Genomic DNA, 125293 nt, shown 5'->3' on the forward strand with positions numbered 1-125293 from the left:
TACATGGGTCAAGAGGAGTTAAATGCAATCTAATAAGAGCATTAAGGTAAAAAAAAAGAAGGGGGGAGGGAGGGGAATAAAAACAAAATAGAAAGGCCAAGAATCATAGAATCATAGAAACATTTAGGTTGGAAAAGGCCTTCAAGACCATCAGGTCCAACCGTTAACCTAGCACCATCAAGTCCACCAGACTTGACTTGAAGAATCCTCACTTCAGGGCATTGCTGCTCATTGAACATAAGAATAGCCAAACTGGTGAGAGTCAGGACAACAGGAGACAGTGTATGAGGCTGCAGCTGCCATAAAGGGGTAAAGTAGGGAGGACAAAGCAAAAGGCCAGAATAGATTATACTCCTCCCTGATACTTTTCTACCCATCGCTATTTTCAGCTCAGGGACTTCCTGAGTTAGGTCTAGCTTCTCTGTGCTTGGTATTGCTCAATTCATTTTTCTTCCATTAACCTGTCCAGTCTCTCCCTGGTCCTTCCTAAACCTTTAGTATTCACTGCACCTTTGGCAGACAGTATCACTGACACATTGCCTACTTGCATGAAGAATAACCCACTTCTGTTTGTTTTGAAGTTTGTTCTTTCTTTCTTTGATGATCCCTAGTACTTAGAGTGGAAGAGACAGTGAACCATCAGCCCCCATCCATCCTCTCCACTTCACTCCTGATTTTATAGCACTCTAGCATGTCCCCTGTGATTTTTCTCTTTTCCAGAAAGAAGAATCTGAGCTTGTTTAGTTATTCCCTGCACAGCACACGTCCCATATATTGATAGCCCTTGATAATCAAGGACAATTGAACCTTTTCCCAGTTCTACTACATTCTTTCTGAGATGAAAAGAACAGGATGGTACAAAGACACAGACGCGCCCTGCATTTATATAAAGGCATAATGATGAACTCTGCTTTGTTCTCTATTGCTTTACCAATAGTTCCTAACGTTTGCAATTTTGTTGTTGTTGTTGTTCAGTGTTGAGCTCTGGGCTGTCATTTTCATGGAATTATCGATTGCATCCCCAAAGTCTCTCTCCAAACTGGGAAAGGTTAGGTCAGAACCCCTCATTTTACAAATTAAATTAGGGTGATGTTTTTCCTACATGCATCACTTGATTTTGACATGCATTTAATTTCACCATCTATCCAGGTTGTGCAAAGCCCCATTTCCATCCAGATCTGTCTTTTCAGTTATGTTCTGTTTTTAGCAATGTTTCCATGGAAGCTAGGAGCACAAAACATCAAAGCCTGAAGCACAGAAGCTGGCATGTCCATTGCTCCGTTCAGCAGGACACCTCCCAGTTGAGGTGTCCTACAGAAATATTGGTGTGAGCAAAGTTGAGACATGGAGTCCCAGGACAAAAATCTGTACAGAGAGATACAGGAATGAAGCTGAAAGAGCTTTCTGTCAGCCAATAATAACACACCACTTTTGGGGAGTCTAAGCTATAACTTTTCCCATCATTTTATAAAGGAGAAGGTGAAACTCAACATCTGTGTGTGCACATGGAAGTTTCATCTAAGCTCTGGAAATAAAAAAAGAGGAAAAACAACATTTAAAGGCTTAGGGTCTTTACAATGAACTTTCCTCTAGGCATATCTGGCCTGTGCCACTGCTTTCCTTGTAAAACCTGATAATGCTTTTTATTGAGATTAGAGGAAGTGTTTATTACACCATTAAATTGGATTTATTTTTTTTGCAGCCATGATAAACAAAGACCAAATGATTGGTAGGGAAACTACTTGTAAGACAAAGACCAAAGTTCTTGAACTTGTTTATTCTGAGCTTAGTGAAGAGTCAGTATCATACGCAGTTGTATCAATTAATGTGAACTCATGGCACTTTGCTGATCATGGTAATGTAGACTTAACATCCAAATTTGGTTTGAAAGCATGATCTGGTTTCTAGTCCTAATTTTAGGAGTTGTCTGCAAGAATATTACCACATATCTTTATGCTTTTCTTTTTCCTTATTTTGTTTCCTCATATCCATTAAATGTCTCACCCCAAAAGACCTGGGAAAGGTATGTTGGAGGTTTATTTTTACATTGCTGTGTATATAGTTCTTTTCCCTGCATTTTGGCTCCAGATAAAGTACTTCCACTATAAAAATCTGCCAGACAGCTTTGTGACAGAGTTTAAAAGTTGACAGCTCATGCAAAGAGAATTACATTGCAACAACTGTTACAAAACAATTAATTTTACCCAGTATAGCTCTTAGCCAAATCCCACTGGGCTTTTCTATACACCTTCCTCCCTCTGTCCTCTTCTCCACATGCTTCATAGGGTCACTTAACATTTCATTTGCCCTGAGTTACTGTAGTGCCACAGAGCGCTGTTACAATTATTACATTTCATCCTTCTCTGCAGCTTTGCTGAACTCTTTTATGCTAACACAAGTAGTTAACGTTTGCAAAGTGCTTAGGGATCCATTTGCTTAGCACAGTCCATGTGTGGGATCATTACCACCACTAATAGTTAATAAACTTCAGCACCCTCCCAGTAATACTTGCATTCATTTTGTCTGGGGCCTGTCTTGACGAAATAAGATGGCACAATTCATCATGGTCCAAGCGTGCAATTGTGGTCTTAGGTCAGACAAAAAAAAGTGAAGTGATGCAATCTGGGAGGTCAGCCCAAGAGCTTCTTGAATACAAATGGTATCTAAGGGCTCTATGGGGTGGCAGTTGGAGCCCATCCCATCATCTCAGCACAGATGAGGGCAGCTGGGATGCAGCTGAGGGCACCCCCATCCCAAAGCACCAGGTACCTCTCTGGACATGGGATTGAGGCCAGGCTGGGATGTCAGCCCGCAAGTGGCAATCAGCTGGGCCAAAATGGGGTCCTGTGCCACAGGCAGGGTTGAGAACACCCCAGGAGAGTCTATCAGGGACAGTTCATCCCATTAGTGCCCTCAGGCTATGCCAGTATGCCCTTGGATAAACGCCAAATTTATCCTTTGCTCTCTCCATCCTCTATGCCCCCATCTCTTTTAAAACTCTTGGAAGCTAGTCCAAACAGGTCATAGCATATTAATACACATCCTGGGGTGGTGGTAGGCCAAGCTTTAAGTGGTGCATGACTGAGTATTTCAGTCCTGGCTGCATGTTCTGATATTAAGTGTGTTTGCCATGCTACGTAAGGGACATGATCAGCAGCTGCCCTCAGGCAAAGAGAAAGTAATCAGTCTTTTGGAGAACTTTTCCAGTGGCTGCCAAGAATTTTCTGCATGAGGAAGCCTATTAGCAAGCATCATGTGAGAGAGTGTTTACAGAAAGTCAGAAAATGCTGACCCAGGATAAGGAAAATGTCCCCTCCATGTAGTTTCACAGCTGAATAACTCTCTGATATTTCATTGAAGGGATTTATAGATAAGATTTACAAAATAACCATACAAAAATGCTTTCAAAACATGTTTACACCAGTAACAGTCTGGTCCCATGCGGTAATTTTGGAGCAGAGATTACATTGCAAGGGACAAAAAAAACGGCCCTGGTGTAATATCTGTGCAAAGAAAGGTCTCAAAGGTCAGATGGAGCATCTGACCCCAGGAGCTCCTTACTTGCTGCCTCACCTTGTTGACTGAGTCAGCATAATGATAGGCTTGGGAAAGCCTTGTGCACAACTTAACTTGATGTGCTGCTAAAGGAAACTCAATAAAACCTTCCAGTTGTGTAATGAAAATAAACTACACAATTACCAATGGCAGATATTCTATTACTTATAACCCACAAGGAAAAGGGCATTTTAGGATTCCTTGCCAGGAGCTTTACCAAGGGAGTGAATATTCACTTAAACAATGGCTTTTAATTCTGTTATAACTTTGATTTTTTTTTTAGGCTAGAAAATTATGTTCGAAACATAAAATGTAAGTGTTTAGGCTGACAAAGTCACTTTCCTCACAAAAAATACATGCTATAGTTAATTTTCTCAGACCAAATATTCACTAATCATATCATTTCAACTGTTTACTCATGGTTGCCTCTAAGGTTTCAAATGACTGAAGCACAGCGAGTTTTCAGGTGCTTGCAAGTTACCTGCTCCAAGCCTGTCACCAGAGATTTACAAACCCCTTGGTGGAGCAGTGTTGATGATCTGTTGTATCATGCTGATGCAATTCTGTCAGTGAACTAGAACTGGGTAGGTTCAGATTGGATGTTAGGAAGAAGTTCTTCACCATGAGGGTGGTGAGACACTGGAACAGGGTGCCCAGGGAGGTGGTAGAAGCCCCATCCCTGGAAGTTTTTAAGGCTGGGCTGGATGTGGCTCTGAGCAACCTGATGTAGTGTGAGGAGTCCCTGCCCATACCAGGGAGGTTGGAACTAGATGATCCTTGAGGTTCCTTCCAACCCTGACAATTCTATGATTCTAACTAGATTGGAGGGGGGGACACCAAGCATCCTGCCCCTTTTGCTGCTACTTGTGCACAACTGCTGAGGTTTCTTTGATTAGCCTCATTTAAACCCAAAGTCAAAATAACTTTTCTAAAAATTTAAAAAAAAAAAAAAAAAAAGAAAAGAGGAACCAAACCAGTCCAACTTGTTGCCACATGACATGCCTGAAGTTAATAGTCAGCATTTCTGCTCTGAAATTGTGACATTTCCCTGGAAAAAAAGAAAGCTGGTAATCGAATCACCCTGCACGAAAGTGTCTGGCTCTGTAACTGAGATTCTATCTACAATGGCATTTAACTTAAACTGTAAACACAGAAAATGAATTTTCCTTTTATGTATTGCCTTGTGCCTCTCTGTAGATAAATTTCAAAAGGTTGTGTGTTTTATCTCTCTTTCAAACTTCTGCACCTCGTGCCTGCCTGTGCCTCTGGAGACTGACGCACGGATCCTTATGTGCATGCTCGACGTGCGCAGGCAGTGGTGATAATGTAAACAGAGTTCCAGAGCAGTGTAATATACATCCTGTAGCACTACTGGTGAGCTCTGCCAACTGGTTTTTACAGTATCACAGTATCACCGAGGTTGGAAGAGACCTCAAGGATCATCGAGTCCAACCTGTCACCACAGACCTCATGACTAGACCATGGCACCAAGTGCCACATCCAATCCCCTCTTGAACACCTCCAGGGATGGTGACTCCACCACCTCCCTGGGCAGCACATTCCAATGATGAATGACTCTCTCAGTGAAGAACTTTCTCCTCACCTCGAGCCTAAACTTCCCTTGGCACAGCTTGAGACTGTGTCCCCTTGTTCTGGTGCTGGTTGCCTGGGGGAAGAGACCAACCCCTTCCTGGCTACAACCACCTTTCAGGTAGTTGTAGAGAGCAATGAGGTCACCCCTGAGCCTCCTCTTCTCCAGGCTAAACAACCCCAGCTCCCTCAGCCTCTCCTCATAGGGCTTGTGTTCAAGGCCTCTCACCAGCCTTGTTGCCCTTCTCTGGACATGTTCAAGTGTTTCGATGTCCTTAAACTGAGGGGCCCAGAACTGGACACTACTCAAGGTGTGGCCTAACCAATGCAGAGTACAGGGGCACAATGACTTCCCTGCTTCTGCTAGCCACACTATTCCTAATGCAGGCCAGGATGCCGTTGGCCTTCTTGGCCACCTGGGCACACTGCGGATCTCCTAAGGTACCCAGTTTTCAGCAACAGTCAGAAATACAATTAAAAAAATGCCTGTTTCTTGCTTTTCTCAAAAATATCAAATCTGAGATTTTCTCCACATTTATACTGGAGTGAATTTTGAGGACTCTTCTTTGGTTTTTTCCCTTCTTTGATTAAGGTTAAAAAAAAATACCAAAATCAGTGGTTTATGGTGAGGGAAATAAAGTAAATAATAAAACTGCACAGAATGATGTTTTCAGAACCTTTCTTATGCATCTACTGATGGAAAACAGTATAAATTGCCTATAACCCATTCTGACCAAGCAGACACTAAGGAGGCTCCCAGTAGGTAAGCAGCTACAGGCTGCTCCTCCCAGGCCTGTGAGCACAGAGATGACAGCCAATGACTCATGGGAATATGTCCACAGTGGATGATGCATCCTCTACCACCTCTTGAAGATGGCTTTGCTGAGGGCAGCACACACCAGGTGTGTCCCACTTTGAGAATTCGAGGCAAAGCTGAGCTCAGAGTTAGTGTTGGTCATGGAATGAGTGGTTGAACATTGAATGACAAAACTAAGCACACCCTGTGCAGTGACACCTAAAAATATTGATTTGAAAGACGCCACTCTGTGTCTTCTCTTGGTATTGCTTTATCTCTTTCTTGCTGCAGTGATGGCAAATAAGGACAGGGACAATGGTCACCATATTTGAAAAATCTCCAGGATCTTGGTGCCAAAACAGTTAAATGAGCAATGCCAAGATGCACACCCAGCACAAACAGAGGTGGTATTTAAGGACAGCAGCTATGAGAGTGGTAGAAATTTGCAGGCTTCAAAGCTGAAGGCAGTAGGTGTTTTCTCTGCTTTGGAGCAACAGCTTAGCACTGTAAGAAGAGAGGCTTCCCACAACTATTTGTCACAGGCTTGGCAAAATACAACTGAAGGAGATGCACAAGAATCTGACTGACCTTTTGCAACCAAGACCACACAAGTGCATGCACTGCAATTACCTTGTATTATTGTGATGAGAGAAAAATTCATTTCAGCTCTGGACTCAGATGACAAGTGTTCCAATACTTTGTTTTGTTTTGTTTTTTCCCCCAGTAATGATGTCTGAAGGAGATTCTGAGTCATCCAGAGAGGAAAGAGGTGAATAATATCCACCTTGAACTCTAGATATAGATGGGAGCTTTCCAACCTGATGTTGGAAAGAAAAAGTGTGTTTGCTTCCTATAAAAGGAGGGTGGTATTTTGCAAGGAAAAGTGCAACAGGGAGAGATAAAAGCCATCCCCAGCCTATATAACTTCTCAGTTATTGCACACTTATATCTTCCAGCATCTTCCAGAGCAACTGGTTTCAGTCAATGTCAGAATATTGGACTAGTAAATCCCCAGTTTGATTCAGTGTAGCAACTCTCTTGCATTAGAGACATACTGCAGGGCAGGGCAGGCAGATTCATATGAATGTTTTGCTCTGGATGTACTCTGCCACAGAGGCTTGAAAGAGAGCCACAGAGCAGAACACTGTCTGACTTGTTTGCAGATAGGGGAGCAATTCTGCAGGCAGCTTTGCTGTATACCCTCTTCTGCAGATAAAGAGCACTGCTATCAGGCACACAGTATGCAGCATGTGTGGGTTGTGCATAGGTCTATTTGTTATTTAGCTTCCTTCTCATTCTTAGGAGCAAGAAAAATCTCCTCAGAAAAGGTGGCCTGAAACTGTCCCTGCGGTTCCTCCCCATCAGCAGTCCAAACCCTACCAAGGTATGATCTCTTTCATTTGGGTAGCTTAGTGGCTACCCTTTGGTCACATCATGTGTTCCTCCAAAACACACTGCAATTCCAAGCTTTACTTGAGGTATTGAGGGGTGACTGCACTCCTTATATGCCACACTGATTATATGAAAGCATCAGTCTACCCTGTATGGTCTCGAGGTTGAACTGATCCAATCCAAATTACGTTTAAACAGATTCAAATGCAGAGTTTTTGGCTCCAGTACAAATGAATAAAATTGAAATAATGCCTAGCATAAAGGGAACTGCTCCTGCCAGATTCTTTAACAAGGCCCTGGTTGATGCTGATTTCATCCAAATGTCAAACCAAGATGCATCTGTAGGGAATTTAATGGGAAAAAACCACTCTGAACTTCAAATGGATTTAGGTACAGGAGATTTACACCAGCAGATTCCAGGAACCAGCTATGGCCTGAAGAATTTGTAGACTTGGTTAAGTCAGTAAGATGGGCAGTTAGAAATGCCACCTAGAGGCCTTCATGACAAGGTCTGCTGCAAGCTGGAGAAGGACCATGAGATTATGTCAGTGCTAGAGCAAAGAAAAAATGACAACCCCATTTTGTCCCAACTATTCCTGCATGGTAGAGAGCAAGTCAGGATATTTGCCATGCTAATAGTTATAACTTTGCCTATGGACAGACAAACCAACCCAGTTAAAAGCTGATGGTAAGTCTGTTTTGTCTCTGTCTTTGTGAAACCCTTTATCATTTTTCTTACTCTGAAAGACAATTAGGTAGTATTCACCCCTCTGTCAGGCACGGAGCAAAGTTGTTTCCAAATCATAAGGATGGTTGCAGAAATGTTCTTCAGGCTTTGAAGAGTGAAGGTAGAATACCAAGAGTCTGCAAGAGGTTTACACACTGGTGAACACAGGGCAGAATTAAAGTGAATGAAGAAAATTCCTGGAACAATCAGTGCACTCTCCCTGAACCATAGGATATTTTGGTTCACTTAACTGTGTGTTTATGTTAGTGTTATTTCCTAAGTTCACCTTGGTAAAAACTAACAGATTCTGTCTGGATACAGTGAGAAACAATTGAGCAGGATAAAGTGAAAAAGAATGAGCAAATGACCTTTCCCTCTGCTGAGCCCATTGCTGGGAGAGGCAGGGAGAGATCTATCTGGTAATGTTTATCTGACTAAGGCAATTTACTGGATGATAGCTTTCCCCAGAAGATCTAAGGACAAAAATGGCATAATATCAACTCACAAGGGACCCACTAATATGAGCCCTAAAATGAAGCCCTCAGTGCTGAACCAACTGTATATTTCACGTGTAAGCCATGCCATCGAGGTGTTTAATGCTCCTCTGGAGAGCAATAGACCAGTGACAAGAAAAATAAACAAGAGCTAAAGATGAAGATGTCCTTGAATTGAAAGTGCTTCACTTTAGGAAACCCAATAAAGTGAGTGAGAAACTGTGAAGCATGATTGCATTAAAATAGGCAATATATTTTGTGTCTTCAGTGGGAAGTCTTCGGTGTCTTATACCGTAGGTCTCTATGCAATTATAAGAACAGTGGTTTCAGCTCACTGGGTACTACTGAAAGGTAGAACTCCACCTCCTGATGGCAAAAATTCATTTCAGTGGGAACAGAGGCTTAACCTGTGGCCTTCTGTATCTGCCCCTTTATCCTCACTATTGGGCTGCAGTGCCCGTCTCTCCTTTCCTCTTCATCCGTGTGTTCCCTGACATTTCAGCATGTCAGTAAAAGTCTTGCTGAATCTGACTTTTTTTTTCCCCTTAGAACATTTGATTTTTAACAATTGCTTTGTCAGAAAAATCCCCATGAGCACCACATGAAGTGTACTAACAATCAGGTTAATCTAATAAATACCTTTATTCTGATGCAGTTCATGCCCACAATATCCCAAGCTAAACAACCCCAAAGTACACCCAGAGGTTGGTTGACCTTGTTTTCAAATCCCTGCCTAAATGCATCAAGCCACTAGATCTGGAGTAAATATAATTAAGTGAGCAGAGGTGCAAGGGTATGACTGGCTTTAGAAGGTATGTGCACAAATAAACACATATAATGGCAAATAACCTTTTACTAGGGTGAAGCAGGAAGCACAGAATGTCTGGAGGCATAAAATGATACAGTTTATGTAATACCAAGATTTTATGTGCAGCTGGTTCCTGCGAGGTTGCTTGTAGAGGGGAAAAGGCAGGTTTTAAAAACAAAAACATTGGCTGGGAATTTTTTTTTCCCCCCTCTAAAATTTCAATTTTCTGTTAGGTATTGCAGCATTTCTGATCCTGAATTTTCAGAGGTTCCCACTCCGGGAGGTGAAATATTTTGTCGTCTCTACTTAAAAGTTAAACAGAAGTCAAAAGTGTCAAGAGCAGCTTTGAGTGGTACAAAATTCACTACTTTTTCTTCTTTTTTTTTTTTCCCCTGTTCTATTTTAAACTTGGAGCTCGTGGCCATTCTTAAAATTAAGGTATTGATCATTATTTCCAATCAGTCATGCTATAGTCCTTATTTTCATGCCAAGGTCTTTTTTTAAGCGTGTCGAAAAGCAATCTGCACTATTACTTTCAATTACAGTTTAATAATTTATGAAATTACTTAGTATCATACCTGCAATATGTCAGTCAGGCTTCATTACATTGCAATGAGGTTGGATTTAACACAGTCATTATTGCTGCTGTGTAGGGTTTGTCAGGGCGAGATTCCTGCAACTCTATTAATTTTAGCCATTTTGGACTAAAATAAGCAGCTGCAGATAAATGGCAGTATGCAGTGGGGTACTTAAGCATACCTATGATATCTCCTAATTGCAAATACTTGCCTCTTGGAATAACTCCATGTTTTGCACTCAGTTAGGGAAACAGTCTCCTCATTTCTTACAGCAAATCGTTTTACAAGCAAGGATGAACTACAAAAACTCATGAGGAAGGCACAGACTTGCATCGTTCTCTGGCAGCTGGTGTGCACGCAGCTCAACTGGCACAAAGACTTCTTGGAACTGTTGCTAAGAACAAAGAACACTCAGGTCTATCCTTGGCTGCCCCCCTCCCCCTCATGTTGTGGTTACACTGACAATGGGTTTGAGTTCATACCCCCAATGTATGCACTGTTGGTGGTACAAGGTGGTACAGTGTGCCAAACAATAAGGAAAAACTTACTCAAAAAGGAAGAAACTTATTCAAAGAAGCTTTGAATAAGACAGCATGTGAAAAGGGAGCACATGAGGCTTTTTCCTTGGCATTAGTTCTCAAATTTACCTTTAGATTCACAGGATCACAGGATGTCAGGGGTTGGAAGAGACCTAAAGAGATCATCGAGTCCAAACCCCCTGCCAGAGCAGGACCATACAATCTAGCTCAGGTCACAGAGGAACACATCCAGATGGCTCTTGAAAGTCTCCAGAGAAGGAGACTCCACAACCTCTCTGGGCAGCCTGTTCCAGTGCTCTGTGACCCTTACAGTAAAGAAGTTCCCCCTTGTGTTGACGTGGAACCTCCTGTACTGCAGCTTACATCCATTGCTCCTTATCCTATCACAGGAAGCAAGTGCCAGAACTAAGAGTCTGACAACTTGGAGATCAGGAGTTATTCCAAACTTTGAAATTAACTCAATGAAGCACACATATCTGAGTTGCTGGGGACATGTCCTGTGTTCTATTGAGGCACAATATCCTGAGCAGCATGTAATGTTTAGAAAGTGGTGCTGATTTTTCACTGCCCATGGCAGGGAGGTTGGAACTAGATGATCCTTGTGGTCCCTTTCAACCCTGAATAATACTATGATAATATGAAAAAGCTACTTTCTGAAGGTCTCAGTCACTCCACAAAAGAAATCTAATTGGTCATTTGTATAATGCCAGGCCAGGGCAAGGAACACTTTCTTGTTTGCTTGTATCCTAAGCAGAAGTAAAGGAAACAAAGCAAAACAAAAATGCTCTTCATTTACCTCAGATTTCAGTGGGGACAGAATTAAACCAAAATTTAACCCTTCCAAACAATTGAAAACAGCCTTTAGCCCAAGGTTAATACTCTGGCTGCAAGCCTCCAAGACAATGTTGTCTTCAGTTTGTATTTGATACTGCTCCAAGCACAGTACCTTGAAGAAATAATCAGCATAATCCTTTTCTGTTGCTTTCAGCTCATTAGAAGTTTATTTGGGTTTTTTTCTGGCTTGAGCACCAGTGGCTGACAATCATTTGAGGCATCAGTTGGGGAGGACACTCAGGTGTTGTGCTGTTCAAAAGCCACAACAGCCTTGGTGAGATGGGGAAGGTTAACGGAGGCTCCTGCTGGGGTGGGAGGCAGCAGACTTGCTGTGTAGAATTAGAGTAGGAGCAAATATAAGGGGGGAAAATGAATCACTGTATTGATGTCTGGAAAGAACAATATTATGACTATATGGATTTAATGACTGCTGATATCTAGCTCAGTGACAGGTAGTCACATCCACAGGGACAAAAGTACACAATGTGCTTCGAGGAGACCTGGAGGCAATCCTTCAACTCAAATCCCATGATAGGATAATATGCTATGGCTCCTTTTATGCTGGAGGTGGCATCCTTTCTAGATCCCTTCTGAGTATGTCAGTTGATGATAACAGCATAATTTGCCTTAGAAATTTTAATTCCCCTCACACCCCCTTTTCCTTACAAAGAAGAAAAGCGTGAACATTTCCTTTGAGTTGTCCTGAATAAATACTTTAAGAATATTAAAAAATTAGAAGTGGATTAAAGCTTTCTGAGTGAATTCCAAAGCATGTAGGGCGCTTTGTTAATTTTAAAAGGAGGGATGTTCTAACCTTCAGTGCTCACACTGTGTGACAGAAAGGGGTTGTCTGTGTTCAAAGGAGGCAGAGTCTATTTGTGGCTACAGCCAGATGTATAATCTCTGATGGAACAACATCTGTCTGTCTTTCCCCTTTCATGGAGGAAATTTAGTGAGGAGCAGGTAAAGCAGAGCTGTGACATCACAGTTGTTCTACAGGAACTCCTGGATGTCATTAGCTGTTGCACTTTGTTTCCCTGCATTTTATATTCAGCATGCATTAGCAGTTGCTTGTTTTGAAGTTCTCCAGGGTATTCTACCACGAAGTTGCCTGGTAGCAGAACAATCTGTGTTCCTCAGATATGCAAGTGACTAATTTTCCATCAATCAGAGATGAGACTTAAATAAATAAAGGTACTTCATGGGGCTGCTGTGCCTAATGATAAGCAATTATATAAAGTCAAATTAAGGCAGTTCTTTGTGAAGGTCCTGTGAAATTGGTTAAGCAAAAAGAATAACTGCACCATTTCAGTGATTCATCCTATTGCTCATTTCAGTGGGAGCATTATCTCAGTTAACTGATGCAATTAATATGAAAATGAGGAAATCATTGTTTAAGGAGATGAGGAGAGAGAGGGGGTCTTAATGCGGCAGTGGTGAAGAGAAAGAGTCACAGAGATGGAAATTTGCATAGGTCAATGGTAATGTAATGCATTTAGCACATATTCAAAGCTTAACTTGCATAGTAATACAGATCCATTAAATTCTCATTATGATGACCTGTGTCCAACACAATTCAATTTTTCTGAATCTTAATGATAAAAAGTTAATTACAGTAAGGTGAAAACCTTTTGTACTTGGTCTTAAAATAAAGCATTGAAAGGGCATTGAGACTATCTTTTAGATATGGCAGGTAGTTTCACTTCTGCTTAATTCAATATTTTATTAAGCATGACAAGATCTGAAGTTTGGCTTCTGTGTGCACTGCAGATTTTTAATGTAGTCAGTGGCAATAAATAAGCCTTTGTCTGTACAACCACAATTTAGTGCTAGTCATTTTCCACTTACAGGCTTCAGTTACAGATCACATTCCCGGTGTGCCCTGGTTTTCTTATTTTTAGTAACCAGAAAGCCTGCCCAAATTTGGGAAAGAGAAGGAAAAAGACACTTTTGCCCTTTTAGCACTGTGTACGTATTCTAGCTTTTGTTCACCAGACATGTCTTTGAGGCAGTGACTCTTAACATGCTACAGGGCAAGGTCTCCAGCAGCTGTTTCTTGTCGTTACCTGATTTTGCTTCTCACCACAGCTACAGGTGGAAGGTAAGTGTCTGAGTGCAGCTCAGGCTCACACCATTTCCTTCCACTTATCCCACATTCACAGATAATGGTCATTCTTCCGTTTACTCATCTGAGACAGAGAGCAACTATGCCAGTGCTCTGAGTCATGGGCTGGATTAAGAAGAAGGTGCAGAGATATGCTCTAATCAGGTTCAACAAGGCAGGCAGCCATGGGAAACAGGTTGTTGTTCTTAAAAGACAAGCATGCCAAAGTGACACCTTCCTTACTCCTTTACATTAAAGGCACCATACATCACCCAGGCCATGGCAGGGTGTTTTAAACTGTGATTAATTTGCATTTAATAGATTTGTAAGGCACCTTTATTAACATCTGTGTAATGTAAGTCAGATTTAGTGAAACGAAAGCCAAGTCCTGCACATATTATTCTCCTTGTCAGGTTCTTTTATCTTGAAATCTGCATTACACTCACTACAGTGCATGACTGGTGTTTGTGGAGGTGATCCAAGTGATGACTTTAGCCACCTAGCACAGAGCCAGACCTTGGGATTCGTCTGACAAAATGCAGACATCTGCAGAGCAGATGCCTGTACCTGAGCTAGTCACGCAGGGTTTTCCGTGCAGGCACTGAAGACATCGAGACTCAACACATCACAGAGCAGAGGACCACATGTGGTCCTGGGCAACAGCCCAGCCCCAAAGATTCAAGGCTACATGTTAAAGAATGTTACAGTAATTGTCTAAACCCAAGTTTGAGAGCAAATCCTGGCCTCACTTTTAAGTCTGCAATTCATAGTTGTTTGCATTGCTATGATCCCCTAAATGCTCTGAGATTCTACTTTTTACCTTCTCTACTGCTTGTCTGAGTCCCTGAGAAGCTGTTTGACCTCTCAGGGAGCCAGTTCATCTTTCAGCCAGTGTAAAATTAATCCTGCCCCTACCCATATGTACAAAAGGGGATTTTTTTTTCCCTTGCAGAGTGGGTATTGATCAGAGGAGCACCAGTGCTGGTGCAAGGCAGGATACAAGCTCATCTCTCCCAAGCACTGCCCTATGCTCCTCATTCAATCTCTTATCTCCCATGAGTCAGTCTCTTAGCACCATACAGAGACTGCACTTTTGAAACTATTTCAATGCTTTTAAATGCAGATAAGCCTCAACATCTAAAAGCAAGTGTTAGGTAGCTAAAGATTTTGTTGGGCCAGAATCATATCAGAAAATAATTGATCTCACTAGAAATTAAATGTCCATTGAGGCCCAGTCTTAGGCATCCAATTACCTTTACAGATTTGACTGTAAAGACCCTAAAAGGTCTGTATCTTTACAGACATTTTTCAAACCACAGTTTTATGCTTTAGAAAAGGTAGAAGATACTGCCATGTAATCTGCAAGGTCATTCTTTTGGCTGCTCTGGTGGTTTTCATCAGCTTCCTTCCTGGCAACTTGCTGGCAGGTGCCTGCTGACCTCCACGAGATGTGGTTCCCTGTGTGGCTGGTCAGTGAGCAAAATCTAGTTGATAAGTAACTTGGACAAAAAGGTCACTCATTAACACTTTGCTTTTAATCTTTCCTGCTTTGTCATTTCACAACAGGAGAAGAGTAAGAAGCACTCCATGACACCATGTCTTGGAGTAGGTGGAGGGTTGTAAGAAATGGTTATATAAAATGCATTGTGATTAAACCTGGCAGGAGAAATAGCTTGTAGATCACACTAATCTTGCTTAAGGGCAGCATATTCACAAATACCACCCTAATTAATAAGCTTCTGTTAAAGAAGAAAAATCAATAAATGCTGCTATTCATAGAAAATGGAAATTATGTGAGGAGGAAGATTGGATTTTAAAATTGGTTGGTTTCCCTCGAGCACAAATTAAGATTCTTTCAAGGGAAAAGCAAAGCACCAGGTAATGACAAATAGAGGAATAATCCAATTAAAGTTTCACTGGTTTCATTGTTTATGAAGATCTGACAAAAGCATTTATCTTAAGCATTGACATTTACCAAAAGGGGAATTTTGTTTCTAAAAATAGAGAAAATTCACCTTTCAACACAAACACCAGTGCAACAAGTGAAGACAATGCTAGGAAACCCTGATGACTACAAATAGATATCGAGACATTCAGAGGGCAAGCCATGCTATATAAATTCTTTGAGGTCAGATTGATTTCCTTTCCTGTCACTACCCAACACTACAAGTCCAAGATATCCCAGAATGAGAACAGACTATGACCGAGATCAGTGGGGTTTATTTTCTTTTAAAGGTACAGGTGCTGTGCAACACACAGCAATAATTTGTCAACACAAGAAGAGATCTGAACTATCTGCTGTGATTTCCCACAGTTTCTGCAAGAAGTTGTCCAAAGATCATGTTTTATAAGCCATCAAATTACTCTGATTTGTATCATTCTTTTATGAGCTGCTGCTGTTGTGTGAGTGTGTCATGAACGCATTGCTGTCCACTTTCACTTCCAATCTCTTTTGGGGAGTGAGGCTTCAAAGCCAAAACTTTTGCTAGTATAGATAATCTACTGGGGCCTAAGAAGCTACAGTAAGGACATGAGAAGTGTCATACCTGACAAGTGAGAGCCCAGCTGCTTCCTCTTCTTCATAACCACACTCTGTGGCCAAGGTAGAATGTAGGAGAGAAGAAATGTTTGGAGTGAACATTTCCCCTTCATGGCTTCTATGTTTCAGAGCCTTCCTGAGTTGGACAGTGGAATTCTAGTACAATTAGTTCTGTACAAGAGTTGCCTGAGTCTTCATGAATTGGTCTAATCTCTTTGTGAGACACTTTGAGCCCTTTTCGACACCTGGTAGCAAGGAATTCCCCAGAACCTGTATTTCAGGCTCTGTGAAGATGTCTCTCTTTCTACCTCTGTTTTGGAGTTCTTTCCACTTTCTTTTGCATCGAAAGGTTTCCCAGGTATCATTTTTGTAATCACCACTATGGTCAGTTAAGGAAAATAAGCTACCACAGCACACCGAGGCATTCTGAAAGCTTTCCACAAAGTGCCCACAGCATACTGGTTCTTCAGTGCCCACCAGCTTCCACTGTAATCTGCAGATGTTCTTACACAGATCGACAACCAGGTCCATCTGTATTTTATACACCTGTTAAATACCCTTGATCATCAGTGGCCCTGAATGGATGTGTCTCCCCTAACTTCAGAGGTCTGAAATTAAGCCTTTTGCCTCCACTCCTTGTCTATGCTCTGTCATTTCTCAGACCCCTTTAGGGGGGTATTCAGATCACTTACCTCAGGCCCCTGTTTTAGAGTTAGCTTAATTTCTGCCCATGAATGTTTTTCCCTCATCATTGATGAGGTGACTGGCTTGGACTAGATACACAGGTTTTTGACAGCTAAACTTAGTAGAGATGACTCTCATGTTGGGTGCCTGCCAAAAGTCAACAAACACAAACAAACCAACCAAAACAAAACCAAAACTCTCCCCTGCTTTTGCACCTTGTTACAAGTATTGGTAGATGATGTAAAATGTTGTCATGGACCCACATTTACATAGCTGCTTAGCTCCTGATTCTCCAGTACTGAAATCAGTACAGGCTCCATGCAGGATTTCCTAATGCAAAAGATGCAATATCATTATTTATATTTCAGGACTAATAGGACACACAGACCCTAAGTATCTAAGCAGACTCTCTGCCAATCCCTTTGGTATCTGCTCTTCAACCTTAACCTCAGAGAGCATGACCTGACTGTAGACACAAAAAGCTCTGTTCAGGCACTAGAACCACATTCAGATTTCAAGCCTCCTCAGAGCTGAGAGGTCACAGCTTAGGTGAGACTCACTTCTGTTTCTAGTGCCACGAGCGAAATAGAGCTGAAAGATGCTGTCTCCCACTGCACTTCTAAGCCAGGCAGCTACCCTTGTGCAGTTCTGTAACCCCTCCATCCTGCTGTAGGAGAAGGGCTGTTTTGGGATAGCTTTGGAAAGTTATGTTTAGTCTTTGACTCAAAAAAGAATGTAAACATCTTGTGACTGAGGAGAGAAATTGGGCAGAATTTGGTTGGATGTGCTAAAATATTGTTTTGTTGTTTCAGCCTATTGTATGCTTTAATTGCATGCATGCCAGTAGAGAATAGCCAAGATGTGACACATGTGCTTTCTGATAGACTTTATAACTTTGCTGTATAACATAATAAACATGTTCACCTGCTTACATCTTGTCCTGGAAGCTATGCTCAGGGTGGTCGGACACCTATACAACAACAAATGCTGATCCACGACAACAACCCTATATTACAACATCCTGCTACCTGTCAACATCTACCCTGGGAAATAAGAGCCCTTGGAATCAGCATTTCTCTGGGAAGTGTCATAAATAGGATGTCTGAGGTTTAAAAAAGAAACTTGTCTCACTACTGAAGTCCTAGAAAATCAAGGAAGACAAAAAGTGGCAACTTGCCAGGCTGTCAGTTCCCTTTTCTGTTCATTCCCAAGCTTTTGCTTTTGGCAAGAACACATCCCTCTGCTGCAGTCATCCCTGCATAAAATGTCTGTAATCACCCTGATAGTTTGCTAGACTGAATTCTGCTGGATATGCATACAAGAATGTGAAAAGCTATTTTTGTGTGACAAACCTTGCTCCTTTCTAACTCAACAAACGAGAGGAGGGTAGAGCAATGGGGGGAAAGTTACTGCCGTGGGAGAGGCAAGAGGTCTGATTATTTCACTTACGCCGGTATAATGCGGCTGCCTCCTTTGATAGCTTTAATGCTGCTCCTTCTAATTTACATTGGTGTAAGTGGAATCAAATAAAACCCATTATGTCCCTGAACCCCAGTAGGCGATCAATGTAATGCAGACTTTTACAACCCCAATTTCTTTCTGTAATAGCAAAGGAACAATATGGGTTTACAGAAGGGCCAGGCTAAAGATAAACCTCCCCTCCCTCCTCTTTCTCAGGCTGCAATCAGAAGAATCTAAATGGCCATTTGAGTGTGAAGACTAAGGTCAAGAAGGACAACAAAAGATCAAATGAGAGCCTGGGAGCTGAACCTGGAGATAATCTTGAGACTGAAAAACGCTCAGTGCACAGAAGATCATCGACCAATTATACAAAGATACAGAAAAAAATCAGAACATTAGTTAAGATTGGTTTATTATTAATGAAATTGAATTGAGTTATAATGACTTGGAATGTGAAGATTATTTCTTTGTATTGTTAAATGTCCTTGTTTCAATTTTACTGCTTCAGAATTGCAGTAGAAAATGTATTTCAAAAGGAATAAAATAAATTTGTATTAATTATAGAATAGGGCCACACTCAAAGCTCTTCTAAAATAATTTACTACCCAGACTTGTTTCAACATCTCTTCTCTCTGCCTATTTTTCTCTCTTTCTCCTTCCTTAGCGCTGTCATCTTCACTGTGAGTAGGCAGGATCCCCATCATCTCCGGTGCCAAAACTTCCTCTGCAGCTCTGCGAGTTAAAACTGTCTGTAACTCCTTCTTTCAGCACTTTTCTGATCTCTACTTGGCTAGAGAATCTGCAACAGGACTCAGGACACCTCCATGAGCTTCAGTGCAGCTGTCAGTTTATCCCAGATGAAAACTGACATTCTCCATTCTCTTGTCCTCCTCACTCCTACCACTTTAGTCATTTTTGCCTATGCTGCTCTATTCAATGCAAGAAGTGTTGTAGGGGCACTGTTTGTATGAAATACATGATGTGAAGCAAATTACATGCTAAACAGTCAAGAGAGTGGCAGTGCCCTTCCTTCCACAGATACTCCTGAGTCAGTGAAAGTCTGCTATCCTACAGAATGCTCAGAAGTCAGCTCCCTAATGCAATCACAGTTCATTTGTGTTGACACCCAGAGATCCAGCTTCCAAGCTGGGAGTGACTTGTCTTTCATGGTACATCAAAATGAGATGAAGGTATCATAAAAGTGATGACTTTCACAGACAGCTAGGAGTGTCCTTTTTGACAATGTGGTGGAGGAGCATCCTAGATGAAGCTCTCCACCTCAGCACAACAGTGAGGGAAGGAAGTACCTCAGATGAGGAAAGGGTGGTAGCGTTGCACATGGTCCCCTCAGACCACAATTTGCCCTGCATGAATGAAGAGAGAGAAAAACCCATCTCCCCAACGAGACCCAAGCATTCTGAGGGAAGAGATTTCCTCATTCCCAGTCTTGAATTTCTTCAGAAATTAAATTCTGCCTGCTCTGCCAGCTTCCTGCTTCAGCCTTTGCTTTTCATTGCAGATATTGAAATCCCCATTCTGTTTTGATGCTCAGAAAATGGTCTAATCAATATCACTGGAAATGTCATTTAACTTTTCACTTGGACGAAAGGTGATGCTGACATTCTACTTTTCCTGAGCTTCCCAGGAGAACATTTAATCTCTCTGACCTTGCAGATATTTAAGGAACCATTCATAAGATAACATTGCACTGTGACAGACAGCAGAGACTTTCTCACAGACAGTGTTTTGCCTACAGGGACCACAGAAAACATCTGGATTCAGACAGAAAGTAATTTTTTTTAAAGAACATATTAATGTTGTTCATCAGCATCACTTAGTGATCTATTATTGTTTCTACCCATTGGAAACAACGCTGTTGTGTTTTTAAAGCAAAATAAATGTAACCTATGGATCTGACAATGAGAAACGGTGGTGGTAAAAGCATATCAATTAGATTCACGTGGTGCTGAGTGCAGCCCAACCCCTACCATCAGTACTAGGTTCCTCTTCAGCTTTCTTGCCCTTCTGAAGGTGATGTGCTATCAGATTCAGGGGTCAGCAGGGATGGCAGTCACTGGCAGCTATACCTAAAGAGCTGTGGCACAAGCCTCAGAGGAAAGCTGTTTGCTTTGCAAAGCAATAGGAAGAGATACAGGGGTTAAATAGTAGAGATCAGTGGGACCCTTGTGAGGCTGCTTTGGTCGGTCAGGTGTGGGCACAGCAGAAGGCAAAATAAATTAAACTCCTCCAGCTGGAAAATAAATATGAAACAGCAAGTGAATTTGTGCACTTCATGACTGAGTGAGCAAAGCTTAATTCTCTAATTATTACCTCTATTCTACCCACTGAGATAAAGAGCAAGTTAGGAGAGATAATCAGGTTCTAAAATACTGTGCCCTCTTGAATTCAGCCCAAATGTAACAGTCAGCAATCATTCCAAAACTGATGTAGTCTCTTGAAAGGATCTATAATAATACAATGTTTGCTGTTTTGCAATTTTATGTGTCAGTAGCAATTGGGGGTGGAGTGGGGGGGAAACCTTCATTGTTCTTTATTTTTTTAACCTACTTTTCTTTGGTTACCCAAATGGCCAAATCTCAGAATTGTGCATGCGGTGCACAAAACTCTAGTTAAGTATTCTGCATCATGTTATTCTAAATATTCATATTGCTGTAATTTAATATAAATTCTGCTAATACCACCCAGATGTCATCTTGCATTCACAGTCTTTACTTACATCAATGGCATATCATGTTAGGATTGATCATAAAATTGCCTGTTTCACAGAGGCACTCTGTGCATGTAGCTACTCTACAGCAACAAAAAGGAAAAGAAGCAGGAGGAAGGTTCTTTTTAGCTTTTGCAATATGAAAAGGATAAAAGCTATCAATAGAATAATTCAAAATGCTACTTGCAGTCAGATTATGTGTTAATTATCCCATGACCCTTTACAGTGCCTGATAGCTAAATAACACTCTAATCATTTGTTTCAGCACTTCAAGATGGAATATATTCATTCAATACCTGCACTAGATAAAAGGAAAAAAATGGAAGAGATTTCATTTGGGTCCATACAATTAAGAAGGGTATCAAGGAAGCTGATCACTTCCTCCTTATCATGTCTCTTTCTTCATGAAAAAGAAATAAGGTTTGGCTGAGTAGCATATAAACTTAGCACAACGAGGAAGATGGGCAAGTTCACGCAGGTGGCAGTCAGACAGAAGAGTCAAGTACTGCAAGCATGTCAGTTGGTGGAGCTCAGTTTTGAAGAGGTGGCACAATTCTGAGCACAAACAAACTTGTTTACCACAGTAGACTCCTTTCCAAAAATGGTTGTTACTGTGTGTAGGGAAAAGGAACAAGGGAATGAAATGTGCAGTCTTAAGAGCCATAGGTGACTGAAAGAATTATTGCCACCAGTGGCCATATAAAGGGGACAGTGTCCCCAGCTTCCTCATCAAAGCCATGTCAATAATGGAGCTCAGAGCACAAGCAGCTTCGTAATGAGCTGGCTGTAGGAAGAGTGAACTATGAAATGGCTCTATGGGCACAAGAGAAGTGGATCTGCAGAGCAAATTACTCAGTGCTGCACAATCCACAGCTTGGTGTTTGACTTCAACAGGCTCTAGGCTGACCCTGTAGGCTTGGCTCTGTCATGAAAGTGGGTAAGGCATGCCTCTGGAGAGCACCTTTCAGTCACATTTAATTTCAAAGGAACTTACTTTTATGCCTTGAAGTTGTGATAACTAATCAAAGGGTATGAAGTAGGAACAACTGGGAAATGCAAGGTGAAAGGATGAATAGGTTCCAGGATAGGCATCTTTTAAACTGTTTTAACTATTAGTTAATCAAAATAGTCAAACAGAAGCTCATGAGTTACTTGTTTTGGTGTTCAGTAGGAGATAGCTCCCGTGGGTTCTCCTCAGCACAAGAAAGCTTTTTTAAATTTCACCTTCTTGTTGATTCACACTGCTTTCCAGTCTCCAGAAAGTCTGAAATCTCTACTTGTTCTTTGCTAAGTGCTTACCTTGTCAAATGTCTCCAGATTTTCCTGAACAAAGAATGAAGCAGGGTTCACCCAGCTTTCTCTATTTCCTGCATGACACACTGCCCAGGAGCCTGCGGCCCTGGGCTATGGGCAGTGGGCTGTGCAGATACAGGCATTTTCAGAGCAATCTACCAAACAGGCAATCAGAAATAAAAGAAGAAAACAGCACAATACAGACTATCAGCTCACCCAGTTAGTGAAAGGAAAACGAAGGGAGGTTCCACCTCACAGGATCTGATAATCCAATTAGGGCATCCCTGCAATGTCAAAGAGCCAGGTTCAAACCACTCTTCTGGATGATTTGATTTTTTGCCTTTTCTGTGCTGGGGATCCCTCCTGTGGGAGCTATTCATTGTGCACACAGCATTAAACATTTAGCTGGGACTGAGACCTCAGCTTCCTAGATCTCAGCAGAGTGCACTTACCAGAGGGCTACAGACTCAATCAGACCAATTAGTATTTAACTTAGAATTGACCTGAATCAAAGCTAGCTGAACAGCTCCAACAGGAGGAATACCCATGGAGAATGGCTCATAGTCATTATTCTGACATGTATGGAACCAAAAACCTGCTTCAAAAATAGACAATTGAGACAGGACTTCCTCTTTCTCAGAAAGCAACTAGGTCATTTTGGGAGCCAAGCACTGTAACCCATAAATTACAGGTGATCTTTGCATTCCTAATACCTTAGGTCATGTTGTTAGAAAGTATATGGCAATGGCTCTCCTGAGCCATCAACTCTGGTTCTGCATGGGCAGGGGATGGGCTCCAAGTGTTGCAGTGGAGTATCAGCACCCAAGTGCACTCTCCTCTTCCACATTTTGGGTGAATTGAGCCCTGCTTCACAGTCCATTTGCTCAACAAATTAAAGAAGCAAAGAAATTGGACAAAAATTGAATTCTTCCCTCAGTAATGATACAATTCCCCAAGGTTTTTGATGCTGTCAGTCATTTCCAGGTTACAGGTTTGCAGGACAAAGCAGGTGGAGAAATATGCTGTCAGTGTAAAAATATCAGTGTCTGCTGTCCATGATGTGGTTGCAGTGGCAGATGTGCACATCTGCCATGAGAAGAGGGAGGGAGGCAGACAGGTCATGCTGACAGGACACAACATATATTCTGTGGGAGAAGCTAATAGTACCAAACCAAAAATGGTCCTGCTATGTCTTTAAATTTGAGTGATTACACAGATAATCTCGTGTCTCTTTGAATCACAGTTTACTGGTCCTCATTGAATCATTTAATCCCAGCAGGCACTGTGTTGTACTAGCACCCTGATGGGCATCTTCTCCCTGGCATATGTTGAAATTCAAATTCAGTCCCTGCCCTGTGCCATAAAAGCAAACAAACAAAAGACACACTAAAAACCCCAACCTAGATTATGAACTGGGGCAGTTGATTTGTCAGTATCAGCTGACTTTGAAGCATGTTAAGAATTCTCATCATACAGAGTATAACCAATGCACTCCACACACTCACATGATGTCAGCTCTGCAGTGGAGACAAAATTGTCCTGAAAAACTGCAACTTCTCCACAGATTTGCCCTAAAAACATAAGCTTCCCGTTACATTTACATTCCCCTTTTGTTATTTTAACATTTTTATGATTTTCCATTTCTCTTCTGACTCAGGAGGGAGGAGAGAAAAGGATGAAATCACCAAAGACGGCTGCTCCAGAAATCAGGAAATCTCAGCAGCTTAAAGCCAGAGCTCTGCTGGGTGGCATATTCAGCTTCACTTTCAGACTGAGAAGTCTGAAACAGCGTGGGACTTCTTTGGACTTCTGAGTGCTGCTCATTAAAACTTAGCATAAACTTTGTCCCACTTTGAGATTCTCCTCTATTAGTGCTGACTGAGGTATTAAGCAGCTGTAAAATCTGCCATATAATAGAAAGTACTAAGTATAAAACCCTGCATTAATGTAACATTCAAGTTACAAACAATAATGCTTAAAAAAAAAACCCAACACACAACAGGAAATAGCAAATTTATGGCAAAGTCAGCTATTAATTCTCTTCCATTTGCTCCATTATATGAATTACAACATAGGAGTTTTCTGCCTGTTATTCTATTTCATCTTTATTCCCATTGATTGCTGTAAAGTAAGAGCATTACAGCAAATTATCTGTAATCATAAGGCTACCTATTTTTTTTTTCCCCTCAAATGAAGTAGCATAATCCCATAAATACAGCTGGGCATGCACCAGATTTCTCTTGGACAGAAAAATCTTTAATTAAAAAAAAATCCTAATCCATGACAGGATGAAAACCAAAATGATAAGAGAAATTAAATTCTGAAAGAAAATCAAATGGCATGGGTCTTTTAGCATCAAAATTAAACCATTTTGTCTGGAGCCTGACTTGCTGCAGCATGTTGCTATGAGTTCACATGAGTTCAAGATGCCTTTCAATACAAGGAGAGAGAAAATCTATTCAACACAGAGATCCCTGCCCTGCCCCACAAAGTTTCTGATCAGAAAGTGGCTACAGCCTGCTGAAATGTTCCGTGAAAGTATACCAAAGCATTGCCTGGAAGTGGAGCAGTTAATTTTTTCCCCCTAGATATCTGATATCACTACTGTCTGTCAGAGACAAGAGACAAAGCTCTAGCATCCCTAGGTGGGATTGGTGTGCTGGTCCCTTGGAAGCAGCGATGGTGGTCTACCATAACTTTTTTACTTGGCACTTCATTAAATTAAAACCAGTAGGCAGAAAAAGTAATGAAAGCATAGAAGTGAATTGCCCTGTGCTGAAAAGACCAGAACACTCCCTTCTCAATTAGCTTTCCAGAGCAGAATGACCAAGCACTTTCCAAAGTGAAAGAGTTACATCAGGAAACATCTTACATCCAATGTTCTCTGTCAATCAGCTTTAATTCACAAGCCTAGCAATTAGCAATACAGAAACTCTCAGAGTGAAACAGAAATTAACAACACTTTTCTCTTTGTGAGGGACTGGATTTCATTTGATCAAGGTTTGGAAATGGCTGGAAATGACACAGCAAAGAGAGCAAACCCTAAAGCTTCACAAACAGATTTTACATGCTGGGACCAAATTTAAAACTAATCACAGGCCTTTCAAGAAAAGAATGCCCAGATTTAAGATTCTGCTTTAATAGTCTCCCAAAGGCATGGCCTAGTTTTGCTGAGGTCCTGTAGCTACTCTCCATCTGCACAGCCATTCTGCAAGATGAAACTAGAGGCCATGGAGAGAAGTCCATTTGCACAAAGATGCAGATTTTTCAGCATCTCTTTCAATTACAGCTACTGTCTGTTGTGGAGAAGCAAAGGGCTTCATACATAATAAAACCAAATTTTAAGTAGAAAAAAACATGGGAGCATTTGTCTGAAAGGTCCTAGAGGATCAAAACTGGGATGCATTGAGCATCCTAAATCGGGAAAGAGTTTGGAAAGTTTTTGTATCATTCGTATTACTTTCAGTCTGGTAGGGCTCTGTGGAAGAAGTCTGTGCTTAGGGGTCTCTAGCATGATGTTTTAGTCATTACTGATGAGTGTTTACAGTTCTCCAGGTGGGAATAAAACGCTAGACAACAGCCAGCACCATTGTCACATCACTGGATAAGATATTTTCCAGCCCCAGAATTCAAAAGCACTACAAAGGGATGAAAGCCCAGCTTCCCACAGGCAGGAATTCAAGAACTTGCAAAACATGCCAGGTTTTCTCATTGAAGGATGACACCATTACAGCTGATGAAGAAGCAGATGATTTGTTAGAGCTATTGGGGAAATTATATCAGCTGCTTATATGTTGCAGGAAAAGAACAGGAACTAATGACTGTGCAACTGTAGTGCTATTGGCAAATGCCATCTTCAAGAAAGAAATTCACACTCGGTTGCCCAGCTGTTTTCCTCCAGCAGATGATGACGAAAAGAAAACAAATGAATCAAACTGCAATGAAATCGTTGCTCAGATGCTCACCTTAACGAGTTCCTGTTGCAAAATAAAAGAACAAAGCGAAATAAAGTGGTTTTCCATTTCAGCTCTGGCTGCCAGACTGATCCAGGGCTTGATCATCAGGCTGTTTCAGACAAGATGGGATTTTTAAAGGTCTTTGAAAGGAGAACAGGGATGCAGGATTCCTTTCCCTTATGTGAGTACCTCTGACCATGCTGGTGCAGCTCTCCTATTTCTGACTTAATCAATATTTAATTAATGTATGTAGCTTCAAAGATAAGGGTGGAGAAAGATTTCTTTATCTTCAACATGGAGGTGCCCTCTTCTCACCCCTCTCCAATCCTAAAGAGGTTTGGTCTCTCTACCTTGGCACAGGAGACAGGGCACTGGTTCTCCTCATCAGGAGCTTGCTGGTTGCTGAGTGCTAAGCTCGCACTTGGGGAACTGCAATGAAATAAATGTGTCATCTTTAGAGAAACACCATGCCATGACCAAGAGCAATAAGAGAGGAGGTGGTGTGCGAGTCTCCATTCACAGGAGACAGGTAAGTTGGAAGATGCATTCAGATACCAGGATGATCACAAGATTTTGGGATCTAAAGGCAATTGACAAGTGTGGGTCTTCAAAACATGGTGTGTGATGCTTTATAGAGTAGGTAGCTGAGAAGAAAACAGTTTTTCAGGCTTAAAAATAAAATGATACTCTAAAGAGGGGAAAAGAATGGTTTATTTATGCAGCCAAGCCTGACACATCAAGAAGAAAATAAATTAGCAGTTGACATTTTACACTTCTGTTGGTGAATCCCCATGTATGAATCACCCACAAATAAAAGCTTCATATCCATTTTTTTGCTGCATTTTTTTAGGTGCTGAAACTTACTGAAGCAAAAATAAAGCAATGTACTAAACTAGAAGGAAGCAGACTGAAGTTGTTAACAGGCTAACAGCATGGCCACTGCCTAAGGCCAGAAATAGCTGATGGATGATACAACAACAGTCAACAGACAAATCCTCATTACAATTTTAAATTTTCTGTCCTAAACAATTTATTCTCTTCACTCTCATCCCTACACTCACTTTTTGCAGCAGCTGCACTGCCACCTTTCAGTGCTGGCATAGTTAGCTCATTCTGCATCCCTGGCGCAGACCGTAAGCTCTGAGATTGCCACTGTCAAAGTTAAATGATTGTTCTGGAGGAGAATCGTGGCAGAAGGACCTGAAGTAATGTCCAGGTGTGTCCTGTGTGTCCTGGCCAGCCCACAGCATGCTGACCAGGAAGGATGCCCAGTCAGGGATTTTCTGGGGAAAATAAATAGGGAAACGAGCAGCTGTCCAAGAGCAGATGCAGCACACAGTCTGTATCACATGGCAGAGAGATGTGTGGCCACAGTGTGTGTGACCACAGAGTGTGTGACTGAACTGGACTCTCTGAACCAGACTCTAATGTCCTCAGTTCAGAGGAGAAAGTCCTCACAAAATAGGGGAGGGACTGTTTACAAAGGCTTGGAGTGATAGGATGAGGGGCAATGGTTTGCAATTAGAGAAGAGGAGATTTACCTTGGATGTTCGGGAAAAGTTCTTTACAGTGATGGTGGTTGAGCAGTTTGCTCAGGGAGGTAATTGAGGCCCCATCCCAAGAGATATTCAAGGTGAGGTTCCACAGGGCTGTGGGCAACCTGATCTAGTTGAGGATGCCCCTGCTGACTGCAGGGAGAGTGGACTAGATGACCTTCAGAGGTCTCTTCCAACCTGGGTGATTCTATGATTCTGTGATTTAAGCAGAGGAGATATGGAAAAAGCAGGCACTTAGAAAAAGGCCACAATTCAGTTTGACCCAAAAATCATCCTCTTGCCTTTTGATGCATATAAATATGTGGTCTTCTCCACCCAGCACTTTTTTACATGTAGTCACACAATTATAGACTGTATCATAGATCACACATCAAGGGACAGAAAGAAAGGTAAGATTGCCTGGGCAATCTTGATTCCCCATTCCCTGAGCATCTGGTGGTTTCATTTGCCAACTACAGAACTTTTCTTATATGTAGGATTGTTGTTCCTCACATCACAAATAGGTGAAACAGAATATAACATGCAAGGCTAACTTCCAGTCTGCTGTAAACTCTCTGGAGTCACTAGACTAACACAAGTTGCAAACATGGTCTGAATAAAAACAAAGCATGGGGTTTTTTTCCTCAACTCATGTATATTCTGGTTGGGCACTGGGGCAGACCAGCTCTACAGGAGAAACTTAACTAACCTTCCTTTAAAAGGAAAGGGGTGAGGGTAACTACCTAGCTGCTTGATTAATGAAAATAGTCTTCAGTGTGAAGCCTATGACTAACATGTTCAATAGGTCTCTCATTATTGATAAATTACCATATATCTCCAAGCATGATATAATAGGGCAGGGCTGTAAATCTAATTCAGTTTCTATTGATGTACCTCAGCTCTGTATCCCATCCTGTGAGACCCCTAGAAAACCAAAGAGTTGATTTTGTACCTTTGTGTTTTCAGAGAACTACATCCACTGCACTCACAGAAATCTTCCAGCTACAAGCTCTTGCTGAGTGTGTTAAATGAGGAGCTCATTATGCTTTCACCATTTTTTGTTACTTCTTCACCTCTTTCTGTTTGTTCTTGCCTTCTAAGCTCACATGAAACAGAGGCAAAAATGAGAAGATACTTTCTCATTGCTTAGATGTTGCTGCTTGAGCTTCTGTTTCCCACTTTATTTGAACTTGGATTCAGCTCACCGATAAATTCATTGATATGTTGAATCTGCCTGAAACACAGAGAAATACCTGGGAAGGAATGGGCCTCAGCTTACTCAGATCCTAAACAAAAAGGTGTCAACCTCCCCTGAGTCTCTTGTTTTGTTCTGTTTTGAGTTATTAGCCCTTGGTTTGTAAGAAGTGCTACAGTTTTCTCATGTGCTCAGCAAAGGAACCTGAAAAGCATTGAAATTCATCACTGGGATCTAATTATCTCATCCTGCATGTTATTTTGCACAGTTCAGGAGGAGGAAAATAAATAAATAAATAAATAAAGATTATCACAGTTTGCACACTGGAATAGAAAAGTCACTGATCCAGATACCCCTCAATTTATTTTATGTGGAGGAAGTAATGACCTGAATCATTTTAAAGGTGAAATTCAACGATGAATCACAGAACCACAGAATGCCAGGTTGGAGGAGCCCCAAGGCTCATCTGGTCTAACCTCTCTAGGTGATAGTGCAGTTTAAATGAGATGGCCCAGCACCCTCTCAAGCTGAGTCATAAACTGTCCAATGTAGGGGAATCCACTGCTTCCCTTGGGAAATGATTGCAATGTCTAGGTTGCCCAGGGAGGTGGTTGAGTCATCAACCCTGGAGGCGTTCAAGGGGAGATTGGACGTGGCACTTGGTGCCATGGTCTAGTCATGGGGTCTGTGCTGATAGGTTGGACTCGATGATCCTCGAGGTCCTTTCCAACCTAAGTTATACTGTGATACTGTGATACTGTCTAACTTCTCATGGTGAAAAATGTTCTTCTGGAGTTCAATAGGAATCTCCCCAGCAGTAACTTGTCCCCATCACCCCTTGTCTTTTCCATGTGACTCCCTGTAGAAAGCCTCTATCTTTTTGGTAGCCACAATTTATGTACTAATACATGGTAATAAAGTCTCCCCTAAGCCTTCTCTTCCCAAGGCTGAACAAATCCAGCTCTCTCAGCTTTCTCCATATAGCAGGTTTTCCAGTCCTCTGATCATTCTCATGGCCCTTCTCTGGACACTTTCCAGCCTGTCTGCATGAAGAAAACTTTTCACTAATCCTACTTTTACATACTGCCTCAACCCATGAACCCAAGTGTGCTTGTCATTCAGGTTCCCCTCCCAGCTGGCAGAGTTTCAAAAAACATTTCTTTTGTTACCCTCCAAGGTTCTTTTGCCTTTTTTCTGTGCTTGCCTCTCTCCACAGCCTAATCACCTCCGCAGGCTGCTCTGTGGCTAATTAGGGTCAGACACTTAGGTAATTTAAAGCAATTTATTCTGTGAACTTGGAAGAAGCCAAGACAATTCCACACACCTACCAGCTGAGATCCTGGGCACTCTGTACATCTGTTTTTCTCAAGCGTTGGGCTCCTGTAGCACACCAGGATTCTTGGGTAATAAATTCCAAGGAAAACATCAAAAAAGTTGGTTTGATTGAATTACCTTCTCAGATGTTCCAATGTGTTGCTGCTTCCTCACAAAGGCAGATGCCAAAATTTAATTTCTGGATGTCTAAGTTTGCTGCAAGAATTGGATGGAAATATTTTTCATCTCTTCTATGAGTACAGAGAGTTGATTTTAGCAAAGTTTATAACATCAAACGTTTAGCTGTTCCCTCATGTGACAGTGAGCAAGCTAAAGACTCCTCAATAAAACTGTGGATTTCTTTAACAATCATTTCAAATATTGATTTCTTTCTTTTTCTGAGTTTTCTCTTGTCTTTCCATTATGTCCTGCCTATTACTTTCGGGGAGTCATGCATATATTTCCCCCCCACACACTGTTTGGTGAAGTTTAAGGGCTGATGTACAAATAAGTCAGACTCTGCAAAAGCTGTTGCTGTTGGGCATTGAAGAAACTGGCCAGTGGAATGAGCTGCCCAGGGAGGTGCTGGAGTTGCCATCCCTAGAGGTGTTATAAAATGGATTGAATGTGGCACTTGGAGCCATGGTTTCGTTATCATGAGGTGTTAGGTATTAGGTGATAGGTTGGACTTGATCTCTGAGGTCTTTTCCAACCTGGTTGATTCTGTGATTCTCTGAGCCACTAAAACTGTGTTCCCTTCTATTGCTGTGTCTCACTACTTGTGCACAGAAATATATGCTCCTGAAATATATGGTCCTGATGTTATGAGATGTTGGAAGGCATCAAAGAAAAGGATTATAGGTATTAACAAGAAACCACTGGCAAGATGGCCGTTGGCAGAAAAAAGAATCACCCTTTCATATAAGACACAGGAAGCTGGGATTTTACTTGCTGGGTAGAAAGACATATTATAGATAGGAAATAATTTTTATTTGCCATTTTATGATCTGGGTTCTATTATTTCAAGACTTGTAAACTGATAAGCAATCACAGTAAGCGAGGACTGGGCATTTGGAATACTCCTGCAGGGCTTACATTACCACTTTCGTCGTTTGCAGGAATGTGTGTTGCACTTTCAGCACCGGGAAAATTTCAGCCTTTGCCTAATTTATGGAAAGATAAAAACATCATTGCTTAAAACCAGTAAGCTTTTCCAGAGAAGAACACTGTAAATCCACAGAACTCCATGCTTTTCAATGGACAATATTAGATCATTTAAGGGGGGGGGGGGGGGGCAGAAATGGCTTTTTCCATCTGGTCAGCATCTGTTAAGCTCCACGTCACTACAGAACTTGTAAGATTTCTTTCCTCTAGCATTTGCTAAATTGGACCAAATTTTGTTCCAAAAATCAAGCAGATAGACATCTTGGAGGTGGGGGGGAGAGACAGAAAGAGAATCTTCTTCATACTTGCCCTTAGAGATACCTGTGCTGATCATCTCTTGTAGTAAATAAAGATGAATTACTTGGTTCCCTGTACTTGCTGATCCCAGCTCTCTTTATTTCAGTTCTTGGGGATGTTGTACCTTAATGAGAGCCACTATGGAATAGAAGGTATTTTATATTCTTTATTTATTATTAGCCAATAGCTGTGCAAAATACATAACAATTCCTTTGGTCTTCCCAGAGCCTTCTCCAGGTTGAACTCCAACTCTATTGTCCTGTCCTCACATGAGAAGTGCTCCAGCATGTGGCCTTTCTCTGGACCCGCCAAGCAGGTCTATGTCTTTCTTATGCTGGGGGCACCAGGGCTGGACACAGTACTGCAGGTGAGGTCTCACCAGAGCAGAGTGGCAGAATCACCTTTCTCAACCTACTGCCCACGCTACTTTTGGTGCAGCCCAGGATACCGTTTGCCTTCTGGGAAGCAAGTACACACTGCTGGCTCGTATTCTATTCTTTGTTCACCAGTACACCCAAGAGTCCCTCCACAGGACTGCTCTGAATCCTCTCACTGCCCAGCCTGTGTTTGTGATAGGGGTTTCCCTGGCCCAGGTGTAGCATCTTGCACTTGACCCATCTGAACTTCATGAGGTTTGCACTTCCCAAGCCTGTCCAAGTCCCTCTGGATACCATCCCTTCTTTTCAGTACATCAACAGCACCACACAGCTTAGGGTTGTCAGTAAACCTGCTGAGGATACACTTGATCCCACTGTCCATGCCTCCAGCAAAGATGATAAACAACCACAAGGCCTTTTTTTTTCATTAGTTTACTTGAGTCTCTTCACATGAAAGCTAATCACAGCAGTTCACTATGGCAGTTTTACCAATTAACATCATCTGATTTTCATACTACTTAAAACATCCAGCTTGATCTTTTGTCACTGCAAGTATTGTAGAATTTCCAATTTGATACAATGCAGGTGACAGGACTACATGTGGAATGTCTGCTGGATGAGCAGACAAGATATTTTTTGGCATCAGTGGGTTCTCAGCATGACTGTAAATCCTTTGTTCGTCTGAAATGTATTTTCATCCAAAATGCCTTATTGTTCTGTTTAGTGGGTTGCCTTCACTTATATTATACCATTGTTATTCCACTTTTCCCAGGGAATCACTACTGATTTGAACCAATATTAGATAAAGCCAAGGCCATATCATACCTCAGAATGACTTTGAGTTTCCTTCATTCTGTGAAAGGTTGATTTAACATTAGATCAAACATCTCTCGAGATCTTTTCATAAAATTGAAGTTCCACTGAAATATCATGTTGTGAGATAATCACATGCCTTAGAAGTCATGGATTATGTGTATCATGTAAGATATTAAACCTGTCAAGATGTTGTTTTTAATATGTCTTTTAGTTAAGACCATATCTTGACATGAATTATTCCTAGCATAGTTTCTCACACACTGGTTCAGCAAGCAATCATCTACTACATCCATCATCTCTGTTGCTGTCTCACCATATGTCTCAGAGGGGGTGGAGGGGGGAAGTTTCCAGTTAATCATTTTTTTTGCATTTGGTATGCAAATCAGTTAACTTTGAATGATGTGGCAATTTCCAACAGCATTGTTCTAAGAAAGACTGAAGTTTTAGTACTGAGTTAAATCTGATAGGTTTACTGGGTGGGGATTTTTTTTTCCACTTGCATCTTAACAAAATTTTATGGCTAGGAAAAAATTCTCATTATAATCTCCAGCCTATTTCCTCCTCAGAGATATGTTTGCAAAAATTGGTTTTATATTATCTTAGCAAGAGGCTTTTGCTTGTAATATTTCAAACCTTCATCTGCCCTTGGCTGCCATGACATTCAACCAGCTGACAAAATGGAGACTGAAAAAAAAAGATGCCATCCAGCAAGCGAATGTTCCTTTAAGTCAATTTGTTAGCCAGGCTGCAAGGGGACTGTGCTCACATTGGCAGCCACATCCTTAAAGATCTTGTGACTCCTACAGGCAATGGGTATCACAGGGCAGCAAGATTCATGACAGGACAGTCGAACAGTAGAGCTTTTGCTTTTAAGGACAATCTCTTTTCATCAGCCGTGAATTAATCCACAGAGCAGTGGCACTGCGTAGGTTGCTCTTAGCTCTCTGAAGATGCATATAATGAGACAAACAATGCTGTTTTTAAGTTGCAGATCCATTTTCTAACCTCATGTAAAGCTCTGCGTAGTGCTTCTCAGGGCTGGGAGTTGTCCAGCCGTACATGCACACCAGTAAAGCACAGGCGTCTGAAATGTAGGAAACGGAGCAGAGCCTGAATAAAATCTGTGCACAAAGCCAGTGAGGCACTGGGACCTGGATTTCTCAGCTGTATGAGGCAGGATGTTTGTGCAGTCTGGCCTCAGCTGGACACAGAACAAGACAAAGACAGGGAGAAGGGACATGATGAATTTTTATCCTTCTAAGCTTTTTTCTGAGAGATCTGTGTTGTGCAGACACACACATAGGTAGTCTCCCAGGCTGCCTGCACTTTCTTCTCTACAGAGAGTAGCAGGGATCCCTGGAAGCTATCACCACCAACAACTGGTATTAGTCTCATCAAGATACATTTTATAAGCAGCTCTTTGTTTTGCAGGATCATCAAGACAGCTTAGAGCCTAACTCATGAGACAGATACAGCAGCTTACTGAGCATGTTTTCATCTTTCCTTTCAGCAAGAAAACCTTCATACTCTGATGAGTGTTACTCCTACACAGAGCACTTGCACACAGTCCAATTAAACAAGAAATGGCAACAGAGAACACAAGGTCAGATTTTGGGGTTTGTGTTAGGCAGTGGGGTTTTTTTTTTCCATATAAAAACATCCAAATATCAGTAGGAGCTGTGATGGCATGCAGATTTCTTTCTGCCAGGTGACTGCCAACTTCTAGATGATATTATCATAGTTCCTCTTTGTCCCTCTTGGATCTATCTTGTATCTGGTTAGGCCACACCTCGAGTACTGTGTCCAGTTCTGGGCCCATCAGTTTAGGAAGGAGGTTGACTTGCTGGAACGAGTCCAGAGAAGAGCAACAAAGTTGGTGAGGGGTTTGGAACACAAGCCCTGTGAGGAGAGGCTGAGGGAACTGGGGTTGCTCAGCCTGGAGAAGAGGAGACTCAGGGGTGACCTTATCACTCTCTACAACTACCTGAAGGGAGGTTGTAGACAGGTGGATGATGGTCTCTTCTCCCAGGCACCCAGTACCAGAACAAGAGGACACAGTCTCAGGCTGCACCAGGGGAGGTTCAGGTTGGATATTAGGAAGAAGTTCTATACAGAAAGAGTGATTGCCCATTGGAATGGGCTGCCCAGGGAGGTGGTGGAGTCGCCGTCATTGAAGGTGTTCAGGAGGAGACTTGATGGGGTGCTTGGTGCCATGGGTTAGCTGTTTGGGTGGGTTGGATTGGTTGATGGGTTGGACGCGGTGATCTTGAAGGTCTCTTCCAACCTGGTTTGGTTTATTCTAAATAAAGGTTTATTCTATTCAATTTTGAAGATTTTTCTGCACAGTGGAGCAGCTTTGGTCAGAAAGAGCACAGATACCCTCTGACCCCTCACACTCCACTCCACGTCTTGTACCAGCATTGTAGTCATTGGGCCTCTCATATATGGAAAAGGTGACAGATATTGGTTTGACCCACCTCCAGCAGGGCAGAAAGCTGAAATGGAGTCCCTAAAATGCTTCACAAGTGATCCAGCTTTCACTGTTAAATTAAAAAAAAAAACCCAGATGTATGTCAGGCAGATGTGGAGTTTAGCTTCCTCCATATGTGAGAGCTAAGAAAAAGACTTCCAACATTCCAGTTTTCAGTATATACACTTCAGTTTTGCCTATTTTAGGCACCTACATCATTTTTGCAGGAGATCCTTGTATTGTGTGCTGGCAAGCAGTCCCATTAATTCCTGACCAGAACAGCTACAAGTGCTACATTCCCTACTGCTGACAGAGAAGGGGCAGTTTCTCAAGCTACCTGGATATTACTGGTGACCAAATTTCTCATCTGAGAGTACTTCTGTTCTTCAGAAACAGGAGTTGTTGTGGTTTAGTGCCTGTGAAGGTAATTTCATCCAGCATAAACTACTTTGGTGCTAAGATGTGCCACTGTGTCCAGTAATCAGTAAGGTATTTCCTTGCACATCAGTACTTTGAAGTTGGGCTTGAATGCTTCTGAGTCACAACCTTGAGCTCCAAACCTCTGAATCCTCATAAAAATATTAGCTTCTTTTTCACACAAAGACTATTTGACTGTTGAATGGACAGTGGATGCCCTCCACAGGTATCTGTCTGGGTCCTCCCACCAGTGGTAGCTGAGCCATTAACAGTCTGGTGGCTCAAAAAATACCAACCAAGACCTCTGCAGGTCATGCTGGTCTTTAGGTCTCAAAGGATTTGCCTTTCAGATTTAGAGTAGGTAGGTGCTGAGCAACCTGAAGCAGGATTTTTTCCCCCACAGCATTCCCATGCTATATGCAGGAGGAGGATGAACCATCTTTTGTCCAAGATCAGTTGGAAAATTACTCTCTTGCTTCCCTAAAAAATATGGCTCTTTTTTATTTACTGTTAGAGTAGGCCCTGAGGATGTGACTTGAAGCTTGATTCATCTTGTACAAAAGGAACAATAACCAGATGTGAAAGGAAAAGTTGGAATAGTCTTTGGCCAGAAACCTCAGCTGAGAAAGGGCTCCATTTCCCATGGCTCCTGAGGGGAAAGGACACTTCTCCTTTAGCTTAAAAAAAAAATAAGAATGAAAATAAAAACCATGGCCATCCTTTGAAAACCAGCTGTTTTATTTTCCCTGGGTAGCTCACAGACTTTTTACAAAGGCAATAAAGTGTTAATTTAAAGCACCAATGATGCAATCTTTCAAAAGGTAATGCTTAGTTTAGTCTCTGGCAGCTCTTTGGTCCAAATCTCTTGGTCTTCAGTTTTCACGGGCCATTAATGAAGAGATGAACTGCAGGAGCGAAACTTGATCCATTAAATCCATGCCATTGCTTCACTTGTCCTCCATATCAATCATATCTAAGTAGTGACTGGAATTTTCTGTAAACACCTATTGCTTGTTCCATTTCTCTTTCCTCTTTGGGAGCTTGTTGCTTTAAGTCCAAGCATGACTTCTGCCTGCAAGATCTCTTGCACAGAGAGGAAGCCTGCTATGAATACTGATACTCATTGACTTATTTTATTTCTCCAAAAAAAAAAAGTGCTCTGACTTTGAATAACTCTTGATCTGTAATGCATTGTTTTGTTGCCTAAAGAAACATTAATCATAAATTCAAGAGAGACAGGAGAACAAAAATAACAAAGATGAAACTGGAACAAGCAATGCATAAAACATTGGGAATATGTAAATAAATTCACCAAACATGCCTGTTAAACTCTGAGGATGTCTATGACTTTTAGAAATAATTGCTTACATGCTAAAGCAAAATGCTTCTGATCATGACTGTTGTATTGTTTTGATAGCCCAAGATATTTCCATGTCTGAAGCATCTGAAGCATCGAAGCAATTTTTCCTTTCAAAGTAAAAAGAAATATCAAATACATAAATAGACCTAAGAATAAAAGCTTCCCTTTTTTTTCCTATCAAAAAAAAAACCCACCCCAGTTAGAATAATTTTGATTAACTTGTAAAGAAAGATAATGAAACAAGATTTTCCTTTATTCTGAAACAAAACAAAAAAATGCTATGAACATTTCTAGCACAAATAGATATTCATTTATAAATATCTTTATTTGATGAGCCATTTTCTTTGAAATAGGAACCCAGAAAAATTTCCAACCATTTCAGCATCTGGGATCCTGAAAGGCAGCGAGTTTTTGCTCGCTGGCTATTTCTCTGTGATAGCCTCTTTGCTGTGTGTAACACTCTCTTGAGTTTCTTAAGCTTGTTTATCATCACCTTAGGATTTGGAAGTTATTTAGCAATATCAAAGGAAGATAAAAATTGTCTTCCCAATAAAACAGGGCACTGTTGGGGGTGCTGGGTTTGAATTCTTCCAAGCTATGCACAGAAAAGGCAGAGGACCTGAAAATAATGGACCTGTGTTAATGATTTTATCAAGGACGTTCTGAGGTGCAAACTGCAGAAACATACATGAAGCCACTTGGTGCAGTACCGTTCCCCATCCAAGGCTATCTTCTTCCCATCACAGTGTGGTGGGAGAATCAATGAAAACTGGCATTCCTCCTTCTTCACCATCTTTATGGAGGCTAATTTACCCATAGCAATAGCAACCGCTGTTATAGGAGACTGGTCAAAATGTCCTGGGTCTTGCAATAACGTGGAGGTATAGATTTGTGTTGAAATATCACTCAAGGGTTGTAACCAGGGACATAGCCCTTCTGGTGATGGTCCCCTTCTATTCCTCTGGGGCAGGAGGTCCTAGACATAGGGCAGAACAAAGCAGATTGCAGACTTGTGGTGTCTGATCACACCAGCATCCAGCTATGTGGCCAGAGCCAGTAGGGATGTGTGTAAGGCCAGGAAGGTAGAGCAGTTGCTCTTCTGGTGCCTCTTCTGAATTTACACAGGAATTTCAACACAACTCTTTAAGTCCATCAAGTCTGTCACTTAAATCTAGGGAGTTTAGCACTGTGACCCACCAAGGAGGAGTTCACAAAAAGTACACCACAGAAAATATGTTTCCAATGTAAAAAAAAAATAGAAATAAAAGGAAAGAAAGAAACAGAAAAGGATGACAAGAGCAGTGAGAATGCTACACAAAGGATTTACTTATTCCCTAAACAATCTTCCTTGTGGAGGATTTGGGTAGATTTTAGCTACCCAGAGTCATCTATCCTGCCTGTGTACACAGTCAGGACTGCACAAACAGGCAGTCTGCATTCAGACAACAGTGAAAGGAGAGAAACACTAAACAAATATCTATTTATTTTGCTTGTCTCTCAGAATACACACACAGAGGGAATACACACACAGAGGGAATACACACACACAGAGAACACACACACACACAGAGAACACACACACACACAGGGAATACACACACACAGAGAACACACACAGGGAATACACACACAGAGGGAATACACACACACACAGAACACACACACACAGAGGGAATACACACACACAGAACACACACACAGAGAGGGAATACACACACAGAGGGAATACACACACACAGTGAACACACACACACAGAGGGAATACACACACAGAGGGAATACACACACAGAGAACACACACACAGAACACACACACAGAGGGAATACACATACAGAGGGAATACACACACACAGAGAACACACACACAAAGAGGGAATACACACACAGAGGGAACACACACACAGAGAACACACACAGAGAACACACACACAGAGGGAATACACACACACAGAGAACACACACACACACAGAACACACACACACAGAGGGAATACACACACACAGAGAACACACACACAGGGAATACACACACACAGAGAACACACACACACAGAGAACACACACACAAAGAGGGAATACACACACAGAGGGAACACACACACAGAGAACACACACACACAGAGGGAATACACACACACAGAGAACACACACACACACAGAACACACACACACAGAGGGAATACACACACACAGAGAACACACACACACAGGGAATACACACACAGAGGGAATACACACACACACAGAACACACACACAGGGAATACACACACAGAGGGAATACACACACACAGAGAACACACACACACAGGGAATACACACACAGAGGGAATACACACACACAGAGAACACACACACACACAGAGAACACACACACACAGAGGGAATACACACACACAGAGAACACACACACACAGGGAATACACACACAGAGGGAATACACACACACACAGAACACACACACAGGGAATACACACACAGAGGGAATACACACACACAGAGAACACACACACACAGGGAATACACACACAGAGGGAATACACACACACACAGAACACACACACAGGGAACACACACACAGAGGGAATACACACACAGAGGGAATACACACACACACAGAGAACACAGACAGAGAGAACACACACACACACACACCATTTTCAAGGCTGGTTTACTAAAACAGATCTTCACCACCACCCCCCAGCAACAAACAGCCAGTTATTTATTAGGAAGAATCCAGGTGGATATCACAGAGCCTGGCTACTCGTGCTTTTGAGATGTAAATATCAAAATTGCTCTTGGAAAAAAAAGAAAAGTAAAAAGTAAAAGCAGTTAAAGTTCAGGAGTCCACCTTTCCCTCTTCTTTTGATAAATGCATTTGCATTTGAACTTTCAGTGGTTTCAATTTTCATCAGTGCAAGGCCGGATTTCCTTTTTTGAAAAGCACAATAATGAAATGCTCTCCAGTCCATAATTTTCTTGTAATTCACAGAAATTATCTGAGGGCATGTAGCTGGTGACAATATATATTACAGTGTGCAGGGCTGCAATTTCAGACATATGTATATTAATGAACCGGCTCTGGCGCTGCATTAGAAATTCCTACAGAGGTTTTTTTTTGCTGACACAGAGTCATCGCTGCTGTGATCTTAAAAATCTGCAAAGATTGTCAGCACTGTGCGTGCTATTTCATTTATTCAATCAATATGAGTGTCAATGCCAATTACTCTGCAGAAATCCATAGAATAGTCCTTGATTTTTTTTTTCCTTCCCAAGCCCATATGGCACCACGGATTATGAAAGGATCAGAACAATGCAACATGCCACGGCTGACGTAATCTGGCAAAGCAGGTTGGCTTTATTTATCAGAAGAACGTACTGTTAAGTCCTTTTCTGCTTTTATTGCAATCAGCTCCCTTCCTGCACCGAAAATGATACAGCAGATTTTGATAATGTTAAAAAAAACACAACCCACAAGCAAGCAACAGAGAAAAAGAAACAAAACTACCTGAAGGGAGGTTGTAGACAAGCAGGGACTGGTCTCTTCTCCCAGGCAACCAGCACCAGAACAAGAGGACACAGTCTCAAGCTGCACCAGGGGAGGTTTAGGCTGGATGTTAGGAAGAAATTCTTCATAGAGAGAGTGATTGGCCACTGGAATATGCTGCCCAGGGAAGTGGTGGAGTCACCATCATTGGATGATGGAAGAGGCTGGATGGGGTGCTTGGTTGCATGGTTTGGTTGATTGGGTGGTGTTGGGTGATAGGTTGGACACGATGATCTTGAAGGTCTCTTCCAACCTGGTCTGGTCTATTCTATTCTATTCTATTCTATTCTATTCTATTCTATTCTATTCTATTCTATTCTATCCTATCCTATCCTATCCTATCCTATCCTATCCTATCCTATCCTATCCTATGCCATGCTATCCTATCCTATCCTATCCTATCCTATCCTATCCTATCCTACCCTACCCTACCCTACCCTATCCTATCCTATCCTATCCTATCCTATCCTATCCTACCCTACCCTACCCTACCCTACCCTACCCTATCCTATCCTATCCTATCCTATCCTATCCTATCCTATCCTATCCTATCCTATCCTATCCTATTCTATAACAAACAAAACAAACACCAAGAAAGCAAACAAACAAAACCACACAAAAAAAAAAAAAAAAAACCACAAACAAAAACCTCTGGTCTTTATCCACAGCATGAGATCGATTTTAGCTACACATCTTAATCACTCTAGCTACTAGAATCATAGAATTGTTAGGGTTGGAAGGGACCTCAAGGATCAGCTAGTTCCAACCCCCCCTGCCATGGCCAGGGACCCCTCACACTACTTCAGGTTGCTCAGAGCCACATCCAGCCCGGTCTTAAAAACCTCCAGGGATGAGGCTTCCACCTCCTCCATGGGCAAGCTGTTCCAGTGTCTTACCACCCTCATGGTGAAGGGAAACTTATTGTAACTTGCTGAACAGACAACAGCATCTACAGTCAACAATTGTTCAACACAGTACCTATTATAAAATGTAAGATTGGTGTGCAGAGCTATAAAAACCACACAGACTCTATTCTCAAAGAAAAAAAAAAAAAGTAATCAATAAATAACATAACTTGAGAAACCAAAGGATAAGGCAAAATACATCAGAGGTCAACAAATGTCTGCTTGATAAAGCTCAGAAGCGAGGCTGAAAACCAGCACAGAATGGAGAATGCATTCAGCACGCTGCTGAAGAATAGGGACAGGCTGCAAGTAATAACTCACTTCCCTGGGGGAGCTGCCATTTCATCTCAGCACAGGGAGCTCGCTGCCATAGGGAAGTGTCCCTCTGCCCATCCTAAGGAAGCCCAGGGAGTCATTTGCAGGCTTGCCCTTTGGGGAGACTGCATTCTTCTGTATTGCAGATGCTGCAGCAGGGCAGGTTCTGCTTGCTGCAGACATCTTCCCCTGCTCATCTTCATTTCTTTCTCCCTCTCTAAAGCTTTATTTCTCTCCAACTATGTTTGCAGAAGCTCCCACCAAGACTCCTTGCACTTGGCTTATTTAAGTCTTCTGATAAAGTTTCATTTTTCAGGTTTGGTCAGCATTCTCTATTCCACTTGGCTGTCAGGTTTATTAGCCTCTTTCAGTGCAGAGTTGGGACTAAGATGGACCTGTAGCCCTCTCTCCCTCAGCTCTGCTGTTACTGAAGGCACCTCTCATAGATATCCTCCTCCACCTCCACACCATCCCATCTGGGGAGAAGAGAGTCTCTTTTAAAGGTGAAAAGATCTGGCCTTAGCAAGCCTGTGAGTAAGAGCTGGCTGCTTTCTGGAAACACAGCTAAGAATAAGCATCAGGAAGATGTTTTTAAGCTCAAAGTTAGAACTGGCACTAACATCATGGTTGTAAAGGAGGCATGAAGAGTATTTTTAAAATAGGAATGAAGCATATTCACTTCTACAATAATGATTTCTCCTTATATTTACACATGGAGATTATTCTAGGCATGCTACCTGTGTAACTACTGACATAGTGATCCTGTCAGTTTATTTTCCCTGAGAAAGCATCTACTGAATCAATGCTGAAATCTGAATATTTCAGTGGCATTGAATACATTGCACTTGTTCACTCACGAGATCATGTCCTTCACATTTTGGAAACTTAGTCAAGATTGTTGTGTTCACTCATCCTAAATTTATCTGACCTTAATCCATGGTTGATGTTGCACTGAGAAAGCCAAAAGGGACACAGTGACATAATAAGAGATGTGCCTCACGGCAGGGAACAGTTTATTCTAATGACTCCTTATAAACCCTTTCAGTTCCCTGAGATGTGCTTTAGCAGTTGATTATAGGGGTTTTGTTCAGCATTATAGAAGCAGCTCCTAATAATGTGGCAGATTTTCCTAGCTACTAGAATTAAGTTTCTGTTTAGTTTTGTATCAGTTGTGACACTAAGAGGAGAGACATATCTCTAGTCACAGCCTGTATAGCCAAAGAAAGGGAACTTCACTGCAGAACACCCACCCCTAGTTCAAGCAGGCAGTCAGGAGGCTCTCAAAGATAAAACTCCCTTTGATTTTTCCAGATGCTTTTTTTTTCCCCCAAGTTAAGGCTGCAGGACTTGGCTGTGAGTTTGTTAAGTGCCAAGTAGCTGAACTGAGTTTTACTACTCCATTACTCATGTGTCTCTATTTTTCCCCAAACTCTTTATATAGCTGCCACAGTTCCTCTGCACCTTGCAAGAGATGGATGAGCCAAGAAACACCTCTTTAGCAATACCTGTAGCACTTGCCAAGTGCCAAGTCATCTATTTTCTGTAGGACATAAGCAGTAGCTCTTGAGTGCTAGACTGCAGGCCAACTGTCCTGTAAATAAATCCTGGTCTTTCCAAGCTGACCCTCTGCACACATTTAAACACTTCATCTTGCAGGACTTGGGGCTGCACTGTAATGCACAGTGGCTGCAAGGAGGAGTTTGCAGTAAAGCACTTGGGACAAGAGCAGAAATGGCTCCCCAGAAAAGTTAATTACCAGAGTTACAATTAGAATTCAACCAGTTCTGCCTCCATCCAGGAGGTCACTGCTCACTCCTCATGCCCAGGTTTGACTCTGGGATTACAGGAGCTAAGGTGTCCCTCACTGTCCTTCTTAGCAGCTAGCCACAATGGACAGAAAGTCCACAGTGGGGTAAAAAAGGACAGGCAAAATAAATAGCAGGATAAGCTAAGGCTTGCTGTTACCTGTAGATTGTATTCTCCACTATGAATGTTTGGCAGAGATGTTTGTTTCTTAGGAACGACTGAAGCTATCTGCACACTGCTTGCACTGCAAAAGGACTGATTGTTCCTATTCATAGGGAGAGCTAATTTGCCTTTCTGCCAAAGCAATTTTCGTGGAAAACAAATTTTTAGACAACAACTGCAAAAAAATACCTTCTTTAGAGAAAGACACAAGCAACAAGCAGTAACCTGCATGACCTCATCCAAGGAGTCTGAAAAACATCTATAATGGGTGAGGAGAGGGAAATCACTGCATCCTTTCAGGATTGCTTTTTGCTCTTCCAACACCTACTTCTCTGAGGAGCTAGATCCTGCAGGATGAGAGCAATTTCTGTAGTTGCATGCTGCAGTGTCACCACTGGCCCAACAAGGTGAGATAAACTACAGGTCCCATATGAGTGCTGTGGCCATTACATGCACAAAGACACTGAGTGTTTAACTTGCAAAATCCTGGGGGATTTTATGGCATTGTTTCATTAGTGTCTGTGCAGTGTCTTTCTTCCAAGATCAGCTTCTCCCACTTGGGCAAAGCTATGCCACAGCAAGCTGAAGGAATAGGCTTTTAACATGGAAACAGCTACCATGATCCAAGTACAGTCCTGCTCTCTCTGCAGCTGACTGCAAAACTACTTGACTTGAGCAGGATGGGCACTGTACTAAGCCCACTCTGTCTTCTGCAGCACTGTCACTTCTCCTGTACCTTCCCCTTCCCGTTTAAGTGCAGGCACAGAATATTCTTTCTCAGCTAAGCACGATCTCCTCAACCTACAGCCTGTTCAAAACATCTCAGCACATCCGAGCTGTGAACGTCTGCCCTCCCTGTGACCTTCTGCAGCCCACAGCACCATGCCCTGGCTTATCCCAGGAACAAAGTGAAGGAAAAACTACTTAGAGTGGTCTTTGGTTTTCTTAGTCTGTAGCTCCTGGATTTGGTGGGCTTTTTTGCTGGCAGCTGAGCTGACTTTCACAGCAAATAGCATAGATTAAGTTCTGTGCTCTGAGCAGGGATTTCTCATTTCATACATCATTTATAACTTTCTGCAGCGACTCCACAAAGTCAGTATCTCTCCATAACACAAAGATGAGAAGGATGGAAAATATAGCTGAAAAAGTGACAAACCTGCAAATTGCATTTATGTAGAGTTCTGGTGCCACAAAGCTTCTACAGCAATTTTATGGGAACCTAGCAAATTCAGTATAAATAAATGTACATTTTAGGAAAGTTATGCATTTATGGATTTTGGCACAGTGCCATATTACAGCTTAGAGATGCTAAATATCTCTCACACAAAATGGAAATTAAATCTGCTGTTCTATTCTGTCAGATCAGGTCTTTCCCTATGGTACACTGGGCATAGATTTCACTACTTTTCCCTCACAGAAGTTGCAGGAGCAGTAAAAAAATCACACGAACAAAAGCCACTTTTGCAAAGGTTACAAACACTGAGTACATCAGATGCTCTGTAACTGGCAAGTGATGTCATGTCTCATTTTCTGCTTCCCTAGGATATTCCATCCATCACTCATTACCAGAAAGTGAACAAAAGCTACTGCAGAAGAACCTTGGTACACTTTGGTGGCATCCTGATTCCAGTGAAGAGGTTTTGTTAGAGCTACAAACTGCTCCTCTGTACTGAGTGTTTGGGTTTAAAGTCAGAGCCAGTACCCAAATTGTCAGTCCTGAACCTGCTTTCATAGCTGCATAATCAGAATTTACTATGACCTTAGTGAAGTCAGAATGGTGTAAATGAGAGGGGAACTGGGGCCATCTGGCGTGAATTTCCAGACACCAAAAATAAGCCAAAGAAGTGAGAGGTTTCCTTCAATTCCTAACAGGCAAAGATGCACAAAGAAAGTCCAGTTGTGCCTGTTACCTGCATTTAACTGTATAGGAAATAATGCCAGTAGTGTACACAGACTCACAAACACACAAATGAAAACCCAAAATTGGATTCAGGCTGAAATGCTTTTCTTTTCAGTACAGCATATTGCCATCAGATAAAGAAAATATATATATTATTGTCTGTCTAGCCTCTTCCAAAGGAAATAATACCAAAGGTTTAAGAACATGCATTGGCTTCCTTCCTGATAGGATTTAAAATGTTCTTTTCCAATATAAGTGCAAAACTCAAGGTTGAAAACTTACAGTTGAAAATCAAGCACACAAGTCACGCACATTCAAAACTGATGTGAAAAACCTGGACCTGTTGAAGTCGGTGGCACAACTCCCACTGACTTCCACGGGGCCAAAATTCCAGCCAGTGTTCCTAAGAGAACATTAAATTGGCCTCATTATGTATCTCAATTAATGGGCTACGGTAAGAGGCATGATTTATTAAGTCCTACATTCAACAATGAAATCAACTAAATTGTGGAAAGCATTTAACGAATCTGTAACAACAGGACCTCTAAATTAAGGCAGCATCCAAAAATCTTAATTTTGGTACTGCCTGACTTCTTGCTTTCCAAAGAAGTACTGCAGTAAGGAAATTGTGAACTTGATTTCCCTCTTTTCCTACAGTAGAACATCAAAGGTATCACTGAAAGAGAGAGAGAAAGAGAGAGAGAAAGAGAGAGAAAGAGAAAGAGAAAGAAAGAGAAAGAGAAAGAGAGAGAGAAGGAGAGAAAGAGAAAAAGAGAGAGAGAAAGAGAGAGAGAAAGAGAGAGAGAAAGAGAGAGAGAAAGAGAGAAAGAAAGAGAGAAAGAAAGAGAGAAAGAAAGAGAGAAAGAAAGAGAGAAAGAAAGAGAGAAAGAAAGAGAGAAAGAAAGAGAGAGAAAGAAAGAGGAGAAAGAAAGAAAGAAAGAAAGAAAGAAAGAAAGAAAGAAAGAAAGAAAGAAAGAAAGAAAGAAAGAAAGAAAGAAAGAAAGAAAAGAAAGAAAGAAAGAAAGAAAGAAAGAAAGAAAGAAAGAAAGAAAGAAAGAAAGAAAGAAAGAAAGAAAGAAAGAAGGAAGGAAGGAAGGAAGGAAGGAAGGAAGGAAGGAAGGAAGGAAGGAAGGAAGGAAGGAAGGAAGGAAGGAAGGAAGGAAGGAAGGAAGGAAGGAAGGAAGGAAGGAAGGAAGGAAGGAAGGAAGGAAGGAAGGAAGGAAGGAAGGAAGGAAGGAAGGAAGGAAGGAAGGAAGGAAGGAAGGAAGGAAGGAAGGAAGGAAGGAAGGAAGGAAGGGAGGGAGAGAAAGAAAGAAGGAAAGAAAGAGAAAGAAAGATTTTCAAATCAGAAGATATTCTAGCAGAAAATGTACAGATGTGAGTAAATTATTTTGTTCTTCTTTTTCTCTAACCAATTCCATGGGTTTTTTTTAACCCAATTACAAGCCCACTGGCTGCAAGTAAAATTTGGATCCAAATTTTTTCTCCTAACCAAGTGAAACTGTGGGGATAGCAAAGTCAAAAATTGTAATATCTTAATCAGGTTGCTTTCTGATCTTTTTAGTAATTGGGTACATCAGAACTGCAATTCTTTAAAGTCCAAGGCAAACACCATAATAAAATACCCATTTTTTTTAGGATTTCATTGAAATTACTTCAAAAACCTATAGCAGTTAACAGATGGATCTACTTGCTATAAGTTTTGCTGCATCTTAGGTAGGTTCATAGGAGGATTGGAATTACATATTCTGTTATGCAGCCACTACACCTCTTAAAAGGTTATGAATTTCTTGTCACTTCACAGTGGCCAGAACAGACCAATACATCATTTAATTTGCTTTCCTATATTGAAAAGCTGGAACATTTTATTCATTTTGCTTTGTTCAGTACCATCATTTAGTCTCAGGCATCTCAGCAAGAGAGATACTAAGCTGTCATGCCCCACCAGTTACCCAAGGCTGGTCACATTCTCCTGCAACCCTGCAAGAGTCGTGCATTGACAGGCAAGGTGTGGGCAGGCAATACCAGCACACTTGGTGCTGCAAACCGTGGGAGGAAAAGCTGAGCCAGAGCACAAACTCAGCAGATTCCCAGTGGGGACAGCCATGGGTACCATGCCATGCTGCAGGCCAGGATGCTTCTGAGCGTCAGCAGGGGTTCAGGCAAGAGCAGATTAGCCCCAAGTGCTGATACACAGCATGGGACATGGGCACCCAGGTGAGATGAGAGCACCTTCCTCACCTCAAAAGTGACCATCAGGCAGACCTTGGATGTGTGGAAAGCCTGCACAAACCAACCACTAAGAATGGTTTTAACTTACAAGAGAAAAAAAGACACCACTCTTGCCCAGCCCCAAATGAAATATTTCCAAGTAAATCTGCAGGCAACTGTCAGAAACTTCACATAATGAGACTGGGTTATAGGCATTTCTTAATGCAGAACAGCAGCAGCAATGAATATGCTAGGACAATGCAGGGGTTTTTATTCTCTTTCTGTGGAAGAAAATAAATGGAGAACTTCATACATTCACTGGTTCCAAAGCCAAGAAAAAATAATCATAACCAGCCAGCATAACCCATTGCACAGGCAAGTTGTATAACTTCCTCTGAGTGCTTGATTAAATACTCTCCTCAAAGATGTGCTTTCCTTTTGCCATAAACACATCAAGAGATGCTGAATTTACCACATTCCTTGATAAATTATTCCTTTTCTCCCTGCTAAGAGACCACATCTTCTTTCAGGATTCATTTTATCTAACTTCAATTTGTAGCCATCTTGTTGTGCTTTTCTCAGCAAGACTGAAAAATCCTCAGCAAGAGCCTTGCTGCAGTTTTGCTATGCATTAAGCATCCTTCCTTCAAGCCATCTCTCAGCTTTCCCTTTGATAAGGAGTTCAATCTGTTTGCAGCTTCTCACATCATGACACTTGACGTTCAGCCACTGGATCTCGTTTGCAGCCCCTCTGCTTCATAGCCCTTGCAGTCCTGCCCTTGAAATAATATTCCTGCCTTGTCTTGCATATGCTCTTGCCTTTGGGCTGCAAATCTCACAAACCAGGGGCATATTTCATCCAGCAAAGCTCTCACAGAAACTCAGCTGTTAACCACTGAAACATGACCTTCTGCTGTGTCTCCCCTGCCCTCTGAAGTGGCAACAAGAAACTTTTGCAGCAATTTCAGTATTAAGACCTATTTTAAACAGCATCACCTTGTTTTAAACCTCATCCTCATGAACAGAGTGTGCCTTGAATCTCTCCTTGAAGTATCATGGGAGATGCAGATCATCACCATCTGGATTCCCTTCTTTCTTTTCTGCTACTTTTCCCAGTCATGACAGCTTCCCACCAGCATGATGCATGGGGAGGTTTGCTGATGAGGCTGGACAGGTACTGCCCTCCCTCACCCACCTCTTCCCACTCCTCACAGATTCACCTGGCCACGAATATTTAATAACTCACACTGTCACTTTTCATAGACTCATAGAGAGTGGCTCAAGTCAAAAGGGACCATAAAGATTATCTAGTTCCAATGCCCCTGGCATGGGCAGGGACACCTCCCACTAGATCATGTTGCTCAAAGCCCCATCCATCCTGGTCTTAAACACTTCCAAGGATAAGGCATTCACAGCTTCTGTGGGCAGCCTGTTCCAGTGTCTCACCACCTTTATAGTAAAGAACTTCTTCTTAATGTCCAATCTAAATCTACTCTGCCCTAGTTTAAAATCATTGCCCTTTTCTTACCACCACATGCCCTCATAGACAGCCTCTCTCCAGCTTGCCTATAGGCCACTTTCAGGTACTGGAAGGAATCTTATAAGGCCTTTTTTTATTCATCTGTGATTTGTTTTTCCACAGTGAAAAGAGAATACAGTTTATTGGTGGCATCCTGTGGGGGTTTCTCAATATTACTAAAAAAAGCCAATATTTTCCCAACTAAAGGAAATTTGTAAACAGCCAATTTCTAAATGAAACAGATGGCTTATTAAAACTGAGCAGTCACTTCTTTGGCATACAAACCCAGTTTTAACTCTTTTTGTATTATAATATTACTGGCTTTGTGTATGTTACAAAGCAGGAGACTGACAGTTATCATAGGCTCAGCAAAAAATAAGTCACTTAGGTGTTTTTGATATAAATGGCAAAGATCTAATTACCTTCACTGATATGAATGTAACAGAACTAAGTACTGGATTCATGTATTATCACGTATTTCATACATGACACATTTTCATGTATTATCAAACATGGGAAAAATTGATCCAAACCTGCTGGACAGAACAGTGTCCATAATGGACTTCTGAAGTGACTGCTGACACCCTCCTGCCCCTTCTTCAGCTAACTTGGGGTTAGATTATTCAGCCAGGATGTGAGTGATCTAAGGTAGCCAAAGACACAGACTTGTGTTCTTGGAAAGTGAGTAAAACCTCTTAGCACGTGAACAGAAACCACAGTAAGTCAGACAGTCCAAACATGAAACCTTAACAGGCAATCATATATGAGACAGTCCTAACTTCATAACTGCAAAAAATAGTGAAGATGCACTTTCCTGCAGCATTGGACAAAAATCTGGAGGACTTTCACTTTTCATCACAACTCTCCATGAAAAAAAGCTTTGCATAAACTTCCTCCATGTACATAGAATGTATGTGTACTAGAAAGCTGTAGATGTGACATTAGAACGGAATGGGATGGGATGGGATGGGATGGGATGGGATGGGATGGGATGGGATGGGATGGGATGGGATGGGATGGGATGGGATGGGATGGAAAGGAATGGAATGGAATGGAATGGAATGGAATGGAATGGAATGGAATGGAATGGAATAGAATAGAATAGAATAGAATAGAATAGAATAGAATAGAATAGAATAGAATAGAATAGAATAGAATAGAATAGAATAGAATAGAATAGAATAGAATAGAATAGAAAAGAAAAGAAAATAGAATAGACCAGACCAGGTTGGAAGAGACCTTCGAGATCATCATGTCCAACCCATCATCTAACACCATCTAATCAACTGAACCATGGCACCAAGCACCCCATCAAGCCTCCTCCTAAACACAGCTTTCATTTCTAAGTCAAGGGATTTGGTTTCTCTCCATTTATTACACATCAGAAGGCTGGAAAGAGAACACTGGTCTGAGTCAAAACCTCACAGGCCAAATATTTCTTAAGAGATAAAGATATATTAAAAGAAGGCAAGCCTGCCTATTCCTCATCTAAATGTTGTGGCTGTTCCTCTGAACCAAACTCCTGAGCTGTAGCATGAAACTTGTGAGATTTCCTTAAAAAAAAATAATAAATAAGGCAGTTTTGAATAAATTTCTTTGAAACTGAAGAATATTACTGCCTGAGAATATTAATAAACTTAGAGAAAAATTCATACTTCTGTATCTCGGTGAAAGGGATGACAATTCACCAGGTGAAATCACTGTTTGGGTTTTCTCTGCAGATACAGAGCAAGCAAGTATTGACCTCTAAAACACTGTCAGCAGAAAAAGGAGGTCATTGCAAAAGCTACAAAAGTGCCAGCAAGCTCTCCGTTTTTATGGCCAAGAATTTGCATTTTTGTTGATCTGGAGGCATGTGCAGCTTCCAGAAACTTTAATCAAGAACTAATCGTGGCAGGGGGAAAACTTACCACCTTAGTCACTGCTACATTTCCATCGTGGAGAGCTTCCCCAAGCTTCCCGAGTTAGCTCATAATGTGCTTTTCTGGAGTGATGTTGCTGACACTATCGTCAGACATTAGTGCATTTAAAGTAAATCTGAAGATGTCAAAAGACTTTCAAAGGAACCTCATGACTTTCTACATCTGTGTCTCTGTCTTGATGTTATGAATAATGAATTTGCAGTAATTTCATTTAGAGAGAAGCGGAGAAAAAGGTCACTTCAAAGATGGGGAATTAGGCAATGTGATTCTATCAGAAATCATGTTGAAAGGCCTCATTTCTTTTAGAAAAATATTATAAAACAGCAGCTAAAAAATATTAATCTTGTTCCATAGATCTTTGATAGAACAGAACACATGAAAGGAGCCCCCAGCCTGTAAAAGATGCACTGCCACGTCCAGTCTATCATTCAATTAGACACAAAAAAACCATCTCTGTAGGCTGCAGTTTTCTTCAGTTGTTGCCTCCCTTCCATAGGACATAATGGTTTGGAAAAGCTGCAGCTGCTCAATGCCACACCAAAGGAAACAGTCGGGGCTCCCACTGCTGCAGGATTTGGTCCAGAATAGCTGAGGACACTGTGTCTTTATCTTGACACCTTTTCAAGCATTAGCAGAATAGTAGGGGGAAGCAGAGTACCAGAAGTCCTGACACATCACATGTATGGTGATAGGATTTTTTAAATGCCTTTAGCCAGCAGGACTGCAACTGAGGGCATTTCTAATGTGCTTTATCAGATCATCCCCTTTAAACAGTAGCAGTTTTAGATGCTGATGTGTTTCTTCAGATCCCTCAGCAACTGGCCTCTCCTGTGATAAAACATGGTATTTTCTGCCTTGTAGCTGCTCTCCACCATAAAAGGTTTTTGTATTGGCCATGATGAATAACATTTGTCCAGAGAAACAAGGATTGATATTTAAAAGTCTTAAGATACTAGCAACATGGCAAGCATCTAATTGCTGTATTTGGTCTAAAACCAGGAAGAATATCCAGTCTGAGCTGAATTAAAAGCCAGACAATGACAAAACCAAAAGGATATGTGTGTGTGACAGTGCACTTGATTTATTGCCTCAGATTGCAAGCAGTAAAAGGTAGTGTCAGTACTCATTTTCAGGTGACAAAAGACATAAAGAGGTTATTATAAGGCCTCCAACAGGTTTCTACAGGTCTGATCTGGGAGAAGATAGTAATGTTAGGTGTTACACAGGGATGGAACAGAAACACAAGAAACTAACTGGCCATGGAGGAACTTCCCAGAAAGCATCTGAGGTCTTCAACCCCTGAGAGCTGTTACACTCAAAACACAGATTTGTTTTTCAAAGCCTTTGTCTAGTTCTGAGGCATTTCAGTTGCTAACAAATAGTAAAGGTCCCAAGGTATGTAATATTTTGCTTCTAGGGAGAAAAGCTATGCTCAGAAATTAAGAGCTCAGCACTGAGCTCATGTCTTATGTCCAGCAGGACTGGCACAGTAAGGTCCCTTGTCTCCACTCCTGGTTCAGCCCCACAAGGTCACACATCCTGGCAATCTGTACGCCAAGCAGAGCAGACAGTGTACCCTTCAGGAGAGCTGTCAAGGGAAGCACACTCAAATCTCTGACACTGGCACAAGTCATTTCTCCAAGCAGGACCCCAGCATGCCACTCCAGAATACTCAGTGCTGAGGCACTGGCGATAAAAATCAATGGCAAAATCTCAGCAGTCACATATTTTACACTTGTCTCTTTAATGCTTTCAGTGGGCCCCTGAAAAACACAGTTAGTCAGTTAGGGTGGGTTTCACCTTATCTAATGTCGATTGTCTGAGAGTTAATCACCTGTTCAAGGTGCTTAAGTGCAGTGTTACTGTCTTCAACACAGCAGCAGATGTAAAACCTCTCTTACTGCAATAATCATTGTGTGCATGCTACATGGCACATACACACATAGCCTTACCCATGAGAAAAAGAGAAATCCAGCTTCTGTGGAGCTGAGATCCTTAGGAAATACTGACTATGAAACAACCAAGTAGGAAGGGAACTGATTCTAGGGCTTAAGGAAAGAAGCATATACTTTTTAGGGTGTCAGGTAATGATGGGACTAGGGGGAATGGGGAAAAAAGTAGAAATGGGTAGGTTCAGATTGGATGTTAGGAAGAAGTTCTTCACCATGAGGGTGATGAGGCACTGACACAGCTTGCCCAGGAAGGTGGTAGAAGCCTCATCCCTGGAGGTTTTTAAGACCGGGCTGGATGTGGCTCTGAGCAACCTGATGTAGTGTGAGGGGTCCCTGCCCATGGCAAGGGGGTTGGAACTAGACGATCCTTGAGGTCCCTTCCAACCCTAACAATTCTATGATTCTATAGGTGCATGTGCTGCCACTGCAGCTTTAAGAGAACATTTTCTCCTCTGGGGATGCAAACAGGACAGAGCCCTGCAGCCTGCAGCTGGACTGGCCCCACTATCAGTTCATCTCTTTGCAACTTTGTCTGTCGGATGTTGTGTGAAAAAAAACAGGTTTGTACCATCTCCCTAGAGCGTGTTCTAGGTTCACTAGAGCAGTTCTGATTTACTGTGTCTGGTCAGTGAACGGTGCACTCAGCCGGGCAAGTCTTTGCAGCCAGGCAAGAAGCAGGACAGACAGGAACCTGGTGAGGCAGATCATTCTCAACAATAGTCTCTAATGCAGAATGAAGTGGCAGAAACAGTACATTATGGATATTATGGTCATTATCTCTTGCTACCTCTAATAGGTTTTTATATCATTTTGCTCATTTTTATAGCTTGCTGGCTCAGAACTGACATTCTTTGTAATTCAGTGGAAGAAATGCTTGATTTCACCTCCCCTTGTCCTAACCATCCACAGAATGGATGGAATAAGGATGTGACCACTGGGGTAGAACAACCCTTTCTTGCATGATTCAGACTAAGACATTTCTAAAGAATGGCATTTTTTTTAACACACAAAGGGATAAAGGAAGCTTCCTTTTACATCTCTTTGGGGCTTTTTAAAGGTTTTTTTGTCATTTCTTTCTGCTGATGAAAAAAAATACAGAAAGTGGGCAAAGTATGATCCTCCTAAAGCTGCAAGGAGGGGCTCAGCAGTGAAAAAAAAAACAGTGCAGAAGACTACACCAAGTAGCTTCAGAACCCCCTGAACCAGTGTGTAGGGTTTTCCCAGAAGCTACTGTCCTAGCTGCCTCAGGAGGTGGAACAGAATGATACTGCATTATGGAAATATAAATTATTCCAGCACCTTTTTGTCATGTGGAAAAGAAACCCCTTGTGTGAGAAAGCTAACAACAGGTTAGCAATCTGTGTTATGATGGGAACATAAATCCAAAATGATTTCAAATCACCACTGTCCTGCAGGATGTGCCAAGAGCTCGCATCGGGGCACTCTGGGGAGCACGTGTGCTACATCCTACCTCTTCCTTCAGCAGTTTATTGTTCTTCTCATCTATTTGCTGATGTAAACAATGCCCTGAGCTTCTGTGTGCTCTGTAGGGACACAAACCCCGAGGAGGGGGCACAAGGAAAGCAGGGAAGTTCCAATTTGGGGACGTGAAGGGAAAAAGGGCCAAGGAGCTATTGTAGAGCATGGGGAGGGGAAAGCAGAAGCCCTGGGGCTGCAGAGTGGGAGCTGGATTGGGAGGAACATGAGAGCAGAGAGGACATGAGTGTGGAGTGTCCTGGGGGAGGAAAGTCAATCCTGGAAACATAGTGCAAACACAGGAGTTCAGTGGGAAAATGGGAATGTGCATTAAGTGCCTGAGGGGAATGAGGTCTGAGAACAGAGAGTGTTTGCCACGGATACAGGAGAAAGCTGGGATACAGCCACCAGCAACACACTGCAGTGCTAATGGACAGACAACTGCAGCCTGGGGATTAGCTGCTTGAAAAATTTTTACAAAATTTAGCTACCAAGTGTCATTACTGAAAGAGGCAGTTTCAGGTGTCACATCCACTGCTGTTTCACACTGCTAAGCCTTCATTAGCCTGCCCACACATGTGCCTTGTATACCCCACTCATGCTGTTATTCCTGAGTTTCTGCTGGCCCTGCACTTATTACATTCAATCAGTATTTTTCAAAATGGTGAGTGTTTGGTCTGCTGTGGGAAAGGAACCAAGAACTCACCAGGGAGTGCAGGCACTGTATTCTTTTCCAGACCCCTTAATATCCCTTCTTATTTTTTCTTAAGGTAAGCACACTCAATTCCTTACAGTCTCACTTCTTTAGAGATTTCTCTTATGCTGTTTATTACTGACAATGTTCTTTGCTAACTGCCTCTAGCCCTACTTCCAGCTGGGCTGGGCCAGTGTTGCTTCAGATGTTCTAGATGAGGTCCAACCAGAAGCATCCAGGGTGACGTGACATGACAGATGGCAGTCACACATGCCCTGACTGTACACACATACTGTGCACACGTCCATGTATATGTGTTCAGTGTCCAGTTTTGGCAGGAGTTTATGTATCATCTCTAAATGTTATTATGTCACTTGCACAAGCACAAAGACTTGCACTCAAGGAGGAAGAAAGTAGGTTTGGGATTATCCTTGTTTCTTGTGGGTGTTTGGTCTAATCTTAGACAGGCTGTCAAGAAACCTCTGTTCCTAACACAGCCAAATGTAACCTTTATCTGTAGAAGTCCTGTTGTGTCAGAGACATAGAAACCTTGAGCACAGTCTTTATCACAAAGCTTTAGCTAAGACTATATGTAAACTGAACCCCAGTCATTGGAGGTCTGAAGCATGAGGTTCATAGCCTTGAATTTCCTTTGGGGCTCCACAGGTTGGTTTAGGGGAGAGAAAAGATATAGGTTGTGTGGGCTCAAGTTGTTTTCTGCAGCTTGCTGGGATGGCCAGAATGACAAGCCTTTCCATGCAGGTTTAGGGGACTGCCACTGCCTGGAGGCAGATAGAGTCACAGAGAATGGGGTGATGTTTGTGAGATGGAGCAAGAGTCCCCAGGATAGCTGGAAACAGTAGAAAGCTCCCTACTTGTACACTGATATGCAAGAGCTTGTTTGAAATCTATATATATGGCTGGCACTTCAGTGCCTATTGTCTAACTTCTTGTTAAATAATTTAAATGAGGCAGAGGGGGACAAATATATATATATATATTTAAATCTCTAGAATACCTATGAAGATACTGATGAATCCTGTTAGTAAATCAGCCAGCTATCATTTTGAGCCTCAACAGTGGTACAGCATGACAGAGACAATATGTTGCCCGTCCAGTTTCTCGATCACAGTCGACTGTCTTGGAGAAGGCTGTAAGAAAACAAAGCATTCCTGTCTCACAATAAATGCCATGGTACTTTAATGCCAGTGAAGACTGTTGCTGAGAATCCTCCTTCTGAAACCGACTTCATACAGCTCCATCCTAGGATCCGTTTTTCAAGTTATAATTATCTAATCACGCATTCATTCAACTTGAACTTTGTCTTCACATAAGAAGATACAATATTGCACGGTTTAGAATAAAACGTGGAACTGTAACCATGTATTTTAGTTGTGCTCCCAATGCTAGAATACACACAGTCAGGCTAGCTTTGGAGAGGAAGCACAGATTAAAAAAGCACGTTATGAAATGCATTTCATGTGAATAATTGTCAAAGTGGCACGGTTTCACCTCTTGACTAAGCTAAAGAATTAATTGAATACATTAAAGTGAAGCTATGTAGATTACAGTGAGGAAAACATTAGCAGAGTATCAAATTCAGATTATTATTGCCTGCCAGCCTACAGAGACTGTCTGAAAATGAAGGCTTCCTTTTTCTTGTTTTTCTACTTCAACCCACCCGCCATCCTGCTCACTTGTAGAAATCATATAGCTTGAGAAAGCTCTACTGGGTGGCAGATAGAGCCTGCACTTGCCTATGGGTGAGCTAGTAATGCAGAGTTGTTAAATCAAGAGAGCAGATCTTAGGAGCTACACTGCGCATTACAACCTCTGCATCACACAGCCCAGCGCCGTGACTGCAGGGATACTGCAGGGTGAGAGAACACCAGAGGTACAGCCCTGTTCACAAGCCCTTCACAGTACTTCACTAATAAAAATTATGGTTAGATAGGGAAAAAAAAAATATATATATATATTACCCTGTGCCATGTTAACAAAATTTCCTACAGCAGGGATAAGCAGGATCTAAAATCTGCTGTGCTTTTTAAAGACAAGGAGAAAGAGCTAAGGCATCTGCACACATACAGCAAGTAACTAATTTGGGAGTCTTTTCCCTGTCTGCATCTGGGAAAGACAAAAGTGTCCACAACAGTAGCCCCATTTTGGAGGCTTCTATCAGCAGCAAGATGTCCCAACACTATCTCATGGGCACTAAAGGCACATATGTGAAGAAGCTAGATAAAATAGTTTGATTAATAGGAGAGCAGACCGAGTTTAGACATTCCCTTCATGATCCTGAATCCCATTCAATCCATTAGGCAAGGGCACAAATAGATAAATAATAGCACTTACTTAAGCCTCAGGTGCTCAGTTTGCTCAAGGGTGATACAGAAGAAACTATCTAGCCAACAGCCAATTTATGCCTTCCTCCTGATCTACATACTGAAATGCATTTCCCACTGATATAGGCAGTTAGGAATGATTTTCTGTGCACCTGCTTTGGGGATTTGCACAGCTCTGTAACCAGTTCATCCAGACAAGGGAAAGGCTATATGGAACTTGGGTTTCATTGTTTTTAAAGCATTCACTAAGGCTAGGTGAGATCAGATCTCATCTTAAGAGGGAATAAGACCAAAGAATCATCACTAAAAGATACGAGTATTTTGGGGGGGAGAAGAGGCTTCTTATAAAGAGCAAACAACAGAGACAGAAATTGCTTTCTGTTGGGGGGAGGGAATGTACCACATATGCAAAACTGGAAGATGCCTAGGGGAAAAGACAAAGTTGGTATCAGTGTGAGTGGCATCTTGGGGAAAACCCCAGCTGACAGAAGGAGGTTGCATAGAGGGAAGAGTGCTGGGAACTACTAGACGACTGACTGGCACATATGTGGTTTCTGGTGATTAAAATAAGCCATTTAAAAACAGACCTGCTTGAAAAGCAAAAAAACTAAATGACATTATACTGGATGGAACAGCTACCAGATGGTCCAGTTACCAGCAGCTACTAGATTTTGGGTTTGTTTTTTTAAATCCACACATGCACTTGCACGAGCAAACGCTCATGGGCCAAACTGGACTGTAAAAGCCATCTGGCACTGTCTGTGTAAGTTTACTACACTGCAAAACCTCATTCTGCCTGACATTATTTGTAGTTAGAGGACTAATTCCAGTTTCAGCCAGGCAACTAGGCTGCAATCTGGAGCACGAGAATCAGAAGGCACAGGAACAAAGCAGAGAGCCATAGGGTGGATTCTCAGCTGTGAAGAGACAACTTCCAAAAGGAAAATGTGCTCCACTTTTTCTGTTCTTGAGTAATGAGATGGTAAAAGGAAAATTCCCCTCATTCTTTGCTCTAAATCAAGACCTGTAAAAGCCTCCCCTCACCCTTTACACACAGCAGAGCTCCAATAAGGATTTATATTTTAACAGTCATCCTCTGCTTTCTTCTGTCTTCTCCAACTCCTATCCATTATTAGAGCATTACGGTATGTGATGACTTCCTATTCTCCGTTCACTCATCTACTCCCAGTTCAGTTCCACTTCCCTGCTCCGGCACATTAAGGTGGTTGTGCCCAGGCAGGTGGTTGAGGCCCCTTTCCTGGAGATATCCAGGTGCCACCATGCAGAAATGATGTTTGATGTCATCAGAAAGCATTTCTAAAATATGCTTAAAGAGCTCATCATATTAATATCTCCTGTACAGCTTTGTCTTAAATGTAAGGAGGATGTGTTTTCCCAAAGGATCTCATTCTGGTAGTATCTGGGCATTATTTTAATGAAATAATCAAAGCATTTAAAAAATAAAATAAAAGTTGAATACCTACCTATCATTGTACTACAATATAGGAAGTTTCATCTAAACATGAGGAGGAACTTCTTTACATTGAGGGTGGTAGAGCACTGGAACAGACTGCCCAGAGAAGCAGTGGAGTTTCCATCTCTGGGGTCATTCAGAACCCTCCTGATTGCCATCCTGTGCAACCTGCTCTGGGATAGCATGCTCTGGGAGGGGGATTGGACTCGATGATCTCCAAGGGATCTCCAGAGGTCCCTTCCAACCCCTATTCATTCTGTGATTCCGTGATTCTGTGATAGGTGAGGCTCTTCCTAAGGAGGACATAATCAGATGTGCCTCAGCACTGCAGGCTCTGTTCCTGTGCTCCTAGGACCCCGGCTTACTTGATATGTCACCTCCTACGCAAAACTAAGTGCTTCCACTAAAACAAAATACATTCATGGTGACACCGCCACACCCCACCCCCCCTGCCATTCTGCAGGCATCTGCCTTGCCTTTTCTGCTTGCAGTAGCAGGGCATTTTCTGGAGGGAGAAAAAAGGGTTAAAAGCAAAACAGTCTAATCTCCACTCACACATTTGTCACCTTCCCCAAAATAGCTACAGAATTTGAGCCATTTTCCTCATTGACAGGTTAATCCCTTTATTATTCATCCATTTAATGAAAATACTGTGTCTCCATGCTAAGAACAAAACCAAACCTCCCCTTTAAATCATTTTCACAATATTGCACAATTTCATTTGTCTTTGAACCCAGCTTTATTTTTAACCATGAGTTGGAAGCAGGAAACCTATTTCTTCAGATTTCACTTTGTTGCCTCTAGCCACATTTATGGAATGCTTTCTGGGTTTTGCAAAATTATCAGCATTTCATTACTGGCTCCTGCAACAGCCATGTACCTACTGTGAAAAGGTCACTCAGAAGTTAATGAACCTCATGCTTAGCCAAACTGCTCTTCTCCTGTGGGACAGAAATTTTCATGAAACTCTGCAAGGCTCATCTTGCAAACTTTCCTGAATGTACTCCAAAAAAAGAATAGTTAGTAAGTCATGGAGCAAATATGTCCCCTTTTCACTGGCTCTCTTAACCTTTCTGCAAAAACATGGGGCTTGACTTCTCAATGGCATGTTTTCTAAAGGAAAACCACAGCAGTGTTTTGAACCAGTCACAGAAGTTACTACATCCATGTAGCTCTACAGAACAATCATATTCCCTTCCAGGCTTTAATTCTTCTAGAAGATTCCATATATCCACTGGCAGCACCTCTTTTGATGCACCACATATAGGTTTTTTCACAGATTCATCACATTAGAAGACTGGATTTGTGATCCATTCAAGTGCTATGCCTAGATCTTTCTCCTCAGGCATTTCCTCAGGGTAACTATCTTGAATACAGAAGAATCATATAATGTTGCATTTTGAACTGCTGAATTTCAAACCACTCCTCTTACTCCAGTCATCATTTCCATCTTATATTCCAGCCTTTTTCCCTATGAACAGTACCTCCCAACTCCTGCCAGCATGCTCCCCTGAGTTTCAAAGATGGTATTAATCACAGAATGTTAGGGGTTGGAAGGGACCTTGAGAGATCATGTAGTCCAACCCCACTGCCAGAGCAGGATGATACAGAGTAGGTCACACAAGAATGTATGGAAAAGGAAAAGGACTGTGAACAATATGTGTCTGTTTCTTCCTTGCACAGCACTGAAAACAGTTGTCATGTTCTCTGCCTTCCAGCTCCCTTATGTAGCCTTTACTCCAGCAGCTTCCACACTCTGGGACCATACCAAATATTTGCTTCTCTCAAGACGTGACATCACAATAGTCCAGCAGAATGTTTTCTTCTCAGCCTGTTCTATTAGACCCCAGTTCACCTTTCTTAGTTTCAGGTATCAGAGAAGAATCTGTGGCCATTCAGTGCACTTTTAGCTGGAGGTCACAACATTCTTGAAACAGCTTTGTGGAACCTGATGCTGTCTTGAAACACCATTTAGATTTTTAATCTGATCTACTGCTCAAACAGAGTAACTTCATGAACAAATTGCTGGGAAAAGATGAGTAGATGATTGTATTTATTTACTTTTTGAGGGAATGCTCTTGCACCAAGGAGTACATTCAAAATGAAAACATAGTTTTTAAAAAAGACAAAAAAAAAGACAAGGGCATTTGGTTTGGGGTTGTTCTGCTCTGCATTACAGGCAAATCACTCCAACAAGAGAAAAGATGCATCGCCTTTTACTCTTAAATGAAATTATTGCAGTATTAAATGCCTATAGGTGAACTAGAAACAGAGCAAAACCTGTGTGTCACTGGAAAAGAAATTGGGGTGGAAAACAGTTCCATCTCCAGCTGCATTACCAAATCCTGATCTCTCTCCTTGTGCAGACCTCCCTGGGGTTTCATCTAGGGTCATGCTCGTCATGGTTTACACAATGCTAACATGAGATAACAGCTCACAGAACTACTGAAGGTTAACTGTTGTCTGCAGCACACCTTGGAAATGAATAGGAATCGCAGAGGTGCAACTCTTAGGGCCACAATTTGTAGAAGCACAATGGGGCTTGACCATGTTCAAGCCTTGAGGCACTGCAGCAGTTCGTGTGCATGACCACAACCACTCAAGATGAGAATGACCTCCAGAGAACTCTGGTCCAACATTCATATCAAAGCTGGGTCACTTGTGAGATCACACCAGGTTGCTCAGGGCTTTATCTAGTTGAGTCATGAAAACCTCTGAGGATGGAGACTGCAGAACCTATCTAGCCAAAACATCTATTTTAAAACATCTGTTGTTCAAGTGCTGCCTCAGAACAGCAGTTTCTCCAGGCCTGAATATCCCACTGGTTTTAAGTCAGCAACGGTTCCTACTTATCTGTCTTGACAGAAGTCGTCACCATGGTATCCAAGCACCTGGAACGATCACCTAAGGGACAATATGGAAATTGCAAAGCAGCTCCCAGCACAGCTAAAAGGACTCAAGGGCAACACAATACCCAGTGCATCTGCAGGCTGCCAGAGGCTAACAGCGTGCTCTTGTTTCACCTAAACCTGGTGACGCTGCTCCAGCTTCAGCTGCCCGCCTGTGGTGAAAGCATCAGGTGCTTCCCAGGCAGCCAGTGGACGCTCAGGTGTCATCACAAGCACCACACAGAGACACCCAGGCGTAGGCAGAGAGAGACAAAGCAGGTCATAAATGAAGTAGATGAGGTTCTTAAAAATAGCAACTCTCTTTAAGAGGTTAGACTTGAAAATGTAATGACCTGCACTTTTTTTCTTTATCTATTACTTGAACTACACAAACTCCAGAAAACCATCACTGTGCTTCTTTAACTGAACAGAAATAAAGTTTCATACTCTGCTTTCAACCAGCAGACATCAGGAATCTGTGGAGGTTCATTTGTCCTGGTGGACTGCATGCCCTCAGCATAATTGTTTAACTTAGCTGTAACTTCACTTAGTTTCCTAATAAGCCTCATCAAATTTCCTCAAGCTGTCAGAATACAGACTATACTTAAATAGCAGATTCTAGGTACTAACAGTCCAGGGTAAATAGCAATTAGGCAATTAAAAACTATTATTTCTATTTTTTCTTGCTAATGCAAATAGACAAGCAACCAGCAAGGCATTTTAGCTGGCTTGTGTCTCTCATAACAGCAAGGGTTAAATCAAAATACCTGCTGTGGAAAGACCTTCATATGTCTGTCAGTTTCACAGAGAAATCCAAATTACCCAAAAAGGTTAGGAAAAGGAAAAAAAAATAATATTCACTCATTTTCATATGAAACTATGCACTGCTGCACATTTTGGTATGCAAAAGAGGTCTCAGAATGGGGCAGGGAGAGGGGGATGCCAAGGCTGAAAGAGCCTTAGAGCTGCTGTGCAAGACCTGGCATTTGCACAGCAGAGAGCTCAATGACTTGCTGACCTTGGGTGTGCTACTGGACAATTGTTCCACAAGGAAAGGACATTAGATCGTTTGGACCTAATAAGCAAAGCAAACACTTAGCAACAGGCATGGAAATACCTGCATTTTGTATCTCGTTCCATCATCTGCTCACAAGAGTCATTTGAAATATTAGTAAGTGACATTAAGTCCGGATGCTAAAAGATGCAAGTTTACGAGGTCTAAGAACTGGCACGGTGATTAATGCCTGTGGTGATCAGTCAAAGACTCGATACACACGACTCAGTTTCTGCAGATCCTTTTGGAGTTGTGGGAGTTCCTGTCTGCAACTGAGAGCCAGAGATGGGAACAACTCTGACTTGTAAAGCAATAGGATTTCCAAGCTCTGCTTTTAAAAATACTTTGATGACTAAGTAAGCGTTTAAATGTTAAGAGAGATTTGGAAGGAGATCTCGCCCAGCTCCGAGGCAGAACACTAGATGAAAGCAGAAACAGCTAGTTGAACAGGGAATGTGTTGTGCACACACAACTTCCCCCAAGTTCAGACGAAAAGTAGAGATTGCCACCTGCTGCCCAAACGAAGAGTAGCGACCGGGACGACAGGAAACCCAAGCTCTGCCAAAATTAACGGGGGTTTCACCATCGACTTCAGCACAGCCTGGATCCCACCCTTGCTCTTAACATGCCTCGCCAGCCACACCAAGACGTGTGCTCATAACACCTCAAAGCTGTCTACTTTATCTGCAAAAGACAACAGCTGACAGAACACGACACATACTCAGTTTCCTGGTTCTGTCATATTCAGCTGATGAGCTCATTTTTTCAGTCACAGAATCTTGTAGTGGTTTGGGTCAGAAGGGATCTTAAAGCTCACCTAGTCCCAACCCCTATACTGTAGACAGGGACATCTTTCATTAGACCAGGTTAGCCCCATCCCACCAAACTTTGAACACTTCCAGGAAGAGAGCATCCACAGCTTCTCTGGACAACCTGCTCCAGTGCCTCACCACCCTCATCATAAAGGAAGTCTTCCTTAAATCCAATCTAAACCTACCCTATTGCAGTTTAAAATCGTTGGCTCTTGTTCTGTCATTACAGGCCTTTGTGTCTGCTTGCTTGCTCCTTCCTTCCTTCCTTCCTTCCTTCCTTCCTTCCTTCCTTCCTTCCTTCCTTCCTTCCTTCCCTTCCTTCCTTCCTTCCTTCCTTCCTTCCTTCCTTCCTTCCTTCCTTCCTTCCTTCCTTCCTTCCTTCCTTCCTTCCTTCCTTCCTTCCTTTCCTTCCTTCCTTCCTTCCTTCCTTCCTTCCTTCCTTTCCTTCCTTCCTTCCTTCCTTCCTTCCTTCCTTCCTTCCTTCCTTCCTTCCTTCCTTCCTTCCTTCCTTCCTTCCTTCCTTCCTTCCTTCTTTCCTTCCTTCCTTCCTTCCTTCCTTCCTTCCTTCCTTCCTTCCTTCCTTCCTTCCTTCCTTCCTTCCTTCCTTCCTTCCTTCCTTCCTTCCTTCCTTTCCTCCTTCCCTCCCTCCCTCCCTCCTTCCAAATTCCTTCCTTTCTCCCTCCCTCCCTCCCTTTCTCCTTCCTTCTTTTGCATTAGCACAGGAGCAAGCCAGGGAAATGTAAACAGTGCACTAAATGAACAGGGATTTTGGATAAATGAAAAATATTAATTTTATGCTATTTTGGATCCCTTTGCTCATGGGCAGACAAAGGAAATTTACATTATGGCTACTAAAATTATTCCATATACCCATGTAGGCTTATTCTTCCATTCTTCAAACCCGCTCCCCACAGACACATTTATATAAACAGAAGCAAGCTAATTAAAATTGCCAGGGAGACAGCATCTATTTAAAGTCTCCAAGCACAATTTTACTTCTAGACTTCATATTGTGATAGTGCAAAAGAGCAAAGTTTCTCTTCAAGGTTTAAATATAATGAAGTCTAAATTTTTGTTAAGTATGTGCTGTTTGGCTGCATGCTGCTCTTATCTCCCCTAACATGCACCTGATTTCCTTTTCTATCTTGCCTTTGTTCGTTGTTAAATCTCCAGCGGTCTTTCATGGCTTTTAAAGGACTGCAAAACTCATTAAAACTGTGCAATTGTTTATTCCCTTCTGCTTTCTCATTTAACCCTCCTTTCACAGTTCCCTGGGTGTGACATGAAGTTACAAACTTTAAACAGTTTAGCTATGCCACTGTCTATGCTGACAGTATTTACAGGTCTATTTCTTGCTATTTTACTTCTTCTGCCAACAGATATGTATGCATTTAGTCATTCTTTTTTTCAGTCTAATATCTTAACTTTCCACACAAGGACCAGATAATTCCACATATTCTGGTCTGTAATAGTGGTCAGCACTTTCCCCCCCCCCCCCCCCCCCCCAGGATGACAGTTCCACTACAGTTTTTCTTCTTATGTCTTCTCCAAGATGCTGTGTCTAAGTCCCACTTTGGGGACATTTGTGTAAATCAGTAACTAAGAATATTTGAACCTAATTTCTTGGGTCATCAGAGGAAGAAGCTTAGCCATGCCAGGTGTGTTTGCAGCCCTCTTTCTGGTGCAGCCTCCACACTTGTCGGAGACAAAGCAGCAACATGCCTCTGACTGTGATCCAGTGCTGTCTCTCTCCACCAGCCCCCTGGTATGAGGCTCTCATGGCAATATGGGATCCCAGTAATCAGATGTTTTCCCTCAATCAGTTGGTAGGTTAAAATTTGAGCAGAAGCCATCAAGAAGCACTTGTGGCCCAAAAAGCCAACCATACCTGGAGCTTCATGAGAAGAAGCATGGCCAGCAGGTCAAGGGAATTTGGTTTTCCTCTCTACTTCACTCTCATGAAACCCCACCTGGAGGACTGCATCCAGCTCTAGGGTCCCCAGTAAAAGAAAGGCATGGACCTGTTAGAAAAGTCCAGAGGACAGCCATGACAATGGTCAGAGAGCTGGAACGCCTCTTCTACAAAGAAAGGCTGACAGAGATGAAGGGGAAGGGGAAGGGGAAGGGGAAGGGGAAGGGGAAGGGGAAGGGGAAGGGGAAGGGGAAGGGGAAGGGGAAGGGGAAGGGGAAGGGGAAGGGGAAGGGGAAGGGGAAGGGGAAGGGGAAGGGGAAGGGGAGGGGGAAAGGGAGGAGAAAGGGAGGGGGAGGGAAGAATATCCTTAGTCAGAAGATTCTCTTTTTGGTATTTTGATCAAAAGAGTCTGAGAAGATTTTGAGAATATGTAGAGAATTTGAGAAGAGAGGAAAAAGGTGTGGGAGCCTACCCTTCCCATTTAGTATCAGACCAGCAGTCTACAATAGACTAGAAATAGATCTAGAAATACTTTCACCTGCCCCAGAGATTTGAATTACTTATCTAATAAATTATTTTAATCCATTCCTCAGGCAAAGTGAGAAATTTGGCATATGGCAACTTTGCCCTTCCCTCCTCTGTGCTATATAAGGTAAGATCCCACTGCAATTCACACGCGATATTCTGCCACTACAATCAATGGAACTGCAGCAGGAAAAGTCAAGGCATAATCTAGTGCTATAGATGGTTTTCAGGAAGGGTAGATTTCATAAACTTCCACCATTACTTGCCTTTATTGAGTTCTGAAAGTTCGTGTACCTCTCTCCTGACTCTCTTCCTCTCTTGAGATATTTTATTGCAGGCTTGTAAAGAAAGTTCTGTTATTCTGTAGAGGATTTTTGTTTACGGGGATTGGGTGCACATCATATTTGCGATAACCTTGTCTCTTCAGACTCTTTTCAAAAAGCAGTAACTCACAAACTTGGCTGAAACAAGCAAGTACAGAAGGATATTTGAAGTGAAAACTTTAAAATCCCCCCGAACTTGCCAGGGAGACCTTTGGTTTGCTTTTCAAATAGGGCTGATTGTAACAATCACTTAGTAGTCAAAGCTGAAGAAAATAACTCCAACCTCATGCCAGGAGAGAGACATAGACCAGGATACAGAGAGTTCCTCTGCTTGTATGGATAGACAGACAGTGGGACAATCTGACAGACTGGTTTGGAAGCAGAACTTTGTAGCACCACACCTGAGAAGCTTCTTTCCCCTTTAAAATTCCAACAGCTACACAGCTTCATGGATTCCCTCCTTGTTACTTCAGAAAGCAAGAAAAAAGAGACTAAAGTATCTCTGTCCAGTGTGGGCAATTATTCATTCTGTCTTAACAGAAGGAGAGTTGGAAGCTGATGCTTTTCTCATTAATGGACAGAAGTAGATGCAATCAAAACTCTGGAAAATCTCAGGCTCTGTTTTCTCACAAGAGAAATCAAACAGTCCTGGGAAAGGACTTCAGACTTATGGAGAGCTAAAGAAAGAAATTCCCATCCATGCTCAACAGTCAGACTGAGAAAACTGTAACCACTCTAGATCATTTCCTTCGATGTCAGCAGCTTTGGCAGGACTGGAATACTTTGCTATCAGTGACAAACACTGCACGTGTCACTTGAGGGCAGCAGTCTGAGGGCCAAGGAGAGTTTTCATTGTTTCTCAAGCTAGGTGCCCCAGCTGCCAGCCTCTGAACCTGACTCATATGTTTTCAGCGTGACAAAAAACATCTTGCCACTTGCCACATGCAGAAGCACTTCCCTCTACATAAACATCAAGTGGACTAGCTGGAAACATAGATGTTACTGTAATGGTGACAGAGAGATGGTGAGTGGGATCTTGCTCAGAAGTCCTTAGAACAGAGCAAGTAGAACTTAGGCTGTGGAGGAGAGCAGAAGGTAATTGGCATGTAGTTTGTATTTTAGTTCTCTAAGCCTTTCATTGTTTTTCTAAGCCTGCTTTCTTGAAGTCTGAACTGCTAAGACATTTTGGAGAACCTGAGCAAGCAAGTACTTTAGATAATCCGGTTTCCTTTGGTTGATCCACCATCACACAACAGCATACAGGAGACAGGGGCATTGCCCAAAATTTTCCCAGCACTTCACTGATAAAAGTGAGGAATATGGCTTTTAAGTCAGTGCATAAGGAGAAAGAAAGTAGCCCTGCCTTTATGTAAAGTGAATCATACAGCTGGTTAAGACAGCCAGCAGCAAACAGAGAGAACTTTTAAGATGTTTCTAACCACAAAAATAAATCCCACTGAAGTGGGATGCTGCTTTCTTAAGAATTGGTTTTGCATTAAGAAAGCCAGTCAGGGGATGAGCATTAACACACAGCAACCAAGACCATGAGGCAGGTTTGTGATACCTGAGGCAAAGTCTACAGAAGAGGCAGCAGGCAAAGCAGTTCTGCCCTCTGTGCTTTGAAGGCACTGCAGACAAGCTGGCTGGATCCAGCAGCTTTTTGACAGTGGTGCTGTGCATCAGCTGTCTGACCTCCTTCCAGCCAGCATACTCTTAAAACAGGACAAAAAGTCTCTTGCAAAGTTGGTTTGTTGATGGGGTTTTTGTTTGCTTTTTTTTTTTTTTTTTGTCTCTAGCTCTGTTTTTTTCTGAGCATAAGAAAATGTTCAGTATTTTCTTACTAATCCCATTGCTGGAGCAAACATCATACTTGTCCATTTCAGGAAGGTTTCAAACCTTGCTAGGAGCAAATAACAGCTACAAGACCCAGCAGATTCAGGTTTCTTACTCTCATATGCATTCATGAGAATTAATTTTTAAAATGCTCTCTTCCTGCTGTAAGATCAAACTCAGGATGCTCCAATGTTCAGCTTGAGCATTGGTAATACTGTTCACACTTTTCCCTGGCTTCCCATTTTCTCCTGGTTAAAGAAATGAAATAGAAAACCTTGCATTTCTCACACTCATCTGGGATTGTTTCCCCTTGTCTGACTCCTACATCAGTTCCTATTCAGAAGGCAGCTGGTCTCTGAATATATTCAGAGCTGGTTATCTCCATATACAATATATCCTAGCAGAACTAGGCTTCTACTCTTTTTTCCTGCTTTTTTTTTTTCCCCAGGAAACAATTATTTTGCTATTTGTCAGACTTTCTTCAACCCCTGTCCCATAACTTTTGAAATGGTTGGCCAATTTTAATGAAATCTGGCAGAAAAGCAAGGCTCTTAAAGACATTAAATTTCTATCATCTTTGTGCAAATCAATAGGTGAGGAGGAAAGATTTGGAGCTAGCATTAGTATTTCTGCTGTTTCACTGAAGATTTTTTTTTTTTCCCCTCTCATGTTCTATCTTCTTTAAAATGAGTCTCAAGGGATGCCCTTGGCCTTGAAGTGCAATAGTCTGGGGTCTTCCCCTGGGTAGATAGGAAATCTCCAGGGTCCAGTTCAGGCATACCACCTGAATTTACAGTGGGAGCAGCCTCAGGTAGGCAACAGTCTCCTCCTCTCTCCCCACTCAATGGACAGCCAGGAGAAGATGCCAGGCGTGCTGCTGGAGTATCCAATGGGATCTGCTGCAGGCTAGGAATGGGGGAACATCCTTGACTGCACCCAAACCACAGCCTTGGTTCGAAGCCAGACCCAGCATGTGGTGTGTTTCACCTGTGCCTCCTTCACACCAGCCCTTGCTCTGCACGCTCCTGCCTTACCAATGACTTCAGAAAGAGGTCTCTTAATTGCCCTCTGTACAGAGAACCAAGCTTGGAAAGTAGGTCAACAGCAACAAAATGACCCACCTCAGTCCCACCCTCCACCCCACCTCTCCCAAAAGAATGCTGTTGAAAGGTGACTCATCATTCCATCTCCTCCGAAGGTGTGGCACTCCCAACACAAAAGAACAAGTCAAAAGCTCAAACAATTTCTTCTCTTTTTTTATTATTTTCCTAAACATTTTCAAAATTTCCCCCAGAAAATACTATATATATTTTATTTTTTTTTGCTAGATAAAATAACTCTGATTTTTACTTGAGGATTACAACCAGGGTTGCAAAAATGACAGCATGAGCAATTTTGAGCACCCTCTTATTTAGTGGCAAAGTCCTGCTTTGATCCATCTCCCTGCTGACTTCAATGGAGCTACACAAGGTATAAATTAAAGCAGAATTCAGTCCATCAGCTCTACTTTAGGCTTCCTGCGTCCCACTTAAGCAATGCCTCCACCTTGATTTCACCTTGCTGCACTCAGCAAAGAATGCTGATATAAAAGGTGTCGTGCTCTTGTGTATCCACTCGTTCTGCTTTCATGTTTAAGCTGTACCATTTTACCTTACCATTAAAATCACATTTAGGCAAATGTGAGAGAGGGTAGGAAGTGTATAGTCTCCTGTGCTCTCTCCAGAGAACAAGCCTCCATTAAGTTTTTCTCTGTCTCCCTGTACGCGAATAGCAAAAACATGCATTTTCCAGTCAAAAACAAACATCAAAGTAAAAAGTCTATTAAAGAGAGCACAGTCACTCACTCTAGCATTTTTCAACTGAATGGAGAAATAAAATGGTATTCCTCCAGCAGACAGGAACCTACCTTTCAAAAAAACCCAACAAAAGTTATGGTGAGATCATCAATCACGTTAGCAGAAATTAGATGTCCAATCCCTCAGATGCCAATAACAATCTCAGCCATATTGCATCAATTAGCCATTGATTGCTTGTGATGAGGTAAAAAAGCTTTTGTGCTTCTCTCCCTTCTTTCATTAGCATGGAAGAGTGCAGCACCAAGTACTGTACCGGCACTTGTGCAGTCATAGCCACATGGGTGGCCTTTCTTCTCACTGGCATGTCAAGGCTCCATCAGCCATTGAAGATTTCCTCCTGGTTACAGAAAAAGAAACTAAAATATAAGTAAGTCAGTGGATTAAAGCTATTTGTGGTCATAATCTTTGTCGTTGGTGTTCTCAAATGTCATCCTCTAAGCAGGCTCTACTCATCTTCTTGCAAAACTCGAGGGTCCAGGAACTTATTCCTTGGCCTTCAGAGACATAAAATGAGGAAAAGGGAAAAGAGGTGTAGCTATGCCTTCAAAATAATGTATTTTAAAAGCATCATGTGTAAACTGGAAAAAGTAACCTTTCAGCTAAAGGTACAGTCAGAAGCATAACTTTACATCCATTTTACATGTTAAAGCTAGGAACATAAAGATGGGTTCATTTCCCTGCACATCAATGAAAAAGCACTTAGAAGATTTTACAAGGTTATTTTTCAGTCCTTAACCAATCTTCCCAGCAAACACAACCAGTAGGACTAGCTGCTGAACATGAAAACCTCAGTATTTTCAAACAGCACCCCAGTCTATTTGATTAGACACTTTGAGCAGCCACCACATGCTATCTCCATTGAAGACAAGTGTCAGAGACAATAATCACCCTGCTCAGATCCAGTGGGAGAACCATAATCTTACACTCACTTTCTTTTTGCTCAAGGAATCTCTTAAGAAGTGACCAAAAAGTTCTAGAGGTGTCAGCACAAGGTCTTGACTGGCCAGTTTAAATAAAAGCTTTCCTTGCCCATGGAAAACACTCAGGACAGGCAGCCTCCTACTGAAAGGGAACATATTTGCAATCCCACTGGATAATACCCTTAAGCCATCAAGCATCACCTTTTACACAGGGCCTATTTGCCACTCCTAGATAAAAAACCTGTGTGCTTCAACAAATACAAATACTACTAACAACTGGGATAAAAAACATGGTTATAAAGACAGAGAGAGCACTTCATGCAGGCTTCATTAAACAGCAAATAGTTTATTCACCAAAGGGAAAAAGAAATGACAAAATCATATCCTTCAGTCTTGGAGATCCAAGAGCTTTTCACCCACCATGGCCATTACCATGTAAGGATACAGACATCACTCTGATCACATCACAGCTGAAAGTATATTCTGTGCCTTGGCTACATTTTAGCCTTGCAACTAGAGCATTTCATGCCACAGCTCAGCCGAAGCCACATCTGTTGTTATCGACAAAGCATAAAACCTCAGCAATGTTGGCACCATTTCTCTGCTGTTTCAAAACAGCGTGGACTAGATTGTGATCACTGATGATGCTCCCAGGAATAATAATTTTGCCTTTTTTGGAAAACTCATATCAGAAAGCATCAGAAAATCTGATAATTTCTTTAACTAGAGACAATCATAAAGTATACTGTTCGTGCACATGGGGAAGCAAATGTGAAGCATGCACCAGGAAGCGCACACTTATACAACAGATCATCCCATCAATAATGGTTCTGAGTTTTATTGTGCAACAATAAACAACACATAAGCTGCACACCAAAAGAAAATAAGCCTCAGAGAATGCAGCAACAGTGGTAACAGATGGTGCACGGCACAGACGTGTTACCACATATGCAGAGGAAGAAGTGAGCAATGCACCCAGGACAGATCTCTAGCTGGTGCTGGGCAGCTTCAGAGGTTTTACTATCCATGAATCTGCTCAGGCATTTCATTGAAACCACAGAATCATAAAGATTGGAAAAGACCTCTAAGATCATCAGGTCCAACCATCAACCCACCACTACCATGACCACTAAACCATTTCCTGAAGTGTCACATCTACATGCTTTCTGAACACCTCCAGCATTGGTGCTTCGTTTCAGTCATCCCTGGTGAAAAGCCATTCTTTTTCCTAGACAACTTGAATTGCTTCTGAACAATTTTCTATGTACTTTTTATGAACTTTTCTATGTACTCTCATTAGAAAAGGTCCACAGAGATTTTATAGGAACATTATCCTAGTGAGCTATTCAGCCCTCTAACTCAACACTGACAGCAACATTTTATCTTTAGAGACCACAGAACTCCAGAAGAGTGATGCATGTGCAAATTCAAGCAATAACAGAACTACAGGTTAGGAAAATTAACTGGGACTATGAAAGTAAACAAAACTCACCACAGAACAACAAAATACTGGGGGGAAAATTAAAGTATTTTGTATTCACTCCAAATTGCTTCTGTTAATTACCATTTTTTTCCCAAACACATCTCACAAATAAAACCATTTTACTGGCACAGGATATCAGGCATTACTGAGTGACTACATCAAATGACAGTAATAACTACAGTAAACTACAAAGGTAAATACTGAGTACACAGTAAACAAGGACTGAATAGTCCTGGAACAACTGAAATGATTGCACTTAAATATGTACACTCATTTGTGAACTCACTGCAAACAGCAAGGTGGCTAAACATTGAGTTGCACATTCATGATTCTTTGCATGGCTGTAGTATAGTGCAACCAACAAACCATGTGTCCTCTCACTGGCGTACAAGACTTCATGTATTGTATCTCAACTGGTGTAAGACTGCAAGCCATCTTTAAATCAGATTTAAAAAGGGCTGATCTCATATTAATGCATCCTAGCCTGCATCAGGAACAGTGTGGCCAGCAGGAGCAGGGAGGTCATTCTGCCCCTGTATACTGCACTGGTTAGGCCACACCTTGAGTACTGTGTCCAGTTCTGGGCCCATCAGTTTAGGAAGGATGTTGACTTGCTGGAACGAGTCCAGAGAAGAGCAACAAAGTTGGTGAGGGGTTTGGAACACAGCCCTGTGAGGAGAGGCTGAGGGAGCCGGGGTTGCTCAGCCTGGAGAAGAGGAGACTCAGGGGTGACCTTATCACTCTCTACAACTACCTGAAGGAGGTTGTAGACAGGCGGATGATGGTCTCTTCTCCCAGGCAGCCAGTACCAGAACAAGAGGACACAGTCTCAGGCTGCGCCAGGGGAGGTTCAGGTTGGATGTTAGGAAGAAGTTCTATACAGAGAGAGTGATTGCCCATTGGAATGGGCTGCCCGGGGAGGTGGTGGAGTCGCTGTCATTGAAGGTGTTCAGGAGGAGACTTGATGGGGTGCTTGGTGCCATGGGTTAGCTGTTTGGGTGGGTTGGATTGGTTGATGGGTTGGACATGATGATCTTGAAGGTCTCTTCCAACCTGGTTTGGTTTATTCTAATAAAGGTTTGTTCTAATTCTAATTCAAATTCATGCTTTATTTTCATAAGGACTCCAGTTTCCTTAGGAAACCTCCTAAGGTTATCCTTAGGATAACCTATAGTTAGACCCAGACAACAAAAATGCCATTTTCAGACAACAGAAATGCCATTTTCAGACAACATGTAGGGTAAAGATATTTGATAAATAAGGTATCTGGTGATCCTGCAACACTGAGTTGCATGACATATGGGATGGTAGGTAATTTAGAACACCGAACAATCTTTTACATTCAGCTGTTGAATCCGAGTGCGGAGTGCTTGTGGCAGTGGTTTCAGTTCACTGGGCATAACTGACTCCTGATAGCCCTTAAATTTCCACATCTCATTAAAGGATTCCCACTCCCTACTATGCATCTTTGACCCTGCATTCATTCAAGGCCACAGGTATCCTAGGTTGCTCCTGACACCTTATATGGGTATGTTGTATTAATCTGTAAGGTAGGTATCTTGACCATGCTGTTAAAAAATAAAGTTAGTATTTTTTTTCTCCTTTTCTTCACCACCCTTGATCTGGGGACACCCCCCAAACTAACATTTTGAGATCCAAAACCCAGTTACTTGCAGTGCTTTTTACTAACACAAAATTCTGAGGATGTTAACTCCCTAGTAAAATCTGGGGGTTTGATTACCACAGTAAGTCACACACTGTTGCTAGAATTATGCACTTATTAATGTGCATTTATTAAGATGCATTTATTAGTGTGACAACCTTCAATTATGCCCTCTCTCGCTTATTGATACAGGATCTTTAATTGGCAGTGAAGAAACTTTGCAACAGTCAGCTGGGAGACGTTTGGATGTGCCAGCAGGGGCTGTACCGGGCTATGAGCAGCAGGTCCCCAGCTCTTCTTACACTTAACACATCTAGGTCCTGCTGAGGGCCATGGTTTAGCACCAGACTCGGCTGAGTTAAGTAATGGTTGGAATGTATTATCTTAAAGGTCTCTTCCGATCAAAATGATTCTACGGGATTCCACGCCAAAGCCTAAGCCTGCAATTAGGCTCACGGCAGCAGCGACCCCTGAAGCTCACAAGGGAAGACCGAGTGGGAAAGAGGTGTGCGTGCAGTGCTCGTTAGCAGCCAGTAACAATTCCTGCGCACCCGGAGGGGTCCGCGCGTCCCGCCGAAGCCCTCCTGCCACGCACCCACCAGCACCGGCCGCTGCGTATTAACAGGCCTCGACCCTGCCGCCAGCCGGCCCCGCCCGCCGCCGCGGCCCCGCCCCGAGCCTCAGGGAGGAAGCGCTCGGCGCTGCCCCCATCGTGATGGCGGCCAGCGCAGGAAGGGGCGGGCCGCGGGGCGGAGCTGCGGGGGCACCGCCGGGGAGTGCGGCAGCGGCGCCGCGCCGCGCCGGGCGGCCGGGGCGGCCGCGAGCCTCTGGGAGCCTCCGGCGCTGCCCGCAGCGCCCAGCTGGGGCCGCGCCGCGCGGAGGAAAGGAGGGGGGGGGCGGGCTGCCGGTGAGGCGGGTAGGGGCCACGGGGTCGCGGCGGTTGCCCCTTGCCGCGCCGCGCTCTCCCCCCCCCCCCCCCCCCCCATTCGCTTTCCCCCCCCCCCCCCCCCCCTTCGCCGCCGCCGGGTCGGGGCCCCACTGAAGCGGGCCGCGAGCGGCTCCACCCCCTCCGTGTCCTTAAAGGGCCCGCGGCTGCTGCGCGCGGCTCCGCCAGTGCCCGCCTGGCGCCGATGGCGCCGCTCTCGGCGGCGGCGTTCCTGCTTCCTTTCTGGCCGCCCGCCGCTTCCTCCCTCCGTTCCCTTTCGCTTCCGGGGTCAGTGCTGCCGCCGCCGCTGCTCGGTAACAAGCCCTGTCCCGGGGTCCGGCCGGGAGAGCCGGCAGCCGCGCGCAGCGCAGGCTGCGCCGTCCCGCCGCCCCCATGGCCAGCAACCCCCAGCAGCAACCACCGCCGCCGCCCCCGCCGCCGCCCCCTCAGCAGCCTCCGCCGCTGCCGGGTGCTGGGGCCGCCGTGGGGGGCGGTGCGGCCGAGCCCGAGCTAGTCTCCATGATCGTCAACCACCTCAAGAGCCAGGGGCTTTTCGACCAGTTCCGCCGCGACTGCCTGGCCGACGTGGACACCAAGGTGGGGGCGGGCGGGCTTGGCGGCCGGCGCCTCAGGAGAGTCCCGGCGCCCCGCCGGTGGCTCTCTGCGGGCTCCGGGGCGTCGGGGCAGGCTGGGCCTGCCCGAGAGCGACGAGGCCCGGCCCGGGCCCAGGAGCGGCGGTCTACTGCGGGGGAGCGCGTCCCGCGTTCGGGGGCGGGGAGCGGCCGGCCGGGCCCGCGCAGGGCTCCGTCAGGGCCCGCGGTCCGAGGACGTTTCTCGGCGTCCCCGGGGGCAAAGCTGGAGCCCCTGTTTTCAGAGGGAAGCGTGGGCTGGCTGGCGGTACAAACATGCCTGGTTTTGTGGAGTGATTCCAGCGACACAGGCGTGTTTAACACACTGTGATCTCTGCAAGCGAGAGGGAGCAGCTGCACCTTCAGTGAGTTACGGGGTGCAACGGGTCCTTTAGCTCGGCCTCCGGGAGGATAACTGCTTATGGAAACCCTCCTGTCCAACCTCTCCGTTGTTGCTTTGTAGCCCGCCTACCAGAATCTGAGACAACGCGTTGACAACTTTGTTTCCAATCATTTGGCCACTCATACCTGGAGTCCTCATCTCAACAAGAACCAGCTGAGAAATAACATTAGGCAGCAGGTTCTCAAGTAAGTGACAGTTCTGGGGTTTCTCTGAACGTTGTCACATACCACAACAGGTGATGGAGGCTTTTTAGGTCAGTTGTAAAGTGTATGTTTTCTTCAAAGAAACTTTTGAAGAAGCTTGCTTGATTGGTTTTTTAGCGTTTAAAACATGGTATTATTTCAGCTTGCAAGCTGCCATCAGCATTTGACAGCAAGTAATATTTTGTCTGATCCAAGCTTATGCAGGATTTGAAAGCTCATTTCTTACTTGGGATGTAACACCCTAGCTGAAGTCTGTCTTTGCACTTTCTTTTAAGGGAAATACTAATAAAATTGCACTTATCAATTTTTGAGCTAAGGAAAATTAAAATAATTTGACAAGCAAAGCTCTGCAGTGTTGGAAGGCAAATTCACAAACTGATAGTCTACCTAGCTAAACAAAAAAGACACATTTCATAACTGCTGATACATCAAAATTATGTCAGACACTTACCTGATGTTACATTATTTCATAAGGATTTTCCTAGTTTTTCCCTTTCAAAACTTGACTCATAAGAAATACTAGAAAGTTGTGTCGAAGTGGCAGAAGTTTGGTCTCTAAACTGGGTCAAACAAGGCATTTAGGAACAAACTTACTCATGCTGTAGTGGTACCATTGACTGAGGAGTTACTTTGTTTTGGAGGAGGGGACTGGTTGTTCTTCAGGGTTTTTTTAGTTCTTTCTAAAGAAGCAGTAAGGTCAAGAGGCAGTGTGTGTTCCACAAAAGATGACAAAGGTCTATGAGAGAGCCTGTAGATCAAAAGGTCTTTATTGCTGTTTATTTGACTTGACTTTGGTGTTCTGTACAGTTGCAGAACTCTGAGCTGTATTGGCCAGTAAGTAGCTCAGGGTAGTAATGACTGGCCAAGTAGTCATTTGTCCCTCATGCCTTCTGCAGTTCACCTCTTTTATGCCATGGGAATTCATATCATCAAGTTGTTGAATTTTTTCAACAAGTGTTGCTTTTGCAGTTAGATAACACTTGTAGGCATAACCAGTAACGACATAACAGGCAGTTTGTTGTGTTACTTGCATAGGATTGGATTGCTTTCTTACTCTGGCATTTTTTTTCTTAGCTGATAAGCATAGAGAGAGCTGCTGATACACAGGCAGCTGGTTAAATTTGTTGCAGCAGTGATGCCCAGAAAATGCCAATGCTTTCCCTGATGATTCTTAAGACTGTTTATGTCACACCTAAATGAGCATGTTTCATTAAGATGTTCTTGAAAAGTGGTTTTTTCTTATTAAATATACATATAACTTTGTTCCAGGTCTGGAATGTTGGAGTCTGGAATTGACAGAATAATTTCTCAGGTTGTGGACCCAAAGATCAACCACACATTTCGACCTCAGGTGGAAAAAGCTGTCCATGAATTTTTAGCCACGTTGAATCACAAAGAGGTGGCAGGCCCCAGTACAGCTTCAAGTGAGGAGAAAGCAGATGCTTCTATTACAGTACAAGGTATTCTACCATTTCTCTGAGCAGTCTATTAACAAAAATTTGGTTTTAGGGAGAGCAGAAACGTTGAGTAGATTTGCCACTGGCACATAATTGTTAGCACTGGTATGAACAAGCTGAGTGCAGACCAGCATGCCATGATACTTGTCCCTTGCTGTAGGCATTAGGGTAGAAGGCAACAGAAACCATGTCACTTTGGCTTGAGATTGCAAGGGATTGGTTTACTGTAGGAAAAAAGTTGGTCTTAGGGTTTCTCCCTTTAAGTATTAGAAGATCAGATAAGACATGGCTGAAAAATAAGCATGATTCAAATTTTTTTCATGAATTAGTAGATCAGAAGGAAAATTCCCTATGACACAGTCCGTTACCTGTTTGAATGCATCTGCTGTGTGCCATAAAATTTGAATGGCTACAGTCCTCTCAGGAGCTTAAGCTGTGCTGTGCATCAGCTGTCTTTGGTTTGTTTACAAACATAGAATTTTTTCTGTATGGTTTTCATTTTTGTTGCCTGATACCAACTTCTAAACACTCCTGCAGGTGATAGTCCATTCTTTCTCTTCCTGAGAAACTCCACAGCAGTCCATCTATTTGTAACCAGACCCTTTATTTAAATTCTAGCCCTTTTCCTGTGAGGCCCACTTCCTTTAAAGTAAGTGGGTTAACAAGCCAGCTGCAGTTCTTAGTGCTAGCCCAGTTAACCCTTTCTCATCCCCCTTGAGAGCTTCTTCTAAGAGGATGGTGAAGTGATAAGATATTTCTGATGGTCCTATTGTTATATAATTAATATGCTGAGTTCATTTTCTGTGTCATTTATGGAGATACCAGAGGTGTGAAATACAGACTTTCTGCTGTAGTAATTTGTATGGTGATTCTTCACATTTGTCATTTCCCTTGGGATAATGGTGAAGTTAAACAAAGATTGTGTTCAGAATAGCCTTTCCATAAGCAATCCTTGTTTTTCCCAAGTTATCTCAGGAGCAGTGGTATGTGGCAAAGCAAAATGCATCCCCAGAAATGAGATTGGAATTACTGCAGGAATGCAGCTTCTTGGCTTTTTTTTTTTGTTCTTTTTTTTTTAATCAACTCTTAAACTACAAAATTAGTTTCTTACTGATTTTTAAATAGAGTGATTATTCTTTTTCCTTTCACTTGCTTAACATTCTGTCTGAACAGAATTACAGAAACTAAGATAAAATAAAACTCTTTTCTTCCTTACTATTCAAGGTGTCTCTGGTACAGCTCCTAGTGGGAATGTAGCTAATGATGCGATGTCCATTTTGGAAACAATAACTTCGCTTAACCAAGAAGCAAGTGCTGCCAGGGCTTCAACAGAGAACTCAAATCCTAAGAACAGTGACAGAGTTGCAAAAAGACTTTCATCTCAGCACAGTGTGGATGGTAGCACTGACAGAGAGAAAAGTGCAGAGGACTTGTCAGACAGAGAGCGAGCAATGTATGACCCTTCTGGAGAAGGGGCTGAAACATTTGCAAGGTGTGAAGATTTAAATGAACTTTCCTGCCAAAGTGAAGAAATAAAAAATTCAGCAAAGGATGCTAATAATTTGACTTTTACAAGTAAAGAAAATCACCAGGAAAGTGACGATCAAAAGAGTAAGTTGTTATTAGATAAATGGGACAAGAAAACAGACAGCAGTGAGAAAGGCGAAAGGAGGAAAGAAAAGAAGGAAAAACTTGACAGGAAGTCTGACCATTCAAAGAAAAGTGATGATACTACAAAGTCAAAAGAAGAAAAGCAGTCAAGAGAGTTGGAACCAGTGAAGCAGTTAGCTCCAGAGAGAAACAGCAATAAACATAAAACAACTGAAAGCACTAAAGAAGGTATGGTGTGGGCAATGCTCTTCCTTAACGTACTGATTTGGGGTGTTTAAGTGTATTCGTGAGTTGAATCAGGAGTATATTTGGAATGTAGATTCTCTCCTTATTCTCACAAATGTTGGTAAAATCTGTTCAGCTAGCCAGAGCTAGGTCTTGGTTTGTCTCCCTGAGCTGAAGCAGTCACACTGGGATTTGGTGTGCTTTGGTTCCTCAAGTGTCATTGATCATCTGCCTTAACTCTGGCAAGTTCTGTTAATGATCCCAGTTTGCATTTAAAGTTTCTGGCTGTACTTCCGGGTGGGGGTTTTATTGAGTAAACCAAAACTAGCCTAAGAACATTTCATTAATGTTACTTTTTCCATATTTCTTGTTCTTATTTTTGGTTTTGAGTGGCAAAATGACTCTTTGGGGTGTTTTTAAGAAAAGATTTTCAAATTCAGTATGTTGCATTACAGCTTTTTCTTTTTTCCCCTTTGCAAGAAAACACATCGATAGATTCAGATATGGATGTACTCAGTGACATCACTGTCAGCTCTGTCCATACCAGTGACCTTTCTTCCTTTGAAGAGGAGAGTGAAGAGGAGACTGTAATTTCTGACAGTACTGAAGAGGGGGAGATCACATCAGATGGTAAAATAATTAGATTAAGTAGCAAGAAAGACTACGCAACACTTTTGGGTGCATCAAGTCATGAATTTGAGGTTTTCCAGTGTGTTCTGTTGTACTATTGTAATAGTTTATGCTCTCAATGTTTTATTTTGTACTACATTATTTCATAGGTGAGAAAAACACCTGTGTGTGAAGAATGTAATTTTTCCATGGGTGTTTTTTTCCCTTCTGCCATGAATTTGGTATAACGTTGCAGTGCTTTGTGACCCCAGGGTAGTGGTTGTAGTTGAGTTTGCAAATGAGTTTGGTTCTGTTGCTTGCAGGGGTTTCCAACTTCTACCTAGCCATGGTAGAAGGAGCAGGAATGGATTTAGCTTTAAGTTTGGAAACCCCACTCTCTTTACTGGCTGGGTTACCTTTTTGTGTTCTTCTGACAGCAAACTTTGGATCATGTGGCTTTTGCAGTTAATAAGACGTTCTACTTCATAATACACAGAGCCTTAGTACCCAAATGAGTTATCTCTGATGCGCTGTGATCTTATCTTTACTGCTCTAAGGGTATTATTTAGAAGCACTGAATTAAATGTATATTCTATCTTTGGTGTTACCTCTAAGCAGGACAAATTGTATTCAGTTATGACTAAGTATTTGTAAAGTGAAAAGGAGCTTTAAGTATATTTCAGAGCTACAAGTGATTTGTATAGTGTGAAGCACAAGTGGCTTTGCTTTTTTTCTAATAACATTGATAAAACTGGAATATTTACTCTTACTTGAACAAGACATGAGTATAAACTGTGTTTTATGTGTGTATTTCAGTAAGCCTGTCTAGTTATTACTTACTCAAATGTTGTATAAAAGCTTTTGGTCTAGGGAAAAAGCTTAATTAATACATAGCAGAAATTAGACTCTGACTTCTTACATGATGGTAACTACCAAGCGCTACATGTAAAAAAGGCAGTGTGATTACAGGCAACATTTGTGTCCCACTTTCCTCTGGGGTTTATATCATGTTTGGCTGAATGATGTCTAGTGGTATTTTGATCTTAAAAGGTTTGGTTTTGGTTTAACTGTACATGTTTTGGTTTTAGAATAAATAGTAATCCATTTTGAGTTGCTTTGCATCCTCAAAGCTTACATTGAAAGCACTGCCCAAATTTCTCAATACATCTCTACACTTCTCTCACCTTTCTGCAGATGAGGAGGAGAACAACAGTCACAGTAAGACAAAGCCCCATGTTAGTGAGCTGAATGATGGGAAAGCCAAGCCCGTTCGTCACGCGTACGTTCGCAAGCCTTTCCTGTACTCCAAATACTTCAGTGATTCTGATGATGAGCGAACTGTGGAGCAGCGCCGACAGTCTATTGTAAGTGTGGAGTTTGGTACTGCTCGCATTCTGGCCTCTTAAAACTTTTCAGCACAGAAATTCCACTTCTTATTTGGTGCTGTTTTGTGAGGGGGAGTGTTCTGTTTCTTCTAGCTTCATTTGCTGTATTTTTTATTTCTTGTCCTTTGTGTTACATCTGCCCTTTCCTCACACTTCCACCAAAATTGCATGATCTGCTCTCCAGCACAGCACTTGGCTTGTGGTGAAACAACACACTTTTCCATCTTTTTCCCTCAGTCTAAAATGAACAGTGTTTTGGTGTTGACAGAGCATTCACGAATCACATGCAGTGTCTTCACAGAATCACAGCAATAAGCAGATTCTTTCCCAAATGAGTGATTTGACAAGAAGATTAAGAACTATTGCATGTACCAAAAAACTGGTCTTCATTAATATAGTTGATATGCAGTATGTGTATAGTATGTAAATTTCTCTTGGTTTTCTGCATAAAACATGTATGTTCTATGAGAAGGTCTCATAGCCTCAATCTGCAGTGGTAAGGGGCAATGAAGCTCTGAAATTCAGCTAGCTTCATCTCATGGAAGTTTTAGAAGTTTCCATTAACCTTCATACAATGATTTCTGGGGACTGTTTTATTTCTTAGTTTCCTTCAAGCTACAATGTTTTGTTTTCTGTGGGTTTTAGACATACACTTGTAGTCAAAGAATACTTTGTTCTAATTGTTTTCTTTATTTTTGTATCTCAAGGCCAAAGAAAAAGAAGAGAGACTCCTAAGAAGACAAATTAACAGAGAGAGACTTGAAGAAAAACGTAAACAGAAGGCTGCAGAAAAAACAAAATCCCTAAAAAATGGAAATCAGAATGCTAAAGGTATGTGAAGTTTAACATCAGCCCCCAGTGTCCTGCTCTTGCTTGCTCACACTGGGGGAAAAAAAAACAAAAAACATTCAGCTTGAAATACTGGTAATAGACCTCTGGTCATTTCCCTTAAAACCTCAACATTTCAACAGTGAAGTAACAGAAAATTATAATGCAAATTATTAATACAAAATTCCTTATCTTCACTTTTTTCATACATCCTTTTGTGTATCCTTACATTGCTTAAATGCAGTGAATACCTATACACCCTAGTATTCTGTGCCATACATTGGTATTCTTTGTACTGCTTCCAGTCATTTTTATACCTGAAACAGTGATAAAATGACATGCTTATGTATTTCATCATCTCTGTATTTTAGGAAAGAGCAGCCTGAACTTAGAAGAACCTTCATCAAGAAGCCTTGAGTCAAAAGCTACTGGCACCAGCATTAAGGATGTACTCAAAGAACAGAAATTTTTAGAAAAAAAAGTAGCCTTGAGCAGAAAAAGAAAAAGAGATTCAAGGTATTACTGGTTGCTCAAAAGGAATTCAGTTTTTGAATATTAATCTTTGCAGACTGAAAAGGTTCCCTTCAACTTTGCATGAGCCTTGTACATTTTAACAGTTTCCTCTTAAAATATTCCTGTGATTTTTACAGCTAATAAGCATGAAGTTCAGGCAGAAAATCAAATTATAGCTGCTTAAATTATTGCAGCTCAGACTGCAGTAGCAGCTTTTATGTGGCTTTTCACACACAGAATGCTAATAAATGCATGAGGAGGAAAGCTTTCAGATGTTCATGCATCTAATACATAAGTCAGCTTGGATTAGTCTTTAAATTATTTTACTCTGATACCCACACATGTACATGTATGTCTACACATGGATATATATGGGGTAAGGAGATCTCTTACCCATTTTATTGGGACAGCTACATAGTCATATTCTCTGCTTTAAAGTACTAATGTCCAGAGGATAGCCTAGAACCCAGTACAGTTTTCAAAGAGAAAAAGCTTGGTCAAATTGGCTAGTCAAAAGTTGTGTGCTGATGTTCTGTTTCAGTGTTTTTAGCATACATTTCTCTCAGTTCCTTAGCTTTACAAGCAGGAAGTTTACAAACTAATGTTAGGCTAATGTTTTCTTTTTTTAATTGTCAAAATACCTGTTTCAGGCATGCTGAAGATAGCTGCAAAAAGAAATATGAGCCAGCTGAAGAAGATTCTAAAGAAATTAAAAAGGCAAATGAGGTATGTGTCTTGCAAATAGAACTCTTACGTTCTTCCCCTTGAATTGTAATAGTACTTTGTTCACATGTCCGTACCAACCAGTTCAAACATACAGCTTAAAGTTACCTTCCAAGGTTCTTTTTTTTTTTCTTTAATTTTCCCACAGTAGCAGATGAAATGAAAATGGCAAGTCTAATTTTCTTGCTGACTATTTTAAGTCAATCTTGATTACATTAAGTGTATTCTCTGGTGTATTTTTTTCCTTGGAGAATTTGTCCGTTAACCAATTTCTTCAGTCATGGAGTGAAGGAACTGTGCAACATTTGCTTATATATAAAACTTTCTTTTGCAGGCTTGTGAGAAAAATTCTTCCAAAGAACTCAAGCATAATCATGGCAAAAGTGAAATCTCCAAACAGTTTAGAAGGCTTTCAGAGTCGGTGCATTCAACAGAGGAAAGCAAAAGTGATTTGAAGGCAGAAAAAGAACATAAAAGAAAAACATCCACCTCCCTTCAGGGTGAAGGAGCCCAGCAGGACAGTGAAACAAGAGATCCAAAAAGACAACTGGATAGAGTGGAAGTCAATAGTGAAGAGCCACAGAAGCAGAAATCCATATTTAAAAGTGAAAAACACCCCAAAAAAGATAGTGATGCAGAAATTCAACATGTGAGAAATGCTGCCAAAAAAGAATCCAAGTCTTACAGAGATAAAAATGAAAAGGAAAGAACTGCTTCAGAAGATAAACTTTCTTTAAAGCACAAATATAAAGGAGACAGTCTTCATAAATCAAGTGAAGATGCTGAACTCCATTCATTTGAGAGAAGTTTGAAAGGAGAGGATGGTGGTCAGAAGCATCAACAAATAAAGGTTTCAGATGACAAATCTGAAAGAAAAAGTAAACACCGAAGTGAGCGGAAAGTATCAGTAACAGGAAAAGATGGAAAAAATACTTCTGAATCAACCTTAAAAGCTGAAGAATTGCTGCGTAAGGATACAAAAAAAGACAGACACCTCTCAACAGAAAAATCAAGAGCAGAATACAAGTCCAAAAGATCCCTGAGTGATTCTAGGCCTCAAAAGGATTCCCTAAGTGCCTCAAAGCAGCTTGCTTCTGCATCGTACAGAAGAAGCGAAAGCTACTCAGAAGATAAACATGAAATAGAATCAACCAACTCTGATAGCAATTTGAAACAAGAAGATGGTGTTCATAAAGATAGACGAAGATCTAAGAGCCTTATAGAAGACAAGGTTTTGTTGAAGTCTAAGTCAAAGAGTCACAGTAAACAATTCAAAGCATCTGAAACAGAATTCCAGGAAAAATTAACAAAACAAGAGACTGGTCAGAAACTAGACAAAGATAAGAGTGCGGAGGAGAATGATTCAGATAAGCAACACAAATCCAAGAATGAAGACAAAGTTGTTGAGGAGAGTAGTGCTGAGTTTGAGATTGTAAGTGGCACACAGTCAACTCAGGGATCACAAAAAGACTTCAGTCACAAAGTTAAGTTACATTCTGGTGAAAAAGGATCTGTAAAAGAGAAATATAGAGGAGATAGAGATTCAAGTAATTCCAAACTAGAAAGAAGGTTCTCTGCTGAAGGCCACAAAAGCAGAAACTTAAAGCACAGCAACAAGGAAATCAAGAAGAAGGAAGAGCATATCAAATCAGAAAATAAAGGTATTAAAGAAAATGACAGCGGGCATGAAAAAGCATTGAGCATTCCAGTGGCAGTGGATAAAAAACAAAGTAAGAAGATAGCCTGTGAAAATAGAAAAGGCAGTATGTCACACCAAGGTTTACTTGGAGAGGAAAAGCAGTCAGCTAGCACAACTACTAACAGTCGTGCTCCAGCCCCTCCAAGGTCAAGTATGAATAATGATGACTTGCATTCTGGTCATGAGGAAGAGCTGATGGAGCTTGATTTGAAACGAACAAAAGTACAGGTAGCACCTAACATTGAAAGGAAAAACATTCAAAACTCACTCCCAGCCACAGATGCCAAGTTTGCAGCAAATAAGAAATTGAAACACAGCTTGGCAGACACTGAAGGTTGTGAATCACTATGTCCACCTACAGCTAAAAAAACTGTTAAACAAGAAGATATCTCTTATAAACAAGTTGGTGCCTTAAACACTTTGTCCAAGCAAGCTTCCATGGATCAAGGATCCAATAAACAAGGGACTTACAAAACGAGCGTTGCATATGAAACAAATGATAGACTCTTACGGAATGTTCCCAGTAAGGATCAAGCTTCTGAAAATAGCAGAAGACCAAAGAATTTAAAAACTGTGATTAATTCTAATTCAGATAATGTTCCTTTAGCAATTAATTCTTCCAGAGAAGATGCTGCTGATGCAAAGTCCATGGATATGGATATCTCAGACTTTACGGATTCTTTTGATAGTACATCTAAAGAATACCATCATTCAGATGGGACTTCTTCATTGGAAGATAGTTGCATTTTGAAGAATGATGCAGCACAGGTTGCATACAAGGGACAGCAAGATAGTGTGGTGCTGAATTCTATCATGAAAGATGATGGTGGCAGCACCGCTATGACAAACAGTATAGAAAAAGATAATGAGGTGCCCCGACCTGATGAACAAGCAATGGAAGACAGACAAAACGATTACAGTGAAGCAGCAAGGTTAGAAAACACTCAGGGAAGAGATTTGAAAATAAAAGACTTGATGACTGATGCAACTGAAGATTGTGGAGATGTAACAACAAAAGAATTTCTGAAAAAAAAAGAAGGAGCATACTTGAGTACAGATTCTTCCACAAAGGAAGAAAACTGCACAATGGTGGATAATGTGGAAAAGAGTGAGGGGCATGATATTGATGATGTAATACAGTCTTCCTCTGTCTTAGTGCCTGAAAGAATTCCTGAGGAAGCAGTTGAAGGCTCTTTTATAGCCAGTGGGCAAGAAGGGAATGCTGTGCCTGGTATGGACGATAAAAATGAAAGCAATGCAGTAGGCACCAGTGCAGGAAGTAGTAAGCCTAGTTTGTCATGCAGTAGCCTGCAAACAACTCCAGCTACTATGATAGGAACTAGCATGGAAAAGATAATTGAGAGCACTGTAATAGCCACTAGCACAGGAGAAGAAAGAGCTGAGGGTGCTTCACATTCTGAAAAGGACATTGATGCTACAACCACATGCTCAGAAGAGGTGACTGTATTCTGCACAAGTATAGAAGCTGATGAAGGTTACACAACAGGCATATGGGTAAAAAGCAGCGAGGGTGGCGGTTGCACCACAGGTACAGATGGTGAATGTACTGTTGCTGCAGCTGAAGAAAGTGGTGGTGGTGTCGTCACTGAAGGATTAGCAGAAAGTGAAAGTTTCCTAACAAGTACAGAAGGAGAAGAAAATGGTGACTGTGCCAGGGTCGATGCAGAAGAAAGTGGTAAGGATTCAGTCAATGCAAGTGGAGTAGAAACCGAAGACAGTGTCAACAGTGCTGGGGCAGAAGAAAAAGATGATGCTGTGACTAGTGCAGGCTCTGAAGAAAAGCGAAAGACCTCAACTTGTGTAGAGGCAGGCAAATTGGGAAGTTCTGTATCCTGCTTAGGTGAAGTGGAGAGCGATGGAGCTGTAACTAGTGCAGGGACAGAAACAGGTGAAGGGTCGACAAGTGGTGACAGTCAAGGTGACTTTAGGGGCCGTGTGAGAGCTGGCCAGGTTAAGGAACATGAAAGTACTGTGACTTGCACAGGTGCAGAAGAAAGAGGTCATAACTTTATCATCTGCTCAGTGACTGGTACAGATGCCCAAGGAGAAAGTACTGTAACTGGTGCATGTATTGAAATGGTAGCAAACAATAGTGCCACAACTGGAACTAGTAGTGACAAATCTGAGGATACTGTCAATGGTGAAAGTGCGGTGACCAGCACAGGCATCACCCCAGAAGATGATGCTGAAATTTCAGTTGTCTGCACAGGTCTAGAAGACAGCAATGAGGGGTTTGCAGTTTGTTTAGAAGCTGAAAAATGTGAAAGTCTAATGGACAGTACAAGGGCAGAAGAAGAAGCCAGTATCACTACAGTCAGTGTAGGTCTATGTGATGATGAAGGTTTTGTGACTAGTACAGGCTCAAAAGAAGAGGATGAAGAAGGTGAGGGCATTGTGACCAGTACAGGAAGAGGAAATGAAGAAAATGAGCATGCTTCTACTTGTACAGCAGTGGAAAGTGAAAATGCAGTGATTTGTATAGGTGCAGAAGACAGTGAAAGTTCCATTATCTGCATAGTTGCTGAACAAATGGAAGCTGAGTCAGGAGTGGCTGGCACAAACCCAAATAAGCTTACTGTGGACAGCATGACGAGCACAGAGCAAGAAGCTAATTGTGGCACCAACCACAAAGGTGATAAAGGGATTGTTGAAAGCAGCGTAACCAGTGCAAGTGCTGCAGATGAGGGTGCCTTGACTGCCCATGTAGGAACACATAAAGGTACCTTGATTGCCTTAGATGCCGAGGAATATGAGGGTCCCATGACTAGTGCTATGGCTTTGCAAGAGAAGAGTCAGTCTGGTGCTCAGGGTGAGCATGAGAACTCCATGACTTCATTTGACAGCAGAGAATCTGATGCCTCTATAAGCAGTGCAATTGCAAAGGAAAATGAAGATTCCCTTATTCCTGCTGATGGAGAAGAAAAAGTAAAAGGTGATATCATCTCCACCAGCACAGCAGAAGAAAGTGATGCTCCTCTGCATTCAGCCATGGATGCTGAAGAAAGTACCCTTGCTGTTGCAAGAGCAAATGAAAGTGGTGAAAGCTCTAGGATTTTAATGGATGCTGAAGACACAGAGGTGCCTATGCCCAGTACAGCCACAGAGTTCAAAGAGTGTGTGCATACTTTCAGCAGTAAGCAGGAGAAAGATGAGTGCACTATGATTTCCACCAGTATTGTGGAAGAATTTGAGGCTCCCATGTCAAGTGCAGCTCTTGAATACGGTGGTCAGCTCCGCTCTGTGAAAGCAGAAGAAATGAATGAGAATGCTATGGTTTCTATAGACATGGAGGTGTATGAGGTCCCCATGCCTAGTGAATCCAGTGCAGGAGGAGATGATAATGATGATGAAAGTCACCCAACTGCTAGTGGTAAGGAAGAAAAAGATGAGTGTACTGTGATTTCCACAAGTGTTACAGAAGAACAAGTAATCCTAATGGCAGAAGGAGTCACAGAGGAGGCAATTCAACATGTGTCAGACACAGAGTCAAAAAATGAAACAGTAATGATCTCCACAAGTACAGCAGAATGTTTTGAAGCTCCAATGTCCAGTGTAGCTGTGCAAGATGAAAACAAACTCACTGCTTCAGAAACAGAAGGAAGATACGAAGCTGCTATGATCACCACAAGCATGACAGAAGAATGTGAGATAGTTTTGATCAGTGCAGAACCACAAGCTGAAAGTCAGCTCCTTGTAGCAGGAGATGAAGCTGCTATTATCTCTCCAAATGCATCAGAGGAATGTAAGATTGTAGAGACCACTGCATCTGTAGATGAACAGTTTGGACTAGCTGCTTTTGATGCAGATGCAAAAAGCAAAGGTTCTGTGATTTTTGTGGGAGAATGTGAAGCTCCTGTGCTGGGAGTTGCCACCAACAGTGAAGATCAACACGCTGCTTCGAGTATAGGAGAGAAGGAGGGAGCAGTGATCACTCTGAGTACAATGGAAGAATGTGATAGCCTCTTCACCTTTACAGTCATTGAAGAAAGTCAGCTTGCTGCTGAGAGTACAGAAGTAAAAGACAAAAGTGAGGAAATGTTTGATACTGCTGACCAGGTTGAATGTACCCTATCAACTACAGGCCCAGAAAAAAACAGCAATTCTTTGGTTGTCATCGATGGAGAGAGTGAGAGCCATGGCGGTGATGTGAGGAAAGAACCAGCGGCATCTCAGCCCACAGCAGACAGTGAAATCACAGAAACGGATGGAAATTCAGTGAACCTCGTGAGTGTAGATGAAGCCCTTTGTGTGGAGATTAGTACAGAGACTGCTATGAGTCCAAGTCCTTCCTCAGAGGCCAGTGAGGATGACGAGCAAGCTGAAGGTGTTTTGCCTGAGGATGTTACATCAGAACTCTCTTCTGTGGTTTCAGAAGCAGCAGTGGAGAGCGAAACTCTAAGGAATGTAAACCATAAATTCAACTCAGACTTGCTTTTAGAAAGTGACCTTTCTGAACGAAGGACTCCCTTGCCTAGCACACAGGCTCTTTCCTTAGTTTCTGCAAGTGAAGGGGCTGTAAATACCAACCATGGTGAAGTGACAACAGAGGCAGAATTAGGGGAAAAAAGTGACTTGCCTTTGCATGTAGAAGAGCTGTATGGCAGCAGTGACAAAACGAACTTGGTCAAAGTAGATGATAGTGGAGTTAAAGTTACTTTTCAAAAAAGTAACACAGCCTTGAATTCAGGTGAGGATTTCTTTCTGTTAACTTTTCAGTTTATAACCTGTCATAATTTCATTGGTTACCATGGAATCATAGAACGGTGTGGGTTGGAAGGGACCTTAAAGTAATGTAGTTCCAACCCCCTGCCATGGGCAGGGACACTTTCCACTAGACCGGGTTTCTCAAGACCCTGTGCTACCTGGCCTTGAACACCTCCAGGAGAGGGGTTATGGATCTAGAGCTTATGGATTTAGATTTGATTGTAGCTTAAATAAAAATAGTAACCCTAGTATGAGCTCTTAGCTCAGCATTCATTAATATAGAGGTAATTTGTGGTTAGGAGTTTGGTCTGGAAATCTGTGTGTGGCTTTTATTGTGTTTGTTTTGTTTTGAAATTGCAAGCAAGGAAAGCCAAAGTCAGAACTCATAAATAAGCTGTGGTAAATCCTGATAGCCTATGTTTTTCAATCTGTTTGTCTTTAAGGAAGGCAGAGGAGTACTTGTAGGTGCCAGGTGGGGGTTTCTGAGCTGGTTTGCTGCAGACAGACTTCTTGTTTCCTTTGCCTACAGGAAGGGATTACAGTGATGTGCTGTGTTCACAAGGTGGTACTAAGAGCATGAGATAAATACAGCATAATGGAATCTAATAATTTTAACATATTTGTATTTCATTAGGCAATAATGCAGCTTTACCAAAGTTGGCAGAAGAACTAGAATTTGAAAGTAACTTGAGACCCAACGAGGTATTTATGGCGTTTTGACATTTTTGGACTCTCCTGTTTCTTGTATCATTACACATCCTGCGGGGTTCCTTACTCTACAGCTTGATTTTTGTTCAGCAAAAATGGCATTTGAACTTCAGCAATTCTGAAGGGTGGTTTTTCACAATTTTCAGCTGTACTCTTCTAAGCAGCTGGCATTTAAATGGTGGGCTGTCCATGTTGTTCTGTGGTAGAACCAACTCCCTCCCTCAGCCATGCTTCTTCTGTTACCATGACATCCAGGTTTGCTTTTTTCTTAGGCTTGGTCATACTGTATGCCTGTTGCTCATGATAGTACTTGTAAAATAGTCACAGGAGCCTTAGCTCTCACAGCTGGCAATTGTTAGTTTAGTAAACATGCATTGCTGCTCCTTTCATTGTACCACTGCCTTGCCAGACTTCAGGCTCGCCCATTCTCCATGTGTTTGAGGAACATTTGCTGCTAATCTTTACTGAGATGACTGCAGTTCATTATCTGCTGCAACAAAAGCATAGGGCATCCTTGGATAATCCAGGGTATTTGGCTTCATGGTCACCTATAGCTCATGAAAGACCAAAGCAGAGCCTTCCTGTTTGTCTGTGCTGTGATCCATACAAGCCAGGATTCAAGATGAGTTAATTTTTCATTCATATGTAGGAATAGATCTATCTATTCATATCTTGCTAAACTCTGATTATATGAAAGCATGGATCTGCCAGGACTTCTGGTTGCAGCTTCAGAGCAAACCAGATGGTTTTGGTGCCTGGGATGCATGTCAGAAAAATCCAAGTCAACTTCAGTCTGGTGGGATGTGTTGAGTTCCACCTGCAAACAGCTGTACTGTTTGCCAGCATAAGATGATGCTAGAGTCAGTATAACCATATGGCATGTATCTTGAGTTTACAATGTCCAAGTCTGACTTAAATACACTTAGCTCCACAGAGCATTATCTGTGCATCAGTAACTTAGAGTTGAGCCACAACTTGAATTTAAAAAACCAAACAAACAAAAATACCCCACAGGAGTTAAAAAGTTTCCTGTACTGCTTTGTACATTGCAGATACATCTTTTTCTGTGTATATGATCAGTTCTAGACTGTTGCTCATACTTGGAGCTCCTGGTAGACATTGCACCTTCACTTTCTGAGATTTCTCTTTTTCAAAACAGCCAATCTCTAGTCCCATCTCTAGTACTGGTGTTGACTCTGAGGTCAAAGCTGGGCACTGCACTGTTTAACAATAGTGTGATTTAGTTTTGCTGGTGTTCTTTCTTGATGTCTCTACTGCTGGCTTAATAAGAAAGCTTTTGAAGACTTCTGTAGAGTATTATAAGACAATGTTCATCATGACATGAGGGAGGGGAGTGAGACATACTTGTTCTAGATGTCTGCAATATTTTTTTGTTTCTTCTGGTTTTGTGTTTAGCCACAGCAGCCTCAAAGTCCAAGAAATGAAGAGGGATATGTGGATCTTCGTACTAAAGAGTTTCAAAAAGGTGATTTTTATACTGATAGCAACTTCCTTTTCATACTGATTTGACTATTACTTTGATGGAAAGGTTGTAGGTTTGATACAGACTGTTTTATGTTTAATTCAAATTTTTAAAGTAATGGGCAATAGTAGTCAGAACTAGGTCATTTTTAAGATCCCTTCCAACCCAAACCATTCTGTGATCATGTGTAGAAGGACTGAAGCAAAGCATTCAGAAATCTTGAATGCTATTGAAGAGCTCCTGTGGCTCAGCATTTGGTTTGTGGGAAAGAAAAGGAGTGTTCCAATAGGACATATTGAAAGAAAGGTGGAAAGCACTTAGGTTTTTCTGTTTAAAATTGATAAAGAAGTGGATGTGTCCAGGAAAGAGACAAAAGCTTCCCAAAGAATGGTTTGCTTTCTCAGAAACCTAGAGCATCCTAGTTTCAGATCTTGTGACAGCCTCTGTGAGGATATGACAAGAATGAGAACTATTTGCCTGAAGTCACAGAGGTTTTACAGAAAGTGTGGGGCTTCAGTTTTTTGTTGGGTTGGTTGTGGGTGGTTTTTATTTTGGTTGGTTTGTTTTGGGTTTTCTTTTGGGTTGGTTTTTGTGGGGTGGGTTTTTTTTGGGGGGGAAAGGAGGTAGACTACTGCTGTTTGTGGGTGGGTTTTTTCTTGCTTTCTGTCCAGAAAATTAAAGCGTTTCTGGCCTTCCACTGAAATTTGAAGGGCATGTATAAGTAGGTAATCACTTAACTAGAAATCTCAATTGACTTGGATCTGTATTCAGTAATTCCTTTTTCATGTATTAAATTTATCTTAACTGGGACCCAAGAATTAAAGGAAAAAAAACCTGTTTCCAAAACCCCATTATTTTAAAATGTGTTGCAATTGTTTGGCTTTCCTACTAAAGCAGAAACAAAGCCCTGCTTTGTTCCCATCTTGATTGATTTTTGTGCACCAGATGCATTACAAAGATGTTTACAGTATTGCCAGATGAGAGCTAAACCTCAGTTAATGGAGTAACAAGGGAAAATCAAGTGAATTCTAAGAGGTCCCAGCACTACTGCTGCATGTAGAGCCCAGAGAGGTTAAAATGCATTTCCTCTTATGGGCAGTTGCAGCTGAAAGCCTAAATGCTATGAAAGGACACACTGTTAAGCTCACTCCTTAGACATGCATGGGAGTGAAGTGAGATAGGAGCATTGTTTTAAAATCTTGCATTCCTTTTTACTCTTGGGGTAGGACAAATTTACATACCTGCTCTCATGTTGGTGTATATCCATCTAAATGGCAAGAGACAAGCTCAGCTTACAAGCAAGAAAATGTAAATCCTGAGAACTGTGATCTTCAGGACAGCAGATCCAAAACTTGAACCAGTTTTTCCTCTGCTGTGAGGTTTCTTTTTAAGTGTGTGAAAAACTCTGCCACTTCACATCACTCCGTCACCCAGACAGACAGTGCTTAACATACAAAATGTGCAGATTGAGCTGGCTGTGATAATCTTGTTCCCTGAGAAATGTTTAACAAAAACCCATTTCTTGTGTAAATCATGTTAGATATGACATGCACTGAAGAGTAATGCTTTGTAGCTCTTGGTAGAGAGGGGTTTTTTCCTCCCTCCCACCACACAATTATGTCTCTTATATACATATACATACATCTGTACATATAGCGCAGCGTACGTAAAAGGAAGTTGTTTAAAAGACAGATGTGTGTCCTGTCATGAGTATGAACAGCAGACACAGTAGTTTAGTAGTCCAAGATTCCTTGGAATGTAAACAAATCATTGCTGGTTGAGTGGGTAGGATCTAGCTCTTCATTTGACACTGCTTTAAAAATTGAAAGATGCTGTGCAGCTGACCAGTGGAGCTGTGGAAGAATTGCTGTTAAAACATGTAGATTTAAGAAATGAGCTACAAGTTCCTTGAAATTGTATGTAGAATGGAGTGGGTTTATGGGATTATAGGTTTATGTTCTTACTGTAGCTGAAAGGAAAATTTGCTTGGAATGTTTCAGCAGCTGCTTTTTTTGTTTCTAATTAAAATACTAATTCAGTGCCTTTATGAATCAGACCTCAGGGAGTTTAGAGAGCACCCAATGGAGCAGCTTTTTCATGATTCTTTAATTGCATCTGTATGATGTGGCTCTGAGAGCTACAGATTTCTTTCAAAAGTGCAAAGTGCTCGTCAGATCCCATAATTCATAATGATTTTCCACATTTTTGTCATATGGAAGACGAAGGCTCTACTTTATCAGAGTTAGAGTGCAGTATGGTGTAGCACTTGAACAATTTCCTTATGCATGCTGCATCAGCTGCAGGTCTCACTAGTATAGCTATGCACAGTTCAATGTCACAGCATAGTTTTCATGACATTTTGCTTCATCCTGTGATCTAGGATTGCAATGGATACAACTCTTAATTCATTCAAATGCTAGAACTATCTTTGAAATGTTAGAGCTACCATATAGTACAAAGATGACAGCCTTCTGCCTCTAGTTTAGCCATTAATTGATTCTCAGAAAGACACATTCTCTATTACTTACTCATTTATTGAATATTGTTAAATAGATGATTGGATGCCTCTTACTTCCACCATCAAAAGTAAGTTTTACATAGTTTCAGGCACTCTGGAATCCTTTGAGGGAGGTGGAGTAGATGCTGTGATACTTTGCTCTTGCTTATCTTTTTTCTGATTATTCTTGTGATTATATTTTGATAGATTTGCTGCAGAAGAATGCTGCTTTAGAAAAAGAAACTTTACCTGTAAGTTCTTGGATTTTAAATTTACTCTCTCTCTGTGCTGCCTTTTTTTTTTCCCCTTACTTGAATTTGCTTCTATTTACATTAAATATTCTCTGAAGGAAAATAGTCCTTTTTATTGTATACTCAGTTTGTGTATACTGAGACTGTGCAGCTGTGTAGGTTGATGTCTGATTATTCTTTCAAATTTGCCAGTATAAAATGTCTTGCATTGTTGTTCCACACTCTGTGACTATTTCAAGACTGTTGTTAACTGACAGAAGGGAGAAGCTTGGTTGTCCTCTTTGAGAACAGAGGACAAAAGTAGTGATTGTTCATGGGGTGTTTTGATCAGGACTACAAACCTCTTAGTGTAGTCTGCTGTGATGTCACAAGAACTTGCTACTTAGAGGTATAAAAGGGGTGACTGGGAAAGTTGCAATGTAAAGTGTTTCTTAAGGAGCAGAAGCAAGCCATATAACAGATGAGAAGTTTAAGAAACCTCCAACTTTCTAGCTTGAGTAGTAAATTCATTTATTAATACAGTGTGGTTGGTCACATTTCTAGTGCTACTGAGACATGTAAGAGTGTGTCTTTCTAAAGCCAGAAACAGTTTGTGTGAATTGCTGTAAGCTGCTTTTAAAGCACATAGTAGGTGCTTAATTAGAGCTGAGACTGTTTTCATTCAAAATATTAATCAGAAATTGTGAAAATACTATGAGTCAGAAGTTCTTTCATGGTGCTATCCAATAGCAGTAAATACTGCTTGAGCTCTAGGAATAAATTGCTTTGGTAATAATGCTGCTTTCCATTTTGTTGCATGTTGTACTTAAAAGTAACAAGTAGCAAAAGCTTTCTCCCTTCTCTGTTTGTAAACTTTATGGGGGAAAAAGGAGGTAAGGAGTTACCTTTTGTGTTTCATGTGTAGGGGGAAGACATGGATCCCCAGATAACTGAAGAACATAGATCTAGAGCAATACAATGTAAATCTTCAGGAACAGTGGATAAAGACACATGTAAGTGACACACAACTACATGGATTTGTGTAAAGCTTTTCTGCTGCAAACCCAAGTTCTGCTGCAATTAGGCCATAAAATGGTATTTCAGAGAAAAGAATGGAACAGGGGGAATTCCAAACTCCAAAGCAATTGCTCTTCCCAAAACAACTTTTAAGATTACTTTTAATGTGCTTGATTAAAAGATGGTAACTAATTTTATAGTACTTGGAAGAGTATTAGGGTAGCTATAGGTTTGGAAAGTACTAAGTTTTAGTTACAAGCTTTTATCTCTCTAGAAGCAAGAAGTGCAAAGTCAGTCCATAAACATTTCTAAGTTAAAGCTGGATGAAGTTAGCTTATTTCTAAGATAGATATTTTGTTGATACAATAATTAGGAGTATGACTATGTAATAGCTCTTCAAGCTCTACACTTAACTGCCTTTGTCCTTTTAGCATAAGAACAATTTAAAAACAATACATTAGGATACTTAATGTCCAATTTTAATAACAGTTTTTAACCTGCTATGAAATTTGATTTGATGAAGAGTAGTTATAAGCTATTCATTGTAGTGACCCACAGCACTTCTTTCTCTGTCTCTGGATGAGTTGAAGTTAAGGCTGATGTTTTATTTCTTGATGTACCTGTCAAATTTTAACTTGGAGATTATCTTTGAAACCAAACAAAGCAGCCCTACCTGTAACATAGAAGAGACTTCTAACTCTTTCTTGTGATTGTTTTGCCTTTCCTAAGGAAGACATGACTCTCTGTTCATAGCTTTTACGTGAGATGCTGCTTTTTAGACCCTTCCAGATGGCACTAACGATGAGCTGGTATGAAAGTGGCATCAAAATCTGCCAAATGCAGAAGGCACATTTTTAACGCTTGAACTGTTGTTTGGTTTTGCAGGCAACCAGCTGATTGCTCAGGATGTGAGAAAAGATGATGAGCAAAGCCAGTGTTCCAAAACAAACCCTGATAACATCAAGGTATTTTCAAGACCACTTTTTTTAACGTTATGCCATTGTAAGTTAAGATGGAAGTCTTAAGCTTTTCTTTCTACAGCAGTTTGTCATGGGAGGTGTTTTCATTATGAACAGCAACCTACTTTTGCAGTGCCTAGAATACAAAATAACTGACTGTAGAATGATACTTTTCAAAGGGAAGACAAATTAAAAAGAAAGGGCAGGAATCTGTGCTTATTGTTCACAGCACTTGAATCCCTTTGGGTTGTGGTGGCTGATGTGCACAGCTTTTAGGAGCCTGGGATCACTTGGAGCATAGTTGGATCCCAGCTGCCCAGTCAGTTCAGCATCCTCATGGTCATACTGATCTGGGATCTGAAAGAGGGTATCAGACTTCTTCAAGTTTGGGGGGGGTCCCCTGATCCCTTCCAAGGCAAAACAGGAATTCAGGACAAAATAGATGCTGCTTTTACGTGTACACACAGAATATTTGGGACTATTTTAAGAGACATTCCAAAATCTTCAGGAATAAAATAATTCCTCCTATATTGAGATCTGCAGTTGGTTAGTGGCTTGGGGCTTTTATTCCATATAAATAGCTGACAATGGTCTTTAATTTGTAGTAAGAGTCTCTTTTCTTTGTTGTTTCAAAATAATATAGGAAGTCATTTCAGACAGTAGAGCAGAAGTGTCCAAGGAAATGGATGTAAAGCTTACACCTCCTAAAAGGACTCAGGAAGAAAAAGGTAATTAAATTGCCAATTCTGGACCATTTTTCTGTACCCATACTGAGTGCTAATTTTCTATGAATGATTCTGAGAGAAATTAAGAACTTGGTCTCACTTTGATCCCAGCAATATTTCGCATGTGTTCTCTAGTTGTTGTCTGTTCTATTTCTGCTATCAAATAGTGCATTAATCCTAATTCCTTTAATGGTGAGAGCAGACTGATGTTTCCACTGTGCCACCACCTATCCACTCCATGATTGCTTCATTCTGTATCTCAGGTAGGAAAGCTAATTGCAAATAAAGTGTTGGATAGGGAATACACGTGAGGTGTGTGCCAGGAAGAACTTCTAACTGACCACAAATAAGAGATGTCCTTCCATTAAGGAAAAAAATAACATTCACCATCAAAATCAGTCCTGGGTGTTTCTGTAGATAAACCAGACAGGAAAGAGTGCACAAAGGAGCACTGTCATAATTAGCTAACTAACTGCAGTAAAATTAATAATAAAAGGTGGTAGGTTCAGTGTTCATACTGGCTTTGTAACTTCAGTCTGTGTGCATGAACAGTATCTTCCCTGTTCTTAGTTTGACCTATTCATAGCTCTGTCTCTCCAGTGAGCATGTTGACAAGTCTGAAACTGTTCTGAATAATCCTCAGCTTCCTGTTTCATGGAATGTAGGAGAAAATTGAATAGTGGCTTGTATTTACATTACCATTTTACACTGGGTCACACTCTTGAGCTTTTGTTGGTTTAAATTAGAAGACCTGTCTAGTACATCTGGTGTGAGGGAAGAATCCTGGCAAAACAATATGTTGTTGCTACAAGGCAATTAAATTCTGACTAATTTTGGGCTACAGAATGAAGTAATGCTTTTAGTGCAGAGGTAGTGGCTTGTATCTTTTTCTGTGTCTAATAAAACAGAGGTGTACAGGTTATCTCTTTTCTTTTTTCTCTGTTAAGATGAATTTACCTTCGACCAGGAAACATCAGAAAAGGACAGGCATGGTGTGGAATCCAATGAAAATTCACCAGAGGTGAGTGATCTTATTTATGTTAATTCACTAAGATAATGCAGCTTCATGCTAGAAATAAGTACTTTGCATTTTGTTGACTAAAAACCACCAGCACAGAAATAGCTGTGAAAACTTGGTTCACTCATGTTTGACTTCTGTAGTTCGGTGTCACAAAGTATAAACTCACCATGACACATCAATGGCTGATTACTGAAGTACCAGGAACTCACTTCCTGCGTTTAATACTACTAATAAAGTGTCTAGAAAGCAATTCTGTAGCATTGTCGTACACAAATCATGTTTTCTGAACACTTTGAGATGTGGACAGTGTGGTCACTAGCCAGTGTGAGTTGGGTTTACAAAAATATTACCACAACAGTCTTGGAACATGCTTGTGATACTCTGCAGTGGTAGTTATAAACAGATGGCTGAACCCTAGAGAGTGGAATTGTTGCCAGCCCCTAGAAATGGACCCAATTCCCATAAAGATGTGGGGATTTGTCATTTCCTTTTTTTTCACCCTCTGATTTGGAGGTGGATGAAAACTTAAAGAATAAGTGGTGAATGTTTGCTCACATGGCTTGAGTAACTAAGATCCATTGCTAGGGATACATGACTAGACTTCAGTAGATGCTGAATGAGGCACTTAACCTTCATTCCTTGTAAGTAGAATAAAGGAGAGGGGGTTTCATCTGAGGTTGGGGATCCTTATGATCTGAACTTCTGACCATATTCATTACTTAAAATTGCGTTTCAAACCTTACACTTCAAAGTAAGGGGCCTTTTTTACTAAAGGCCCTGTGTGTGTAGAGAACATCACCCATCTGTATATTGGGATACCTAGGAAACTGACTTGTTCAGTAGCACCTGCTCAGCTGTTGCAAGATGCCGCTTCTGCCGTATGGCATTGAGAAAAGGGGCTCTTGTGGTACCAAGTCTGTAGTTCTTGTAAGACTGAAAAGATGTAGCTGGATATTTAGGGTGGGCCAGCAGTATTTATGAGACCAAGTGGTAGAGTTTTTTGGGGGAAGGGGCAGAAGACACTCCTCTCAGGCATGCTTCGTGCCCTAATTCTTTTCAGCCGTATTAATGGATTTCATAGCAAGCACTGTCTCTTACTACAAAACCCTCCTCCTCCTCTGTGTTTTGTAACCTAAGAACACTATTTCTGTCACTAGCACATTGTGAAGCAGTCCTTGTATTACATTGCTCAAATGCCAAAAGTCAATTACAGTAACTAAATTATCTTCTCCCTTTCCTATGAAATAGGAAAACCAGCCTGTAATAGTGAAACGGAAAAGGGGAAGGCCTCGTAAATACCCTCTCGAAGCTGTACAGCCTGGTGGTAAGTAGCTCTTAATACCTGTGTGGAAAAACAAGGAAAAGAACAGTGACATTCAAGTTCTGAATTCGTATTTCTTCCCTCAGGTGGGGAGTCAAAAGCTGATATCAGCACTGGGAATGTAAGTGCCTTTATTTTGTTTGGGTGCATTTAAAGACGGTAATTTGAGAGCCATTTATCTGTTTAACACTATTTCAGGAGCATCTTGTGGAAAACTTGACCATTGACTTCAGTCTAAGCAAACAAAAACCCTTCATAGAACCTCTTAATAACAACTGAACTTAGTAAGCAAAATCGACTATTAAATCAGAACACAGCAAATACCCTAATAAGATCAAGCTCAGTACAACAATACAAATCTGTGTTGCACTGCCTAGAAACATTACTTGTACACAGGGTGAAATTCTGTTTGTGTGTACATGGGACTTACAGCTTGTTCTGAGAGTAATTTTGGCCTGAAGGTCAAGGATGGCTGTGTTTTGAAAACTTCATGTTATTTTTCCTCTACTGAATCTATCAGAATTTTAGCTCATAATAATTCTTAATACCTGTGAAATAGTGGTTTAATGCAGTTATATTCTCTATATTACAATGTGTACAGTTCATTCCAATGATAGGGGCATGCTGCTTAGTAACTCAAGAGCTCATGAAGCATACTTCTGTCTTTTAAAGCTCAGCAAGATCTTAATTTCATAACCCTTGTGAAGTATATTCCTGCTAAGAAAATATTGTTGAGATCTCTTCTGCAGTCCAGTGGATTACAGTGCAGGGTGTAATGGCTCAGGGGTATTTGTGAAGTACAGCTAGTTGGCCTTCTGGTAGAAGGCTTCTCTCTTGGAAATTCCTATCTGCCATAATCAGTGTTACTGCATAGAAAAGAGGTGATTTTAAAAGCCAGATTGTACTGAAACTTAAGCTTTCTGCCTGCTTGCCTGGTGAAACACCAGCTGACATAGGTGTCAGAAGCCTTAGGAGTTTCTCTAGGCTATAGACAGGAGTTCTTGCCCCTGCTTGTTCTGTGCTTTTGCAGCATTTCAGGCAGCCCTTTGAGTCCTGTCCCTTCCACAGGCCTGGTGGAGCTTTGTTTTGCAGTTTCTAGTCTTTCTTAATCTTAACTTTCTTTTTCCAAATATTAATTTATGAATTGTAATTTGAACTGGTGTGGTTTATGGGGAAGAGGTGTTTATCTTGATGGGCTTGGTGTTGGGTGGATTTATATTTTTCCCCCCATTGAGTTAAAACTAATTCAAATCCCCTGCAGAAGTAGATGTAGTTTGCAAGTCTCAGTACTGGAACAGATTCATCATGTTCTAGTTGACTGTTACAAAGATCTTGTACCTCTTAGTGATGATTAATTGGTGTGTCAGTCAGGTACAGGCTGGCTGGCTCCAGAAGGAGCAATATCTGCCCTCCATCTGAGATAAGGATTCTGTAAGGTGAGATAGAACCTTGGCGTGAGTTTCCCCTGGGCTGATTGAGGGCATGCTGCTAGTTCAAAGGAAGCATAGACCACCCTAGTGTAGTCATTCAGTGATGAAAGCAGCTGGATTTTCTGGGTAGTCTTCATAAGAGATGGTGTAATTATATTAGCTTTTTCTGCGTTCTGTGCAAATACAAAATCCTGGTGATCTCTCAATCTGCAGATCTGTGTGTGTGTGTTTACACAGAGTCACTGCACTCAACTGTTTTGTATTACTGATAAATTCAGGCTTCAGAAATGTATTTGAAACTGCTTTTAACTTTGTCTTACTGTGATGACTTTGTCAATGAGGTTACTGAAACTGCTGTTTTCTTCAGTTTGTGGGCTGATTTGACCCATTTCAAATATCCAATGGCAAAATGCATGCTGCTGTGAAACTGTAAACTTACTGTTCACACTCTCTAGATTGGCAGATATGTTCTGCTATGAATGAGAGCAAGTTGTTGTGTTTATATAATACAATCCTGGATTTTTCTGATTTTCTTGAAATTAAAAGACCCACCTTTTCTCTTAATTTTATTTCTTTCATTTCAGCTGCAGTTTCCTGTCTTTGCAAGTAGGAAAGCACCTCAAGCAAGTAAGTAAATAATGTACTTTTAGTAAGTAATGTAAAATTAGGTCCTTTTCTATTTCTTTCTCCTTTTCAAACATCTGGGGTTGCAAACTTCTTGGTAGTGAAAATCCCTCTGTGCAGTTCACTTATTCTGGTAATATTGGGATGTTCCTCACAAGGGTTTACAACAGGGATAGATTAGCACATAGTGTAGGAAGCAGAAAGTTTCCTTTCACTCCATACAAACTCAGTTAGAATAGAATTAACCAGGTTGGAAGAGACCTTTGAGATCGAGTCCAACCTATCACCCAACACCATCTAATCAACTAAACCATGGCACCAAGCACCCCATCCAGTCTCTTCCTAAACACCTCCAGTAATGGTGACTCCACCACCTCCCTGGGCAGCACATTCCAATGGGCAATCACTCTTTCTATGAAGAACTTCTTCCTGACATCTAGCCTAAACCTCCCCTGGCACAGCTTGAGGCTCTGTCGTCCTGTTCTGGTGCTGGTTTCCTGGGAGAAGAGACCAACCCCCATCTGGCTACAACTTCCCTTCAGGTAGTTGTAGGCAGCGGTAAGGTCTGCCCTGAACCTCCTCTTCTCCAGGCTAAGCAACCCCAGCTCCCTCAGCCTCGTCTCATAGGGCTTGTGCTCCAAACCTCTCCCCAGCTTTGTTGCTGACAGTTAAAGGGCATCTGGTTTCTCAAGGCAGCATCCTCCTGTGACACTGACACTGAACTTGAAAATTGTTTTGCACTTACCAGTGGTTGCTGCTGTCAAGTTGGTAAAGTTTTTAAATGCTTATTTATTTTTATACTTATCTTGAGGAAAAAGTGCTACATTGCCACATTCTAACAGGAGGATTGCTGTATTTTAAGTCCTGCCTTGTGCTTACATAGAACGTTCTTCTGTCAAAAACCACATTGCCATAAACTTGCCAGAAACACACCAAGATTTTGAAGTGTCTGTCTTTTGAACACAGCAGAACTAGGAAATGTTGGTTGTCTGTGAGAAGTATTTTGTGTGAAATACTTAATGCTGTGGACAGTCCTACGTGTCCTACAGGTCATAACTCAATAGTTAAACGTCTTTGTGTGTCGTTTGCCCCAGAACCTTAACAAAGGAACTGCAAAAAAAAGTATTGGGATTTCAGAGTAGGTTTGTGCCTTTTGAGATCTATTTTTCATCAGTTGCATTAACATTCTCCTGCTTGTTCTGTCAGCCTAATGGCGATGGGTTTAGAATTTGCATCATCTTCTGTGCTGCTTTCAAAAAGCAAAAGCAGGGAGCAATTTTATGGGAGGGAGAAAAGGTACAAAAACTTCCTTTTGTTTAGCTTGCTTTGCTCCCTTTGTTGCTAAGGATCTTTGTCTTTGCAGTGTTGCAATTAATTCCATTGGCCAAGGCTCAAAAGCTTTATAAAACAATCTCAGAGTTGGTCAGGGTAGAAGTGCTAAGCATCTGCCGTGGGGTGAGGCCCTGTTGAAAGATGGGTTGTTGGGTAATGAATGTACTTCAAACTACAGAGGCCAGCCTGTAAGAAGGACTGACCTGAAAGTAAGAACTCCTTCAACAGGAAGTCACATCATTTGCATACCAGATATTAGACAGATTTTAAGTACTGTCTTCTTGAGCTACAGCCATTTGGTGCTTCATCATTGACAGCTAAGCACTAGAACAGACTGCTTAGGGGGACCACATGTTTTGGAGACTTTAAAAATCAGATTGAACAAGAGCTTGAAGAGTATGGATTAATATAGCCATGCTCTGAACAAGAGGTTGGTCTAGATGACCTCCAGAGGCCTCTTCCAAGCTAAATTCTTCTGTGATTCTTCAATTGGTTGCCAGTAGTTAAAAAGGATAAGTAACTTTGCTTTTCCATTAAAACAAAAATAGCACATGCAAAAAGCAATAACTAACATCAGTCATACAAATCCTTGCTACTAAAAAAAGGCAAATTAATAATTGCCTCAGTCTCTGTATATAACAAAATACAACAAAGGCATATTGTAAATTAGGTAGAGACTTTAAATGTTTTCTGAGTTTCTGTGATGTTTATGCAGAGTTGACAGAGTTGGAAAGAACTCCTTTGTAAACTGATTGGCAAAAGATTTGAAGTTCAGGATTAAATCAGTGGGGTGTGTTGTTTTTTTTCTTTCTAGGTACAGACACATCTAATAAGAAAGAAACAACCAATGTAAGTGCAGTCACTTTTCATTTGGAAGTCTATAAGCAGTATATAATGAAAAATGTCTGTCTTCTATTTAAATTAAATTGTTCTTATCATAGTATCATTCAGGGTTGGAAGGGGCCACAAGGATCACCTAGTTCCAACCCCCCAGCCATGGGCAGGGACACCCCACACTAGATCAGGCTGGACAGAACCTCATCCAGCCTGGGCTTAAACACCTCCAGGGACGGGCCCCAACCACCTCCCTGGACAACCCATTCCAGGGCTTCACCACTCTCATGGGGAAGAACTTCCTCCTCATATCTAGCCTGAATCTCCCCACCTCCAGCTTCATTCCATTCCCCCTAGTCCTATCACTACCTGAGATCCTGAGCAGTCCCTCCCCAGACTTCCTGTAGGCCCCCTTCAGATACTGGAAGGCCACAATTAGGTCACCTCGGAGCCTTCTCTTCTGCTGACTGAACAGCCCCAACTCCTTCAGTCTGTCCTCATAGGAGAGGTGCTCCAGCCCTCTGATCATCCTTGTGGCCCTTCTCTGGACACATTCCAGCACCTCCAGATCCCTCTTGTAATAGGGGCTCCAGAACTGGACACAGTACTCCAGGTGGGGTCTCAGCAGGGCTGAGTATAGGGGGAGGATCACCTCCCTTGACCTGCTAGCCACACTTCTCCTGATGCAGCCCAGGATCTGATTGGCTTACTTTCTTGCATTTGATTTATTTTTTTTCAGGAAGATGATGCTGAGAAGGCAGAAATGATTGTGCGTAAAAGGGGAAGGAAGCCCAGGCGTGCTCTGCTTCAATCAGAGGAAACTGGTAAAAGCATGAAAAACTCTGCTTTATCACCATCATTGGAGGTGTTCAGGAGGAGACTTGATGGGGTCCTTGGTTGCATGGTTTAGTTGGTTAGATGGTGTTGGATGATGGGTTGGACGCGATGATCTTGAAGGTCTCTTCCAGCCTGGTTTATTCTATTCTCTTCTATTCCCAGCAGCATGTGGAGATACTACTGTGCCTTTCTGCTTACTAAGAGCAGCAAGATCAGCTTTATTCTGTTTTCCTTTCTTGAGGAAAAATCATTGCGTTCCAGCTAGTGTAAATATTATGTAAATATGCATGAATTGCTGTAATCTCGTGTCAGAATTGCTGCATCCCAGATGCTTCTATACAGCCTCGTGAATTCTTTCTGATTCTGGCTACAAGCTGCCTAAGTAAACTATGGTGAATGTGTTTAGCAAAAATAAATCAAACAAGTGTGAATTAAAAATGTTGAAGCATAAAGGAGATGGAAAATGACTGACTTGCAATGGGATTTGTGGTTAGAATACCTTTTCTAAACTAAGTGTCCATATCCTTTTGGAGGGCTTTTGGAAAGTTATAGCACATGTGTAAAATTTTACATGGGCAGAAACACTGGAGCCAGAAAGAAAACGGCAGAAATTAACATCTTCTGAAGATGAACTAAAAGAGCAGGAGGAAGGCGAGGAAGAGGATGGTGAGGAAGATGATGAAGCACATTCCGGAGCCACAACAAGATCAGCCACAAGATTAGAGGCTCAGAGGTAACTGTTTATGGAGACACCAGTAGCAGGACTTCCTCCTACGTTGTTCTCAGCTGGTGTGGGGTTTGTTGCCTGGGGGCTTCTGGGGTGGTTGGTTTGCTTCATTTTTAAACCGATGAGAACTTCAGAAATCATTTTGGTTCTGATTCTAGTCCCACTCTTCTAGAGATGAAGAGACAAAAGGGGAGATGGGGAAACTGTTAGGGTTTCAAAAGACAGTTTTGAATGTCAGAACCGGTCCTGTTGGCAGTCTTCACCCTAGTCATATCTCAGAAGCCGAGTCTAAGAGCACTTAGTTCTGAGGTAAAAAGTGAACTCTGACTTGACTGTGCAATCTGCCATTTGAAACTTGGAATTAGATCAAGGTGAAAATACCATTTTTTTTCTGTGTAGTTTTCCAAATATTATTTTCAAGTTAACTATGTGAATCTGCAGCACTGGAGGAGTTATGTCTGGTCTGGTGATCTGCAAGGTCAGAGAGCAATCTTCCTGCAGAAGACTACTGTGGTAGCGAGAGATCTGTTTTCAAGAAGCTGTTCTTAATACAAGTCTTCCTTAGCCTTAGGCCTGCCTTCTGGTAGGCAAACTGAATGATAACAGAGCTTCTCCTCTTGGCTTTGTTGTGGAAACAGCTTTGGAAAGTTTTCATTTCTGTTGCTGCCTATCCAGAACAGAGTGGGAGTCCAGGCTTTGTTTTCCTGTTCATGGTGAGATTTCTGTAAATTCACTGGATTTACTTCCTTCCTAAGGATATGTTATATGTTAGTCTTTGGGGCTTATTCACAGTGTGCTCTTGAATTCATCATTTCAGAGCTGAATCAGAAAGTAGTTCTTTAGTCTTCATTTAAATGAAAACTCTGAAGGTTTACCACACTATGCTTTGCAAACAGCAGCTTTGTTTTGGTAAAGGCTCAGGGACTTCCTTTAGTCTTGCATAATTGTTAACTCTAAAGTTGTAATGAAAGTTTAGATATTAGTGTTTCCATTCTGATTGCTTGTGGGAGCATTTACTTTTTGTTTCTGTTTATAGATGTGTTTGGGTTTGTATCTCAGATTTCTAGTGCTATCTTTCTAGCACAGGCTGTAACACAGCATCTCTATCCTACAGTGCTGCAAGGAGTATAAAACAGCATTTTGGAAGTAGCCTTTGGAAATAATGCTATGGAAGGAGCTGCTGCTTCAGCATTGTAGGATTATCAGGTTTTATGATTTAAGTAACCTGTCTTCCAAAGTGTGAAACAGATCACCAGTAACCATTTCCTCATGGTTCTGAACTGGTGGATACTGAAGCTACTAAGAGCTTCTCCTTCATGCTAGATAAGCAAATGCTCCTTCCTGCTGCAGTCCACTCTCCTCTGCTTATTTTGGTTTGCTGCTGGTACTCCAAGCTATCTTGTTAAACATGGACATTTATCATGAGAATGACTGCAGATTTGGAACCAGGATTTTTATTTACTTAAATGCTGTCAGTGAAGTAGCCTTTTGACTCTACCATTTGATATGGAAACACTGGGCCTGATGTTGCAGTTTGTGTCCCAAAACATGCAAGTGGTTTCTGTTTTGGTTTAGTCGGGTTGTTTTTTGCTGTTTCTTTTGGCAGCTTTGGTTTACTTGTTGCAAATACTCTGCAGTCTTAATTTTCTGCTTGTGGAATTCAAGAGGAAAGTCATTTGGTGTAAAAGCATTTTGTTGTGTATATACATTCATCATTCTTTTGTATTACAGAAAGCAGCCCAGCAAACCAACCACACGTGCAACTTCTAAAGGCAGCAGTCCAAGTTCAGTTTCTCCCAGAAAGCGACAGAACCTGGCAGCAAAAAAGAGATCTCCAAGTGATACAAAAATGAATAAATCTCCTCCATTGACACAGTAAGTATTAAAGTTGAATCCACTTCTCCTATTTGTTTTGGAAGCCACTACGTTGATCCTTTCCTTACATGTAATGTACTGCTTCAGAATCTGAAGAGCAGTCTGGCTTTGCTCTGTTCTGTTCTCTTGTGATACATAAAAGCTTTTAAAGGATTTTCTTCTGTTTACTTTTTTTTCTTTTTTTCCCTTTCTTTTACATTTGGAATTCTAGATTGTTGTTTTTTTCCTTGATGTCCTCAGAAAGCTCTTGGGAGAATCTGAAAATGCTGTTATGAAGTATTTTAACTTGAGCTGTGATTCCTTCCTGAATGAGGGGAAGAGCAGCTGTAGTTCAGGTTAAAGCAACATAGGATGACACAATCCTAATGCTTGAAGTTCTTTCAGAGTTCAGCTGATAGAAGAGAAGCTCCCAGTATCCTTCTGTCAAGTTCTGGAAATATTTCCCTTTCCCTCCTTCCCTTTACACTTTTTAGTATTTAAAGTTGAGATCAGAGTGTAAAATCCTGAGGGAAAAACAGATGTGATATGCAGTTGCTATGTGTCTTGTAGTTTACTTGTGAAATGGGTTATATGCCAGACAAACTTAGTTGTCCTCTGCTCTGAAATGGGGCAGTGTCTTCAGACTGAGCCTTGGGAATGTGACAGTTCACCTCCTCTTAATTGCTTTGTATGCTTCTGAGTGGCCAAGAGTTCAAGACACACTTATGACTGATTTGAGCTAAAATGCAATGGGCTTATATGTGATTACTTATATGAGAGAGGTAGGTACACAATGCCTGCACTTCACTCCCTCTTGTGCATATGAGATTCAAGCCACTTAGCTGCTGTTCTAATGTCTTTGTGAAACAGGGTACAAAACAATGCAGTTTGTGTATTGTAATAGAATATAACAAAGCTTCTCAAAAGGAAGGATAACTGCTCTAGCCCCAAATTCTACATCTGGAGCACTCTCCAATGTACAGAATTAGTGCACAGCACACCCTGCTAGGATGCCGTGGGAGTGTGCAGGGTTTCCCTGTGGTCTGTGCTGGCATACAATGTCTGAGCAGTAAACTTTTAAGTAACACCCTGGTAATTAAGCAGAAATGGGCAACTAAGCTTCATCCTCTAAACAGGATTGTGCCTGCCCAACCTTTTTTGTTTTACAGGTCCTACCATTATTAACATGATTAATATTGCTTTTCAGGTTGAAGGTGCAGTCTCTCAAGCGTAAAAGGGAAGAGAGTCCAACAGTGGTACGGAGAAAAGGCCAGCAGAAGACAGAGGAGACACCAGTGAAGAAAGCCAAACGATAATCTCTACCAGCTAGTACTGTTCGTGGAAGAGTCAAACAGCAGCAACAACAAACATCTGTGCTTCTATTTTGTTTCATTTTGTAAAGCAAAGGGACCTGCACGTGCTTGTTTCGGAGCTCTTAAGTTTAACCGACGCAGTACTTTTAAGTTACATTTTAAACAGCTTTATAAACTATTGTTTATACAGAATATTATGTACATTTATTTCAGATGGGAAAAAAAAATAAGTTTACTTTGTATCAGAATGAAAAGAAGAAGAAAAAGAAAAGAAAAGGAGAAAAAAAAAAAAGAAAGTAATTATATATTTTATCACTGACTTGGAAAGTTGGGGTTTCCCAATTGACAGTGCTAATGCAGATGCTTCCAACCCATGAGGCCACCCTGCGGGCCTCCTAAATACACTTTGTACATAGACTTGTAAAAATAGGTTGTATTTTACTCTGTGTATGAATCTAATCAATGATGGACATTTTATTTATTATATGGACGGCATTGGTCTGTAAACTTTAGTATATACACCTTAGGTTTTTTTAATTATATATTTTACATTCTATGCAGATGTCAGTAGGAAACTTCCCCTCTGCTCCCCCAGGGCGTCTAAAACCTGAAGTTCTCTAAAAGATTCTCAGACAGTTGGTATTTTTCTCGCATGCGTTGAAGTAGTTTAGCATAGTGAAAGGGACTTGGCTCCTTTCCGGTCACGTTTGTGACCAAGTATATAAGAAGAAGCAAACAAATTCAAATGTAATCTCAGTAAATTCTCTTTTCACTTGGGAATTTACCACCAACCTGAAGAGATAAATAGTATTAGGGTTAGATTTATTCACCGTGAGCCAACACCACCCTGAACTGAGGCAGTTTCGTTTTGCAACTGAACGCTTGTTCCTTCAGTATTTGTCTTTGTTTTCAACAAAGAGGGACCGATTGAAATCAAATGTCACTTCTCCTAGCTCTAGAGCTTCAGCATTTTATGTTACATTTTATACACAGGTATTAAAATAAAAAAAACCCACAACCCAGAATCCTGGCATTATTGCCAGACTCTTTTTTTAATGTATATTAACTCTGGTAAGAGCAAAATGTTCAAGTGAAGTTGTATATAAAGTTACACTTTTTCTTATGATCAAATGTGTCTCTTGTTATGTGATGAGTTGCCAAACAGTCTGAGATTATTTTAAGTGTTTTGTTGATATTCTGGTTTATAATAATAATTAAAAAAAAAAAAAAAAAGAGAGAGAGAGAGAGACTCTGGGGGGTTGGAATTTAACCCTGTTTTGGTTTTTGTTTCTGCTTTGGTTTTGGTTTTGGTTTTGTTTTTCTTTTGTGAGTTTGTTTTTGGGGTTTTTTTTTAACTTGTTGTAAGGCAGATGTTTCCGTCAAGATATTCTGCTTGGTTTCTTACTGAGATTTTTTATATAAAAACTATAAAATGTTTGCCAAAACTCTCTGAGTTGCCAGATTGTATTATTCTTTCATTGTGTTGCTGTGGAACTTGTCTTCAAATCAGATCACTACGGCTGGAAACAATCTTTAACATCGAGTCCAGCCATGACTCGGCTACCCTGACTGCTAAACTGTATCCTGCAGCACCTATCGCAGCACTGTATCACAGTATAACTTAGGTTGGAAAGGACCTCGAGGATCATCGAGTCCAACCTATCAACACAGACCCCATGACCAGACCATGGCACCAAGTGCCACGTCCAATCTCCTCTTGAACGCCTCCAGGGTCGATGACTCAACCACCTCCCTGGGCAACCCGTTCCAATGCCGAATGACTCGCTCGGTGAAGAACTTCCTCCTCACCTGAGTCTAAACCTCCCCTGGTGCAGCTTGAGACTGTGTCCCCTTGTTCTGGTGCTGGTTGCCTGGGAGAAGAGACCAACACCCTCCCGGCCACAACCACCCCTCAGGTAGTTGTAGAGGGCAATAAGGTCTCCCCTGAGCCTCTTCTCCAGGCTAAACAATCCCGGCTCCCTCAGCCTCTCCTCATAGAGCTTGTGTTCAAGGCCTCTCACCAGCCTTGTTGCCCACCACTGTATCCTACAACTTCTTGAACACCTCCAGGGATGGTGACTGTCGCCCCTCTGGGCAGCCTGTTCCAATGCTTCACTACTCTCTTAGGAAAGAAGTTTTTTCCTTATGTCCAATGCACCAGAACACAGACAGTCTCAAGCTATGCCAGGGGAAGTTTAGGCTCAAGGTGAGGAGAAAGTTCTTCACAGAGAGAGTTGTTAGCTGTTGGAATGGGCTGCCCAGAGAGGTGGTAAAGTCACCATCCCTGGAGGTGTTCAAGAGGGGATTGGACATGGGACTTGGTGCCATGGTTTAGTAGTCATGAGGTCTGTGGTGACAGGTTAGACTTGATGTATTGATTCTATGATTCTTAGCCTAAGTCCTTAGAGCATCATGTGCACAGAATAATCTCTGGCCCTCATCCCTCGGAGGCTACATATTGGCCTGAACTGCTTTCATATGTCCTCTTGGACTCAGTAAAAATTTATCCTGTAGAACCTGGTAACCAAGAGCAGCAAATGTTCCTGCTCATGGTGATTATCAACAGGCATCCACTTAGGATTCAAGTCCAACACTAATTAGATATCAACATTAAAAGTGGTCAAAGTCTGTATCTGTATTGCATCACAGAATCAATAAGGTTGGAAAAGACCCCAAAGATCATCAAGTCCAACCTGTCACCCAACACCTCATGACTACTAAACCATGGCACCAAGTGCCACATCCAATCCCCTCTTGAACACCTCTAGGGACGGTGACTCCACCACCTCCCTGTGCAGCACATTCCAACAGCCAACAACTCTCTCTCTGAAGAACTTTCTCCTCACTTCGAGCCTAAGCTTAATACTGCATTGGGAAAAGATCTTTGGTCACCAGATTCTTGTCACTTCTTGCTACTGGAAAAGGCAGTGAGACCTCTGTGATGCTGACAGTCATGGCTGACCTGAAGCTGGGACACAGAGTGAATACTCCATGTCCTTCCAAAGCAGCATTTGATTTCCTTGGAATTGTACCTGTTTATGTTGCAAAGAGTGAATTGAACTGGTAGATTTTTGTTCTCTTCCCATTAAAGTCATTCCATTTGAAGTGTTTCCAGTTCCAAGATTTAATGTGAACATCTGAGCAAAGGTGACTGCAGGTTCATGTAGCAGACAGCTACTCCCAGCTCTGGGTAACTTAAGTGTTCTCAACACCGCCTGCCTGGTCATTTCATGTACCAGCTCAGAAGACTCTTATCTTCACAACTTCAACAACCTTCCATTGATTTAATTTGCCTCTAGCTCCAGCTCAGAGGAAATTGCCCATGTCAGCCTTCTGCAGGTTTTGGCAACTTCTGAAAGACACTGTGCTTGCTTCTTCCAGTAGATTCCTTGTCCCAGCTATGTATGTCACACTCCATTACTTCCATCAGTTTCTCAAAAAATCCTGGGTCTGTTGCAAGCAGGGTGGGTTTTTTTTCTACTAAAATATGAATGTCTAAACACCAAGGAAATTCTATCTCCATTTTAGTCTTTGTTTCCAAATCCTGATGTTTGACCAAAATTCCTTGAAAAGCAATTTGTGATTTAAGCCTCCTTCCTCTTTCAAAAGTCAGCTTTTTCGCTCTTTTCCTTGTTGGCTTTGTGAATGAAGTCCAAAAGCAAAGCATAATAAAAATAAATGTTTCTCTGGGAGTCCCTAGATAGCTGTATTTAAAGCTAGGAACATAACACTCTTGCCAAACAACCAGGGAAGAAAAATATGGTTTGAAATGGCTGTAACTGAGTAAGGCAAGAATAGATTTTTGGCACTGGCTGTGCAATTAATTAGCCCAGGGTGGGGTTTCATGGTCAGGCTGTGACAGCAAGGCACCCTTCACCTTTCCTCGTCTGCCTCTTGGTCAGTGCCTTCCTCCATGCCAGTGCTGATTTGAATAATCACAGACTGATGGACCAGGAAGCCTTAAGTTTCCTCTACAAAACAAAGCTGCAGGTTAGTTTTTAATGTGGTCAGTGTACTAAACCAACTGCTGCAGTGCAAATACAGCTGCCCATGCTAAGAATGGCCTCATGGTAGAAGGGAGATGTGGAACTGCCCTTCCTTTATGCCAGGGATTTGGGTACACCTAAGTTGGTACTCTGGATGCACCATGAGCTCTCACACACATTTAGGGTACCTCTGTACCAAGCAGTTGGTGTATAAATGGACAGACAGCTAATCTGTGGGGTTTATCCTTTCCTAGTGACAAAACAAGGTTTCCTGCAAGAAGCATGAATTATCCAAATAGTCAGGGACCCTTGCTTCTCTACCACATGCCAAGAAGAGAAGATGCAGTTTTTGAAAGCAGATAAATTTAGATAAGATATGACATGCTGGCTCACTTCTCAGCAGTGCAGGCAGTTCAACAGTGAAGTGACTTGCAAGGGTTCTCCCCTAGTGGGGTGCTTTCATTTCTGACACAGGACAAGATTTTTCAGAGCTCTTTAGGAACTGAAGCCCCATATCTGAAACTGACGTCAATTTTGGGGTTGTGTTCGAAGATTGAACTGAGTCTAATGTTGAAACACTTGAATTTAAGCTAGTTGTCTCCCTGGAGAAGTCAGGAATCCAAAGAAAGCATCAAAACTTCCTGTATTAGGAGATTTAGATCCTCAGATGCAATCCACAAAGCTGAGCAAGCTGTCCTGGAATCTGACAGCACTGACCTGTAGGATTCACTACTCAAGAACAAGCATGTAGAGCTGGAAGAAGATATCTGTCCTCTGCTTAGGTCTCCCCAAGAATGGACCTTTGTTGGCCTTTCTTCCAAAGACATAAAGAAAGAAGAGTGGTTGTATGCTGTGGTTAGACCATGGTGGGACTTGAATCCACAGCTCTGGGTGGGGTATCCAAAGGTGAGTACTGATTTCTCTCCTGTTAGGATATTTCACATGCCATGGCATGTCCTACTTGCTGAAGCAGGAGCTAGGTACTGGGTCTTATTGAATGCCAGATGACTCTTCTACTCCATAGCATACTGAGGAAATGGATGCTAGAGGCATGCATGTTTCATAGTTTCATAGTTTCATTCAGGGTTGGAAGGGACCACAAGGATCATCTAGTTCCAACCCCCCAGCCATGGGCAGGGACACCCTACACTAGATCAGGCTGGCCAGAGCCTCATCCAGCCTGGGCTTAAACACCCCCAGGGACGGGGCCTCGACCACCTCCCTGGACAACCCATTCCAGGGTCTTACCGCTCTCATGGTGAAGAACCTCCTCCTCACATCTAGCCTGAATCTCCCCACCTCACTTCATTCAGAGTTTGTCCAAAAGAAATGCTTAGGCTTTTAATTCCCATGTCTGTGGCTCCTTATCAGGACAAGGCATCTCCTTCCACCCCAAGTTAGATGCTAAATCAAAGCTGTCAGTCTTATTGTCAGCTGGACAGCTTAAGCCTCTAGCAATGTCCCTTCCTTGTCTCGATTTTATTGTAATGTCACACATGCACTGCAATGGTTTATATAAGTCAACATAAATTAAGATGAATGGAGGGCCACATAAGAGGAAAATGCTCAGTGATCACATTCATGATACTCCAGCACCAGTTCCAGTATATAAATACCAAAATGTTAAAATGAAATAGTCATTTCTGCCTCTGTGCCCAAAACAAACTGAGATCTGGAATGTGACTTTCCTTTCAGACAATGGTAGGTTCACTCTGCACTTTTTATATAAACAAGAGCTAAGAACTGCTGGGTAATATACTGCTTATTTAACTCTCTTCAGCCAGGACTTTTCAGGCTAAGTAAAATAGGCAATATAAAGGCACTTTAAAAAAACATTAAACCAATGATAAAACTTCTTTCAACTAATTTTGAACTTAGAACTGTATTGGCCCTCAAGCATAGAAAATATCCTTTGGGGGAAGCTTTAAGCAAAGTTAACATGGGACTTCTACACTCCTGGGCACACTCCCAGTGAACTGCTGCTCCAGATCAGAGCAGGACTGGGTGATGCTGAGCCCAAGGGTGGAAGCTTGTAGCTTTCTCTGCTTCATGCAGCAGTAGGTGTGAAGGGTCTGCCAAACTGAGGACTGGAAGTTATAATTAGTAGATCATTTCTCTATGAAGGTCCAGCACTGACACCTCTGGAAGTCAGCTGGCTGGTAGCTGCTGTCTTGAGAGCAGGCAAAGACTGACTGATGCAGGGGGCAGATTGATTCCAAACATGTGAGGTATCTAACCAGACCCTATAGATCTCCAGCAATGGCAGTCCTCCATGTCACATAACCCTTGTTGCTGAGTAGATGCAAATGATTTTCTCTACCCCAAAATTCTCTGTGGCAGTTTATGCTTTTGATTTCCTCTGTGACTGTCTCTCTTTTACAGCAGGTGCTACCCCCTTGGAGACTTTCCTTCTGCTTCATCTTGTGCTGTTACTTCTCTGTTCTCAAAAATCAAGCATGTTTTTGTTCTCAGCTTTCAGTGCCTCACGTGTTTTATTTCCCTACTGAAAAAGAAGAAAAGAAGAAAGGGAGGAGCAGCATGAAAGCCTCCATTTAGAGAGCAGCATAAAGCAAAGTTTTCTTTTGCTTTGAAATAAACATAGAAAACAAGGGAAATGTTCTGCATTAAAACATGAAAATAGAGGCTGCTTTTTTTTTTCCACTCTTAAGATGCACATGATTTTATTTTTATGCTGGGTTTTGGGTTTCCTTGGCCTTTTTTTCTTCATATGAAAGATTCAGGGGTTTGCCCTGCAGTCAGGTTTTGCAGGTATACATTGGTTTGCCCTAGCCTGGAGCTAACAGACCTAGGAGCCTCTTCAAGTGTAGCCAAGAAAGGAGAGAAAGGCAGCTGTGCCATATAAGACACTCACAAAGCTTTGCTCTTACAGATGTACTGCTGGCTTCATTTTTCTTGCATGGACAAAACACTGCCCAGTTACCACTGTAACTTCATAACAGATGGTTACACAGTTTTATTGTATTTTCAGAACTGGACAAGTTTTGCTTTCGAAAGCAGCAATGGGATCATGGTGCAAGTACTAAGTACTTAAAGTACAACTGGATAATATTTGCTGCTCTGATGATGTACCACAATGGCAATAATCCCAGATGGAATAATCCATCATGAGTGAAATGCTGCCACAGTGCTGGATGTGGGGATGTGTATTGCCAAGGCATTCTAAGTGACAGAGAAGGAAAAGCAAATGCACCAAATTCTTCTCTTGGGATTTGTCCATTTGATTTCTTGAGGTAATTGGATTGCTGAGAGGCACCAGTACCTTGAGTACTGTGTTCACCTTGAGTACTGTGTCCAGTTACCTTGAGTACTGTGTCCAGTTCTGGGCCCCTCAGTTTAAGAAGGACATCGAGACACTTGAACGTGTCCAGAGAAGGGCAACAAGGCTGGGGAGAGGCCTTGAGCACAGCCCTGTGAGGAGAGGCTGAGGGAGCTGGGGTTGTTTAGCCTGGAGAAGAGGAGGCTCAGGGGTGACCTCATTGCCCTCTACAACTACCTGAAAGGTGGTTGTAGCCAGGAAGGGGTTGGCCTCTTCTCCCAGGCAACCAGCACCAGAACAAGGGGACACAGTCTCAAGCTGCGCCAGGGGAGGTTTAGACTCGAGGTGAGGAGAAAGTTCTTCACCGAGCGAGTCATTCGTCATTGGAACGGGTTGCCCAGGGAGGTGGTTGAGTCATCGTCCCTGGAGGCGTTCAAGAGGAGATTGGACGTGGCACTTGGTGCCATGGTCTAGTCCTGGGGTCTGTGTTGATAGGTTGGACTCGATGATCCTTGAGGTCCTTTCCAACCTAAGTTATACTGTGATACTGTGATACTGTAAATACAGGGCATCCTTCCCAGATCTCACTCCTGCATGCCGTTCCTTCTTTTCCCACTTCTCTCAAATTTTCTCACTTTTTATGACCTACTTCTTCTGCAAAATAAATATATTAATTATTAATAAGAAAATGAGTGGCAGCCTTTTAAAAAAGGGAAGATCTAATTAGTTTTGTTTTCACTCAATGGCATCAGACTTGAAACAGTCTGTCTGCACTTCAGTTTTCATTGACCAGGGGAGAGAGATGGTGTGGGGCCAAAGCGCACCTTATCCATTGGACCAATATGGGCTCTGTGCTTATCCAGCACCCAGAATATCTTGGGCTGGTTGAGATCTGGCAAGAGTGAATGTACTGAAATAAATGAGAAAAACTTTCATCATATTCAAATAATCTGTATGGGGCCAGAATCATTACAAGCAAGAGGTGACAATCCTGGTGTTGCTGAATTGGGAAGCATTGCTATTTTGCCAGTAAGGGAGCCAGCCTTCTCCCAGCAGGACTGGGGGCTCGGCTGGTTTTGAGACTTGCAAAATCCTGTGCCTAAAAAGCACAGGAAGGAGTAACTTTGCCTGGTGGCAAAGCATGGCCGGGCTCTGCGTGCTGCAGAACGGGAAGCCCATTCGGACCTCTTGTTTCTGTGCAAGTCGCTCAGGAAGTTTTGAGAGGGCGAATCCTACAAACTTGGTCCAGAGAAGTGACTGCTAGGCTGCAGGTTGGTTTAAAAGAGAGAAAATTTCCGCTGGCAGATAGTCGGAAAACAGCCACTAGATGGCAACTGGTGCCTGCCAGGTAGCGCAGCCCGACGCTGCGCACCGCGCAAGCCGCGGCAGTGTGCCCGGAGCCGGGGCAGGGGCACCTCACACCACATCCTTAATGGCATGACAGGAGCGACCAGAGGCTGGCATGCCGTGGGCCTGGGGCCACCGCTGCCTGGACATACTGACCTGCCCGTCCACTAGTTCCTCCTGAGCTGCTGCACTGCACAGGACCACACAGAAAGGGTGTCACCAGTTTCACCCAGAACACCTATCTCCTGCTCTGTATTCGTGAATATCATAGAATCATAGAGTCATTTAGGTTGGAAAGGACCTTCAAGATCATCAAGTCCAACCATCAACCCTACTTTACCGAGTCCACCACTAAGCCATATCCCCAAGCACCACATCTACACTGCTCAACATCCATTTGTTCCCATCCCATGCACTCCAGTTTCTTTAGAGGGTCCCTCTCAGCTCTCACTTGTCCTTTCCTTTCCCTTTACCTCATCAGTTTGTTGTATATTCTTGGATCATGCAGACTTGACCTTTCCTTCTGTCCTTGCCTTCCTTTCATTTCTTCAAAAGGCTTTTCTTCAGCTCCATTTTCACCCTCCTCTTAATCTTCTTGCCATGACCAAGAACTTCTGTGGGTGGCAAAAGTACATGGATGTACTGGCATCCAAATAGGTTAGACACAGGCAAAGGGGCCTTTGCATTTACTGGCCACTGAGATGATACCAGAAGCTGTGAAAATATCAATTAGAGCAATTATAATCTTTATTCCTCTCTTTTTTTGTTTTCCCCCTCTAGTTAATTTTAATGTGATTAGAATCACCTTTCAGGCTCCCAGCACCTAGTAAGCAAGAACTAGGACAGAGTCAACAACCAAACATCAGATGAATCAGCAGGTAGGAAGATAAAGCCAAGTCTTGAAGAAAATCATCAGAGAGTATCTTGGAGTAAATGCACAGATTTCTCTGTGTCACCTGGGGCTCAGATGCTAGGGCACATGATTAGGGATGTGTATCAAAGGTAGCTACAACCAACAACATCCCAAAATTTTCATAAGCTGGTCTTATCATGAGGCTTAGAATCAACACTTTTTTGAAGAGGATTTTATTAAATGCAAGAGTATGGCACTGTGATGTTCTTGAGAACCACCACTGCTACATTCCATGTCCAAAGGGCTAGGGCTATTGGAGTGAAACAACCCACAGATTCCTGCCATGACATTGATTTGTAGATGCTATGCCACCTTTCAGCTCCACAGCTGGTAGTCTTGTCTTCTCCTCACTGAAAGGATCTCACTACCTCATTATCCAGGTGTTTTGACATTTAAGACACTCTCAGTAAAAGCAGATGTTACCTTACACCAAAGCAGTTACATGAGCTGACCAGGCCTGCTTCTGAAGTCATCATGTATTAGGAAGTAACTCTAGCAGCTGTGGTAGTGCACCTGGCCATATGCAGACCAAGGAGCAAAGCATTTGGGGTTGAAAGCTCTTCCACAGCCACCCTAGACTTCAGGGATGTCATTTTTTTCTCTCCAGCATGCTTCTGTGCTTCCAGACTGCCAGCAGTTCTCAGGGCCTTGGAGTCAACACACACTTTGTCTGCAGAGGTTTCTTACAGGTAGCTCTTGAGGAGTCAATAAAATAGCTAAATTAAACTCTGTGACCAAAATGTTATTGTATATGAAGGATCCAAAGGATCAGAACAAGAAGATACAGTCTCAAACTGTACTGGGGGAAGTTTAGCCTTGAGGTGAGGAGAAAATTCTTCACAGTGAGAGTTGTTAGCCATTAGAATGGGCTGGCCAGGGAGGTAGTGGAGTCACCATCCCTGGAGGTGTTTAAAAAGGAATTAAGACATGGCACTTGAAGGCATGGTTTAGTAGTCATGAGGTCTTGGGTGACAGGTTGGACTTGATGATCTTTGAGGTCTTTTCCAACCTTATTGATTCTATGATTCTATGATTTTAGTCCCCTTCATGATAACTGTGGGTAAAGTCAGAGATACAAATATCAACATGGGCAGGGCTGATCAATGCATATATACACCATTGGTGTTTAGAATATTCAGGCAATCATCCCAACAGTATGAGGAGGTGAGACTACAAAGGCCTTGTTGAGTATTTTGCAGAAGACTCATCTGCAGACATGTAAAAAGATGCTATGAAACATAACATTTTGGTTTATTAAGAGTTGTGTTTCCTTATGAAGAAGCATATCAAATGGAAAACAGCACTTTGCCCTGCATAACCTTTCTCAAAAGTTACAAGTGGTAGGATGAGGGGAAATGGCCTCAGGTTGCACCAAGGGAGATTTAGGTTGGATAAATTTAGGACAAGCTTCTTCCCTAAAAAGGTTATCAGGCATTGAGGTTGGAACACTGAAGGTACTTAGAGAAAACCATGGGGCTTTTAATTAACTCTTATAAAATACAGGCAATATTATAAAGAACCAAAAGGCCATACCACACACTAGTCTCTTCCCAAAGCAGGGAGAGCGGAAAGCTCTAACTCCTTCTGCCAAAAATAACCTCATCCATAGTACTGGAAATCCCAACTTGCCATCTTGAAGCTATTACCAAAGTGTCCTTCCAGCCAGCACTCCTCTGCCTTCCTTGTTTCACTCCCAGGCAGATTTCTGCATCCTTTTGTTGTGAAAAACTTCCTGGAGAAGTCAAAGTATGTCTTAGTTTTCCAGAGGGTTCATAACTGACCTTTTGTCTACCCAGATGCCTGGTCCTTCTCAAGTTGTATGTTTTCCACTGAATTATGGGAGTTCTTTAGTACCAGAGACTTCTTCACCCACTTCATTTACTCTCATTCATGTAACAAGTAGGCTTCAAACTGCTTTTGTCACAGCACACATTTTTTATTCTTTGCCATCTATCACTTGCCTTAGTACTTTTTTTTTTCCCCTCTTAGGTATATCCCAAAGTGTGCCTGGCTAATAAATTATAGCAATAGCTATTTCTGTGACAGAAATATCCTGAGAATCTGCTCAGGCTGTGCTCCGCTCAACGCCATAAAAATGCTCAGAAGGAGATAACCTATAATTCAACATCTCTAAATTTACACAAAGACAACACTAATGAAGATAGAAATTCTGAGGGGACTGAATGTCACAAGGACAAGCAGGGTGCATATGTGCAGTCATCCATAACTGACATGCTCAGAGCCTCTACTCTCTAAGACACACACAGAGAATATGAACCATATCTGTAGCGCCTGCGGACAGTTTGTGTCGTGTTTGCTGATTTTCGGGCAGTCAGCTCAATCTGTGTGAACTCAACAAGACAGAGTCACTAAGTTCCTTGTGAAGTTTATGGAAGTATTTGTATTCTCACTGAGCAAGCCAAAAGAATTAGTGATTTAACGTAGAAGCTGTGTTCAGATGAAATGTGCAGTCACTGTACATACAAAATTATTGCCAGTGGAAACAACTCACACAGTGAACTTGTTAATTGCCCTAACTTCATAAACCCAATGCTGGATCCAAGGTCTCTGTGCTCAAACAGCTTGGCTTGGTTGCTCCAGCAACGAGTGATTGGGCAAAGATAGCAGCAAGGCCAACACCGTGGCTGTGTAATGCAGCTGCAGGCATGGACACCCCCATCACACAGCACATAGCACTGGGGAAGCTTTGTTTTCCACCAAAGGTGTCAAGAAAACCTCTGAGAGGCCGAGATCCCTTCAGAGAATTGAGCTGCCATGGAGTGAGATAGAGTATCTGAACTGCTTGGTTTCACTCTCTGAGCAGTAATAGGGATGGGAGTTGCCAGAAACCCAGACCAACCACTTGTGCAATCACCTAGTGAATTCACGTCACTGCTTTCTCCTCAGACATATGAGGTCAGTCACATGGGCCTGAATCCAAAAAAGGATGGACATACAATGATTCTCATCTCTACAACACATCATGTTTGAGGCACCTGCGTCCAACACTGGAGCTCCTGCATCAGATCTGCTTCTCTGAGCAGGCATCCCAACAGCCAGCAGTGCACACAACAGACTGCCCAAGACATGCATAGAAATGCCATGTCCTATCTCCACAACTTAGGCTTCCTGTTCAGAGTGAGGAGGGTGTGAAAGGAGTGAGTCCTTGATCTCATATCCTGACATTTTTAACTAGTTGCTGATCTGTGTCAATGTATAACAGGTAAGACCCAAACACTCCCAGATACTACCTCTAATGGGTGTCTGCTGCTGGCATGCATAATAAAGAGATAGCAAATTTAATGCAAAATTACTGTTGACTTGCTGTCAATAAAGATGTGACTCTTAGCCAAAGATGGGAAATCACTTTATAGATGTAAACAGTTCCAGTACCTGAGAGGCTGGCAGGCTTGCTTGATTTACCTAAATGTCAGAAGGAATAAAAATATTTAAATATTACTCCAGTGTAGCCATTGACTTAGGCCATCACATGTGAAAAGTGAGCTCAACATTTTCAAACAAAAAGTAGGACAGGTTATTACTTTATTTATAGATTGAGGAGCAACGGTAAAGGAAAAACCTGGACTTCATATGATGTTGTACCAAATAAACATCAAATGATTAATCTGCGCTATGAGTGCTCTTAAGAGCCTGGAGACTTGCACACAGCAAACACACCCGCTGTAATATGGTGAATATTCATTAAAATGCTCTAGTAAATAATGAGGAGACAGTCAGAACAAGTAGAGAGCCTAGATATTCTATGGATGGCTCACCCACATATGACTTTGGCATAAGTTAGTCTGTTTCTAGTAGGCAAAAGCTAAATACAAGGGCTAAATGTCACAATATTTATTTCACAGGAAAATTCAAAAGCTTTAGTTAACGACTGTGAGATGCATCTGGCCATTTGGGCATGCTGGTCTGCTTTTTGTTAGTAAATCAAGTTCACCTAGGCCAGGTTGCATTTCTGTTCTACAGATAAATAACATCAGAAGATGAGGAATGCACAGCCATTCACTGGAGCAGGATGAATCCTAGCATTAAACCAGGAGTCAAAGAGAAGAGTTACTTCAAAAGAAGGTCTCTCCCGAGCGCAGGTGTGGAACGGGGCTCTCCATACGCACACAGCTCGTGTGGCCTCCTGGCACCAGGTGGCAGAAGCGACCATACAGCTTCACTCTTTGTTAGGAGCACGATAATTAGGGAAACCGTGTGTCTTTTCCTTTTCAGGGTCTTGCAAGGAGTGATAATCCAGGACAAAAACAGCCCTGCAGTAAAATAAAACATCAGTAGGTTTTTTTTTTCCCTGTGCTTGGTACTCTTCATGCCAAACCTTGACTTTTTATTGTAAGGATGAAGCAACAAGAGGGAGATTTGTGTTGGGTTCTCTGAAAACAGTAGCCCTGAGCAATAAAACCGGGCCAAATCGTGTCACTGTATACATGCAACCAGCAAGAGTCAAGCATTCCTTTCGGTTTGGTTGTAAACTCCTATAGAAGTGTTTGTGTTTGAGCCTCCCAGCCTTAAAGGGCATGGGCTTTTCCCCTTATAAGGAATATGCACAGAGAAGGGGATTGCAAGCCAGATATTAAAACCTGCTGAGCTAATTTGCAATGAAGTAGTCAAATTCATAAGATTAAAGTTTTCATTGTCAGTGTTACATCTGCTCATTCTCCAAGTTTAATATGCAGCTGGATTCTAAAAATTGTTCAGATTCTTCTCTTCACTATAGGCAGTGTATCTTTTTGTCACTGAAGTCCAGAAACATCTTTGTAACTGACATCTCAGCATCAACATTTGATTTGCTTGGGAACAAATTGTTATTATGTAAGTAATAGAGTCTAAACCTGATCAAAAGCAGATGACCTGATGGGGTTTTTTGTGCAAACCCAGCAAGTTGTCCACAACATGTTGATGTGCCTTTGCTGCACAGACAGCAAGGAGTACAGCTAGAGTGAAAGCCATGAATCAAATATTCACCAACAGAGCCACAGGGGATTACACTTTCCTTGTAAGAGGAAGCACTGTTTGTGTCATTGTCATGTTCTACCTAAGCCCCTGGAAGACCCAGCAGAGACTGGAGAGATCTGCATCACTCTGTATATCAGGAGGCAAGCTAAGAACAAATCTGAGTAGACAGGTTCTTTCTAGGGAAAAAAAATACCACTTCCAGTTATATATGATATTGCCTACCACTATGCAGCACTCCCAAGAGGGCTACTGCGTGGGGCAGCCCTGGGCCATGAAGCTCTTTGGCCTGTCTCAGAGCTAAGAAGGGCTCAGGGGGCAGGTAACTGGGACAGAAGGGGGGTTGAAGAGCTCTGCCTGAGAGTTGGAGCATGGAGGCTACATCACTAAACAGTTTCCCATATAGGGCAAATCCTACTCTGAAGGAAAGGTGATAACATCTCCTTTTCCCAGTGCAAGCTACTCCCACACAGGGGACCATATGGATCTTTAATATACAGCATTGTATATTGTTTAAAAACCATGTGCTCTTTACAAAGGTTTTATGCTGCCACTCTCAGGTAGGTGTGCACTGTCTTTCCATGTTTATCTGATGCTTTCATAAAACATCCATGAGCAGAACGCAGCCTTCCGATTCCATCAGTGCTGGCACTATATGCATGTCATGCTGTAGCCAGGCAGGCTCTGCTCCCGGCTTTTCCAGCCCGCAGCATCATTTGACACCGGATCCTGGGAGAGGGCACTGAAGATGAGACTTTACATCCCTTTCCCCACCTGAGTTGGCCTTAATCTGGCCCATTCCGGCCCCGGGGAATCACCACGGCCCCGTGACCGAATGCCTCTTCCCCGAGGCCGAGGGCAGTGCGGCAGGGACGCCTCTAGATGGGGCCGCCCGTCTGCTGGCAGAGCCGGGAGGGCGAAGAGGGGCGAGACGGGGTCCTCCGGTTTGGGATTTAAAGCCGGGGGGCTCCGGTTGCCGAAAGAGGCAGTTCACGGGGCACGGTGGGGTTTGGAGTTTCCCTGCTGCAGTGTAATGAATACACGTCTGTAAAACGGCTGATCCAACACAATAGATAATTTTTGGCTGCTTCCAAACGGCCCTACTCTTTCGGCTGCCCACCCCACTGCCCCTCTCTCCCCCCTGAGTCTTTTCCTAACAGGAGGAAGGTTTGCGTCCAGTTTCTCCTACACAGGCTCAGGGTGAAGGGGGCTGTGCGCGCCATCGCCGAAGAGCCCTTGCCCTCTGGTGCTGTCCCAGCTGAGGGCAGCCGGGAGCCGGCTGTGAGCCTTGCACTCGGGCGGCCAGCGCGGAGCAGCGACGCCGGGCCGCTGCTCTTCCCTCCATACCATTCTCCCTCCCTCCCTCCCGCTGCCCGTCTCCCCCGGCGGGGCTGGAGGGCGGGTGCGGCGAGACCACCCAGCTGGCCCCCGG

General features: G+C 42.1%; 1 protein-coding gene across 5 annotated transcripts; it reads left to right on the forward strand.

Moving 5' to 3' along the window:
- The first annotated feature begins 75586 nt into the window (after window positions 1-75586).
- On the forward strand, window positions 75587-110815 carry BOD1L1 (biorientation of chromosomes in cell division 1 like 1). Of its 5 annotated transcripts, XM_068149460.1 has the most exons (25): window positions 75590-76042; window positions 76538-76662; window positions 77950-78140; window positions 79362-79976; window positions 80454-80603; window positions 81777-81946; window positions 82675-82798; window positions 83167-83311; window positions 83959-84034; window positions 84366-90438; window positions 91090-91157; window positions 92580-92649; window positions 95351-95394; window positions 96299-96386; window positions 97276-97355; window positions 97993-98077; window positions 99022-99095; window positions 100344-100419; window positions 100503-100537; window positions 102431-102473; window positions 104617-104651; window positions 105376-105460; window positions 106053-106206; window positions 107932-108075; window positions 109262-110815. In XM_068149460.1, exons 1-25 carry the CDS (start codon window positions 75839-75841, stop codon window positions 109368-109370), a joined length of 9063 nt encoding a protein of 3020 aa, XP_068005561.1. In that variant the 5' UTR covers window positions 75590-75838; the 3' UTR covers window positions 109371-110815. The 5 variants fall into 5 exon arrangements, 4 of the variants coding, with proteins under 4 accessions (XP_068005563.1, XP_068005564.1, XP_068005561.1 ...); XM_068149462.1 differs by lacking the exons at window positions 107932-108075; window positions 109262-110815 and having other exon boundaries at window positions 75587-76042; window positions 106007-106192; XM_068149461.1 differs by lacking the exons at window positions 91090-91157; window positions 92580-92649.
- Window positions 110816-125293: the final 14478 nt, after the last annotated feature.

Source organism: Melanerpes formicivorus, unplaced genomic scaffold (genome assembly GCF_026170545.1).
Source record: "Melanerpes formicivorus ecotype bairdi unplaced genomic scaffold, bMelFor1.0.p_v2 SCAF_18, whole genome shotgun sequence".
Classification (NCBI taxonomy): Eukaryota; Metazoa; Chordata; class Aves; order Piciformes; family Picidae; genus Melanerpes; species Melanerpes formicivorus.

Coding starts and splice junctions, on each gene's coding strand:
- BOD1L1 (XM_068149460.1), top strand. CDS start 75,839: ATGGCCAGCAACCCCCAGCAGCAACCACCGCCGCCGCCCCCGCCGCCG. Junction 82,799..83,166: donor TGGAAATCAGAATGCTAAAG/GTATGTGAAGTT, acceptor TCTGTATTTTAG/GAAAGAGCAGCCTGAACTTA. Junction 91,158..92,579: donor GTAACTTGAGACCCAACGAG/GTATTTATGGCG, acceptor TTTTGTGTTTAG/CCACAGCAGCCTCAAAGTCC.